Source organism: Tetrao urogallus (assembly GCF_951394365.1).
Source record: "Tetrao urogallus genome assembly, chromosome: Z".
NCBI lineage: Eukaryota > Metazoa > Chordata > Aves > Galliformes > Phasianidae > Tetrao > Tetrao urogallus.
In genome coordinates this window covers 49,129,352-49,241,619 of record NC_136816.1, presented here as the reverse complement: position 1 = coordinate 49,241,619, position 112,268 = coordinate 49,129,352, and the positions used below count along the sequence as shown (strand labels likewise).

Genomic DNA, 112,268 nt, shown 5'->3' with positions numbered 1-112,268 from the left:
CAATGTTATGTACTGCCTAAAGGTCTAAAGCTATCCTTGCAGGGGGTCCCGGTGGCTTTTTTTAAATTGTTCTAAAACGTTTATGTTTACTGTGCCTAAACCTTATCACAGTAACCTTCTCATAAATTTCATTCCAACACCGTTTTGATGTTTTTAATTATTCTGAAATTGAGAAGTTGCAGTTGCTTATATAGTGAGCTCCGTGAAGCTTGAGCTGGTGGGTGACTGGATTAGATGCTGGGGATAGATCCTCTCGTGAGTTCAGAAGTTCACTAAGTAACTTGTTGCTAATTGGGGATAATGTATAACTTTTATATGAAAGATGATAATGTCTATAAAATTAACTCGCACAGTATTTTCAACATTTTATACTCCTTAGTGATTAAAAACTACATGAAGAATTACATGTCACGATACCATATTTTTATTAACTGTGTCAGTGTATAAGGTCCATTCATGTTTATTGGAGAGTAAAATTATAGGTACCAGCTGTGTATTCCCCATGAGTGGAAGTGAGTGTAGTTCTTGGTGCATATTTATGGAATGCTACTACCTTGTCACATTCACTTTAGTCACGTGTATTTAAATGTTTGAAGTGCCTTAGACTCTTGCCATATTTTCAAAATAAAATTTCATTATGCTGTTTTAATCCTCTCCTGTTCTACATATGATTTGTCATCATCCAGAAATGCTGCAGATTATATATGCAGCAGCAAAACAGGATGGATTGGTAAATCAAGGCAGGGAGGACTGGATAGTTTCAACCCTTGGGGGCTGCTGATGCAGACACCATCAGTGCCCATCTTGGCAGTATGAAAAGCTTTGCCTAATACACCTGCCTTCACTAGTCTCGTGCCTGCTGTGAAGGCTGGATGGAGAGACCTGGCCTCTCTGCTGTCCAGATGAGGCGTTGTGGGGAGGCAATAAAGAACAGGTGGTTTAACATAGTTCTTTGTAAAGCATTTACCAACTGAATAAAGCCTTTGGGCTTTATCTTCCAAGAGTTCGTGTCTCCACTTAGTAGCCCCAAAGAAGCTCCCCTATTTCAAGACCAGTCAGTTTGTGCTATTGCACATTCTGTACATTGTACTTCTCATTCCACTTAGCATCCAATTCTGTGTGGATTCTTAGCTATCTTTCCTATCTGCTACTTACAGAGATAAGTCACCAGTTGGCCAAATTGTTGTGAAATCAAGGTCCTCCCTCTTACACCAGACTGGCAGCAAAGAGCAGCAACAGTTAAATAAGTAAATAAATGAAACAGTAAAAAATGCTCCATGCTTTGCCGACTGCACTCAATTGGAGATGGTCGGTGCCTGATGTAACGTGTGCCAGAACTGGGCTGTGCTCCATGTGCACCTGTCTCTGGTGGCACAAAGCAGCACCCATTGTCACCATGGCTGGGGCCTCAGACCAGCTGCCTCACATCCATAATGCAGTAGTGCCTGAGCATGACACCAGCATGGGCTTCCTTACAAATTTCACGCTCATGTTGACACTGGGGGAGCTTCTGGTTCAACAGAATTAATGGAAGCTTGATCCCTTCCATAGCATTCTCTTGTTAGAGCATGATAAAGCGAGTGCTTTATCCCCTTGGACGTGTCCATTTGTCCCCTTGGACACTGCCATTTCCCCTGCCGAATACATCGGGCATCGGGGTGGTGAGGTGAAGGAGAATGAGCAGTGAGAGCAGATGCTGATGTCTCAGAGCAGGTTGGGTCAGCGAGGCCCAAGCTGTTGGTTTTAGAACTGTTGCTGTGCCACTTCTTGCCACTATCTGGGCAACTGGCTGGAGAGCACACCAGAGTCAAGACAGTTTTATCTTGTCCTTAGGATTTTAAGATATATGCTGTGGTGCAGTTAAACAAATCAGCCTGATGAAATGAAAAAGAAGGATGAATGCTTCAGTCTGTCTCCAGAACACGTTCTAATTAATGTATTTCTGATTTCACAGAAAACACAGTCTATTTATTTATACACGCTTGCCTGAATCTAATGGATTAAATTCCATCTGGAATCCAAATGGATTAAATGGAGAGACATTATATCAACAGGACAGAATCTGGACCAGGGACAGGTTCCTACTTTCTGTTTTACCGAGAGTGTAACTTTTATTTAGCACTGACCAGAAGCCATTTAGTTGTGCTTCCTTAAAGAAATCAGTAATCATACCCTTAACTTTGGCTTTTATCTCATGACAGCAGCTTTAAAGCCTGTTGATCACTCCACAATTTGACCTTTGTTTTTTGTTTGTTGAGGCATCTGACATCCTCTCGGGTATTGTCTGTTTTGCTGTTGCAGATACCTTTCACAGCAGCGTGTCCACCAGGTTTTTTGTCACCAAAAGAGTTTTTCAAACATTATTTTTCGTGCTGCACTGCTACCATGGATCGTTTGCATACATGCCTATTCCTATGTAATGTAGCTTGAGGTCGAAGAAAGATTTGAAGCACATGTGAATTTATGTTTCAGAGTAGAGGACTCTGTTAAAATCTGGACCAATGCATGTTCCCATCTCTCCTACCATAAATTAGTGGAAGTCTTGGGCAAGCAGCTATCCAAGAAGGGTTTAAAATAATTGGTTAAGTGATTTTGGTTTCTAATGACAGAGACAGACACACCAAACCTACCTTTATACATCTTTCTTTCTTCCTGAAGGAGTGTGGAAAAAGAACATGTCCCACTTTTTTTTTTTTTCTTTTTTTTTTTTTTTAGGGAAGTGTAGAGAATTGGTATATCAGAAACAAATGTGTTAAGGGATACAGTTGTTCAACATTATTATATTGCTTTCTGATGGCACTGGCTGGCAGAAGTGTCAGGAGCAATCTGACTCTTCCAACTGCATGCAAGAGGAGGGCTACAGAAATCAGCCTTATTGGGTTAATTTAGCTATTCCTTCTTCATAAGCAATAGGGTTGGCCTGTAACTGGCCATCTAGAGTTTAAAAACCTTTAAGGGAAGCTCTGGATTCTGCATTTCTATGCGAAGTCCAGATTCTTCCCAAAGGCTCATTGTCCTGCTCCCAGTTTTATCTTTATGTTGAGGTGGACCATTGTGCCATGTCACCTCAGGAAAATTGTGAAAAGTAACTTTGGATGTTTTTATGGATTCAGGTGAAAAGGACAGAGTAAGGGGAGTGCACAAACCTCAAGGAGAATCAGGTGGGGGTTAGGAAAAGGTTTTTCACCAGAGGATGGTGGGCATGGAACAGGCTGCCCAGGACAGTGTGCACTCAGATGGAGTTCATGGGGTGTTTGGACACCACTGTCAGATACAGGCTCTGAAATTTGGATTGTCCTGTGTGGAGCAGGGACTTGGACTTGGTGATGCTTGTGGGTGCTTTCCCACTCAGGATAGTCGGTGAGTCAGTGAATGTTATTTCTGGTCAGTGCATGTTATCGCAGTCTCTGTTATCTCTCATTTGGGGAGATGCAGTATATTGAGAAGCATAAGCAGCTAAAAAGAAGAAAAGAATACTATTTAAAAAAAAAACAAAACAACACATTATATAATAATTACTTCCTGTACCATTTGTTCTCTTTGATGGCCCTCTTGTCCCCAGGAGGTTGACACCTGAAGTACCTGACACTGTGAATGTCAATGTTTTCCCCAGTAAACAGTGGGGAGGTTCCCAAAAACAGTTGTATCCTCCTGTGCCCTGTGCCAGCCGAGTTGAATTCCACCTTATAGTGCTGGATAGCATTTATCACAGGTGCTGGGATTAGTGGGTTTACCATGCATACCAGCTTTGAATTGAACTCCCCCCACACACCCTCCCAGGCATTTGTTTTCCAGTTGAGATGAGATGATGATTGACTCTCGGTGTATCAAAGCATGATATTGTCTTCACCTTTGAACTCCAAGCCTCAGTGAATACATAAAATCCCTGACACTTTTTCAAGGCTGTAAAGCACTTTACTGTCATTTTCCAGTTACGCTGTTACACATGAAGTGAAGCTCAGTGCTGCATACAATCACCCTAAGAGATAAAAAGTGAGAGTTATTGGTTACCTGTCTTTATTGGTTACCAATCTTTACATGATGGCAGTTGATCTAAAATGCATTTTTGCAAGGCATGCTTTCAGAGTTGTTATTTTTATGGAACTGGGAGAACTGAAGTTATTCTAGAAATAGACTTCTGTCTGCTCCTCCTGGTGTCTCATGCTTTTGGCTGAGAAGCTGCACAGCTCTGAGGCCAGTTCAGCCTGGTGTGAGTAATACAAGCCTTGGCGTCAGTTCCTGAAACAGGCCTGGCTCCGTTTGTTGGGATGGAAGCAGCCCAAAGGCTACAGACATCTTTGTGCCTTTGAAACAGCAGCAGCAGAGCTGGCTGTGAGCAGCTCTCTGCTGGGCTCTGTCTGCATGCAGGCTTTATCCTTTCCTCCGTTCCAGACCTACTGACGGAAAGATTAACCACAAACCCTTCCCAGCAAAAAGAAGTGCCCAAACTGGGTCTGCATCCCTGGGATGCAGGTGAAGTGTGCACTTGGTCTGCCCCTGAGCAGGGAGCAGAGGCAGGAGGTCAGGCAGCAGTGCCAGAGAACATGCAAGGAGAATTTGGGGCTAAGCATTCTGGGAGGTGACGATAATGAGATTAGAGAATAGGGACTCCAAGATTTGGATTTCTTTCATACTCCAGTTGGGAACTGCAGAACTGTTTGACCTCACTCCTGAAGGCCTGGTGTAATGCAGAATGAAGTTAATGAAAAGGTCCCTGCTGACTCCTGCTGAGTTTGGCAGTTGTGATTCTGCACGTCTGTGCTGAACCCAAATGCCTGGTCAGAGTTCAGCTGCCAATTGCTGTCCATTTCTGCCAGTTGCTCCACAGTTCACTTGGATAACATCACCCAGCAGATCAGTACCTATCTGCTTCTCTGTAAGTACTTCTGGGCAGGAACGTGCTCTTACTGCCTGCAGAATGGTGACTGTTTGGAAACCTCTGTAAAAGGTATTTTGCAGGAAACACTACAACTACTTTTTTGCAGAGAAGTCTGTAGCGACTTCTTAGAAGAGTGTGTGGAACAACACATCTGTTTCCTGCCAGGTTTTTAGGCAGTGGAGCAACACACCAGATTCAGTGACGATGAAAGTAGTACTGCCTTGCAAGCAATGGATGCATATATCGGTCAGTGCATCAGATAGTTCTTTGTTAGCAGTGATTAATGAATTCAGTGCCTCAAGAGCTCTGTTGGAAGCGTTCTGTTTCTGCCATGATATGCACCTCCAGCTTTCCACATTAGAAGAAAAAGATAAGCCTGTTTCCGCACACACCCACTCCATGCAGGTCCCTGGCAGACTCTCATGAATGAGATGTTCATCAGGAAGAACGGGAGCTTCCAGACAGCACCTGTGGGCACCTTTGCAGGGTCAGCGTGGCACAGGGAAGCGTGGTGGGCTTTATCATCTGTGCCATTTCATCCACCCACTCCTTCACCTTGTGCCACTGCCCAGGTGAGTGATATACCTTCCCTTGCCAGTTCTCATCGGACACCGTTTCCATGCATGTTCTGTTTGGTTAGCCAACACAGCCAGCAACAGCAAAGACAAACTGCCTTTGAAATAATTCTTGCTGTATAAAACTGCCCTTCAGCGACCTCTGCAGTAGAGATCTGTAAATAAAGGCACTATTATACACTTAAGCACAGTATTATTAAACACCTTCAGACATGAAGAGCAGAAGTCAATCGCCATGTCTTTCAGGCACATCTATAAGCCACCTGCTGCCTGTGGTGAACAAGCTATGATGTGCCTGTGTTGCTGCTGGGCATTTCTAGGCCCAAGGAGCCACATTTTTTTGGTCCCAAGGTGTGTTGGACTTGCAGGGCAGCCACTCACAGGCCTGTGGCACTGCAAAGGTGTCAGCAGGCACTGGATGGACCAGGAAGTGGCTTCCTCACACAGCACAGTCATTCCTGCAAGTTTGCTGTGAGAATTTTCCAGTTTGACTACATGTATCGCTCGTGGTGGCTTAACCTGCAGGAGGTGGTTTAGCAGCAGGAGGAGCAAGAAGCTGGTTCATGTCTTCTGTGGTGGATGCAGATTTGGGAGGGGTGTGAACAGAGCAGCTGCATGAAGAGGTTGAGAGAGATTAGAAACAGAGACTGATAAAAAACATGAGATTTGGAAATAAGAATTAGGAAAATCAGACTGAAACAACTGAGGAAAAATAATGCAAGTTTGTGGGAATGGGAGAAGACTGGAAACCTGTAATGTGGGGAGAAACCTTATCTAAGAGTGAGGTAAGGAAGATCTGGTAGTGATGAGAGTAGAAACGGCCCGTGCGTATTTCTGCACCTGGCCCTCAGCAAGATGTTCAAAAGGAGACTGATGTTTTGCTGAGAGGGGATTCCGACCTACTAGGGATGTAACACACCACCAGAATGTGTCTGCTGAAATAATGTGCAATACAGGTGGCTTCCAAAGGGGCGGTTCTTCCAAAGGAAGTTCTTCAGGTTAGCTCTGTAAAAAGGAGGGCTTATCTATTGAGATGGGTGAATTTTTAAAGGAATATTAGCTTACCACCATCACTAGCTGTCATAAGATGATTGCACGTTCTGGCCTTCACGTGACAACTTGTGTTTTGTCAGAAGTGGGTCAAGAACTGCAGACCAAGCAGACACATGTATATATGAGAGGTATGTCTGCATACCTCTAAACATGTCCAGCCAGGAGGAGCCCTGCTCTGAGGGGAGGCCCTCTGCAGATGGCAGCAGGCCGGGATCCTGGGAGCAGCCACCTCTAGCTGCAGCCACCGGACTGTGGGTGTGTACTTCTTAGTGTTGTGTTATGCTCTCATTTATTTTACTTCTGCCCAGGCATATTCTCCTGAGATCTGGAATTGAAAGCTGTGGCCTGTGTCCCAGCACTGCTTTTGGAAGCAGTGAAGAGAGCTGCAAAACAGCTGCTAGCAGAAATGTAAGTTCCACAGAGAGAAAGGCCTGCATAACACTGTGCTAAGCTGCAAAGCTGCTGCAGCTCTCCCAGTAGCTCAGCATGGACAAGCTCGATGTTACCTGCATGGAAATCTAAGGGTGGTGTTTTATGGCTTTTAATGCACTGGCCCACACAAGATTTGGAAGTTTATGTACAAGACAAGTTCTAGGAACTGAAGCTTCCCTCACGTTACATGATGACTTGCTTGAGGACACCAACAAAATCACTTGCCATGCAAGTTGGTGAAACAGACTGTTTTCTGGTGCCTGATGTGTGACACATGCACAAACTTGTCCCCCCCCCCCATCACAAAGGACCTGTGCAAGGACTCTGACATGGACCTGTACCACATCTTTATCGCTAATCTGAAGAGAGACAGATTGGAAGGATGGACTGCTCAGTGGTTAAAGGATTGGTTGGATGATCACAACTGGAGTGTTGTAGTTAGTGGCTCAATGTCCAGGTGGGGATGGTCACATGTGATGTCTCTCAGGGGTCAGTACTGGTACTGATTCTTTTCAACACCTTTATCAAGGACGTAGACAGTGAGATTGAATGTACCCTGAGCAAGTTTGCTGATGACACCACGATGAGTGATGCAGTTGACATAATAGAAGGCTGGGATGCCATCCAGAGGAACCTGGACTTGCTCAAAAAGTAGGCACATAAGAATCTAGTGAGGTTAAACAAGGCCAAGTGAAAGGTGTTGCACTTGGGTCAGAGCAATCCCAGATATGTGTACAGACTTGGAGATGAACTCATTGAGAGCAGTCCTGCTGAGTAGCAGGGTGGATGAAAATTTCTGGTGGATGAAAAACAAGCCAGCAGCATTTGCCTACAGCTCGAAAGGCCAATGATATCCTGGGCTGCATCAGGAGAGGGATGGCCAGTAGGGAGGGAAGGAAATTGTTCCCCTCTGCTCTGCCCTCGTGAGGCCCCATCTGTGTCCAGATCTGGGGCCCCCAGCACAGGAAGAATGGGGGGCTGTAGGAGAGGGTCCAGAGAAGGCCACAAAGATGATTAGAGGGCTGGAGCTATGAGGAAGAGTTGAGAGACTAGGGCTTGCTTAGCTTGAAGAAAAAAAGGCTCTAGAGACATCTCATTGCGGCCTTCCAGCACTTGAGGGGAGCTTATAAACATCAGGGAGACCAACTTTTTACATGGTTGAATAGCGACAGGACAAGGGTAATAGCTTTAAACTAAATAAGGAGAAATCAGATGTTTGTTAGGTTAGGATTTGACAAATTCTTTACTCAGAGGGCACAGAGGCACTGGCACAGGCTGCCCAGAGAAGCTGTGAGTGCCCCATCCTTGGAGGTGTTCAGAGCCAAGGTGGATGGGCCTCTGAGCAGCCTGTTCTGGTGACATGTTCCTGCCCTTGGCAAGAGAGCTGGAACTGGGTGATTTTTAGGGTCCTTTCCAACCTAAGCCATTTCTGTGATCCCTGACCAGCAGCCAGATCAAAAGAGCCAGTGCCATAATTTATAGCAGCAGATGAATAGGGCTGAAGCCTTCTTCCAACCAAATAAAAGTTTGTCTATAATTGTCTTGAAGAATTCTGAAAGAAAAAGTTATTCAAAGATGGGTACAAAACAGGAAAACAGGCTGCATATCTTGGGACTGCCCAAAGAATTCTGTAATCCACTGCTAGTAAGCACTAGTGAGGGGCACAAGGACCAGCAGCATTGCACATGCTGCTCCAGAACCAAACAAGCTGAGCTCAAGAACTAGATATCCTGAAGAGTTTTACTCAAAATGTAACACAGACTGCAGATTTACAAAGAAAACATGCGACTTGCTCCCATCTCTGGCTCCTGTACTACCTTCCAGCGCTGTCGATTGTGAGCAAACTAATCAATCTCTCACCACGGTGCATCTGTCCTTCCCACTGCTCTCTAGCAACACTGCCAAAAGTGTGAGAGCTGCTCCTCCAGCTCCTGCCAGGAGGAGGCTGTGCCACCTAGCGTTTGGGCTCCTAACTGCAGTGCTGGACCGCACTGTCTGCTCCTATCACCATCCACTTGTGAACTACAACTACCTGCGCAGCCTCCTCTCACTTCTCTGGTACAAGTTATTTCCACTGTCTTTCAGTAGTGTTTATTGAACTGGTAAAGTGGTGCCCCTTAGAACTTCATAGTGACAATGGCAATCATGTTAGGGACCTTCTTTGAATAGGAAGTGAAGGTAAATACAAGGTATTTTTTGATATATCATTGCCAGACTCTACAACATCTATCCTAACAAATGGGAAAGTCAAGATCTGAGCAGGCAATATTTCAACAGAAAAAAGGGAGGGTAATTTTCATTTTGTTTCTAATGGCCTGGTTTGTTTACTTTCAGTAACAGAAGGAGTCTCTCTGGAGCACAGTTCACTGGAATTGGTTACAGTCTGTATTCTTAACCCAGCAGAGCAGAACATCACAAGGCAGTGGGCCATTGACTAAGGAATGTCCAGGCAGCTGGGCAATGCACAAATAGAATGCAGGGAGTCCCAAAGACAGCAGGTTATGTTGTTAATGGATGCTTGGGCAATTTTAGATCTGTGGCCTACCCACTGTCAGGCACCTGGAGCTCAGGAAAGAGACCTTTCAGTACCAGAAAGACAATCTCCCTGTCTTCATTTCTCAAAAATGGGCATCTTAACGCCCTGTGCAACAAAGGTGCTCTTTGTCCTCAACCTTGCTGTGGGCTATGTGAAACAATTTTAAATTCCGATTGTATTTAAATAGGTCTTATTCAGGCAGTGCAAGTACTTGTGTCAACTTGGCCAGCATCACAGAGCTGGGCTTCAAATACTTTTATTCCGGCATCTGCAGGAGGTTTGTTTGCGTAGGGATGACAGAAAATTAGAATGTTTGCCTAATTCATTTCCACATAGTGTCCCCATCACCTGACAAGGCAGCCCCATGTCTAGACAAAGCCAACCTAATTAAAATCAATAGCCTGGCAGTTGAAATTGTTTGTAACAAATGTGTCAACTTCCTTAGCACCTTCTAGCCAATAGAACTGGAGAAACTCAATTACTCCTAATTAGCCAACATGCATATAAGATGTGCAGAGATCACCAACCCTGACGTTCTGACTGATGTACAGTGGTAGGGTAGGAAGGCATTACCTGAGGAAGCCAACTGAGTGCTGTGGTTATCTTCATCCTGATAGCACCCTGCAAGGCTGTCCATGACAGATGGGCCCACATCTCCAGGATCTCTGCTCCAGGGACCAGGGATGAGGACACCAAGGCTCTGTGTCAGCATTCCTCTGAGCCTCCCTGTGAAAATCAATGCACATAAAGCTGCTGTAACCGTTCATTTGCTTCTATCAAGAACAGAAATTATGGAGAATGCAAACAATTGGGCAGCCAGTAAGCTAAGCACAGCAAAATCTGCACTTTCAGTCACCTAGGAAAAACAGCTAAATGCTCCCCTCAGAAACCTGGAACTCCATCAGTTTTGGGTTATTTAAGACGGGGAATGTAAAATCAGACCTTGCACGGTTAAAAAAGAAAGCAGATAATAAAACAAGTGCTTTATAATTTGAAATGATCTATTTGTTCCTTTAAATACCAATGGACTTGCTCAATGAAGTGGGAATTTAACAGTATCCATTAAAAATTGAAGACTATAAATAAAAAAGTAGCAATTAATTGTGTTGGCGATTTTAAGAGGCTGGAGCTTAGTTTGTCACACTCTGGCAGTCTATCAAACTCGGCTCCATTACAGATGTCTTAGAGCTGAATTGATGATGATACTCAAATCTAAGGGCATTCCCTGCACTAGTCCTACCCTGATGAAAGAACTCAAACGCATAGATGGGTTATGTGATTCTATCACTCTGACAGAGCAAATTACAAATGTTAGAAGTGTCAGCTTAATGAGTCATGCAAGAGTCTTCAATGTTCTAAGTCACTGGATCCAATTAATTTTTAAGTGCACTGAAAATGAGCAATGAAGACTGAGAAGGAGCAGTCCCATGGGGTCCCCACATCCACTTTTTTACCGATATTTAAAAAGTTGCACCTAATAATGCTTCCAAATAGCCAATTTAACCATTTAATAATTGGCTTTAGCCATTTAATATTTGGCTATTTAGACTGAACAACTGAAATTCCCAAGCAGCTGACAGTGTATCCTATTCAGTCCTTAAGTCAGTCATGAAAAGATCCTGACTTTCATGAAGAACAGAGAACACAAGTGTTCAGTGAAAGAAACAGTAATATTTTCTTTATCTGTTACTAGAAAAACTAGTCACAGATGAGACATTATGAAGCATACCAAGAGTATGTTGATTTTATTTGCTTCATTGTACTTGAAAACTCCCTTGTTTTTGTACAGTACGTGGCATGATGTAATGGAGTGAATTTTATTTCTGGTGGGTTGTGTTTTCTTTCAGTACTATGGGCCCACACTGCTGGCCAGTCTCACGAGAGCGAAGGGGAAGGGCCTTCTGTTGTTACAAACAGGCTTTTCTGGTCTTTACATAAGTAGCTTTTACTAAAACCTCGAGGTTTTGAACATTAAACTCTAGACTTCATCAAATGCATATCTTGCTAGCCAACATGCTTTTGCTCAGACAAGTGCCTTCTGGTGGCTGTAGCTCACCTGAAGTTGCTGACGTAGAGATCTCCTTCCACACCGCCGGAACATAGGGCAAGCAGAGTGCTGAGGAAACTCCCACTCTGTGGCCATGTTTCCCACACCAGAGGGCCTGTGCTCTTCTGCAAAGGGTCCCTTGGGCACGTGTCACACCTGGTCTTCCTGAGGGAAGATGCTGATGATACGAAGTTGGGAGGATTGGCTGACACGCCTGAAGGCTGTGTTGCCATTCAGCAAGACCTGGACAGGCTGGAGAGCTGGGCAAAAAAAAAAACGGATGAGGTTTAACAAAAGCAAGTGTAGAGTCTTGCATCTAGGGAGGAATAATTGCATGCACCAGTACAGGTTGGGGGATGACCTGCTGGAGGGGAGCTCTGTGGAGAGGGACCTGGATGTCCTGGTGGACGACAGGTTGGCCATGAGCCAGCAGTGTGCCCTTGTGGCCAAGAGGGCCAATGGCTTACTGGGGTGCATTAAAAAGAGCGTGGCCAGCAGGTCGAGGGAGGTGATCCTCCCCCTCTACTCTGCCCTGGTGAGGCCTCATCTGGAGTACTGCGTCCAGTTCTGGGCTCCCCAGTACAAAAAAGACAAGGATGTCTTGGAAAGAGTCCAGCGGAGGGCCACAAAGATGGTGAAGGGCCTGGAGCATCTCTCCTATGAAGAAAGGCTGAGTGAACTGGATCTGTTCAGCCTTGAGAAAAGGAGACTGAGAGGGGACCTGATCCAGGTCTATAAATATCTAAGGTGTGGGGGGCAGAATGGCGAGGCCGGACTCTTTTCAGTGGTGAGTGGAGACAGGACAAGGGGAAACGGCCGGAAACTGCAGCATAGGAAGTTCCGCACAAACGTGCGCAAGAACTTCTTTACAGTGAGGTGACGGAGCACTGGAACAGGCTGCCCAGGGAGGTGGTGGAGTCTCCTTCTCTGGAGATGTTCAAGACCTGCCTGGATGCCGACCTGTGCGACCTGGTGTAGGGAACCTGCTTTGGCAGGGGGGTTGGACTCGATGATCTCTGGAGGTCCCTTCCAACCCCTACAATTCTGTGATTCTGTGAGGGAAGGGAACGTGAGCTGAGTGTTTTGAACTGACCTGAGCTCTGCAAGCAGAGCAGGGAGCAGCAGCCTTCCTGACCGATGGAATGAGATACCCCGAGTCCACATGCCTCTCCTAGGTTGCACAAAGGTTAAAAAGAAAAAAGCTGAGTGGCTGCAGTGCCATTAAGCTGCTTCGGGCGTTCACACAGTGAGCGAAAGCCAGAGACCAGGACCGCAGAGAGGTGGGATTCTGAAGAGAAGGCCAGCAGCACATTGGGGTTACAGGCACGTGAAGGCCCCATACCCTATAAATATAAATGCAACATCTGACTTTCATTAGTCATGGGAAAACCTGACCACTGGGTGCACAAATGGGCAACTGAGAAGTGATGAAGGTACACTGAAGCACTTTTTGGAGCACGGAGGAATGAAGCTCTCAAAAGCTTACGTCTGAGTAAAAGACTCAGTTTACTTGAATAGACTTTTAGCAAAAACGATTAGTGGACTGTCAGATTCCAGTGACACTGAGAGACACTGCTGGTGCTAACCCTCATAGTGTAACTGGGAAGTGTCTGAGCTGACAGTGCTGGAGCTGATTTTAAAACCTTTCAAATACGAGGCATTTCAGTGCAAGGTTTGGGTTCAGATCTGCCTGTTCTGAGAAGAAATCCTCACCTCCAGGTCGCAGTGCAACCTGTACTACAGTCATAACCTGTATCAAAGCACAAATAAAGAAAGACACAAAAAATATATATACTTCCAGAAAGTATCAAGAAAATTCTGTGCTTGCAATACAAAATGTTGCTTGCAGGGTTAAAGAGCCAGCAGACAAAACTTCAGTTTTAATATAAGGAATAAATGAAAGAAGTAAAACTGGAAAAAAAAAAAAAAAAAAAAAAAAAAAAAAAAAAAAAAAAAAAAAAAAACCAAGCATGGCTTCTTTATGCCACCTACTGGATTTTTCCTGAACTATCCTTTGGAAACAGTACAGTACGTACAGAACGCTTCGTTTCAGCTGTCACAGTCCTGCTGGGGTCCATCCCTACAGCAGATGCTTACCTTCGCATGGGGAAAACCCACTGATTTGATCCAGTGCCTGTAAACAAACACATACATATGTCTGATGCTTGCACTGAAAGTAATGCCTCCTATTTATCTGCATGGAAGATACAAAGAGTATAATAACACTATTAGCTATAGCAAATTTTCAGCTACAAAAATGCTATTTTTCAACATAGTCAACTCCATTACCTAATTCACACAGATGAACTGATGGAGACACTCTTCGTTCTGTTGTATGACAGCTGTGTATGGCCAACTGGAACAGTGCTTGTCTTTCATGGCACTGTCAGCAGTGCTGAAATGCAATTATGCACCACCTCACTGTGCTCACATTCGCTGCCTGCTCTCCAGAAATGTTCAGAACGCATCAATGAAATGTCAGTGGGTGCCATTTTTTCCACATGGAGGAATTCAGTTGCACCCCCTTCCTTTGCTTCATTCACATTTCCACATCGGATGCCATTGTGTGTCCAACTGCCCCTCTGCTGCCATTTGTCTCATGGCAACAAAAAGCAACAGGATATTGGTGGGAAGGTTCAGCTTCTACTGCCATAGCACCAACATCTGCCTCTGATGTCATAGTCCAACATCATAACATAGGAGGCATTACTGTTGGAGCAGCAAAAAGTTAAAGAGGATACATGCAAAAGTCATAGAGGATCAGATCCACCAGAGACCCAGGCTGTACATAATGTTGGGATACAGAGGAAAACACGAGGGTTTGAAGTCCCACGAAGAGAGGTCTGTGTGTCTGGAACAGAAGATGATGCTGCACTGCCCCTGCCTGCATCCAGCCCTTCCTCACTGCTGCAGAGAGGTGACCATGGGGGCTGTGGTACCCAAACAAATGTCCACATCACTGTGGCAGAAAGGCTGGGGTCTAACGGAGGAACCAGGAGGAAATGGGAGAACTATACTCCTTTGTGGCCACGGACTGACACATTCTTTTTTTTTCTCCAGCTACTTTAAATAAGAAATGATTAATTTACTTTGCTCGGTACAAAATCACAGAGTATGAATTACAGAAAATCATTTATTTTTCAGAACAGTGTTATAAAGAAGCACTCTTGGTTTAGCCACAGAACATAAAGGAGCAATACAATCTCCTCCCAATTTCCTGCCCATACACAGAAACCTTTTTGGAATCTTTTTATGGGGGGAGACAAGCCCTGAATGCACTCAACCTGCTGACACTGATAAAACCAGTGATCTCTGTTCTGCAAGCAACACTGTCAGAATTAGGACCTTTTTAATTTGTGTCTTCTCTACTGAGCTGCTCAGGCATGCCAAATGAAATGGTGGAGGCATTGCTGTTCCTGGAGTCAATGGCTCTGTTAGCAAATACGACTTTTTCCAGGTGCAAAGAATCATTAAAAGACTTCAAACAGCAGCAGACAGATCACTGCAAACAGATGACATTTTGTACTTGAGAGACTTGTGCAAAAACAACTAGGGATAGTAAAAAGGCTCTTCTTACATTTTTTCATCATAAACAATTCTTAAAGGTCCTTTTTTCCAAAGGTATCAGCAAATAGCAGTGATGCCAAGTCAGTGACATCACTGCTAGCACCAAATTAGAAGCACCCAGCCGCACTGAACAAGTGAATCTGATTTCCTGAAGGCTTGCAGTGAGACTGCTCAGGTCTGCATTAGAGCTGTTGGTAGTGACAACCATCTCTCCTTCCCACATGAATCCATGGACAGCCCAGTGATGCATTAACATCCCCACCAAATGCTTGTGAAAAAAAAATAGAGACAAGCAACATTACAAGCTAAAACCATCCTGTAAGTGTGGCACAAGCAAACTAAAACGAAGGGATGCATAGTTGGAGGCTTGGCTGTGCCCTTGTGCTCAGCAGGCACCTTAGTATCTCGGTGGCATTCACCCAGAAAACTAAATTAATTTAATTAGTACTTAGCTCCTCACCAATAGGTTTCATAACGTCATGGATAATGGGGATCTGTGTCGTTTCCTGAAAAGCAGGACTATGAAATACTTACATGACAGATAGGTGAATTTGTGCTCTTATGGAATCTGTTGCACTACCTGCATCTTATGAGTCATTTTTCAGCTGTCTCGCTTAGTTTGTAAGTGAAAAAAACACCTGTGTGCAGTTATTGACTGCTATTACTGCCTGTCTTTGCCCATTCCACATGCCATGTTTCTGTTCTCCTTTTTCACTCCTTCCAGTTTTTCTCTTCCTCCTCCCGTCAATTCTCCTGACCTTTTTCTTCTACTCCTACCTTTTCACACTTCGAAAAGTTGTTTTGTTCGTTTTGCTTCCTTTTTCCGAAGATTTAGCCTCCTTTCATCTCCTTTTTCATTCAGATTCTCATCTGAGCGGCCGCACAGCAGCTGCCGGGGCTTACCCAGCCACAAAAGAACTTAACCTGGAGATTCCCTTTCAGGGCTGACTGGCAGCCAACAACTTCGGAATGCCCCTACAAGACTGCAAACGGCTTCATTCAAGGACGGATTTCACTTTCAGTCTAGGAAGCTAAGGACGCCCGCCTGCATCTTCACCTGCTTAAACATCAGTGAGATACACCGTTCATTGTGCAGCACAGCAGTCTCACTCCCGTTCCGGACCACCTGCGCTCATTTGCTGCTGCTGCAGGAAAGCGCGCGGTCACCGCCCGCAGGAGCTGCGGTCGCAGCACCGCGCTGCGGGGTGAGGCTGCGCTCAGCCGGGGCACATCAGTGCGAGGAGGGCAATGCCACGCGCATGCCATCAAATAAATGTTTCAACCTGCTTAACGGACGGTACTGCAAAGCACCCGGCCGCAAGGATCTTCCCGGCGGGGCTGGTGCTGGCGGCCGGCGGTCTGCGGGCTCAGCCCGTGCAGGGCTAGCGGGAGAGGGCTGCTGGGAGGGGAGGGGAGGGAGAAGCTCTCCTTGGCTTCTTCCAGCAGAAATAAATTTCTACCTACTGTAACTTATTACCATCCGATATGCTGAGTCATGAAGCTGGGTTATAGAAATCTTTATGCAATCTTTATAAATCAGCCCCGCGTAATCTCAGGCGCTTTCTGCTTCATCTCTGTCGAGTCACTCCTGTGACAGTTGTCATTCATCTTACATGGAGATGTAATTTAATAGTTTCATTTCACCATGAAGATAGCGTCATCTAAAGTTGAGCCCGGAAAGATTTAAAGGTGTAACAGAGGAAATATTAATACTGTAAATAATATCTGTAGAGCCGCCTGGGGCCGTAAATCACGTCGCGACGGGCTGAGCGGGATCCTACGGAAAAGAGAAATGCATCTTCCGCGGCTCCCCGCAGCGCGCGGCTTCGGCCGTCTGATGCCGGCATCAAGAGAGCGGGCCGGCTCTCCGCGCTCCCCCCACGGCCCACGGAACCACCGACCCTCGCGCACCGAACCCCGCGCGGGCAGCGGGGCACAAAGCGGAGCCGCGGAGCGCCGCCGGCGGGGACTCCCGACCGCTCAGCCGTGGCTCCGCGGCAGGGTCGCCCGGGACGCCCCGACGGCGCGGTCGGGTTGGGCGCGCGGGGCTGGACGCGGGAGGCGGGCAGGGCGGCCCGCTCCGGCGCCCGGCCCGCCGGGGGCGAGGGCTGGTGGCTAGCAGCCCGGGGGCGGGGGGCGGCGGGGGGCGGCGGGGGGCGGCGGGGGGCGGCGGGGGGCGGCGGGAGGCGGGAGGGGCGAGGCCGGGCTGCGGCCTCCCGCCAAAACGCGGGGGGTGGCGGGACGGTACGCGACGGGACGGGGCGAGGCCGGGCAGAGCCGCGCCGAAGCCTCGCCGGGCCGTCATGCCCGGTGACTCCCCGGCCGTCAGCAAGCCCCCGGACGGCGCCGGGCCGGGGGACAAGGCGGCCGGCCTCGGCAAGGCGGCGGCCCAAATGGCGGCCGCCCCGGCGGCGGGCAAGAAGCTGCCGCGTCTGCCCAAGTGCGCCCGCTGCCGCAACCACGGCTACTCCTCGCCGCTGAAGGGGCACAAGCGGTTCTGCATGTGGCGGGACTGCCAGTGCAAGAAGTGCAGCCTGATCGCCGAGCGGCAGCGGGTGATGGCCGCGCAGGTGAGACGCGGGGCGGCGGAGCGGTGCCCGCAGCGTCCGCAGCGTCCGCCGCGCGGCGGGGCCGGGGGGAGCGGGGCCGGGGCCGGCCGGTGAGCGCGCTGCCCGCAGAGCCGGGGCCGGCCGGGCGGAGCCAGCCGCTGCCCTTCCCGACGGAAGCAGGCGCTCGGGCGGCGTTCGATGTCTGTTTGCACGCGGTGTCCTCGACGCTGAAGTCGGGCTGCTTCACCTCTGCGCTCCGAGTGGCAGCCGAACGCACCCGGCAGTGCTTGTAAAACATCTGACTGTGCTTCTGCTTTAAAAGCGGCTGAAACTGAAGTGCACTTGTGCCCTTCCAGTAAGTGAATCTCTGTGCTAGAAGTTGTAGTTAACTTCAAATTGGGCTTTCTCTCCTCTTTGACAACTTGCTTTTAGCCAGACAGTAACCTAGTCAACCAGATATTAGTAGCTCTCTTCCACTTGCAGCTTTTGCGTTCGCTACATCTGAGCCTGTGTGTCTTTAGTTGAGCTCATTTCTAAAAAGGCAGATTTTTTAAACGGTGTTTTCAAAACTTCCTGTGTGTTGTGTGAAGAGGCTTGGTGTGTAGCCAGGTACACCTAAACCTAAGTGACAAACCCGTGGTGTTTGGCAGCAAAGCAGGCTGCATCCTGTCCTGCGCAGGCCTGTTCATCAGATGATCACAGGGCTGTCAGACCACGCAGGTGACATCTGGGTTGCTGCTCCCTACCTAGCTGGGAGGTGGCACTGAGGCCCTCCCTCCCACACTGAGCCATGTTGGAGTGGGAGCCACACTGCCTGTACTCCTTCAGATGTAACCCTGCAGCAGTCCTTCTGCACCAGAGGAATGCTGCAGGTCAAGGCTGTTGACTTGTGGGGTCAGAACAAGGAGAGGGGCTGAGTTCCATAGTGTGCGCACACCTACACGCTCTGCTCTGAAAGTGTTTCACCAGCTGTTGCTGATTTCTCTTTGGTGGTATACTACATGTCTGTGTTAGAATGGTGTTGCTGTTGAGAATGGTCAGGGGCCAGAGGGAAATGCTGGGGAATCATCCAGGAGAACTTAGAGAAGTGGTTGCAGCCTGCAGCTTGGGGCAGATCACTTGGGATTCGGATGCAGGTGGAGGCCAGCAGCTGTGTGGCAAGGTAAACGGAGGTGGCTGTAGGCAAGCTGTCTGTCTGTGTGCTGGGGCTCGGCATGGGCAGAGCCATGCTGGACTGCCTTGCTGCCCAGAGGTCTGCTGGGGAGCCCTCATTGTCTATTGAGTACAGCACATACAGAGCAGCAGAGGCAGGAAGGAGGCAGAGAGCTGTCTTGCAGTGTCCCAGTGAGGACCGATGCACAGCACACAGTAGCAGCAGTTCCTGCTTTTTCCCCAGCACTGCTGTTGCTCCAAAGCCTGTTTTGCCCCAAGCAAGGTCTGGGTACATGGTTTCCAACAGGGAGCTGCAAGGCAGCCCAGCAGGCTTTGGAAGAGCACCAGATTGCATGGATAAGCCCTCATGAAGAACTGCCTTAACAGTAAAGCAGACCCATTTCTTGTCCCCGAGAGCTGTTTGTCAGCAGAGTGGGGTGCTTCTAACAGTATGGTCTAACTAAGAGCAGCTATACAGTCAGCTTTACTGTATGAGTAGTCCCAGCATTTCATGGGTTCATTCAGAGGTGTTTGCATGGAAAAGGGGTTTTAAATGGCTTTGTAAGTTCTCTTTTATCTTCCCATACCCACTGGCTGGATCATGATGTCAGCACTGTAAAGTATAGAGAAGAAAACCCTTGGGTTTGAGCCTTGCTTTGCTGCCATTATTGCTTGTGCCCTACATCTGCTTTCTCCTCCTCAGGTTGCACTGAGGAGGCAGCAAGCCCAGGAAGAGGAGCTGGGGATCAGCCACCCCGTGCCCTTGCCCAGTGCCCCAGAGCCAGCTGTCAAGAAGAGCAGCAACAGCAGCTCCTGTCTCCTGCAGGACAGCAGCAGCCCTGTGCACTCCACAAGCACGGCAGCAGCAGCAGCAGCAAGCGCACCACCAGGTCAGTACCGGTGAGGGGCCCACTGCTCCTTACTGCCCAGGCAGCACTGCTGCTCTGTGTGCTGCCTGGTGGAGCTAGCAAGAAGGAGGAAGCCAGTGTTTGTCCATCGTGTTTCATTATTTCCACTTGAAAAATAAATTTAGCTCAGAATAGACCAGCTCAGAATAGCTCAGAATTTCATTGTGTGTGGACCTGCAAGTAGTGATTCACAAGGAGTTTTTCTCTTTTCTCCCCAAACACATTTCCTCCTCTGTTTCTGCCAGTCCTGGCAACCACTCACTCCCTGGCTGCTTGTTTGCAGAGATGCAAAGTTCCTTGTAGTGCAGGAGCTGTGTAAGGGTGCTGCCATCAGGTGTGGGTCCCCCAGTACCATGCAGCCAGGTGCGATGAGCCACGATGGGCTGGTGGCAATCCTTCCACCCTACTGCACAATCTTTGTATTGCATTTGACCTTTGCAAAAACAGGCAAAAAACAAACTGTATTTGTTTACAGGTGTAGTAAAACTATGCCTGAGCACAACAAGGACTAAAAGGCGCTGACTCCAGGCAAGTCTTTTTTTTCTGCAGCTTCTGCCTGATAGGTAGAGCAGTGGAGTATACAAGAGAACGATATTGACATCATTGACTTCTGTTGTATAGACAGTTGGTATTTCTTTTTGAAAAGAGTGGTGAGGCATTAGAATGGGCTGCCCAGGGAGGTGGTGGTGTTACCACCTCTGGAAGTATACAAGAACCATGGAGATGTGGCACTGAGGACACTGAGGGACATGGTTAGTGGGCATGGTGAGGAGAGGCTGGTGTTGGACTGGGTGATCCTAGAGGCCTTTTCCTGCTTAATGATTTTGTGATAGGCAGAAAAAGGAAAAGAAAAAAAAAGACATAAAAAAAGGAAATGCAGTTCATTTTTAATTATCTGTGCGGATGTTAATAACACAGGTGAATATTCTTTCGAGCTAAAGAGATGTTTCTGAAGGGGTCAGTGCCTTGCATTAAGTGATAACAGCACAGCACCTGGATGTGTGTCCTGCTCCACAGGCCATTTCCAGTAGTATTGACTATTGGATTTAGATGATCTGAGAAGTCTTTTCCATGATTCTATTATTCTATTATTCTTCCATTGCTGTTCTGTCATTTTACTGGTACTGTATACGTAGGCAAAGCAAGAGACCCAGTCTTTAGCAGAGAATGGAGGAAGGACAGTGGGAGTTATTTGCATATATTGAATTAAATTGACACAGCACCAAAGAAACGAGAGGTGGCTTGGTAGGCTAAGGTGTGCATTTTGTAAGAACTGACAGTAGTTAATGCAGGCAGACTCCAACTTTTCTTTGCAGTGGGAGCCAGCAGCTCCCTGCCAGCCCTGGAGAGGTCTGGGGCTCCTGGGAGAGCTGCAGTCCCTGTATGACATGTGTTAGAGATCATTTTGACAGAAGTAATTCTCTTCCTTGGGTAAGTTTTCGGCTTCACAAGAGTCGTTTGTCTTTTGAAGTCCACCACGCAGAGCACTGTTTGCCACTGGAGGAGTAATGTATGAAGGAGTCACACAAATCAGACATAGTGCCAGGCAGAGAGTCTTTCCTCACTGTATCCATTTTATCAGCAAATCAGAAATATTGCAGCACCTGCAGAGGCCGGAGACTGTTTTTCAGATGCCTTTGTGACATGCTGTTTTTGAAGGGAGGAAAAATGAATTATTACAGTTGTTAACATAGGGCTTTGCCATTTTCCTTCTGAGGCTCAGCAGCCGGGCTTGCTCTGGAGGGGCAGACTCCTCCTGTTATTCCTCCTGTTTTTTCCGGAGAAATAGCAGCCATCTGGACATCTGTAGGTTGTTGGGAAAGGGTGGCTGAACCTCCTGAAAATATATTTTGCAGTTTCTGTGTGTTTTCTCTAGAAGAGTTACAGGCTGTTTGAAAACAATGGCTATTTAATTATACAGGGCAACAAGTTGTGATTGCAGGGCATCTAAAGCAATTGTCTTTCTTCTTGTGGGGCAACTGTATTTGGTTAGGCTGGCAAATATGTGAAACCTCAGGAAAAGGTGGTAGAAAAGTACTTAAAATGTGCCCTCGAGACATCTCAGCGCAGTGTTTTTAAGCCCGGATCCTTCTTAGTTCCATGTCAGTTTGGTTTTCCATCTCTGCAATTTCAATATTTAGAAGTCACTGGAGGACAACAGCGTGGTCATTCATGGGGGAAATTCAGGCGAGAGCTGTGCACACTAAATGGAGGAGACATGCAGCTCTGTACCTTTCCTCCCTTTTGTTCACATGTGGAGAGTCATGTTTGGCCTCTGTGAGATGGGATAGCTGCAGCAGAGGTAATGGAAAGTTCTGGAAAATAGATCTTTCTTTTTTCTTTCTTTTTTTTTTCCTTTGCTTTCATTCAGCTAATTTAGAAGCACCCAGAATAGATAGAATTACTGTATGCTCGTACATACCTGCTTCTTCTTCTGTGTTCTGCAGGGGTGTGTTTGCTGTTGGCTTCGCTTACATTGTTTACGTGCCTTTGTACTATCATTGGCTGACCAGGTAAAGGTACTGTCAGCAACTACAAGTAATAACCCTGCACTTGTTATTTCCCTTTGTTACATTTACTATGCGTGATGGAAACAAAACAGTGCTGTTCTTACCTTGTTGTATGTAGTTTCTCCCTTCATATTGAAACTCTTTGAGGAATGGATGAGATTTTATCTTGATAATTTTGTCTTCTTTTCTCTTCCTCTGCTTTTCTGTTACCTTTTCAGCATGATTGTACCTAACTGGATATTCTGTTTTTCGTTGACCTCTTGTATGATTCTTGTGATTTCAAACACTGCTGCTACAGGCTTTTAGTCATTGTTGTCCTGTATTGAGTAATGGGATGAAAAAGTGAGCTATTATAGTTAAAAGATATAATGGTCTGATTAAAAAAAAAAAAAAAAAAAAAAAATTTATTTTTGAAAGAAAATCCCTTCAAGTCTTTATAGTATAGCATTACATGCAGTCAGAATTTCGGTTTTGTCAAGTAAGTCTCATTTTGATCAACTGATGAGCAAGATCAGGAAGGTGCCATGAACATTTCACCATGAAGAGTGCTCAATTAAGGGAACAGGTTGCTCAGGAAGGTTGTGGAATCTCCACCCTAGAGTAATGGAAACTGAAGTGGATGATGCCTAAGCAACATAATCCAACTGTGAAGGAAGCTCCAGAGGGTCCTTCCAAGCTAAATTATTCTATGAATTCTTCAAAATGCCTACTTTTTTTCTTATTAAGTCAGAGTATTGAAGTCTGAAAGATGTTAGCTGCTTTGCCTATTGTGGAGGCTGCAGGTCTTGGTGAGCCTGCAGTAGTCACCACCCTGTGCCCTTTGTCATGCTTCCTCACTGCGTTCCAGTTATCATTTTCTTCTCTTGTATAAGCTGCCAGTACTTTACCAGTTTCATTTGCTGTCTGCCCTCTGGTTCTGCTGAGTGTCCTTCAATACTGAGAGTCACGAAGCCCCGTCCATTGTTTCCTGGTGTTTTAACCTAGCTTCTCCCATAGCCAACAAACTTCTCTGTTCAAATGAAAGAGCTGGATTAACAGGTTATTTTCATTTCTGACTGATGTCATTTTGTAATGATCTCAGCAGCGCACTGACCACGGCTGTGATATGTTCTATTTCTACAGAAATCACAGGCATTCTGCTCAGAGTTCTTCAAAAAGGCATTGCTTGTTAAGCAAGGGGTTGTGTCTGCCTCTCTCCGGTGATGGCTTTGCCGTACTTGGGAACACCACAGAAGAGTTTTGAGCATCTCATTATAAAAGGACATAGATAAATCTGAAAGGATAGAGGGAAGGGTGACAGAAATGATGTATGGCTCGTAGAAAAGGAGACTAAGGGTGGATATAACAGTCTATAAATATTTGAGAGGTAATAATATGGAGGAGGGGGAGAGATTATTTACAGTGCTTGAGACAGCATAACAAGGAGCAACGGCTTGAAACTAAAAAAGACAAAATTAAATTAGACAGTAGACACTTTTTCTCCTAACTAGAAGTGCAATTAGCAATGGAGTGACCTGCATAAGGACAAGGAGTTAAGTGAAGCATAATCATGAGAGGTGTTTAAGAGAGTGTTAGCCTGTGTTCTAAAGTGATTAATATGAAGGTAAATTCTGATCAACGTGCAGGTTGAACTAGATGACGGAAATCGCCTGCAGCTTTGTCATTTCCTGCTTGATGCATTGCCTGTGGACATTGTTAGACTGTGTTAAATAAATCATAGTGTTGCAGGGTTCTGCATCCCTGATTAGATGTTTCCAGTTAATTCTCCAGTTAATTCTTGCTAAGCTTGCAGCTTCTCATTTGAAGTGATATTCTTCACTGTCTTTGCAGCTTCCATTGTGTGTAGGTGCCTGTGTTTCTCTAACTTCTGAAGTGTCACACGTGCTTATTAATCGAAGCACAGACTGCTTATATGCTGCATTTCTTCTGTATCAGTGAAAGAGATGAAGCTAGCGGTGATTTTCAGAGATGAGTCGCTAAAAGAGATTGAATTATTTTTCCCTTCAGGCTTTTATTGCATCTGAAGTTTCTGTGGATGTAGCAGCGTGGAAAGATTTTGAGAACTCCAGAAACAGTTGTGTTTGTTTGGTTGTGCAGGAGGTATCAAAGGTCTCATCTAAGGCTTCCTGTACCAGAGTCAGGGTCTGGGAGTCTTCTACAGGAGGGAGCAGAGGAGGCTGAGGCCCAGTCGTTGCCCCGCAGACCTGCTTGCTATGGAGCAGAGCTTCTGGGGCAGGCCTTTGGCTGGTAGAGTAGAAGTAGAATCCCACAGGCAGCTTGGAATCCTTCCACATTTCAGAAGAGCGCTTTTCCCCGGAGAATTGGGAATAGAAAGTTTTGATTTTTGTCTTCTCACGTGAGGCTGAGGTTTCCGGGTATATGTCAACCAGCTACAGGTGGACCCTGTGCTTTTGGCAGTTGTCTGTGCGGAATTGATGTTAGTAGCAGCTATGTGAATTGCCCAAGGAACTAGATTCTCCAGTCTTCTCGTCCTGCAGAAGGCAAGGGAGTTGGTTGGAAGCCCTTGTTCTTTGTACCTTGGACGTTCCTCCATCATAATACTGACATTTGCATACGTGCATTCACAGTTAGAGAATTATCTGTGTTGGCTTGTGGTTTCCTTTAGTCATTACACACACCAGGATGAAGACTGGAGCAGGAGTGGATGTACTGAGAGTTTTCTATCCATGGGCACATAATTATGCTATCTGCAACTAACCTCTTGTTCCTTTCTTTGTCCTTGAAACAGTTATTATGGCTTATCTGAATGTGTGGGGCTTTCTTATTTTGAGAAGAGATAGAAGTGGGGAGTGAAGACATACTGCACGCTTCCTTAACTGAGAATTGGTGTGATTCCTTTCTTTTTTCTCATGCTTTCTAGTACCTTAAAGACTGCTTTCTTCTGCTTTATTTATAAACGTGCTTTTATGTTTACATTAGTGCCTCATGTTCCATTTTCAGTAGATTTATTGTTTTATGACCTGGCGACTGAAAATGCAGTTTTGAAGACTTCCGAAATTTTTAACCTGTTAACTTTGCTGTACTTTTTCCTGCATTTTAGAATCTGCTGGCCTTAGTCGCTATTATGAATAGTTCCATTATATAAGTAAAAACGTTGTTGCACCTCTTTGCTTTGTTTTCTTGAAGAGCTTATGAAGGGTCACTTAAGTACTGAGCTTCTTTTCTTGTGAAATGAGGGTAGAAGCAGAAGGGGTTTTTTTTGTTTGTTTTTTAATCCTGACTCTAGTTTCTGTTCATACCACTTGTGTTGCTTACAGCTTGGCCTACCATTTGCTGTTGGAGCTCCTGTAGTTATGGCTTACGTACCAAGCTGTACCGTACTGCAGTGCTACTGATGTCCCAGAACCCTGGCTGATGTAAGCTTTTGTAGTTAAGTTGCTGTGCTTTTCAGTTTGTCAGCTGTGCAGAAACAAAATTAATTAGTTCTCAATTTGCATCTTCATGAAGGCAGGTTTTTTTGGGTCCAAATGGTGTTATTTCCATGCAGTGATCCTGTGCAAGAGTGATGTGCATGCATAAGGTTTTTGTTCACTAGGCTAGGTTTGATGGGTGTCTCTAGCAATTCTTCTCCTGGAGGTTGGTTTTTCTACCATATCAAAGTTTATAGCCCTCCTGATTTATATTTTTTTTCATTTCTATTTGGTCTTATTTAGTAGAAACCTGGGTTTCTGTCATCATGCTGCTTATAATCAAGTGTGGACTCTAGCTAACTCCAGCCATCATCCTACTCCCTTTAGCTTTTTAATGTGAGCCATAATGATTTTATCCCAGTCGTATTTCTTCCAAGGTCTCCTATCTCAGATATTTGTAAAGCCTTGCCTCCCTTCCAATGTCTCTTTGATCTCCTGTTAATGACTTAGATCCCTTTACATTTAATCCGCACTGAGTTTCTTTCTCCTCCTCTCAGTTTTGCTTCTTTGGACCTGCAGGTGTCTGGGCTATTTGTTTTTCTTTTTTTTCTTCAATGACTGTCTAGAATTCTAATTTTCTTCCCAGATTTCCTTTCTCTTTTAATTCCTTCCTCTCGTTTCTAAAGTTGAATGTAAGTTTTGCTTCTGTTATGCACATAAGTAGCATGTTGCATGCCTGTTAAATAGCAAGTTAAATGTTTGTACATGAAGAGGAATATATATATAGATATATATTTACACACGTATTCTGCCAGTGGTTACACTGAACATTAAGAAGAGAGCTTGATTTTTGTGCTGCTAGTTTTCTGAAGTGCCAACTTTATTTGTGCTGATCCTCTTAGCTGTCATTCATGGTAATAATTTTTAGATTTGTAAATTGATTTGCTGTCTCAGTTTAACAAGCATACCCTGTAGAATTCAAATAGTGTGTTTCATTTTCATGGATTCAGAATAATGTTCAAAGATTTTGAATGCTTTTTCTTTACTTTTTTTTAAAAAAACTTTCTTTTTTTACAAACAAATATTTGAGTATAGTTGCAGTGACTGTCCTAGAAGGACTGAAAGCGCACATAACGAAGGAGCAAGCATTGTCCCACAGCATTCTTAGAAAGATCTGCTGCATGTCTCTGGTTGGCTGCAGAAGATTTTGGAAGTGAAATTTGCTGCCACAGACATCTTATTGAAGGCCTGAAGCCTGCTGTAAGTGTGGAAATAAAAATTACTTTCTGTAGATTTTATTTCTTCAGTAATAATAGGAGGATTTTTAAGTTGCTTGCTAAATGCTTGCAGCAGATCATTTTTATGAAGTGTGCACTAAATGTGAACAAAATGTGCCTTCTCAGTTCTGCAGGAGTTGATGGTGGTATTTTAGTTCCTCTTTAGCTGGAGTTAGATTGGGGTTTTGTGTGTAACTGGGAAATTTATTATGCCAAGCTGAAGTCTCCTAGCTGGGATTCTTCCTCCTCCTATTTTTTTTTCCCTCTCAAATTACATTTTCCTTTGAAAGAATTGTTTTGTGTATAGTAAGAATCTTAAAATTGTGAGGTTTTAAAATTGTGTCAGGAATGCATGCACTCAGAGTTTATGGCGGCTTGGTCCATTATGGGATAATAATTCTATATATGGAAGACACGGTTAATAGAGATGCTGACATTCTGCTTTCATCCTCAGCAGTAACTAAGGTCAGCAGGATTGGATAACTTGCATGCATTTTTTTCTTAAAAAGTAGAGAATTTGGATGAGGATCTCTCTGATCCATTAACAATGATTTCCTGTAGACTTTTAACACTGAGGAAATTCCTAAGGCCAGGAAGAAAGCTGGTGTCATGGAAGTGTTTAAGATAGCAATTGGAGATGGATGCATGTGTGGCTACAAACCTGTAAGTCTGGTGTTAATTTTTGTGAAGGCAGTGGAATTGACCCCAATGGGCTGAGATTTGTGGTAAGGGGAGAAATACAGCCATTAAGAGATGTTTTCAGAATGTGTATGACCAGAAACGTGTATCAAAGATTCTATTAAGTTAGTAACCTTTTATCATTATAAAATTGCTTGACAGAGGGAAATACTTTGATGCAAATTCTGTAAAGCATTTCGTTTTGTATCTCCTGATATCTTAATTAAGAAACTGAATTGACAGAAGATAAAAATTGTGTGAGTAAAATGGTTTTGAGGATTATTCTGCTGGTCTGAAAGTTCTGAATGGGCAGTGGGGAGTCTAACACGGTGATGTTTATAAATAAGTCTCACAGGAATCCAGTCTGGGCTTTGAACTCTGCAACACTTTTACTGACATTCTGTAAACAAACATAGAATCACTGCAGTGGTGTTTCTAGGTGATAGAAAGGCACATGGGCTGGTGGGCATTGCAGAGCACAGAGTTCCAATGCAGAAAAGCTTGTTAAATGTTCAGTCACATGCAAAGAGCCATTTTAACGTTCACCAGAAGTGAAAAATAGAGAATTCTGTCCTTTCTCAGCATTGCTGCTGCAGAAAAGCAGGTTGTATAATGGTGGTTCCTGCTGGAAATGTATGGCCAACGACTGACGTGTGATGGGAAGGAGAATTTCTCTTGTGCCTGAACTTGGTGAGGTGGCTGTAGGACTTTTGATATTCCTTGCTGGCCAGTCCACTCCATTATCAGGAACATCACTGAGCTAAATAAGCTGGAGGCTGAGAGAGGGTGAGGGCGGTGTCCTGTTTGCTTGCCCTCTGGGTTTCTCTTATAGTTATGGGCAAATACATTGCTGTGGTCTAAACCAGCACACTTGTGCTGAAGCTTGGAAGGCTTCGTGGTGGAGACACAGGAAGACGCAACAATTTACTTTGCCCTTCAGTGACCCTCTCCCTTAAGATTTAATGAATTTCCGCTATGACTGGTCTGAACTGGCTGTGCCTTTGAAAGTTCAAGTTAAAGCTTTCTTTTCTTTTCACTGGACGGGTTTTGACTTTATCAACAAAATGGTACCTTGTAAAAAGATGGTGTGTTAGGGCACAAGCAAGACAATGAAGAAAACTTGTAAGTCTGGAAACTCCTGAATTGTCTTGAAATGTGCTGTCTGTACAGCATCAGTTTTATTCTGCAGTGCTTCTTCCTGGCTAATGCTGTTTCGGGGAGATGCACCATCCCCATTAACCCTGTGGAGGTGGAACTGGAAAAGCTGAACCCCAGGCAGTGCTTGCTTGTGTCACAACTCCAGAGTCATCCTTAGGAGCAGAAAACAAGTAATATTTGTTCTTCAGAAGTGAAAATGGGTATTGTTCTGGCAATGGAATAAACCTTGAGAAGCAGGAGAGCCCAGCCATTGACGTTAGTGCGGATAAGGCCAGGGCTGCAGACAGAGCTCCATTATGCCTTGCTGCTGATAAGGCCTGCAGAGCAGTTACACAGAGCTGCTGCAGGCAATGGGCAGGCCATGGCCCACTGCTGAGTCTGGGGTGGTGGGAGGGGGCTGGAAGGGTAGGTGCCCTGATAAGGAGAGAGAGGAGGCACTGGGGTCTGTCCCTGTGTGGGAAAGGGCAAGGATCCTGGGATGGGTGCAGGGTTGTTGCACTGCCAGTCTTTAATTTACTTTTAATATGCATTTGATCTTTAAGGAGAATAATGTATCTGTCCTGGTTGGGCCATGTTCTTGGGTATGGGCTGAGATGTTTTGGCTGTGGTTAGTCTTGCTAGCCAGGAGACACAGCTGCCTTTAGTACATTTGTCTGATACAACTGGTAACAGATTTTTTTTATCTCTCCCTCTGGTAGAAGTTGTTCAGAGTGCAGCTGAGCATCCATGCTTCTTTGGGTGAGTGATACCCAGGAAGAAGGAACAAGAAAGGCTAATTTGACTTCTGAGGTCAAAACAAGGCTGTAGTTGTTGGCAGTTAGGGAAGTGAGGGAAAAAGCACACTTTTTTGAGTGATTTGTGACTGCAAACATGGAAGAACTGCAAGTTTTGTTTTCTCTCAGTGAATGAATGGGGTACAGCCCCGTATGACTCCAGAGCTTGTCTCTGTGGCAGTGGGTCCAGAGCAGTCCTCCAGGCTGCTGTGTGACCTGCTCTATGCATGCAAAACACCATGTCTTCCTTGTGCCACTGCTCCGGTCTGCAGGGTCCCATTGTTGGAGAGCTATGCCTGGAAGCTGCAGGGAAGAGTTATCTCTTCACAGCAGAGGATCAGCAAGCCATCTCTTAGGGTATACATTCAGGAATGTTTTTGGAAACCCCCATGCCTCCTTTTCTGCTGTACTTTTAGGGAGAAGTCTCAATCAGAAAGGTGCACCTTATACTAAAATAATTCATACCATGCAGCTTTAGGCTAAAGTGCGTATGCAGCCCTTGAAGTTTACTGATTGTTACCACAATGGCATAAAAGATTATCCTGTATTTGAGAAGTTTATTCTGTCATACAATTCAAAAACTTTCAAATAATTTTCGCTGGAATTACCTAAGGGATAATTTCTGGAATATCCCTTTCAGATAGGCATGTGTCTTGAGAACATTCAGTCACATAAAAGAGATGATGAGGGATAAAGGCAGTCAGTGTGCCTTTTCTTGTTTCTCTCCAAGGGTCAGATCTCACCTTCCTAACAGAGCAGAGTGACATGGTGTGTTGATTAACTGAGACTTATCAGCAGAAGCAAATGATGCTGCCATGCAAGACAGCATCTGGTCCTTAGCTGGGAACTTTGAGGAAAGGGGAGAAAAATACCTGGATCTTTCTGTACCCACCTCTAGATCTGATATTACTCCAGATCTGTCTGTAACACCCAGGGCTTCATGCTGCACTGACAGAAGCTGTGTGTTGGGAAGAAAACATGTTTAAAGCCTCCCTCTCTGTTTGCTGAACTGTCAGCAATTGGGCTTCTGTTGAAGGAACAGTGGAGGAGAAGCTTTGATGGTAGCATAGGAAAGGATATGAGACCACAACAGGGAAGCCAAGAGTTTCTCTGGAGGCCAGTGTTCAGGGTTAGCCGTTTGTTGCTGTTACTTCCTCAAATTCACACAGAGAGAATCTGGCCTTTTGCTTTTTCTTTCCTTCTCTTCCTAGAGAGGTTTCCTTTTCCCCCTCCTCTTTTCCTTTTAGTTGCAAGGTGGGGAGGGGGAGAGAGTAGAGAAGGTATCTTTGTAATATTTTGTATGGTATCAGTGTGCAGGGTATATACAATAAATCATGCATTACATGCTTAGACAATTTACAGCCAGCTTTCGTAGGTGCTGTGACAAGTGCTCAAAAGGTCAAAAAAGCTTCCTTAACAAATTTGATAAGATAATGCAGTCAGCTGTAACAGCATAAAGTCCTGGGGGCCATAGACCAGAATAGAAGAAATAATTATGCATGGTAATGGGTAATTACAGATAATGGCCTTTTTTGGGGGTGGCAGAAAATACACAGCCCCTCAGCCTTGCCTGGAATGAACATTGTGTAGCACATTAACTTTATAGCAAGCTAAAAGTTCAGCACTGGAACCAGAGATTATCTGCAACTTCTAATGGAAAGAAAAAAGAAATACTCCTCTCAACCATCTTGTGAATTTGTTTCCTGGAGGATGTCTCTGCAGAAACTAGGTAGCGATGCCAACTTTCTTTCACATCTGAAAGAGCTCTGTCATGATTGTCTGGTGGGAGAAACATACTGTTCCAGTGTTTCTGATTATTAAGTTAGGGAGTGATTTCACAGCAGCCTTATTCAAGGCTACTGTCTGAAATCAAAGCCAGCTCTGAATTGAATTAAGGCATTGCAAGACTTAATATTGCTACGCCAGCTAGTAGAGTGTAAGGGTGCTTTGTGTGCTGAGCGAGGGGAAATAGTTGGGTGCAAATCCGAAATTTGTTGAGGTATGAAGGCAAGTGTTTCCTGGCTGAACAATGGATTTTTGGAATTTTAACAGCATAGCTGTCTTTGGTAGCAGAGGCTGACTGTGCAGATAGATGCAGACACTGCTGTGATGAATACAGTCACTCTGAATTGAAAACTACAGCAAATGTAAAGTACCAAAAGCTGGAACCCTCCTCACTGGAAACTCATTGTGCTTTCCTATTCCTCAAATAAATGTGCTTCTTGAATAGTTGCATTTCTTTTTTGCATTTTCAGCAACATACCTTTGTAAGCGTAGTTTCTTTGCAAGTGGATAAATAAGAACTACTATCTCATATATGTATCAAAGAACTCATGTCAATTGATGCAGGCAGTGAAATTCTCTTGTCATACTGTATGCCCTAATGAAATACGTGACCAAAGGTAGACTAATCAGCAATTGCAGCCACATCAGTGAGTTAAACTGTGCTACTGCATGCTCCCAGGCATTGAAACTGTACTGTATGTGCTATCCTGATTTTTAAAACAGTTACCATCTTGCTTCTGTCCGTGCCTTGTACTATGCTATGAATTCCTAAATGTCCAGTAGCCATGCCCTATATGCAATGCAATGCTGCCAGCCTTCTCTAGAGGCTAAGAAAGTTAAATAGTACGGACCTGCTGTGATTTGATCTCAGCATCAATAACTCACCCAAGCATATGTAAATTACCTATATCAGGGTATTGCACAATGTGTAACTGGTCCATATGAGGATGAGCGTGAATTCAGTGTTTGCATTTCTTGGTTTGTAGGTTTAAAAACACGTTTGTGTATTTGAGATAGAGATATTAAAATTTCCTGAAAACTTCCTGTCATCTCTTCTCTGTCATCTCAAAAAGTAAAAAGGGAAAGAATTATCATTTACAGGCTTCTGTGCTGATTTTGTCATGCATATTTGCAGTTTGAGTAAATTGCCATATTTTTTGAAGTAGATGTTCTGAGACTGGCTTGCATTACCAGAGGACTGGACCACTGTTTTTCACCATGCTCTGCTAAGTGAAGGTGGTAGCCTGTCTCAGGTTATTGAACATATAAGATCCTTATCTGTGACTGACCCTGAGAACTCACCTTCCTTAAAAGACAATCCTAGCCATCCTGAAATGAATTACTGGTTAACTACTACTAATATGCCATAGAACTGGAGAGTCGCCTACAACACTGCAAGATCAATAGCAGTATTTACCATGCATCATATTGATCTTCTGTGAAGGAGTGGGTCGTATTTCATACTGCATACATAGTGCAAAAAAAGTAGCATCGGTTCTCTACATGAATTAAGATGTAGAGAAGAGGAAAAGAGCTTGGAAATGTAAAGGCACAACTGCATGAAGGGATGCCATTATCTCATTGCCACAGTACTTCTTATACAAGGAGGGCTTCAGACATCGCTGTGATGTAGGCTTAGTGTCCCAAAGGCAAAGTGAGAATTCTAACAACTTTGGCTTTGTTTTACTTGCCAGTTTCTGCTCCTCCTTACATGAGCTCAGCCCCATAATTTTAGCCATGCCCTAGCTGCAGCTTGCAAAGTGGTAAAATTTGTGTCTGATGGCAGGTTTTTTTCTCCTGATTGCTTCAGAGACGTGGAAGCCCTTCCTAGAGTTTTCTAAAGGAAGATGAAGGCCACCAAGACCAGTGTAAAGGCCTTGTTCTAAAAGAGCAACTAGAGGGGCAGAGTGGGAGTCTCTTGGCACAGCAGCAGTTCCCTTGTTGAGAGCTTAATTCCTGTCAAAAATTGCTCCTTTCAGAGCAATGAACCTCAGGGCTGCCCCTCACGTGCAGGTATTGTAATGCGGCAGGCTCTGAAGCAGGGGAGGACCTTCTCCTTGCAAGCGGAGCTATTCATCTGTGTTGAATTACATTTGAAAAAAAAAAGAGCTGAGAGCTGCCTTCTTGACCTTGGTATCCTCTCCTTGCAGGCAGAAAACACAGGCAAAGCCTAGCAGCCTCTTTTCAGTAGAACAAATTGCTTGAGCCTTGCAGAGGCTCAGAGTCAGAGGTGAGGCCACTGAGAAGGTTCTCCCAGTAGGTGGATGTCATGTCCAGAGCTGCCCACAAGCTAAAGACCAACCAAAGAGCCCCGTGCTGCACACATTTAGTTACAGCCAGTAACTAGAAGATCTGCTCTGATCTACAGATTGCGGCCATGTTGTGGATGTTGTAGCCCAGAGCAGTGCGTTTTCCCCACCTGCTAGTTTGCAGACTGCAGCTGTGAAGAAGCAGCGTGGTGCAGCAAAAACTCTATTGGATGTACAATAAAATTAAATCTTCTGGAGCAGGTCTCTAAATGTCTTTTTTATTGAAAGCATGGTTTGGTGATGCTCTTCAGCTGTTAATTCTGCTCCTGCTGGCTCTTAGCACTTCTTTGATGTACTGGCTGTTCCAGCCTATGCTTCTTTCTGAGCTTGTATGGCTCGGAGAAATTCTTCAAGACTTGCAGAGCTTTATCCATTAGTAACAGAATTCCTTCTGCTTAGCATGTTTACAGTTCTGTATGTTCTATACGCATTGTATATATAAAATATATGCATTAGTAGTAGGAAATAGAGATTATTCAGCCAGCCTGAAGGTGTAAAAGCATGGTGCTTTATTGCAGCATGGCTCTCGACTGTGTGCTGGTAGTCATTGAAGAGCTGCAAATACTGGCAACTATGTTCAAGACTGTGAGTGCTTAGAGTACCCCTGGAGTGCTCTGAACTTGCCTGAGGTGTCTGTGTGGATGGCATAAATATCATGTCTTGTATGAAATGTCTCTCTTCTTCCAGGTGAAACATTGAATCTTTTCCTGATGCTGCCAAACAAAAGCAGAGACTTGTCATATGACATCAAAGAAAAACTCATCTCTTAAGTTCAGAAAGAAAATGTGAATTGTGGCGTGTGGCAGCTTTCTCTTGCTCTTTGGTGGATGTTGCCAGTCCATCTTCAGGATCATGATGTGGCTTGGGATTTAGGAAGAATCAATTCTGGTCATCTTCGCAGCTCCCATAAAGAAGTACTCACAGAAGTACTGAGATGGTGCTGTCTATCTCTTCACTTGAACTTTTTCTTTTTCCATAGCTTTTGCTTTCTCTTCTTGTTTGTTGGGAGCTCATGTCAGTGGTGTGGCTATAGCTCAGACTGGATGTGTGTCAGAAATGTTGTACAAGGACTGTGGATTCCATTGTTTCTGAGCTCTGAACCACTGAGGGCTGCTCCACAGCTAGGTAAAAGAAAAATGAGTGACAGCAACTGAGCACGTACACACATCTGTAATTGTGGCCCCAACTACAGGTAGAAGATAGAAAGAGATAAAAGGCAAAAAGCATATTTTTCTCATACTTATTGCAGCAAAGGACTACCACCCCTGCTTTTTTCTACAGGAAGCAACCATAGCGCTACCATCCAGCTGAAGATCACAGAGACATCAAGGATGCTTTTATGATTTTTAGGATGATTAGAAGCAGATCTCTCGTCTATGAAATATTTTCAAAGGGCTTTCTTAAACATAGCAAACTCTTCTACATTCTCATTTTCTTCTGCATCTCAGGATAGTTCTCCTTGGTTGAGTTTAGGGAGCTCCTGTCTTCCTTTTATCTCTCATATTTGTAGTATTCCTAAGGAAAAGTATTGTTCCTTCCAATGACATATAGCAGGTGGAAAGGCTTGGCAGAGATTTTTAGAAGAGATTGCATATATGTGAAGCATGACATACAGACCTCAGGTGTCTCCATCTCATGTGAAGTTGGTATCCCAGCAGGAAAAATTTTATTTCTGTCTTCTAGTTTACAGCATGAAAAGCAGTAGAGTTGTACTGCAGCATTATTCAGGAGCTAACCCTGGGGAAAGGAGTCAGGCTGGTGCTCTGATTTATCAGGAAGAATTGCTGGCTTGCAGGTAACAGTGGTCTAAGTTCTGATTTTGTCAAAGATGCAGACAAAGTGGCCTTGAAGCAGAATGTCATCCATGTTAAAATTTCATTAAAATATGAAAACACAAAAACAGTAAGAAGTCCTTAGTGGCGCTGCAGGCTCTTCTGTGTGCAAATGTGAGAAATACTCTGAAAGTAGCCAGCTTGCTGGGTTCTTGCTCAGTTAGGGGCAGGTGGTGGAAAAATCAAATGTGGGATACTCTTTGCTAATAAACATGCATAGTTCATTGATTTCAGCAAAAAATCAGCAAGAGCTGAACATGGGATGGTACCACTCATGACTGCAGAGTTTTTGTTACAGCTGAAGAAGTGAAAAAAGTTGGATCATAAAACAACAGTAATTGATAAAACTATTCATTGGATCTAGTGTACAGCTTAATACACAGTACCATGGAAACTGTTATTCCAACTGTGAGAGGCTGGTAAATGCGCAATACTGTTTTTACAGGTAAGTAACTAAGGTACACAGATAAAAAGAGAAAGGAACAATATGAAACAAACAAGACCTGCCTGACATCTGTCTCTCAGGCATTTTATTTGGTTGCTGGCTGTTCTCGATGCTGCTGCATCTTCATACTGACAACCCTTGATATCTCACTGCCTTTCTTTAATCCACATCCTTTTTCTCTTCATCATAGAGTTGGACAAGGAAAAGCACATACATAGGTTGCTCGATAAGTAATGCCTCCTATTTATTTGCATGGAAACTACAAAAGATACAAAGAGCATAATAATACTATTTGACAGAGCAAATTCCCAGCTACAGAGCACTATTTCTTGACATTGCCACCACCATTAGCTATTCATTTTTGCCAGTACAGACAAGAACAAGAGTCTGCATGCTGTGCTCCTCAAAACCTGCACCAGTAGAATTGACCCACTGTCACTTTCACCACTGCTGAAATGCCACCCACCACCTCACTGTGCTCATATCCACTGATTGGTCTCCATAAAAGTTCAGCAAGTGTCAGCGAGTGTCCTTAGGTGCCATTTTTTCCACATGCAGGAATTCAGTGGCATACCTTTGCTTCATACGCACTTCCATGTCAGACACCATTCTGTCAGACAGCCCCTCCGCTGCCATCTGTCACACAGCAACAACATGTAATGGAATATTGGTGGGAAGGTTCACCTTCTACTGCTGTACCACCAACATCTGCTTCTGTTGTAGTGAGCCAGCATCGTAACATAGGAGGCATTGCTTTCAGGGGAGCTCTCATAAATGTGCGTTTGCTATATGGTTAGAGATTCTAAGCTTGTAGCTGCTGTCTGTTCTATCTGGCTTGGATGGGCAGCTGATGGAGTGTGTCAGAACTGGGCTGCAAAGCAATACCATGAGAACTTTTTCATCCTTGAAAGTATCATAGGGCAGCAGTTGATATAGAAATGAAGAAAATGCGACTTGAGGCAGCCCCAAGGAGCTCCCCTTCCTTAGAGGATGCAGTGGAAATAGACCTTTGCTGAACAGGCTGTAGGAGTGTAGCTGGATGGCCTTTAGTCCAGAGGCACTGAAGAATGCAGGTAGCAAGTCGTGAGTAATCCCTCCTTTTGCCAGTGGTGTGGGAGTTTGTTATGCTCTGTGAATTTGTATGTAAACATTAGCTAAATTTGGGTATGGGGGCTGGCAAGGACTGAGGGCCTCGCTGCTCAGGGTTAGCATATGGGCTGCTGGGGCACCTTGGCTGATAGTGCTGTGCATTCCCTGGTGCAGTTTTGCTTAGCTTTATGGCTGTTCGCCAGTTCTAAGGACATGCTGATAAAATGTCTTCTTGCCTGCAGCATGCCAGGCAGAGAGGGATTAGTAAAGAAAGCATTTTGCATTAACAAGGGATTGACTTCCAAGGAATTCAGAGATGTTTCATGCAGTTATAAGTCAAAAAGAATAGCAGGTTGCATCATTAGCTACTGTATATTGTCATCGGTCCAGCTTATGCTGCATAAGGACCCAGCATACTGTCTTAACCCTCAGTTGATTTTGCTTTGCAGCTTGTGCAATGTGTAGAAGTGTTGTTCTCAAGCTCTGAGTGAACATCAGCCCACTTGAGCCTTCACCAAATATGCAGCAGTGTTTCTCTTTCAGCTTCCATCTCTTCCTACGTGTTACCCTCTGTCCAGCCCTCGGGAGGAGCAGTGGTGTACAGTGGTGTATAGTCCACCAGAGGGTGGACTATATTGCTCTTCGTGGAGCCTCCTGTTTCATAATTTTTTTTATTTCTTTTTTCCAGAGGGACGGATGCTCATTCAGGACATCCCTTCCATCCCCAGCAGAGGGCACTTGGAGAGCACGTCTGATTTGGTTGTGGACTCCACCTACTACAGCAGTTTTTACCAGCCATCCCTGTATCCTTACTATAACAACCTGTACAACTACTCCCAGTACCAAATGGCAGTGGCAAGTGAGCCTTCCTCAAGTGAGACAGGGGGTACGTTTGTAGGGTCAGCCATGAAAAACAGCCTTCGAAGCCTCCCAGCAACATACATGTCAAGCCAGTCAGGAAAACAATGGCAGGTACGATGCTATGGAGGTGTTGTGTGGAGGAGTGAAGTGGATGATGATCTGATACTGACTTTGTGTGTTTAGTTTAATGGCAGTGCAAAACAGAAACAAGATTATGGGATAGGATTGGGACCCTCTGTAAGAAAGTTAGCCAAAATAGATGGGTTTGATGAAGTACAATGTAAGGCTTAGACAGAACACTGCAGACACAGGTTAAAGGCACCCTGTTGATTTTGTCTTATATACACCATAGTAGATGATGGGCAGCTTTCAAAAAACAAAAAAAACAATTCCAGAATTACCCATCATTGCATCCCAGGAGCTTCAGCTGTCATTTCTGAGAGGCTTTGCTCTTCAGCAACCTCTCTTTTAATCTTTCAGGTTTCACATCCAGAACACTGAAGTAATTCATCCCATCAAGTTCAAGAGATCATGATATTCTGCAGCACTGGTGGCTGTCATTTGGATCTGGCATGAACTGTTGTTAATGGTGTATGCTGTCAGTGTCCTCTCTAAGGCTTGGGATTTCAGCTTTGATAGATCAAGTCACAGGCTGTATCTGATAGATTAGCACCAGAGCTTTTTATACCAGTTCAGAGTTCTTAGTGTATATAAGTTCAAGTAAGGTCTCTCTCTCTAGAATTTGATAATTATAGCATCCCACTCAGTACTTGTATAAGACTGAGATAAAGATGAAATTACCGAAGCATGGGATTCTTGTTAGAGTAGTTGAAGTCATTCCTGTGACCATGAGTGCTTTGTTTGGTCTTGGGCTGCAATTAGGCATTTTCTGTCTCAAATTCAACTTGGGAAGCTTCATCCTCTGTGTATGTCCATGTCCCTTAACTGAGAGCAGGAAAAGGGAGACATCTCCTGCAGAAAGCAGGCACTGAAGAGGTACAGCTGGCATTCTGCAAGGGCTCTGCTGTAAAACCTCTCTACAAAGTAGAATGAAACATCTTGTTTCTGAAGGGAATAGTTGGTATTCCCCTTTGGTGACCAGAGTTGCTCTAGCAATTCAAAGGACATTTTAGCTTCCAGTATTGAGAAGCTGGAGCTGAGACTAGGGTTTATTTACAATTACCAGGTCACATTACCCTAAGTCAGGCTTTCTCAGCATTGGACACCTTTAATTTCCTGAAAAGGAGGAATCTCCTGGGGCAGCAGCTGATAGGGCCATGAATTTTGAGATCTTGACTTTACAGCAGACTGCATTTAATGTTATTTCATGTTCCTTTCCATTTAGTATTATTTCATGTCCTCTTCTCAACATGAATCCAGTTGTGTGGGGAGAAGACATATCTCCATTCCTTCAGCTGTGTTAGCCCACACTGTAAGAGCTTTCTTTTTTCAGTGCATTGATTGTCTTCACCACAGTGACCTTCACATCTTTTCAGTAAGATTAATCAGTAGCAGCCTCTGTAGTTGCTGAATTTGGTCACCAGACCAAGGGGAAAATGAGTCAAAGCAATAGGATTCTGTGGGTGGTGATGAGGCACGCTGGCAGTCCTTCTTTAGGTTTAATTCTGATTATGGTGTTCTGGCATTGACCCTGCACACTGGAACACAGTAATCCAGATAAGAAAGTTATTTCTCTGGAGCTTTTACATGATGTTATTGTAGGAAGAGCCTGGTGCTGATGCTTGAAGACACTTGCTACACAAATGAGGGGCTGTTTTGGTGTATTTCTGTGTGGTGAAAGTAAAGCTGTTGCAGGCTTAGTGCCTTGCTTCACAAGTCTTCCAAGCAATAGAATAGTGTGTGCTTTTGCTTGATTAGCAAAAACAAAAGTAAATGCTATGTACTGACATGCTAGACAGTGATCAGAACCCATGAGGATGTGTTCTTATGTGTTAAGTGTAGGATTGAAGGTGGTGTCCTGTCAATTCTGTTGACTTAATCTGAAGATAAAGCATTTGTGTAAGTCTTGGCCTAGAGTCCTTCAACTTACTGTGAGTCTGCCTGTTTCTTGACACCCACCTAACGTTTGACACCTACCATTAGCTTTTAATGTGACTGTGAGGCAACTTCTAGGTTGCCTAGAAGGGTGGTTGGTGTCCCGTCCCTGGAGACTTTCAAGGTGAAGCTGGATCAGGCCCTGGGTAACCCCATCTGGCTGTGGTTGTCCCTGTTCATTGCAGGGGAGTTGGACTAGATGACCTAAAGAGGTCCCTTTCAACGCTACAGATTCTATCATTCTGTGATTCTGTGAACCTATGAATCAAAAATAACCTGTTTTCTGATTCTATAATTTTGTGACTGAGTATCATAGACATTTTATGCGAATAGCTGCATTTGTTCTTGAGGATACCCACTAAAGAAAAAAATGCAATTGCCTACTTTCCGTGCATTTTACTCTCATCTTGCAAAATCTGTAGCTAACTTCCACTTGGGTCCCATTCCAGTTAGAGGCATATGAAGGAGATGGTAAGGGAAAAATGTGATTGTTGTCGGAGACAACTGATTTTCTTCCACCAGCAGGCTCAAATCCTCACGTGCTTATTTCCAGCTTTCCAGCTTGCAGGAGAAATCATGTTTTACATGATTTATATAAATTTACTGTAATCTCATCCTTGATTTGAATTTGTTCTAGGGCAGTGTTATGGGATTCCTTACACTGTTGTGATAACAAGTCTGTGCAGAGGGGCTAGAGGTAAGACTTAATGCCTGCAGCAGTAACATCTCCCCAGCTTCTAAATGGCCTGAAACCAGAACCCACGTCTGCTGCTCAGTAGCACTAGGTCTAGTTCAGGGTCAGTGTTCTGCCTCTTACATGATATTTCTCAGAGACTGATCTGCAAGAAAGATTGTCATTGCTGGGAGAGTTACGAATCACAGGATTTGCATAGTGTTATGCTAGCATAGTACTGCACAAATAATTATTAAAAGTTTTGCAGTGAGTGCTAGACTACTAATAGTTGATGACAGCAGGTGTGGCAGTGCTGAAATTGGAAACTCTGTGGGGTCCTAAATACATTTTGTTGTAAGAATGAAATCTCAGCTGCTAAATATGGTTAAACTAGCAAAGGAAGATCAGTGAGGGGTTTCAGGGAGTTTTAAAGCACAATCTGTGAGAAGAAAGGAACTTGTTTACACTTTGAAGGGGCTTGCTGGCAGACTTATGCATGCTGCTTCTCTGTAGAGAAAACACATAGCTGTCTATATGAGCATTTTTCCTGGACTGCCTGTACTGATTGGTTTGTTTTGGGATAGAAAAGTTTTCTTAACCCGTTCCAGTTATGGGTCTGCTCGTGTGGTTGGTGGTGCTGACTGCTCTGGTTAGGGTTCTTGTTTTTTCCTCTTTTAACCAAATAGTAGCTGCGCAATGCCTGCCATGCAGTTTACTGGGCTGTAGTAGATGTGTGTGGGCTGCATGATGGAAGGGCTCAGGCAGTATGGACAAGACTCCCACCACGTGAGCTGGCAGATGCTCACTTGTCCTGGAATAGCTGCAGCTGCAAGGGGAATTGTGTACTTAAAATAATGTAACTTCTGGGTGCAGGCAGGCCTTGAGCAGCCTGGCTGTCTGCTGTCGGAGAATTTAAGGAGCAAGGGACAGAAGTCAGGGAGGAAACATGTGAGCGTGTGTGGGAAGGGATGGGGATTAATGCATCATTGAGCCTTGGGAAATAAACTGAATCACTGAATCTTTAATGTAGATTAATGTCAAATTTCATTAGTCTTTGTTCTTTGCAGAGAGGCTCGTGTACTTCCGTGGATTTGCAGAGATGTACATTTTTGAGATATATCTGTGTGGGTTTTATTCATTTGTATATAATCACGCCGGAAGTTGTATCCATTGTGATTTGTTAAACGTAATGAAGCTGTAACCCTTCAGTCAGGTTCTGCTGCTTCTCCCAGCTCTAGAACAAGTGATCGGGTATGCTTGATGTTGCATCTTAAGCAAACACAGGCTTAAATGTGAAAGGAAGTACAGCAGATGTGGTTACTATGTGTCTCCTTTCCCTCTCCTTCTCTGTGGGCAACTGGACCCTGCCACGTGTCTCTAATTATTGTTCATTACCACAGGAATTTATGCGCATTCTGTCCAATTAAATTAAACAAGTTAAATGAGTTCCCTAACATGAGTATCACAAGTCAGTGTATTGATACGCAGTAGAAGCTGACACTTCTGCACTCATCTGCTGGGACTGTAACTGGAAAAAGCTGAGGTGGCTCCAGCCTGTTTTTTAACCACAGAAACAAAACAAAAACCTGGATGGCAAAATCCTAATCTAACCAGATTTAAGTTCTCTAGGGTGGCAGTGACTCTGGTGGCATGTGATCCACAATGTAAGGATAATTGTGACTCCTTGTGCATTGGTGTCCCCCTAAGAACTGTTGAAACCTTGCTAGTTCTAAATATCTGTAAGGTGCTGAGTGTGCCCCCACACCTGGCACCAACGCAGGACTTTCTTGTGTTACCCTGGTAGTTACTCCTGTTGTTCCTACTTAGGGCAAGGCTTAAGGTTGGCCAAAAGGATTTGGACAAATCTCAGAATTTAATATAGCTTGTTTAATGCTGAAGGTTTTTGTTTGGTTTCTTGATCTTTCTTTTTTTTTTCCTTTTTTTAATGCACTTTGTTTTCACTTCCAGAACCACTGTTCTTTAATTCTTTCTTCAAAACAGTTCAGAGGAAAACTATGAAAAACACATTGAGAGTCACACTGAGAAATTTGAATACATTTTCTAATATTATTATTATTTGGAAGTGAAATAATTCACATGGCTGAATTAAAGAACAGTTTTTAAGGATTTCTTAAGAAGACATGCAAAACTCTCTTTTGCTAAGTCCGAAGAAACATGTCTGTGGCAGGGCAACTAGCAATCTGAACTCCAATGGTAGCTACTTCTCTTGTAAAGAGGATTGCTCTTTTTGTCTTCCACAACCTGTTTCTGGCTCAGTTTTTCCCTCCAGTAAGCCTGGCCTTCTTAAAGAACTCTGCAGAAAAGCTCCAGAAATACATGTGAAATGTGTAAATATGTTTTTTTGTGCATGTGTGCATACATACACATTGCACAAGTCACTAGTCACAATCCTGGTTTTATGCATAAGCAGTGTATTATATACTGTATTCATAACATACCCTTCACAGTATAGATTTATGCTAAAAGTATCCTAATGTTTCTGACAGCTCATGTGTGACATGAATGTAATCCATATTTCTTGGAGGAGCTAATCTAAGCAGTTTGTTTTCCAATACTGCTGATAGGGCTATATCTCTAGATGTCACAGCAGTTGAGATTCTGATGGTAACATATTGTTTATGGGTCACTGCCTTTGTCTCAAAGAATAGGTTGGAACAGAAATAGCAAAGGTTAATTAGGTTTGTCTATCAAGGAGGGACAGATATAGATGTCTCTTGTATTTTCTATGCTAGAATCAAAGGAACTCGGGATAGAGTGTCGTAGTCTGTTTTTCCTCACACTGTAAAATGTGCTTAGTTGGTTTTATGAATGAAACAAAAACACCTTGAGCAGTCTGAGTGCAGCCATGTTTGCAAGGGTCGGCTCATGGGCAGTAGCATTACAGGTGGGAAAGCAGTGGCACTCTGCTTCGCAGCTTGGGAAACAGAGGCACAGAACTGTTGTCCTGCCCAAGGTCACACAGCCAGCAAGTGATGGAACAGAAGTCCTTAGCATCTGGCTTTCTGCTCCGCTCCCCAGCAGCTGTCTTCTCACCTCACAGTAAAAATTACCCTTTGAATCTGTTTACAAATAACTTGAAATAAATGCAACATGCGATTCTGTGCCCCACAAAATTGTCTTTAATTTTAAGACCAAGGAGGAGATTGTGCAAACTCTTAACAGAGTTCCTGTGGTGTTTCATTAATTTTTGTTTTTGTTCTAACTTAGCTGTTGATGAGTCATGGGTGATGCAGATGCCAGAAAAGCATGGGCCAACTTATTTTATAGAGCTCTCCCAAATCATAGTAGTAGACTGTGACCTCTTGTTGTTCTGTATACTTTGCGCTGTTTATCACCCAGGCTTAGCATCTGTGACTTCATACTTTTTCATCTTGAGAATAATGCATGTAGTCAGGATCAGTTGAAGGTATTCATATCATACTAGGTGTATCACTGGCTTGCTTGCAAGGCGGTTGCAGCTGCCACAAATAAAGAATTTATTTCACAAATATATAATTGGCCATAGGTTGATCTGTCTGGAATCAGTCGTCTGGGAAGAGTAGGCCATTTTCTTGCTGCCAAGGCTGGGAGAAGGAGCAAGCCAACAGCTGTGCCTGCCTCACCTCTTCTCTTTCTGTTTACCACCATCTTTGCTTATTTCTTGTGGTTATTCCTCCACAAGGAATATGTTCAGAGGTTGTGCAGATGCTGCCAGGAATCTGGGAGGAGCACCCTGTTCTCTCTCCAGCTATTCAGCAGATTTTTTTTGCAGGGCTCTCTGGAATGTCCTGAACCAATGCAGGGGCATCCTGTTTGTGCTCCTCAGGCTTCTGATACATGCTGTATCACTCTTGGACACTGCTGTAGAGCTGCGCTGGCTGTATAGTTATGCTTCTAGTGGACAAATTGCTGCTTCTTGTTTCCCCATACTGATTCTGCAAGCAGACAGAGAAGGAATTTCCAATGTGCACATTCTTTTTATAAGCCCTCTTTATTTGTTCATAGGTCATAAGTGTATCACTGCTGCTTGCATATGTCCATTAATAAGTTACTGAAAGTACACTGTGTTGTACTATTCAAGGGAACTTGTAAATGCTGATTGATCCAGGTGTGCTTCTCAGAGGATGTGTGCCTCCCCCTGAAGTCAGTGAGGTGAATCAGCTCTTCATCTTGTGGCTGGGGCAAGGCATGAGTGGTGTGGTGCTGGAGGGAAGTGCTATGCAGAGGAGGTAGGCAAGGTTTCCACCCACCAGGCTGCCCAGGGCCCCATCCAACCTGGCCTCAAACTCCTCCAGGGATGAGACAGGGACGGGCAATGTGTTCCAGTGCCCCACCACCCCCAGTGAAAAATTTCTTCCTAATCTCTATTCTAAATCTCCTCTCTTTTAGTTTAGCACCATTCCCTCTGACCCTATCACTGTCAGACTGTGTAAAATGTCAGTGTCTGTTCTTTTTAAGCTCCCTTCAAGTATTGGAGGTCCAACAGCTCTGTGTCATTCTTGTGCCTCCGACCTGGATGCAGTTCTACAGGTTGTGCCTCATGAGGGCAGAGATGAGGGAGAGAGAATAGTAGTGCTGCGAGATCAGGCACCGTGGGCAGCCATGGGTGTAACTGCCAGGCTTGTCAGAGGAGAGGAGGGAGTGGGAGGACATGAAGTTGCTTGATGAAAGGTGTCTGCTTGGAAGGCAGAGTGTGCAGAATTTGTGTTATGCCCTTTCACATCCAAAAGCACCCCTTGTTATTGTTGAGAATAGCTGATGGTAGGATGGATCATAGTGGTTCATGGGACCATCCAAGCCCTTGCCTGTTTTGACCTCATGGGAGGCAGTGATGAAGTCAGCAGGAGATGCCAGAGGGCAAGGCATCTCCTTCTGTCACCCATGCATGACCTGGAACTGAAACCCTGGTGTTTGCCCAGGAAATGACCTGTGGAGCAGCACCCATCACAGCACCCAGCTCCAGCCCTTGGAAGGCTGCACTGGCCTGAATTAAAAACAACCCACATAGCCGCTGGCCTCTTCTGGTTCTTTTTTAACTCTCTTTCTGGCTGTAGCACTCAAAAAAAGTGCAAAGACTCTGCAGAGCTGCGGGAGTTAATACGGATCAAGTGCCTCTTCTCACTGGGTAATCATCTCCTAAACCCCTTTTTAATGCAGCACTAAGGTCAAGAATTTTTATGACTGGTTGTTTTTTTATTGTTACTGTAGAATAGGATTGCTAAGCACTATAAAAAGGAAACCTTATGGTTCAGATTTACTGTGGTGTGTATTCTAAACAGTTTAATAAAACAAAACCAAAAGCTTTTAGATTTTCTTCAGTGGTTAATACACAAGCATATTCTTTGCAGAGCCAAGCTTCTGACTGTCGGTCGGTCTGTGGTTCATAGACTTGGTGTGGGTAATAAGATTATAAAACATGTCTCTTGCTAGCCAGCTACCACACACTAATAATAATAGTAGTAATAATTCATTGAATCCAGAGATTTTAGGTGAGTTGTTTTTTAGGAAATGGAGAAAAAACTCTGAAAAAAAGGCTTGAAAGGAAACAGGTCATTGCATATGCTCTGCAGAAAATGCAAGCAAGAATGTGATGGTTTCTGTGCCAGGGAGCCATTCCTCCATTTTGTTACAGCTAACATACCACCATCTCTATCAGGTTACCTTTTTTTTTAACTGAATGTATGTAAACATGCAGGAGAGGGAGGTGAACATCTTGAGAATGGGATGCTGCCCACAGTCCTGCCCCAGCAAGGGCAGAAAGACTGTGTGTAGAAATGCAGCAGAGAGGACTTTGCCTTGCAGAGGTGACGTCTTACAGCATAGTTGACGTACTTAACTGTTGGCACTGCTACCTTTGTGCCTGATACAAAACTTCCCATCTTCCAGTTGTTCACTGGCCAGAAAACTTAGGGAGATATAATCAACTAGCATTAACTTTCCTCGTGAAAATCATCATCTTGTGAAAAACTTGGTGCTTTTGGTTTCCTGAGCATTATGTGGCCGCAGAATTACAGAATGGCCAGGGTTGGAAGGGACCTCAAGGATCATGAATCTCCAACTCCCTTGCCATGATACATTGTAAAGTTTTGGAACAAATAATAGTAGATGGTAGGTCTTCTGCAAAACAGAAACTAAAAGCACTGCCGCCTCTCCATGAAGATGACTTTGAATCATTTCAGGGTGTTGGAGTAAGGTTTGTTTTCTTTGTGCCGCTAACTTGACTGCCTGATCTGGGAAGGATGAGGGTTTGTCTGGCCATTGTCAGACTCTGAGGTGACACAGCACGGTGGTTTGTGCTGTTACGGCTTTGTCACGGATGTACTCTGTAGGCTGCCCACCACTTGGTTGCACTGTGTAAGCAGAGAAGAGAAGATAGTTCTTCGTTTCACTGAATTTTAAAGAAAACACTGTGGCTGCATGTGCATAGTGCTGTGATTCAGTTGGATGTGTCTTGCACAAGTCAGTCAGCAGAACTGTCTTAGCTGTCCTGTGGGCTCCTGATAGAGAAGTGTCACTGGTCTGGGACGTCTCTGTCTCCTCGGGACTGTAAGGCTAGGTGGACTCCTGCCCTTCTTTGAACACTGGTCAGTGCGTGTAAATGAAGGGTTTGGAAAAATTTCCTGTGGCCCTGTTAGTGGTATAAGTGGAGGGCTTGTGAGGAATCTCACTGTGGTGTTATGTGTCCATGTGCCAGATGCAGCTTTAACTGAGGTAAGGTCTGCATGCTGGCTTTACTGCTGCTAGATTTCTTATAGGACTGGGTCATCTTCCCTGGAACTGGGTGGCATTGACACACGGCAGAACTCTAAGGTCAGTGCATAGGGATTTGGCTTCTGCAGCCCCCGTGATTGCCTCCTTCAGAGATGTATGCCCATGGGGCAGAGGGTGTGGACACAACACTGAGGCTCAACTTTCATGGGCAGCTGTTGCAATTCTGTCTCTACAGATGAAAGGGATGGAGAACCGCCACGCCATGAGCTCCCAGTACCGGATGTGCTCCTACTACCCATCCGCCTCATACCTGGGCCAGGGGGTTGGCAGTCCCACCTGCGTCACACAGATACTGGCCTCGGAGGACACACCCTCCTACTCAGAGTCGAAAGCGAGAGGTAGGTGGATCTGCTGGGGCTTCAGGTACCAGTTTGACCTGGCATAGGTATCCTCAGAATGCGGGTGGGTGGTGGGAAGGAAAGTAAGTGTCAGACAGAAGGTGCCACAGAATCTGTAGGAGCTGATTTATTTGTGAATGATAGTGGTAAAGTGGAACTATTTCTGTATGGTGAGGCAAACTTGTATTTCAGAAGTCTTGTAGTGTAGAGCAGTTAGTTACACAGAATCACAGAATTGTAGGGGTTGGAAGGGACCTCCAGAGATCATCGAGTCCAACCCCCCTGCCAAAGCAGGTTCCCTACACCAGGTCGCACAGGTCGGCATCCAGGCAGGTCTTGAACATCTCCAGAGAAGGAGACTCCACCACCTCCCTGGGCAGCCTGTTCCAGTGCTCCGTCACCTCACTGTAAAGAAGTTCTTGCGCACATTTGTGCAGAACTTCCTATGCTGCAGTTTCCGGCCGTTTCCCCTTGTCCTGTCTCCACTCACCACTGAAAAGAGTCCGGCCTCGCCATTCTGCCCCCCACACCTTAGATACTTATAGACCTGGATCAGGTCCCCTCTCAGTCTCCTTTTCTCAAGGCTGAACAGACCCAGTTCACTCAGCCTTTCTTCATAGGAGAGATGCTCCAGGCCCTTCACCATCTTTGTGACCCTCCGCTGGACACTTTCCAAGAGATCCTTGTCTTTTTTGTACTGGGGAGCCCAGAACTGGACGCAGTACTCCAGATGAGGCCTCACCAGGGCAGAGCAGAGGGGGAGAGTTGATGTACATTTTGTGTACATTCTTGCAGTTTGTATGACAGGCCTCTAGAGGTGGTTCCTGTCTGTGCTCTTCACAAAGCTATTCCAAAAGAAAGATGCTCCAGCTGTCTTTCTCTTCTTTTCATAAACTGTTCATAATTTCTCCCCCTGGATCCACAAGCCCTCCATTGAGCCTCTGTTCTCTTCCTTCTGAACCACTTGTGGAAATTATTCTTGTATCCCAGCAGTACCATTACACCCTTTACAGACTCACCTCTGTGTTTGCTTTCCGACTCATCACATCATAATGCTTTGCTTGGAACTATTACAGATAAATGTTTTTTCACATCAAGTGTTCCTGGCTATCTCAGAGGTCAGATTTTTAGAGACAAGTTGGTGAAGTTACACTTGGTGTTCTGACAACATTTCTCTTGTTTCCTTAGTCTCATGCTCCTGTAGGGTAGAATAGTAACATAACAAATGAAGTTGTCCTTCTGGAGCAGACCAAGCTCCATGTAACTGCTTCCTTCTCTGGAGCAGGCAGTAAAGGATAATTGAGAAGAAGAAAAACAGAAAGAGTTGAGTGACTCTACTTCTTGTGTCCAGAATTCTCTTTGCTACAGCTTTTGAAGGTATCCTGAGTTGATTGCTTTTGAACTATAATTTTCAGTTACCTGCATGGACCTACACTCCATGAATTGAGCTAATTCTTCCAGATGCCTTTTCATGCGTTTTGTCTCTCTGTAACAATGAATTTGGCAGTTTAATTTTATGTGGTCTATGGGAAGTATTTCCTTTGGTTTCCTTCATACCTGATGAATTTTTGTGATGTTTATCCTTTGTATGAAATGACAGCACTGACAACGGCATCCAGACCCATTTGCTTCTTTTATGCACTTATACATTGAAGATAATTTTATCACAGAATCGCAGAATAGTTCAGTTTGGTGGGGACCTTAAAGATAATCTAGTTCCAACCCTCTTCATGCATAGGGCTGTCACTCACCAGATCAGACTGCCCAGGGGCCCATCCAACCTGAATTTGAGCACCTCGAGGTTTGTGGCATCCACAGCTTCTCTGAGCATCATGTGTCAGTGCCTCACAGGCCTCAAAGTATGAATCTTCTCTTCACACATGTGTGTGGATCCTTTCTTAATGTCTGATGAAAGGATGCATGTTACTTAGGTCCCTTACTTAGGTTACCAGTCATGACCTTTTTGTTGCTGATGTTGATGTCTGTTGCATTTGATTTGTGGTGAAAAACTTTGTTGTGGTTGTCTCCTTAATGACTCGAAGTTTTGGAAGATGAAGTGTATTTAAGTCATATTTGTGGCTGGTGTAAATCAGCATTGAGCCCTTGAATTCAATTCAATTCAATAAGCCTGGGATGATTTATGCGAAAGTGGTGGCTGCTGTTTCAGAGTGGCTGTTTTCTGAAAGTCTTCCAACTAAATATGACGTATCAGATAAATGGAGAAACAACACATGGTGTGATAAAACCTGAGGCTTTTTTCTCCTTCTCCAGTAGTTCTAAATGGCTTAGAGAAATCAGTGATCCTTGGTTCATTTTCCTTCTCTTTTCTTCAGTTTTATTTTCTTCCCCTTTCTCTGACCACCATTGAGCAATGACGTCTTTCTTTCTGCTGATTGGTCAAAGAAGCATTTGGCTTTATGCTCAACTGCAGTTGACACTTTTTCTTGCATCCATCACTACTAACTCACTAAGAAGTCTTACCAGTTGAGTGTTCTTACAAATAGACAAAAGACCTTATACCCTTTGTTCCCAAATGCACTTCAGTAATTTTTCATCACTCTAGAAAAAAGTTGTGCGTAATGTACCACTGATTTTTAAACTGCATAAATACTGTATTTTCAATAATCCTTGACTGCTTCTCCAGACAATATTCCCCACACAGATATTGTTCCCTAAGTTACACCATCAATCAGAAACCGACAAGCAGTGAGATGTAATTTACTGAGATCAAACAGCATTTTCCAGACTCTGAAGAAGTGTTTTTCCATAGCAGGGAGGTAGTGGGTGAAAGAGGCACAAATATTTTTGTGAGAAAGTTGAGCGTGTGAGTAGGACCATACCTGTTTTGTGGCCTTCTTAGAGACATCCTCTTTTTCATTATGCCTATTCTTGGAGGAAATGACTGCTTTTACTTTTTCCCTCTACAAATAACATAATATTCTCAGGCTGTTAGTCAGTGATTTACTTTTCACAGCCCCTAGAGAGCGTGACGCTTTTTGCCTCTCGTTACCATTTGTGTGGATGCTGAGTCAGCCAGCAGACTGTCAGTGGCAGATCCCTTAAAGTACTGACTATCCATGCTACATGTCATCCCATTTAGAAGGCACACATGCATTTCTCCATTTATTGCTGGACTGGTCTTTCTGTACAATGCTTGACTACTTTATATGAACCTTCTATGGTGTTGGTGATGGCTACTTTTTAAAGACAACTCTAGAGCATGTTTTAAATGAGCAACTTACATTTTACTCTTTTAATTTTCTGTGATTGAAGTGATGACCATGCTCAGAACCATGTTTTCTTTCTATGAATTTATATGCATAGATTTTAGGTCCAGAGTGTAATATTAGGAGCATCTATTCTTACACATTCTATAATGCAGACTGTACAACTTCACTTAATAGCTCTTGCAGCAAGCTCGAAACTATTTTTTAATAAGATCTGTTCCCATAGAAACTTTACAGGAATGCAGTAGTACGTATGAAAAATCAACAGGTCAAAAGAAAAAAATTAATTTTGCAGCCACATTTTTAAAACTTCTGAAACTAGTCTCTGCAACACAAATGGTTATTAAATTCCCAACCACAGATCAGAGATTGTCTTAGACTACATGCAGTCTATTACCCACACTTCAGTTGTAACTTCAGGTTTATGGAGGTTTTGCCAGTTCATATATTCTCAGTATTTTAGCCAGACCATTTCATTAATTTTGTTCTGCTAAGTTAACTGTCTTTTTAGTCATGTTGAAAGGAAGGGGAAATGAGCTAGCAGACCACTGATTTACACTTTCTTTGTTTTTACAAATGATGCAAAATTCTCAGTGAGCTCTTGACATTTGTATATGAGGTCATGCCATGTTACAGAGTGTTGCATATCATAATGGACTGACATTTGCTGAATGGCAAAAAGCCATCACTCAACTGCCTTGCAATTTGAACATGTTCTAAGTAAAATGGCTTTGCTTCCAACCAGCACAGCTGCTACCCTTCTGCAAACTGGAAAAAAGAGGGAGAAGAAATTACAGAAACCAGTGAGAAATGACAGAAGGATGTTTTCAGAAGGCTGTCTTAGATCATGAGGTTATAACATGTATATAATAATTTCTAGATAAAAGAGGAATTTTTTAGTCTACTTTCCAACATTTTTCTTTCCCTTTTTTTTTCTGCTACCTTGCTAATTTTTTTCAGAATGAGCAATTAGAAAAGAAGGTATATGAGTGGTTTTTACCAGTCTCTGTGTATACAGATTGTGCTTTAAAGCATATCTTTGTTTTGCAAGCCAAGCTGAGAGCTATTTGTGCAAGTAGAGAAATGAGAATGTGTATATGGCAGGCACAACAGAGTGTCCGACTTATAAGAGCCAGCTGCCTTGATCACATTTTTTTCTGTGAAATACTTGGTTTTGGTTTTGGTGGGGCTTTTTCAGGATTGGATCAGTGCCTAGAATTGCCAGGTACCTTCAGCTGACTTTGGATGAGGCCAGTCCTGTCTTAGATTTGTGAAATACCTGCACGAGACCTTAATTCAAGACATCATGAGGCATATGCTTAGATCACAACTGGGTGCCTAGCTCTGGACCCTATTTCCACTGAATTAAGGTGAGCCTTTGCTTATCAGAGTGAAGGTGTTTTCCAGGTTTGGGACAGAGGCAGAAAAAAAAACCATTTAAGTAGAAGGATGCGGAGGAGGCACATCATTTTATTTGCAAACACCTTTTAGTTGGTAACATTGCATTCTCTTAAAGTTAGCACAGAAATCAAACTCATTTTTGTTAATATTTAGCAAATATGCTGAAGAAGGTGGCTTGCATTTAAAATGTTGCTTTAGTTGCTGAATGGAGTTGAATTTTTTTTTTTCTCAGTAGTGTCTCAGGATAGTTGGAAGCGTGTAATGCAGCACTGAAGCAGGACTGTGTTTGCAGCTTGAACATAAAACAGGAACCACATAAAGCAAGAGTCTGAAACTCCATCCAAACACAAATGAAAAAAGCTCACATGAAGCATTCGTTTTGATATAGAAAATGTCAAAATTTTTGCTTAAATCAGCAAACAGTGTTTGTTTTTCAGGGGAAAACATTTCTAGTAACAATTGTTCTTTTTTTTTTTTTTTTTTTCTTTGTCACCAGCACAGTTCAGACACTTTCCAGATACTTTTCAAGGGGTCAGTCCTACCTAGAGTCTAATAACTGTTTAACAAACTCACTAGTTTTACAGTTGCAGAAACTAAGGAGTAGTGATTGAACACCAAAGCAGAGACTTCTCCGGGGTCTTTGTAATACACTCCTGCTTCTATGTGGCTGGGTGCTGTACTGGGAACACCAGTGAGCTGTTGGAAAAGCCCACCCAAACTATGAAGCAGTTCTGTAGAGTCTCTTCCAGTGGTTAAACAATCAAGGGTATGTAGGAAATTGGCTCCCTGCTTAAGCAGAAAAGTTCAGTAAAAGAGATGCTGAAGTGCAGTGAACGTAATATGCCTGATAAATGAGAGATGCCCTGGGTTAGGATATCTCTCTTCAAGTGAGGTTGCAGTGTGCAAAAGTCATGCCCCTTTTTTAGGTTTCTTAAGTACAGTCGTCTTCCATAAATATGTGCCCTTGAAATTCTGTGCAAGATAACAATCACATTCATAGTCACAGACAGCACCTAGTTGTAGGATCAGAGAGTTCAAGAAGTCCTGGTATGCGAAAGGTCTGAGACAGTGCCCTTGCATTTGTACTGTTTCAGTGAATGTTTGAGATATGGAGGCAGCATGCTGCAGCAAAGCAGACTGATCTGCTATGACTGAGAAATAGCTTCAGAGACTGGGGAAATACCCTTGCATTTAATTGCTCTGTTAAATTTGCTGCCAGCTGACAAGATGCACTGGCAGAGCTGTGGCAGTAAATGCTTGGAGAAGTGAGGCAGGGCAGTCAGAAACAGTCCAAGTTTTTCTCTGTCTGGTCTGGAACAATTCTGTGTAAGTGAAGAGTGACTCTTGCTACCCACAGGCTCCAGGCCTTGTAAGTCTGAGGGATACCACTTCTGCTCCTTTTCTGCACATCCTTTAGCAGAATGCCAGTAGAAATGCATCCTGGATGCAGAGGGGCTTCAACAGCAGAGTATGTGAGGAGTATATCATTTTGCTCCTAGAATGGATGCAGTTCAGCAGCATTTAGCTTGTGTGTATTTCTTATGTGTATGTTCGTGGATCTTTTTCTTAAAAGCTGACCTCCAAGATGGTCCAAGAGTGTACCATCCCTTAGGCACAAGGAACAAGCAGTATTCCCTGAAGCTTGAGTCTGTTTGATACTAACTATCCATCTTACATCCAACTTTTACAAATAAACATTGATACCAACCAAGAAAGGAAGAGATAATAATCTAATCCTGCAGATGCTTAACAGTCAGTTGAAAGATCTATTTTTGTCAGCAGGTCACTCCATTTTGTGTAGTTGTTTCATCCTTTTTGTGCTTTCTCATTGCTGCTGTTCACAGTCCCAGATGGCTGTTCTGTGCTCGCCTTCCCTTCGGTGCCCATTACAAGGATGCTAGGAAGGCTTGCAAACTTTGGACTGCTTCTCTGTGCCGTGGTTTACATTTCTGTTTGCGTTCATGCAAACCACAGCCTTGTCTGCTGTTCTTGCTTGCAGCAGTCTCGTTTTTGTGTCTTGTAACATATCACTGTTCTGTGGCTTTTTTAGAGTGGCAAGGTACAGTATGTTGGGGGCCACCTGTGTATGTGTGCCGAAATATACACAAATAGATATGTAATTAAATAGGTGTATATGTATTCCTCTGCTAAATAAATCTGCTGTACTCAGACACTTCTGCCTTCTTTCACAGAACCTGGGCTGCATGGATAACCTGTGGAATTAATTTGTTGTCAGTATGGTGCGAGAGCAGAATTGTGTGAAAGCTGGACAATATGCTGTTATTCTTTGATTAGATCAGAATAGATTTTGGGCAGTTTGTAACATTTTACAGATGTTTTTAGGGTAATGACATTTTAACATCTCATTTTCTTTCTCAGTGAGAAGCTGAATTTTAGACTTAGCTTGAGTTTGGAAATATTTTTTTTAAATCAAGCAAGTTGCTAACCCAGATTTGTGACATTTGTACTCATGCCTCATTGTTTCATTAGCTGTGGCAGCAGCATTTTCAAAATACATTTGAGAATTTGAGGCATATTTAATGTAAACTCGAGTGATCTATTTTTTTAATGTGTGGTTAAGCCTTTTTGTAAATTATTGATCTGTGTTGTGAGGTTGGATTGGTGAAGATTTGGCCAATGTAGTAAGTATGTAATAAGTATCCAAGGTCTGACTGACAGAGAGGGAAAATCCTGGAAAGGAATGAATTTAAGCATCTGCTTACATTGTACTCTGCTTCGGTTTATTTTTGATTCAGAGAGTCATTTTAGTAATTTCTTCTTGAAACACCTTTCTTCTCTGCTCACTCAAAACCGCAGAGAAAGAACACAGTCATGCAGCAAACTTGTCGTTGTGTGGTTGCAGAGTTATAGGTTTGATTCATGAACCCTGCTGCTCACTGTGGGGAAGAAGCTGGTCCTGTGGCAGTGGCTGCAGGGGCTGTGGTTTGTTTTTTTTCATGCTTAAAGGATGCTGGATCCTGTTCTAAAAGCCTGCACCATGGGGTTTGGGCTTGGTGCTCTGGTTTTATTATGGAACTTTTTCCCTAAGAACAGAAATTCATGGAAATTGTTAGTAGTAAAACAAACTTCACCACAGAGTGGCAAAACAAGTTGAGATGTTTTGTCACAGCGGTGACAGCAGCGTGCTTACCAAGGTGTGGTTGGTAGCTGTAACAGTGAAACTTGCTCCTCTCTTTGCTTTGCTGTCATATGCAGCTGCATCCTCCTAGTCCTGGTTAAGAAAAGCGAAAATTTGGGCACATTCTGTGGCGCATTCTGTGCAAAAGCGTTTACAGAGAGTATCTTGCCTTTCATGCCAGCTTATCAGAGCAATGACCTAAGCTTCTGCAGGCTCTTTGACTAGTATAAGGCGCTTCTGTTGGCAGCCCTGCTGCAGATTGTGAGAAACTCGAGCAAAAGATGTGTTTGCTGCTGATTTCCTAATAAGAAAAAAAAAAAAAAAAAAGGCAAATCAGAGTTGCTAAGTTTCTGAAAGCAGCCTGGATGGCAGGAGGCAATGAGCCAGGCTGTGGCTCTTGGCAAGAGCCCACAGCACTGGTCCTGTGCAGAAGTGATTTTAGGAAGGAAGGTGAGGGTTTCCCCTCTGTGCAGGTCTCCTGGCCCTGTGCAGCACTCTCTGGGTGAGGTGAGACTAGGTGAGGGGACCAGAGGGAACAAGGGATGTGGGCACAGGGGTCCCTTCCTCCATCTGCGTGGCCACCAGTGCATGTTTGCATGGCCCATGTAGGGTTTGAGCAGGCCTGCACGAGTGGCGCTGGCTACTTGATAGGCCTTCTTAATTTGGCAGCTATTGGCCCTCCCACCCAATACTTCTAATTCTAAGCCTGGGTGTTACCGATGGGTTTATTTCCAGTGCTCCTCGCAGGCATAGCTTAGGCCAAGTACAAGTTGAATAACCTTCAGGAAAGCTGTGCTGTCCTTCTGTCGGCCGCTGTCTTTGAAAATTGCCTGCAGAGTTAGTGAGCAGGAACAGTTAAGATTTACAAACAATGATGAAGCTTGTCATGCATCTTTCACCATTCATCATCTGGGTGCCGTGGCTGGGCGGTGAAGTGTTCTTCATAAAAACCAGCTCAGTGTGAAATACACCTCGCAGCAATGTTTACTGCTCTGAAACTCGTCAGCAGCCCTTTATAGTAAATCCAGATTGCGATGTGACATTACAGTATATCATTGCAGAGCACGCTGGGGTTTACACTAGGAATGAGTGCAGTTCACACCAGATGAGATGTCGAAATTGAGTTATGTAGGAATTTGGCTGTTATATGGGGATAGCTTTTGTTTTCCGAGGACTGAAAGTTAGCTTTATATATATAATATATATAATCTACACATACCTGCACCTGTGTGTGGATGCATATATGGATACAGACATACATACACATAGATATATGGATACACACATGCTATGCACACATTCTCTGTGCAAACACTGCAGATGTACAAAGAAATTACTCTGACAGGACCCTGCCTTTTTTTTTTTAATACTGTCTCCCTATTTTTTAGAAGTGTTGCAACTTAGCTTTTCAGTGAAGCAGGCTTTTATTTTCAAAAAACACTGTTGAAAATACCATTCTTGGAACAACAAAGTTTGATTATTTCTGGTTGAAAATTCGGAGTGATAAGTTTTCTTACGTTTTTCAATTACTTGTGTTATTTTTTTCTGCTTGTTTTGGGTTAGCTGTTATTTTAAAGGCATGGGGCTCCTATGAGGTAGTGCTCCTGGGGCCAGCCAAGGGAGGTGGCTCCTGAGACAGTGTGGCTGGATGGGGACCATCAGCATGGAACTGCTGGACTGTGCTGGTGGTTTCCTCCCACTACCTTGGGCAGAAGTTCTGGGGGACCAGAAACTTGGAGATATGGAAGAGCAAAAGTGTGTTTGGTTGTATGCTGAAATGGTAGTTCTTCCAACTAACTTTAGTGCCTTCATCTACAGTATTGGCTCCAGGTTGCTAAAAAAGGGAAAAAAGAAAAGGAAGAAGTGAGATAGTAGGCATTTTTGTCCAGCTGCATGAGAAAGATGGCAGTGCAAAAAGTAAATGGGACATTTTGTATATGAGTATATATGAGTAGAAGGCTGTCTACTGTCTTGATTATCCTACAGGCAAGGACAGCAACCTTCTTCAGTGGGAGTTAGGTACTTTGGTGGTAGTTACCTGATTAAAAATAAATGAAATGAAAGGTGGGAGATAAGAAGTTTCTGAGTGCACCCTGTGACATCGTTATTTCACTGCTATACTGCAAAATCTGGAAGTTAAGTTAAATTTCTTTGTCTTTAGTGTGCCGTGACTGTCCTCTGTCTTTGAAGCATAGGTGTCATGTTCTGGACTTGTGACAGAAGTCTTTTGGCTTTACTGTGTTGCAGTTCAGCCAGAGGGAGAGGAGGTGTGTTTGAAATACTGTTACATTTCATTTTAGATTTTTGGGATCTATGTTGAGTGTTAAATATAGTACAGAAGTGGAAAAGGGAGTATGACTGCAGTTGGCACTATCAAAAAGAGAAGATAACTATATTTCATTTGTCCTCCTTAGTTATTTTCAGCTTCTGTCGTCGTTTTTCCATTGAGTGCTCATTCTGCAGTGAAATCGTACTTTCTGGCTGAGAACATTTTCCACAAATGTGTTTATCGTTGCTAATTTTGCTCAGTTGATTTGTTAGGCTTTTTTTTTTTTAAAACTATGAAGTTTATCATTTGGCCTGCTGCAGACAGCATAAGGCTAATGCTTCAGATACACTAATCATGTAGGTCTGTAGGCTTCTAGGCATACAAATAGCACTGGAAGCTTGTTCATATTCAGAATTAATTTCATGATACAGTGTTAATCTCACCTGCTTCTGCATCAGAGGCCTTAAAGGATCCCAGCAAGTTTCTTAGAGATGATGTGGAAATGAAAGTTCAGAGGTGTTGAGTGTTATTTATGAGTATTTTTACTTTCTCCTTTTATTTTGAGCGGGGAAAGTTTGGACATCTTTTATGTTACTCTTGTGGCTTGAATTAGAGGGGTGTAGAGTAAAGCTGTCATTTATAATGTACTGTTTTCAAGCACCAGAAAGTAGCATACAAAATCAAAGAAACATATTTCTTCACAACCCAGACTGCTTTATGTGCCTGCTCAGTTTCTAGTAACTTTGCTAAGCCGCAGTCTTCAGATATTTGTGGTAAATGGTGGCTTGACATAGTGAAGCTGTAATAGCCTCAGGGAAGTGGAGGCCCTCAGTAATACATATTCAGGATACTCTTGTACAGATCATCATTTTATTTGCCACTCTCTGGCTTGCCTCATTTCTCATCTGTAGTAGGTTGTACGTAGATTTAAAGACACTTCCCAGTATTTGGAAAAATACTCTTGAAAGGTGCCACATAAAACAGGCGGGCTCGTGGTATATTATGCAGTGATTGTGTCTGTTGTTGCTGCCCAGACATCCCCAAATTTGAGTTAAATGGAGAAACGCTGGCTTGGACCAAGAAAAAAATGTATGCTGCATGTCGGGTTAAGTCACTTAATTTTATCTTGCTTTCCCATGCACGTACAAAGGTCTCCGGCTGGGGGTGGCATTTCTAACAATGTCCCTGCAGGAAGCAAAGCAAACATGCCTGTAGAGCGCTGTAAAAATACTCCAGAAGGAAATTGCTGGGAGTAGGGGGGCTGGGGGGCGAAACATCACAAATAAGCCAGCAGTACGTTGGCTGATTATAATGACTGCCTTGTAGCATCCAGGAGTTGTCAATCATAGCTTAACGTTTATAGAAGTGAAAAGTCAATGTCTAGTTGTTTAATTTGACATGGCTCTCGGGTTGAGAAAGTGTAATCGCTGGAGGGGACAGTTAAGTAGCTGTGCTCCGTGTCAGCCTGTCTCGCTCCGACTGCTGCACTAAACGCTTTCCTGATGAGCGATAGATTTGGTTAAATACCAAGATAATTGCTAGCTACAGCATCCAGCACTCTTTTAATGCCTTGTACTACATCTGTATTAGCTCAAACCCCGAGGCTGTTTGAGGTTTCTGCAGCAAAGAAGGCATGTACGCTCAATTACATTACTCTCCTTCGGTTTTTGAAGGGCAATTGTTGCAGAGCTAAATAGGTTGTAATAAATTACATTCTTTTCTTCCAAACCTGTTGCAGTAAATCAGACAGGCAAATGTTACAGCTGCTTTTTCCTTTTAAGTGACATTTTGTTAGTCTGCCTTAACACCCCAAGGATTATTTAGACAAAGTGGCTTTTCATATGAAAAATTAAAAACTACCAGACTTTTAAAATTGTCTGGCAAAACCAGCAAACTCGTTTTGCATGCTATAGAAGTATTTGCTTTTCCTGGTTGGTTCACATCTATAAATCAGATCGCGGCACAAATGCACTTTGCTTCTCAGGGTGCACCATCAGAAGGGACTGGAGGGGCACTCCCACTGCAATTAGGTGGGTGTCAGCATTTCCACTGCCCTCATAACACGCTTGGTATGGTAAGGAGACTTGAAATGTCCTCGCTACTTTTGTCAGAGTGGCTCAAGGCAATCTTGTTGCCTGCTTATATCTGCGGGTGGCTGCGTGGCTGCATGGCACTGATGCGGTGCTGTGATGCTGCTGCACAGTGATGCTACATGGATGCTGCACTGCCTTGGTGCAGCTCTTGCCTTCTGAGCATGCTGCTGCTGCACCAAGCACATGCCAGGTGCTCCCTTCTATCTCTTTGCAGTACAGCCTACGCTGCACCAAGAGAGCCTGCACCTCTTGTCACCTGCAGAGGTACAGCTCACTTCACAAATGTATGAAAGGGGCTAGCTGAGGCAGAGGAGAGCATTTGTTTTTGTCCACATGTTTTATCTTAAAATTCTGAGCAGATTTGAAATTATAGAATCACAGTATCGTAGCGGTGGGAAGAGGCTTCTAGAGATCACCTAGTCCAACCTACTGTAAAGCAGGAAGTACCTTTGGTAGTAGCTTGATGATTGAGCACTTCATTTTGCCAAGATTAATTTTGGAATGTAACGCAGAAAAAGCAGAAGCCTATTTACCATTTAGAAGTAAAACTAAAAATTGTGATTTTGCTTAACACCTTCAAATTAATTCCCACTTTTCCATAGTTTTTTACAGTGTTTATATTACTGCACACTTACAATGCCCTATGCTTGATGTTTGTCCCACAGTGCCAGTTAAATCAGTTAAGCTTCATAGGTTTGCATTCCCTTGTTGGGGGTAGCATGCTTATTTACCCCAAGCATACCACTAATCACTTAGTTGGTTGCTGAGATAGAAGAGTGCTTTTAGCCCAGTTTGTCACTAGTTTTGTTTCTTTTCTGGACGTGAAAGAAAAGGAAAAATCAGTGAACTCTTTCTCCTGTTCCTTTATAAATCATTTTCCCTTTCAAGTTCTGTTCTAGAGCACTTGCAGAAACTGCAAAGAATATTTTCTTTTCCCACTCTGAAACAACCATTTACACACAGTTTTTAGCAGATTTTTGTATTGGCTTTTGGCTATGTAAAACACATTTTGATAGGTTGTAGTCTGAGCCAGATTTGAGCTAGTTGTATGCCCTTAAGTATCATTTTAAAGCTCCTGAATACTACAAATCAAGACTTTACTGTCCTCATTTTTTTCTCTCCCTCCCTTAGATAAATACAAACTTGTAGCTCATTAAACTGTGTTTACCAAGTAAGTCATATATATTTTGTCCCAGCTCTTTGCTGCGGTGCAGGTGTGCCTAGTGACTTTAGTTTGATTGGATTTTATCACTAGTACTTCCCAAGACATGCTGCAGGCAGATCTGTGCGAACGAGGGAGGCAGCACCGGCCTGCTGAGAGGGGTCTGCTAGTTCTTTTATGTGGATGCTTCTGCAGGAGGTAGCTGAAATGAAGTTGTAACATAATGAACCCTAATAAAAAGAGGTGAGGAGGGAGGAATGCATGTTGGCCCTTGGTCTGGGAGCAGTTCATCCCTCCTCAGCCATGCTCTGACCTTTGTGCTTCTTGCTCTAAACTGTCCAGCTTGGATCAGGGGGCACCTGGACCTGCTGATGTGCATTCACCTGCATTTTTGGGTACTTGAAAACCCATTCTTCCCTGCAGCCTAGAGCAAGTCCTTCTGTCACCTCATCCTTGCAGCCCAGCTGGCCAAGCTGAAAAACCTCAGGGGGAGCATGCAGAGATGCTCCTCTGCACAGCCTCCCTGCAGGGGGCTTCCTTCCCCCAGAAGGCCCAAGGGACCCCAGTCAGCTCCTGTGAATGTGGACAGGCCTGGAGCCTCGGGCTGCTGCTTCGGGAGAGCTCTGGATGAGGACCAGGCATGCTGGGAAGACACAGCTGTTTTCATCAGATGGGTTTTGCTGCATTCATCTGCCATGTGCGTGCCCACGGTGGCATGGCTGGGAGCAGGCCTTACAGCAGTGCTGGCACAGCCAGCTGGGGCAGGCCCCACCTCAGCAGCACAGGGCTCTGTTGCACGCCGGCATTTCACAGGGTGCATTTAATGCTGCTGTTGTGTTAGTGGAAATAAATATAAATATAACACAGTGGGTCTGTCATAAGCCTAATGTTGTGTGAAACTTCATTTAACTCATTTGACTACCTTAAGAATGCTTTGTGTTCAGTTTTTGTCCCTATTTTCTCAAGTACAGTGACTTATTGTGACAAGGTTCCTAAACTTCAGAGTGTATAAATCTCACTTTAAAATAAGTAGCAACATTTTTACTCTGTTTATGTATATACCTCTCTTTTGCTGCAAATTTAACCAGTACTTGTTGAACCATTTGACAGCAAGTCTGCTTGACTGGCTTCTACATTAAAGTTAACACTGAAAAATAGTAATGCCATGGTAATATTAATTCACTTTAATGCCTCCTCAGCATTTAAAACTGTAGATTCACTTGAATTCTAACCTGTACGTGTAAAGGCTCCTTCATTTTTCCCATTTACTCAGTTTTGAGTGCAGTTGTTTGTGAGTTTAGTCTTGCTCATGCTGAAATCAGTGGCAAGCCTCCTGCAGCTTTTGCTGGCATGGTGTAAGTTACGGGTACTTCTTTGTTCCTTCCCAGCAGAGGAGATTACATTTTGAGAACATTAAAAAAAATCTGTTCTTGACAAGTGAAAAATCCATTGAGTCTACTGTAACAGATCACTTTCATTAGACTTAGCATTTTCTCTGATTATTTAGTAACCTCTTGATTTCCAAAAGCTTGCAAGTCATATTCAGAAAAGATAATTAAGCCATACAGTATCACATTTTATCACTGAGCCCGTATTTTCTACGGTTAAGAAGGTCAATAAGGCTGAAAGAGCTGAAGCCATCATTATTAGCTGCTTGGTTACTTTTTGAGTGTTGTGACTGATGACAGCTGGCATGGATTTTGTCCTTGTTTTATAGGTTGAAAGTGACGTCACGAGCAGTAAAAGTGTAAAGAACTGTGACCAAAATTAAAGTTTAAAGTTAAAATTTATTTGGCTAGTCTTGATGTTGCACAAACTGTGATAGACTTCTTGTTGTTTTTATTTTCTGGGACACCAGTAAAGATTAACAGCTTTTCTGGCACAGGAGCTGGGAAATAGTCAGCCAAAACAGTGTTAGATTTGGATTTCTGCATGGGACACCAAGAAGTTATTAGTGGTTATTAAAGCTATTTTCTTTCTCTAGTATTGCTACACAGGGAGAAAACTTGTGCCTTGTCCTCTGTCTTGCCATGTATTCCACTGCTTGATAACATTAATCTGAGTCTGAAACACACTTTTCCCTTAAAATTACCATTGCTCTTCAGTCAAACATTTTCCTGCCACACTATTATAAATTGCAGTGTGTTTTCTAGGTGAGATAGTTATTAACAATGAACTTGTTTGGACGATCTTTAAAGAGGTACACAGAGCAAAACAAAGGCAAGATATGCTGTCATGATGTGCGGGGACGAGTGAGAAGGGAGAGTCACTCTCTTGTCTCCTCCAGCATGCACTGACCCAGATCTGCAAGGTGGATTGCTTCAATATTCACAGAAAGAGCCACCCATGACTGGCTTCTCAAAAGATGGCGTTGGTTTCATGGACCTGGCTTTGCAGGTGGCTGTGCAAAAGGGTGCCAGGGCACTGTGTTTCCTGCCTTACTGCTGTGCCTGGGAGTAGTAGAGGCCAAGATGTTGCTGACCTCCTAGCTCTGCAAGGCAGATTGGTGCAAAACTAGTCCTGGTGGAATGAAGTACCTACAATGGGTGTTTGGGCACATGTTCCTTCCTCTGGCAAAATACTTGTACGTTTCATGAAAGTGATTGACAGAAGCAAGTTTCAGTTTTATTTTAGAACAGAGTTCTTAATTCTTTCAAGAATGAGAAAAAACAGTCCAGAAAGTGGATTCAGAGCCCTTTTTTTCCCCTATTGTTCTGTCTTGTCCTTTGAATACAACACATCAACGTGTATCTCTTTGTTGTTGTGTGTAGAATTGTATGTGACCTTTAGGAACAAGAAGATCCCAGCTTTGTCACAACCTTGTTTAAGTGATGAAATAAACGGCTTTTCTCTGAGGTTCCATGCTGCTCACCTCATCCCTCATAGCCACATTTTTTTACATCTTTCTGGGCCTCTAATACCTGCTTGTATGTTTGGGTGGTTACTCTCCAATCTTGAATCTTGAACTGATTTGGTATTTTTTTCCAACATAAATTCCTCTCAAAGCATTGTCCATTTAGTGATTTACAGAACAGCCTTGCAAACCATTGGGTTTGCCCAGCAGTGGAGCATGCTCCACTGCATGCTGAGGGACCGTGAATGTCTAAGGGAAGCTGGGATCTCTGAGAGCACATCTGCTAATGGTTGTAGCAAAGACTTGTAGCCTGAAGAAGCATGTTTATCTGTGCAAAACATAGGGAGCTGGGTATTCTGCAGTAGAATAATTTCTCTGGTGTAATTCCCAGTCTGAGCGCACAAATACATGCACAGGACAACACAGGGGCTTAACTAAGTGAGGAATAGAAGGGATGGAGAAAAAAGATAACTTTCTTTTTGCCACAGTGCCTTTTCTTTGGAGGATTAGTACTAGTTTAGAAATACCTCAGCCTGTGCCCTCATCTTTGCTCCTTTGTGATGGGGAAATTGTTGTTCTGTTGTGTAGTCATACAGAATGTTTATACTTATAGATGACCCAATCAACCTTCCATAAAGGTGCACATTTTAGCCATTAACTAGAGTGGAAGAGGTTTATTTTATGTTGAGATAACCAGTTCTTGGAGTGTGATTTCCTTCATGTCTTCCAAAGCACCAATTTTCTATGTTAAACCATTAAAACTGTATGTCTTTAAGGATGGAACTATTAATCAGAATTTTGGAGTTGAATGTAAGATTAGATGCTTTGTGTAGGATTGTACTGATTCATACCCTTCTGGGACGTGGCTCTGGTAGAGTGAGCATTTGTGGTGAACATCTTGCCCAGGAGGTGTGTAACCACTCAATTCTGCCAACCTAGGCTTGGCACTAGCAAGCTTTTTCCTGCTGGGCTTTGCACAGATCAATTCAAAGCAAGTATACTCATCTTCATATACCTGGTTTTCCTGAGTGTTTTGTGATAGTTCCTCTGTTCTCTGCCTTTCGTAGCCTCAGGCACCAGCTTAGTCCCATCAAGTTCACCATGTAATGTAAAACTGGTAGAAGTGAAAGGTGTTGGTCAGTCAGTACTGTTTTGATGCATATTCTGTCTGCAGGTTCTAATGGCAGTTGCTTTGTAATTGGTTGATGTTGTTGTGAGGTAGGATTTGGAGTCTCAAATAAAAACCCAAAACCTGTGCTTCCAGAATGTCTTCCTTGCATCCTTCCTGACCAGCTGGAGGTGGGTGAGGACTGGAAAGTCTCTTTTGATTGTTTCTCTTATTATTGTAAGAGAATTTAAAGGCAGGGGTGAGGGAGTTCAAGAGGATATTTTCTTCAGCTTCTGGTTTCTAATTACATCAAGTTATAGCCCCACCTTTTTAGTTGCTAAAAGTACAAGCAGGAACTGGAAAAGAATGAGATAATCCATAGTAAAGCATGCTGAATAAAGATCTCCATTCAGATCTTTACCTCTTATCCTGAGCTTCTAATGCCAAGAATTAATGCTATTTGAAAACACACAATGAATGTGCCCTACTGTGGGCATAAAAGATAATCCCAATTATTTTAAATGTTAGGAAGAAGGGTAGGCGTTTGAGAAGGGGAAAAGGGCTTTACTGTGAAATAGTATATCTGTGCTAAGAGACACAGGCTGGACTTGGTTTTGATTGCATTTCCTTAGGCATGTTTTGTCTTTTTTTTTTTTTTTTTTTTTAATGAAAAGGCAGCTCTGCTTGTTCTTGACACTTCTTACAGCAGGATAATTTCCATTGGCATGCATTGCTGGAACTGGACTATTTGCCCTTGTATTAAAGTCATGCAAAGCAAAGAGGGAGCACCACTCTCTTTTTATTTTTAATTTATCTGCATTACAGTCAACGCCAAATAGTCCACAATGAATTGATCAAAATGAAAACTGCAAAGATATTTCAGCTGAGATGTGTAACATGGAGTAACTCTCATTTCAAGGCAGATCTATAACTGAGTTTTCATTAGTGCCTCATTACTGTTTTAGCATCAGTCTCCCTGTTAGACCAATAGCTCATCTTACTATGTGCTCTGCATAATGCTTCTCTTAAGAAGCCTACATCCATGCTAGAGTGTGATAATGAGCTGTAGCAAATAGAAACTGCTGGTGTCAGGGTGAGGTTCCAGAGTTTTACCCTTTGGGAAGCACTGCCTACTCCAGGTCTGAGAGGAGGGCCAAAGTATGAGAGGAAGACAGTCACTGCAGCACACCTGTGGTATGTGAGGAGGTATTGGTTAGAATTCTCAGTCAGTAAGAGATATTTAGTCTCAACATTCATGCAGAGACAGAGTAGCACAGAATAGCTAGGAAATACTGGGGATTCATTGAGCATTCACTGTGTTCAGTAACATGAATTTCTGCAGCTTTAAAAACATGATTCCTTTTGTTCAGAAGAAATTTTAAAAACAGCTGACATATGTTTTTCTCAGCTAAAAACTTTCCTCCATTAACACTGGTTTCTTCATTATAGAGTAAAACAGTCCTCTGTCCTTTCAAACAACGCATTCATGGCATACATGGAAAGTTCGATGGGGACAGATCTTTGCTTTGGCCTTCTGTCACCTAACTCTTTTAGAGCTGGAATGCTTGCAGGGTTAGGCATCGCAAAGATGACAGGTAGCAGAGCGCAGTTGGTCTGGGAGAACTGAGCTTGGTATTTGTGTGTGTGCTTGCATTGGGATTTCATTTGGCCCATCTTGAGATGACATACAGCACAGTCAGGACACTGGCACTCCTGCTGCTCCTCTAATGTTTCCTTCACAATAGGAAAGTAGTGAGTTTCTCTATCTTTTCTGCGTGTTTCTTTCTCCATAGCCGAGCCAGTGTTCATTCTGATGATCCTCTGGTTTTGCAGGAGTTACCAATTTTGTGTTTTGTTTTGTTCTTTGAATGAATGCTTTGTTAAGCAGCTGCCACGTGTTCTTGCATTTGATGTACCTTGCAGGCTGTTTACTGGCAGCAAGTGGTAGAGCCAGCCCTGCAGTGTCAGTATGAGCTGTAGAGTGATGATTACCACCAACTTGAGTGCAGATTGAGCAGTATCTTCCAACAGAGTCCCATCCACAGTATTTCCAGGACACTAAGCCAGCATTCCCTCAGAACATTGCCAATCACCCCAGTCGCCACCCATTCCCATCGTAGCTGCATGGAGATGGGTGTGCCTTGAGGTGGTAATCTGAGGGAAATGCCCCAGTTGTTTTTTCTTTCCGTCTACCCTTCTCACAGCTAGCAGGTCTTGCTTCTGATTATCATTGCCACTGATTTCTTAGGCCTGCTGGTTGCTAAAGACACTTCATATAGGATTTTCAGGGCCTAGAGTAGCAATCACTTCTTGTACATTCATTTTCAGTGGTACTTACAAAAGGAAAATTATTTTGCTGTAGAAAGGAAGAGACCATGAAAGACTGAAAAGTTCCATTTCTGCCTCAAATCAAAACCCTGGCCCGCTTCAGTTGTGCTCCACTGCCTCAGGACAGCAGCAACAGCTTCGTTTGCCCTTCTTCCTCTGAGGGTGAGCATGGATGTGCTTGCAGATGCAGGTTTAGGTTTGCACACAAGGAAGAAGTATATAGTCCTTAGGAGCAGGTGGGAAAGGCATACATATTTTTCTTTTCCTTGAAAAAGGTGAAAAAGCTTTAAAAAATGGATTGTAACTCTCAACCTTAAATCTTTTAAAATTGCTTCCTACTGAGAGTTTAATAGTTTTTTAAATGTAAGCTCAGGAAAATACTTACTTTTCAAGCTTGAATATCCTTCCGCTTTCTCAGATCACTGAAAGTGTATTATTCTTTTCAGTCCACTGAATTACAGGGATCACTCATGTTAAAAGTTAATGCAGTTTCCAGTGTCAGAAGATGTAAGGTTTTGTGGTTTTGGTTCGTATCCCTTCTCACTTCTTTTACTGTGTGATTTTAGCTGATATTTTTTTTCAGATTCATATGGCTCAAAAGTATTCAGGTTTCCCAAGTGTAAAAGGTAATTAGATCAAGGAATGATCTTTAAAAACCATCATAGACCCAATTCTGGTGCTGTTATTTACACAGATAAGGGCTGTGTAACTACAGTGGGAGGATCAGCCACAAGCCTCAAACAGATGAAGCTCATACATTTAAATCAAAAAGAACATGGGTTTTGTTTCTTTGAACTTGGAATTTTTACATTTTATTGCCGTGTGATTAAAACACTGGAACAGAATTGCTCATTTCTTTCTTGCTGCCTTTTTATGGCTACAAGTCCCAAATCAAGTATCTTGCTCTCATTATCAGCTACCAACCTACCTGTTGGCTGACTTTGGTGTCTCCCACTGAATGCAATGAAAGTGAGTCCAAGCAAGCAGTGCAGGCTGGGATACAGGGGTAGGTCCCATTTGCAGAGAAGAGACCTCTGTAGTTCAAGGTTATTTTTAAAATCTGGGTGGCTCTGCTTACATCCTCCTGTGCACGTTCAGAGATTAACGTAGGTAGCCCAAGCTTCACAACTCTGAAAACCAGAACCATTTTGACTGTCACTAGAAGAGCTGCCTGTGTTATTTAGATCACTTGCCTCCAAGCTCTGAGATGTTTTGTGAAACCAACCAACCCAGTGGTGACTGGGAATGTTCCTGTGCTAATACTCCTTCCATCTGAGGTTTCATTATGATGTCAGGTACCTCATGAGAAATGCTGGGAGACTGGTGGAGCTCCACTGGTCCAAAAAGCTTAGGAACCACTTCCTGGGGTGCTGAGAAACAGATGTGGGTGCCTGTCTACAAAAAGGCTGACATCTGTATCATTCTCCATGTTTTTAATAAATTAACGTAGAGCTGCTGGGTAAATAGATCATGAAAATGAAATTGCAATTTTACTGTCATAGGGTTTTAACACTGGTGCCATGTAGCATGTTGGGTGGGTTTCTCACTGCACTCCTTCCATGTAGGAAAAAGCTTTCTTTATGTTTGTCAGAAAGATTTATAAATTTTAAAATGTGCCTTTCCGTCACTCCAGGCACATGTGTACTAAAGATATTAACAAATCCTTTCAAAGAAATAAGCCACTTGCCCATCTGGCTACTCAGGAGTTAACAAAAAATTATCTCTAACTTTAATCACTTCTTTTATACTTCCTGGAGCTTGAGAACAGGGGGATTCCTTATTGCTTATCCTAAGTATGTTGGGCTTTGCTAGATCAGGGCAGAACGAGGTTGCAGAGTTGGAGATTTGAGCCACTGAGGCAGTCATTGGTGGTCAAGCCAGACTTCTGCTTGTTTGCTTCATAATGCAAGGTGCCTTGTGGAGAAAGAGACATTTCCTGGTGCCAGATATGGCCAAATTCAGCGGAAGCTTGTATTGCTGACTGGCAACAGCTGTGGCCTTGTGTGACCTGTGAGGAGCTGATCTCTGGAATGTTTACACTAAGAGAGATATGGACTGCTACGTGTTCTGTAGGAGCTTTTGCTCTTTGGCATCCTGGTGCAGACCTATGTAGAGAGCACCTGTGTTCCATCGTTACGCAGTGGTCAAAGCATGAACCACTGCAACAAGCTACTAGCCTGAAGTGTTAAGTGAGATGTGCTTCAGACCAGGGGAGTGTGGGCTGCCCAGTGAGTATGTTTGGGCTCTGGTACCTGTCTGACCAGGTGAGCCTGCTTCCCTTCCACAGGAACAGGAATGCTCCTCCATTCTCTGCACCTTTCCCCTAATCTGCCTGTTTACATCTGGTTCAAGTAATGGGAGCTCCTCGGCAGTAAGTCACAAGCAGAGGATTAGCAGAGGAGGTGAAGTGGAACGCTGACTGCATTCTCATCCAGAGACTGAGAAGCTTATGTCTTCTCTTCCTTGGGCTCTGCCACTAGCCCTGCTGACAGATGAAGAGATGGGTAGGAAACAGAATGTTATCTGCTACCTCAGGGTAGCAGAGGAGGACCCAGCTTCCTGTTTCCACGTTGGTAGTAGCATTCACAGGATGTGTGAAGTGTTGAGCAGTTGCTTTGTCAGTCTCTTACCTAAGCACTGCATTCTTTCTTATCTTTCAGCTAGGAGATGAAGGTAATATAAGATTAATATCCTACTGGGCAAAAAAATGTTTTTTTAATCAAATCTGAGACAGCAGTAGTCTGATGCAGGAGACTGATGTTAAAGAATTGACTTGTCCCTCACCTGTATCAAAGGAGAGGCCACACAAAATCAGTGATTTAGGTTCCACCACTGCAAAAAATGGGCAAAATTCCCTAAAAGTGTCTGAAATTACCATTTAATGTAGTCACAGACAAGCAGGTGAAAATGGTATGTGGGGCCTCAACGGCATACCCTGTAACCAGCACTGTGTTTAAAATGAGGACGAATCGGGGAGTTAAGCTGCACTTGGAAGTTACTACAGAAGCAGACTGCCACTGCCCTGCAGAGGTGAGACGTTTGTGATTTTCAAGATAAGGTTTCTTCCTTTTGTAGTAATGGGGTACATCCATAGGACTGCTGCTTATTTCCCCTGAATCCCCGTGGCTTGGATGTGAGAGTAGAGCCCAGCCCTTTATTTGTAATGGAACTGCTAGCACCTCGTGCTGGAGGGGGAGGGCAAGGTTGAGCCTTCCTATTCTCGTGCAGCTGTACCAGATCCATCATAGCTTCCAAAACACAGGCAGTGGCTGTGAAGTGCGTTCTCTTTTTTGAAGACCACAGCCTGGTAGTACTCTCCTCCCAACAGGAAAATCCAGAGCACGGTAAGTATTAATGCTAAGGTGTCTCGCCAGTGGAGATCCACTGCAACATAGTTCCTTCCGACTGTCCCAGCCACCAGTGCGTTCTGCTAATTACACCATAGATTTCCCTATTGATGAACACAACTGTATTAACGCAGAAGCAGGGATGTTGCCCTCGCTGCCGCTGTTGTACACGGAGCCGGGCAGATGCTGGCCGTTAGTTACACAAACATTAGTATTAACGATTGGCCATTTGGAATCGGTGACAAACTGCCGCCCGCCGGAATCCTGAGCCTGAAACCAATCAGGAAGTTAATGAGGAGAGAAATTACCACTGCAGCTTCCCCTTAATTATATTCACGGCAGGCAGGAAGGGAGTGCTGGAGGTGGATCTCAACTCATCTAAGGTTAGGAAGGTCAGAGACCCTTTTACTCGGTTTTGTATCTACTGCAAATTGCAACGTTGCAGCCGTTCCGAGCGCTGCCTTCTTTCTGAGTACTCCGATGTCGGCCCGGGGCAGCGCTCCGGGCCCCGGGGTGCAGCGGCGCGGGGCTCAGGCGCTGTGTTCTCTCCCCTCACGCAGTGTTTTCGCCGCCCAGCAGCCAGGACTCGGGCCTGGGGTGCCTGTCCAGCAGCGAGAGCACCAAGGGAGACCTGGAGTGCGAGCCCCACCAAGAGCCCGGCGCTTTCGCGGTGAGCCCGGTCCTCGAGGGCGAGTAGGCGCGGCGCCGGGCGGCTGCTGCGCGGCGTTCACTGTTGCCTTGTTATGTTGGGGGTTGCGGGGGGGCGTTGGGTTTCTTCTTTCCGGGGCGGGGGGGCACGGCGGGGCCGCGGCCGGGCCGGCGGGGCGGGGTGGGACGGGGCGGGGCGGAGCCGCACGGGGGCCGCAGCCCGACCCGGGGCGGCCGTCGGGTCTCGGCCCGCTCCCGTCGGGGCGGAGCGCCCGGCGATCGGCCTCCCCGAAACTCGGTGCCGTGAGGTGTTCGTAATGGTTCCTCGTAGGCTGCTGTTCAGCCCCGTACGTTTTCTTCTCGTATCGTCAAATTAACGCGTTTTGCATGTTACAGTTGAGTGCCTCGACTTAGATTGCAATATAAACGGCGAGCAAATAAGTCTCAAAAAAGTTATGTGCGTTTCTGCGAGTGTTATTTTGTTAAGAACGGCTTGCGATGTCCTCTTCCTGTGTTACAGAAGCCAACCTGAAATGAAACTAGTCTGGAAAAATTCATTGTTCTTTGTAGTTGCAGCTGTACCTGAAATAAAAACGTTATTGATGACTGAATTTTCTTGTGTGTATATTTGGTGAGCTGTATTAAAACAGAAAAAAAAAGAAATTACTTGTATTTTCTTCGCTCTGTGCTTTGAAAACATCTATTTGATTTCACCCCCATCTGTTGTAATCAATAACCTGACCATCTTGTTTTTTATTAAATGCACTTACTCTTAATTTCATCCACCAGTGGTTTTAGAGAGAATAATGTGGAGTTACCTATATAGGTTTGACATTATAAATCACTTCTTGAGGCTGAATCGTATAGTGGTATCGATTGATCCTGATATATCACAGAAATTTACTGTCACTTCTGTTTTCAATTAAAGATACAATCAGTCAGATAATGACTTAATTGGATTTTACAGAAGATTGAGTTTTATTGCCCAGTGCTTTACGAGTTTAGTTAAGGAAGATCATTTTATCACACTTGTCAGCCCGCTCCCGCGGCCGTGTGCCCTTCTGCCTCTGCTGTTGCTATTGTGACAGCGGCACCGCGAGTCTGGAGGGCACGCAAGAATAATATCGGGGTGGAAATGCCGCACGGCGACGAGGAGATGGGAGCGGGCGGCCAGGAGGTGGGCCTCGCTCCTTTCCCCCCTTGCGATTCTGAAGGCTCTGTTTCTTCATTTACGGATGGGCTTCTTCGGCCCTCTGCTGCTCCCCAGGTGCGGGGTATCGACAGAGGGATGGACGGGCATCCCTAACCCGGCCCCAGCTTCGCTCCTGGGTCTCGGGGTTCTCCTCGGCTGTGCCCGTCGAGTCTTAACGGGAGCGGCTCAGGGCCGGCTGGGGCGGCTCGGCCCCACTGTGCTGCCCGCAGCCGGAGAGCGAGGCGATAAGAGTCGAGTGCGTGCTGCTACAGCCTTGTCTGCAGCAGTGTGTGGCCGGGGTGGTGGCCGTGGCAGAGGGAATATAATTTGGGAAGGAGCGCGTGCAGCATCCTTCAGAGCACGGGAGAATAAATGCCCACCTGCCCGGATTTGGGGGGGGGGGGGGGGAGGGGGGAAGAAAAAAAAAAGATCCGCCGTGGAGAAAATTGGGGATTTAAAGGCAGGAGAAGAGGGGAGGAGGGTGAGGGGGGAACGCTCATCTCGGGGCACTCGGGGACTCACTAAAGCGTGCGGCCCGACGTCAGGAGCAGCTTTGGGCTTCCCAACGGCCCGCACGCCTCGCCCTGCCGGGTACGGCGAGGTGATGCTTTTATACCCCAGGAAAGCCGGGGCTCCGTCCCCTATGAGCGCCGCGGCTGCCGTGGGTTGGGGCAGCGCGGCTGCGGAGTGGCTCGGTCCCGTCCCGTCCCGTCCCGTCCCGCAGGAGGACGCGTCCCGAGGCTACTGGTGCCGCCCCCGCTGCACGCAGCGGGACTTCAGGCTCTCCCCTCCCTTCACCCCCCTCCCCTCCTCCCCCCCCCGCCGTGTTCTTGTTTTTTCTCTCCCAGCGCATCGACGTGTGCAGGGATCCCAGCCGCGGGGCAGTTTTCTCTACCCATTTTGTTTGTCTTTCTTTTCACTAAACTGCAGGTCGCCCTTTTTACAAGTCTCTGTAGCTGGTTGGCAACCAGTGACCTTTACTAATCCCTTTCCTCTCAAGTGCGCTCTTCGCTTCTTGCTGGGCAGCTTTGATGGATTGTTCGGGTGACATTGTGCGAAATTCACATCTTTCTCTGAAGTCCGCCGTGAAGTTTCGTCTCTCTCTACCGCGACCGTGTGCGCTCCCGTCCCCTCTTCGTTGTGTGACAACGCTCAGGGCCGCCCGGAGTCACCCCGAGCGGCGGGGTGGCGGATAATCTGCTCCTCCATAGGGTGGCATTGCCCGAAGGCTGGGCGGGAGGTATCCCAAGCCAATGCTGCCCCCAGCACCCCCTCCCTAAAAGCCAACAGCAGCGCCAGTACCGCCGCGGGGCGGGATCCCGGCCCTGGGGTCCGCACGGAGAGGCACCGAACGGCGGAGCGAGTGCACGGAGAGGCACCCCCCGCGCCTTCAGTGCTCTTTCCGCTGAGCGTTATTTGCAGCATATGTTTCACACAGCCATTCTCTTTCAGTCCATTCTTCTCTGCTCTGGCTGCTAATACGGTTATATTCACCTTGAAATTTCCTCTGCTATTTTCCAATTAAAAGCTTAATAGCCCTGGAAACGGAGTTCATGTGGTGCAGTTTACCGTAGCCCCTTCTCCTGAAAAGCTTTCTGCTGGGATCCCATTATGTGCTTGAATAAACCTTTTCTGCAAACAGAAATGGGAATCGGGGCTGTCAGGTGTTGGGTTACAATAGACTTCCATGCGGGGGACGTCTCGCTCGCATAAATACAAACCCGGCCCTGTGCGGAGATGTTATCAAATACGGGGATACGGAAAATATTCTCATCAAATACGAGAAAAGGTTTACGGCACTGTACCAAATTTCAACCTCTGCGCCAGGCGCGCAGACAAGCGACAGGGGGTTCCGGCCCCCAGCGGAGCACCTCCAGCGTATCGCACCCCCCAGCTCCCCACCCTCACCCCCCAGGACAGTGGGGTCTCCCCCGCCATCCCCGCAGCTCCGATTTGGGGCGAGCGATTCGAGGGCGCCGCGCGCCGCGTGTTGCCCTATGAAGATGCGTTTGTTCGGTCTGCGGAGAGGGCACCGCCCGTATGTTTTTCTCCCAGCGAAGGGCTGAAGACGCGCGGGTGCTCGCGGGAGGCTGCGGGCCCCCTGGGTGCGGTGCGGACAGCGGTGCGGGGAGAACCGTTCCAGCAGCGGGCGGCTCTCCGCGCCCGTCCCGGCGCTGCCCTCGGGCAGAGCGCACGGTGCGTTCCTGCTCGTCTTCCTCACACCCAAAGCACGGCTCCCGGATCTTGACCCAAAACTACAGCAGTAGTTATAGGACAGAGTGATGAATGGAACACGGCGTGAGTGGCTTTATGGCAGCACGTGTGCCGCTCTCTATTCTCGCTCTTCGTTCTGTTTCGCAAGTTTTTAACCTGATTTTCTAATTAAGCACTCTCGTTAGATGGTGTGATTCGCGCAGGAGTTACAAGGAAGGGGTACCGGGGCTCCCAGAGATTTGAAGGCAGCAAAACAGACTCTCGTCGGGGCCGTAGCCGCTGCTCCGGGCCTAGACAGGCGCTGCCGGCCGGCATCGGAGCTCCCGCAGGAAAAGTCCTGCGGGGAATCGCCGTGCTGGGAATCGTCAGTGTTCCCATATTTCCGTTCACTCGCATATTACACTTGGGATTTTAACTAAACTCCCTCTGACATATCCCTGTTTCAGTGAAAAACCTTTCCACGTTCTCCCTCTCTCTCCCCAACGCGGCAATGAACACAGCAGAAGCTTCGGTCAGTGGCCGCGCCCCGCGATGCCCGCCTCGCACCGCAACCGCAATCTGCAATCCCCGCAGCCGCCCCGTGGAACTGCAGAAATAGACCCGCGCAGCTCTGGGGCGCGGCGAGTCCCGGCCCCCTCTGCCCTGACCTTCCAAACTTTGAGAAAACTTTGGTCACACGTCCCCGCTTCCTCCCCCCTCCCCCCCCCCCTCCGCTCTCTCCTGCTTCTGCGTGTTGGGGGACGTGGGTGGCACAAACCCCCGTCTGCCCCGAGCGGGGACGCGCCCCTTAGGCAAAGGGTGGGCTGAGGGGACCCCTCCATCCTTTCCTTCTTTCCTCCCTCTCTCCTCCCTCCCCTCCCTGCCCCTAGCCGCAGGTGGGTGGTGGAGGGGGGCGGGCGGGGCCGGAGGCGGGCGGAGGGGGCCGAGCGGCGGGCGCTGGGCTCGGCGGGGCGGCGCGGGCAGCGGCAGTGGCGCTCCGGCCGGCGGCAGCTCTCTGCCCGACGGTGTCACCGCGGCGGGCGGCGGCTTCCCCCGCCGGTCCGAGGAGCGCCTAGCAGCCCGCCCCTGCTGCGCCCTTCTCCATCCCGGAACCGCCGGGCTCCTCCCGCGGGCATGAACGGCTACGGCTCCCCGTACCTCTACATGGGCGGCCCCGTGTCGCAGCCGCCGCGGGCGCCGCTGCAGCGGACGCCCAAATGCGCCCGGTGCCGCAACCACGGCGTGCTGTCCTGGCTGAAGGGCCACAAGCGCTACTGCCGCTTCAAAGACTGCACCTGCGAGAAGTGCATCCTCATCATCGAGCGGCAGCGGGTGATGGCCGCGCAGGTGGCCCTGCGCCGGCAACAGGCCAACGAGAGCCTGGAGAGCCTCCTCCCGGACTCGCTGCGCTCCCTCCCGGGGCCGCCGGGCAGCGCCGAGCCCTCTGCCGCCCCTCCGGGGCCGCCGCCTTGCGCCGGGCCGCAGCGGGCTCCCGCTGAGCTGGCAGCCGCCGCCGCGCTGCGCTGGGCCACCGAGCCGCCCCCCGCGCTGCTGGGGCCGCTCCCCAAGGCAGGTGAGGCCGCGGCGGGTTCGCGAGGCTCCGGGAAGAGAGAAAGGGGCGCGCGATCCCCTCGCCCCGACGGCGCGTCCGGGTGGGAGGGGAGGGAAGGCCTGGCCGCCTCCTCTTGCCCGGCAGGAGCGTTTTGTAGTTATTGGACGCCTGAACAGAGCCCGGCTCTGATTAGCCCTAAAGAGAGTGTTGGGCTCGGTGCGAGTCTCGGCTCTGCTCCCGGTCCATCTCTGCGTCTATCTTCCACGGCCGTGTAGCGAGAAAACGGGGGTGGGAACAGTCGCTTTGTGCGGGGTGCGGGCCGAGAAGAGGCAGGGATGCACCGCCCGCAGGGAGGGCGTGCAGAGGCTGCTGTTCGGGGCTCCCCCGTGGTAACAGCCTTCAGCGGCCCCTAAGGAACGCGACCTTCGGTAACACGCTTCTCAACTAGACGCTGAGCTGCGTTCCCTTTCCCCGGCCGATGCCAGAAAATCCGCCAGGATGGCGAGGTGCGGTGAGAGCCTTCTCCGCAGATGATTGCAGCGCGTCACGCCTCTGCTTCCTGCGCCCTGCCCCGGGAGCTGCGCAGGGTATCCTGCCCAGGGCTCGGGGGGGACACGGGTCTGCGCGCACGGCCGGGGCTGCTCTGTGGGCACGGCTCAGTCCGCCTCTTCGTCCCTCTCAGGTCGCAGCCCTCCTGCGGGCAGTGTGCGGGCAGCCGACCCTCGACTGCTTCCCCTGGCCGGGAAATGGGGTTCCCCCACCCCAGATTTTCTCCCTGCCGCAGCTCCCCGGCGGTGTGGAGCCTCCCGGCCCCAGGTGTGTTTTGCAGCACGGGGTCACCGGGAAAAAAATAAAAAATGCGTCTTGGCCCTCTCCAGAAAGTGAAACAAATGCACTTCGCCAGCAGGATATAAATCTGGCGGGCAGGAGCACTATTGACTTGCATGCCCCAACTTTTCTTCCCCCTGATGTATGAACTTCCCAGCTTAAAAGATTACAGTAATCACGGGAGGACAGTGTAAATCGAATCTGATAGCAATAACTTTTGGGGAAGGTCAGGCCCAAGTGAAATGTTACCAAGCAACAGGCGTTTTGTGTGCAAAATACAATCAGAGTGTATTGATGAGGAATTCTTCCCTGCCAGCCAGTCAGCACTTTCTGCCAACAGCTCTGCGAGCGAAGGGACCGAGCGGGTCTCCATCCATCAGCCCCAGGGCGGGGGAAAGGAAACTTGGGGCGAGCTGGAAGATCGTGCTGTGAATAAAGGAAACGGTGCGAGAGAGGAGAACATTATCTCCTCCAGGGCTCTTTTGTCGCCCAGTGCCGTTAAGCAGATGGCTGTGCGCTGTTCCGAGCACTGAGAGGTTTTTCTGCTCACTACTTGCGCTAAAATTGCAGTCACCGATCTCCAGGAAGGTCCGCGGTGCGCGATGGGATCGGACCCGTTTGCTTTAAGCAGAGTTTTCCTGCCGGAACGGGTCGTTGTGCGGTGGGACCACCGCAAAGTTCTGCTCTAAGCCAGTGAATAACCCACAGACGGCTCCCGTCGCATCTGCAGCATCGAGACGCTCCTTCTCTGGACGCTGTGCTCACGTATCTCTGTCTCACAGGGTGTGTTACGGCAGCAGTAGGTCACCAAGGCCAGCAGTTAATAGAACTGTGCTGAGTCTCCTTCTGGTTTCAGAGCAACCTCTTCGGTCAGAGCAGCTCTTTGGGGGCAGCAGCTCCCAGGAAGCACCCGAGGTGGGAGACGGAAGAAGGTCTGTGCTGACAGGCTTTTTTTTTTTTTTTTTTTTTTTGTAGAAACAGAACCAAAAAATGACATCTGCCCAAACGGCTACAGAAATCTGACCCGCAAATGTTTAGCCACTAAAAAAGATCCAACAACAAAACGACCCCGAATGAGAACTCCACATCTTGTATTTTTTAGGACAGCTTTCTTGCTTTCTGATATTTCTGGTATGAGTCCGTGCTGACAACAGAGGCAGGGAAAACAGCAGGTGTGTCAGGGAAAATCCGTGCTGCAGAGAGAGATAGGGCTGTCATCGCGAGCAGAGAGCAGAGCCATTGCACAGCGGCTCAGCAGTGGGAATATCAAGGGAGCAAACGTGGGACCTAAAGCAGGAGAGCAGGCTTTCCTGAGATGCATTAATCTGCATAGAGCAGCTTCCCCCTCTCTCCGCGGTACTTTGTACTTTGCTTTGCGTTGTTTGCTTTACGAAGTTTGCCTCATCATCCTCAATGTATAAATATGCAGGGGAAAATTGGGGTATGCATTGCTGCAGATTCCCAGCAGCTCAGTTGATTAACTCACATCTATTAGCCTACAGTGAACGCAGGCACGGTTCTCCCTTTGCAACGCTCCGTGTGTTCCAGCGGCAGGTCGGGCTGTGTGTCTGCACGACTGACGTTTGCTGAATGTTTTTCCCATCGTTGACATTAATGGGAAGACGATTTCCTCTGAGGCGGCAAAGTGAATGCGTGGAGAGAGGCAATTGGAAATAGAAGCGGCTTTAAAAACAAAACAAACAAACAAAATCACCACCAGCAGCAACAAAACGGAACATAAAAACTGGCGGTGCCCTCTGAAAGCCCCAGCATCGTCTCGCCGCGCGGAGAGATTGAGTTTGGCTCTATTTCTAAACACAAAGTAAATATTTTTAACCTGAGAATATAGATATTCAGGTTTAATACGTGCTAGCGACATTTCCATAGTTCTGTGCCCACGTAAAGGCGTCTCTCATGTATCTCCCCACACCTCTGCTTATTTAACGATCACTGTTTTCTGCCCTTTTTAAAAGAAAAGCCCCATCCCGGCGGCTCCGGCCGTCCCCTCCCCGGGCAGCGGGCAGCCCCCCGATCTCTGATGACTCTGATGGCATTTCGTTTAAATGGCCCAAATCACTTTTCCCGGGCGTGACTCTCAGCGAGCAGCGATGCCCTGCGGTGCTGTACGGCGGGCCGTCCCGCAGCGATGCTGGGGGCGAGGATTTTTGCACGGGCTGTGCGGAGGGCACCGGCTGCGGGAGGAGGGGTGGTTTTTCAGAATGCCAGTCCTCATCAGGATACCTTTAAACACACTGAAAACGAAGGTGAGCCAGAAAGATCTTGAAAATAATCATTAACTCGATGATCAGGCGCGTTTCCCATTAGGGAGAGCAAATCTTACACCATTTTATTGTTATCGTTTTATTCTTATTATTTATATATATTTTTAGCTCCCCTTGACACTTGTTATCAGTCGATCATTTGCAAAGCACGGTAGCTCTGACCTAAGTACGTGCATGTTGTCCGCAGGTACCTCAGCACAATCTATCTATGTGGAAATTAGGACGCTTAAATGCCGCTCCGTCTCTGGCACGACAGGGACAGAGGCAATTAGTTGTCCGCGAATGTGTAAATTGCCCTTTCATTCAGACGTGAATTATTCTTAACATCCCTTCTCTGGTAATAAATGTGTGGCTATGAAGGTGTGGGGGGATTAAGAAGGAAAGGTAGCATGATCCTCCTGTTTCGTTTTGTTTTATTTTCTTTTATTTTTCATGTAAAAGCTACACCAAGTTCTTAGCATTCTCTCGAAAGGATAATGTTACCGGTTTGTTTGCTTTCTGCATTCCCCTCGGATGCTAAGGCAAGACTAAAGCAGAGTGCATAAAGAAGTTCATATGCACGTTGCCTCACACAGTATACCTGCTTCTCTATTAGCACTGGACAGAGAGCATAACCAGCTGAAAAACGGGTACCCAGCACAAGTCGTGCACCTCAGAGAGAAGGGCGGATCCTCAGAAGGGCACCTCAGCTCTGCTCCCACTCTCGTCCTCTGCTGCCCGAGCCAGCAGCACCTGCGGCTCTATAGGATGGCTATCGCTCCTGCCTCGAGCAGAGAACAGCCCTTTGCCTTGCTGACTGTCTGCTCTGCTCTGCCAGGAGGCGATAGTTTACAGCAGAGGAATGTAGCTCCCGTTCTGGAGAGCATGGTGACTTCCTGCTCAGCTTACTCAGACTTTGACTCGTTTCTCAGAGTGAGAAAGTGGGTAAATTGCACCAGAAATGTACTGTCCATTCCCAGAGTGAGACAGTGAGGCAGACCTGCAGGAGGTGAGCAGCAAGGATCTCCCATTTACATGCCTTTAGTTCCCTCTCAGTCTGGTAGGGGTGACTGTGAGCACATTTTGGAAGCCTTTGCTTTTTTTGTGGCGTATCTAGTTGCACTGATCACTGTGAGCTTGGGAAACCAGGCAAGTACTTCCACTGGTTTCTGCAGACTGTCTTTCGCATTTGTGCATTCAAAAGCACTGCTGTGTGAACAAAGCCTCTGTCTGCATCAGCTTGCATAGTGTCCCCCTCCCCAGGTGACAAACAGTTTGTCAGGAAGTCAACACTGCACTGCATGAGGGAGGTCAGCAGAACAGCGTCCTTGGACAAGTGACTGCGAATAATCTCAAGCAAATACATTGCCCCCTTTGCACATGCACTGGGAAAGCAATTAATCTTTTTATCTTCTTTCTGACTAGCAGTTTTATTCCAAAGGTTTCCATTCTCTGGCTAGGCTTTACTCATGTGATCAGAGAACGGGGCATTCCCTTTTTGTGTGTCCCTCCGGCAACAGCAAGGTCCAAGGGTTTGTGCTCAGCCATGTGCTCAGCTCTTGCTCTTCTTAGCTTCACACATGAAAGGCAAGGTAGGTACCTGAAACAACTGCTGAGGGAGGTTGCTGAGCACCCAGTCTTAGAAATATTTAAAGCCCAGCTGAGTGGGGGCTAAAACAATTTGCTCCAAATTTTAGGTTGGTCCTGCTCTGAGCAGGAAGTTGGACCAGATGCCTTCAAGTGGTCCTTTCAGATTTTTTTTTTTTCTTTCTAAATTTTGTGTTCTATCTTCTATCTATCTTCATCTCACAAGTGAGGAATCACAGAGAGAAAGTGCTCAAGTTCCTCTGAGAGAACTTGTACTTGTGCGGCTCATTGCTGTCTTGTAACTAGTGAAGAAGGATAAAAGGATTGGTGTTGCACATTTGATACAGGAGAAAAAATCATACTGCTTCTTTTCTTATACGTGGAAGGGTGAGACAGATAACTGTAAAGAAGCATAAAATGCCTAGATCATGTCACATTACTCTTTTGTAGTTTTGTTCTCATGTGATGTTGCAAAGAGAACTTAATTTTAGCAGAAAAATGCTTTTTTTTTTTTTTCCCTAGGAGCCTGCTCTGTTCCCTGTAAGAAGAGTCTATCCTCAGGTGTCCATAAAGGCATTTGGACTCAGCTTTTGTTGACTTCTCTGCCTTCCTTTGCAGACATCAGCGAGGAGCGGTTGGGTGATGCCAGTGGAACAGACAATGCCGAGACCTACAGTGACAAAGACACAGACCAAAGGAGCTCCCCAGACATGACTAAAGCCAAAACCTGCTTCACTCCTGAAAGCCCAGAAATTGTATCAGTGGATGAGGTTGGTTATGCAGTGCAGAAAAATGGTGGGAGCACAGAGAGCCGTCCAGAGAGCCCCAAGTACCATGCAGAGCAGAACCACCTCCTGATAGAAGGTCCTTCTGGGACAGTTTCTTTACCTTTCAGCTTGAAGGCCAACAGACCTCCACTGGAAGTGCTGAAAAAGATTTTCCCTAACCAGAAGCCGACCGTGCTGGAGTTGATCCTGAAGGGATGTGGTGGTGACCTGGTGAGCGCTGTTGAGGTTCTCCTGTCCAGTCGATCTTCAGTGGCCAGCGGGGAGAGAACTTCTGCGGAGTCAGATGGTCTAGTTCTGCCTTCCAGCGGGCACATTTTTGAACACACGCTGAGTTCCTATCCTATTTCCTCTTCCAAGTGGTCTGTGGGCTCGGCCTTCAGGGTCCCCGACACGCTGAGGTTCTCTGCCGATACCAGCAATGTTGTGCCCAATCCTCTGGCCGTACCTTTGCAGCACCCATTCCCTCAGCCACCTCGCTACCCGCTGATGCTGAGGAACACTTTGGCAAGAAACCAGTCCAGTCCTTTCCTGCCTAATGACGTCACCCTGTGGAACACCATGACGCTGCAGCAGCAGTACCAGTTGCGGTCCCAGTACGTCAGTCCTTTCTCTAGCAACTCGGCCAGCGTCTTCCGAAGCTCTCCTGTCCTTCCTTCTCGCTCATCGGAAGATCCTAGGATCTCAATCCCTGATGATGGATGTCCTATTGTGTCTAAGCAACCTCTTTACACAGAAGATGAGTATGATGAAAGGTCTGATTCTTCAGACTCGAGAATACTCAACACATCTTCATAAAATGACTTTTGGCATACGATAAGTAAGTGATATTTGCAGTGCAGCTGAACTACTGGGCCTGAAGAGGAGAGACATATACTCTACGAAACCCTTGCAATTGTATTAAAAGATGACTTTGCTTGGTATTGTACTATAGCAATAAAGACATAACTTATTGAATTTCTTGCACTTCATTGGATAATGCCAAATAGCAATACTCTGGCTTTAACTCTGAGTGTGTACTACAAAGGAAGACTTTACAGCCATCGGTTACGGGACTCTGGAAGATTCGTAGCGGAAACAGAAGCTCAAGGTCTACTTTGTTCCTTAACTCAGACAACTGGGGATATTAAACTAGAATACTTGAATGCTGTTTTATAAGAGAGAACTCCTCAGGATGTAAGAAATCAAACATAAGTAGTTCAATTGCAGATGGACTAAAACAAGGACCAGTCATCACCTTTGCATTGAAAGAAAAGGCAGAAGAATTATGCACATGGAACTAGCATGAACTGCTTCTGTACTGTTTGAGCTTGGACACTTTTTAGAGAAATAATCTTACGAGTTATTCTTTTCCCATGGCTAGGTCGAAACGTGTAATGTCAGTGTAAAACCAATTACAGCTGTGAATTGCATGAAGTGTGTTGTGAAATGAACACAAGATTAAACATTGTCAGGTTAATGTAGCATGCTAAGGACTCTAGAAAAATAAACTAAGATGATGATCTTGGTTTATGTCATTTATATTGGGCAAATAGCATTTCTGAGGATAGAGAGTTGATTAATTGCCAGCTGGGGTAACAATGTCTAGCTCCAGCAATAGCAGTCAAAGGAAATGTATTTTTCCCAGTCCAGGTTCTGCCCTCATGCCTCGTAGCTTAAAACTGAGACTCAGCAAATGTTATCATGAGGGAAGCTTAGGTCCTTGGATATGTGCTACAAACACTTCCAAGTTCAGGAGAGTAAAGCTACAGTCACAGTAATCAGAAAAACAAACAAACAAACAAACAACAACAAAAAAAAACCCAACAAAAACAAAACAAAACAAAATTGGCTCTCTTGACCCTTCAGAAGCATCTTTTTCCCTATGCTATAGAAACAGAAATAGGAGATAGGATGTAATAGCAGCCCTTTCTTTAAAAAAATGTTGAGTTAAATGGCAACTTTCCTGCATCTGGAAAAGTAATGACTTGAACAATTTATTGCATGTTTGCATGCATGAATTCCCCTTTTATCTTACTTACACTACAGTGTCAGAATAACACCACGAATTGCTTCTGGTAATGAATGCCACAACATTCATCGTCCACCTAGATGTTTGTTAAGGTTTTTGTGCCATTTTTTGAACCATTTACAAGTGACCACATCTGCTTGGCAGCTGGATTTTCAATAGCACATCTCTCAATGTAGATGAAATGGATGGCAGGCTTGCCAGGTGTACAGACCAGCCCTCCTCCTCAAACCCAACGAAGGTTCCCCTAGAGGGGGGAGATCTGAAGCAAGTGGGCTGTAAAACTGTAGAATTTGTCAGGCATGTTGTCTAGTTTCACATTGCTGATGTGAATGCCTGTGTTCTCATTCAGCGTTTCATACTTTGTGTACCCAATGAATCCCACAGTTTATATTGATATTGAACAAGCACAAGCAGAAGGAGAATAAAATAAATAATGGTTTTATTTTCCTTGGGGGACAAATGATCAGAAAGACACTTTTTATTGCATATTTTTGCAATCTCTTCAGTAAAGCAATCTGTAGTTTTATGCTAGAGAGCAAAGAAGGGAAGGTGGAGAGTGGAGGAAAGAAAATTAATGGTGTTCCTTATGCAAATGTAAGAACATCTGGAATTTTCATCAATGTAGAACTGCAGTTTTGTACTGACAGATTTGCCCATACTCAATGGCACTTGTAAACAAATTCATCTTCAAGACACTCCAGACAGAAAAATAATAGATACTTGTAAAACAAGCTTGATCTTGCAAAGAGAAAGAGATGAGGTAGTGAAATTCTGTGCTCTGACATCATAGAGAAGTTAGGTTAGGAAAGGCTAGATGTGAACAAACAGATCCATGAGCTCAGGTCTTGAGCTTGTGCACCAGGCAGATTTCCCTTCAGCAGAGACTTTTCTGTACATGTCCTTGCAGGTTGAATGAATTCTGTTGGTATTTTTTTTGTTTCTTTTTGTTTTGCTTTTTGTTTTGTTTTGCTTTGTTTTGTTTTGTTTTGTTTTGTTTCCTAACAGAGGATGAATAACCTCCAGCAGGAAGACCAAACAGTGGCAGCCGACAGCTCATAGTGATCTTACACACTGTGGTCTCTGGCTTTTCAGTGAGCAGAAATTTGACATCTTGGAATTGGGACATATCTTTCAGAGAAAGATGACCTTTGGCTAAATTGGGGTAAACTGTTCTTACTACAAACACACTAGGTGAAAAATGCAGGGTTAGCAATATAATTGCTTTCTATCTTGATTTCTATTATCTATGATTTCTATCTCTTTTGGTAAATTTTTCTTTGAAAGCACAGAAATTAAAACAGTCGTTCTTTCAGGAATCATAAAATATTTTTTGACTAAATTCAGAATAACTTTTTTTTTTTTTTTTTTAAATAAAGTAAACCTAAACATGTTCAACAAACAAACAAACAAAGAAACAAAAACACATCTTGTTTGTCTGCAGTACAACTTCTGCAGTATTTTGGATATTTAAAAGTTCCATTAAACAAACCAACAGGCAAACCAACCAACCAACCAACCAAACTGACTCAAATAAACCAATTGGATTGATCAGCAGTGGTGCCACTGAAAATGTATTTTGTTCTTGCAGATACGTTTCCAGATTGTCACTAAATGTGGATGTCATTTCTAGCTTCCACTCATCATGCAGCAAGGATCTGGGGCCCTCGGCATTTTGGCAGGACCCCATGGCACTGGAGTTCTGCTCCTTATGTCTTTACTTGTGGGAAATGCCCACTTCCTCCTGCCCTTACAGTGTGGACAAATGGGAGATGAGGGAACCCCTGCTCTCCTATGCTCTATCCCGTTCCATCACATACCATACCATCGCATTCCATCACGTCCCATCATGTCCCATCCCATCCCATCCCATCCCATCCCATCCCATCCCATCCCATCCCATCCCATCCCATCCCATCCCATCCTACTCCTGGCACCTATCCCACATGCACTACCCTCTCACACCTTTTCCTTTGCCTCAGCAGTCCTTCCAAGGACACCTTTTCTGTCTCAGGCCATGCACTTCCCAGCCCTGGTCCCTGCAGTACCACATCCCAGCCCTGTGTTTTCTGGCTTCATCTCGTGGTTAAAAGAGGGAGAAGATGCATGGCTGAAGAAGTAGGGTTGAAACTGGAGGTACCGGTTGCGTGTTCAGAAACCATAGAGAATGAGTTTAAGCATCGAGAAGATTAGCTGGAATCTGGTGAGGTCTCTGCTAAAGTCCTGCAACTAGTGGCCCTATTTCACTTTTATTTGTTATTCTGTAGGGGCGATACCGCTTCCACGAGTCACTTGTAGCAAGAGGACTTACCCTCATTTCAAGGCGCCGTTTCTGCGCCGGGTGCGCGGCGCGGCTGAGCCCAGGTACCTCTCTGTAGCGCTCCTCCCATCAGGACGGCGATTTCACGGCTCACCACCCACCCGCCTGTGCACGCAACACAGACGGGAACGCCGCAGGAAGCCCCTCTGCCTGCTGCTCTGCGCTCAGCCGCGCCGCGGGGCGGCTAGAAGCGGAACACAGCGCTGTGCTCCGCGGGGCCGCGCTGCCACACGTCCCTCCCTGCGGCTCCGCGGTTGGCTGTGCGCTCCCCGAGGCCCCGACGTGCCCTCCTTGGGGCCCCAGGGCCACCTCCGCGACGTCTGTCGGACGCCCGGTGAACAGGTTCGCCTCGCGTTCGTGCTGACACGTTTGAAAAACGATTTTGATTCTCCCAGAATACTGTTTCTGTGATTGATTCTTCATGTGGACGTGAGTGGGGGAATAAGATTGATGCTAAATTTATATGTTAATTTTAATATTGAAGCCATCCTGTATTTGAAGAATAAGATCAATTCTTCAATTTCATTTCTTACTCAATATCACATACTGTCATTACTGGAAAATAAAATTATTTCTGAATGCACACTATCCAAACTTCAATTCTAGTGGACCTATAACTCTGGAGCATCATTCTTCTCCTTTGCTTATAACCAACTAACTTAATGCAGTATCTTAACGTGCCTGCACTCATCTGCCACCGGCAGATAACAAGCCTCCTGCCCCAAACATATTTTGATAATGCAGCGTCTCAGCAGCTTTATGCCTGACTCAGCAGCTCCAGGCAGGCTGCTGTTGTATATTGGAAATCTCATCTGAGAGCTGCGTCCCTTATAGAGACTAATTCCATTGACCTCCACAGTATCATAGTACCAGAGTGCTGTAACCAGAGCTATGTGACAGACGTGGACACACAGTGTGAATCCTGACATCACATGGAAGATCAAACTTTTATGCTGTGCCAGGCAGTAGACCTTGTAGATGGTGAGTTTAAAGCACCATACGCTTAGAAAGATTGGGACCTACAGAGGGACATGTACTTCTAGGAGCTGCACTGCTGGAGTCCAGGCTCTCTTAAAGTTGCTACAGAAGGAAAATACGCACAGAACCTTTGGGAATGTAGCTTGTTATCTCTGTCTTTGTGGGCAATGAAGATGACACATGGGCAGCAGGAACTCTCACAAGGTCACGATCTCACAGCTCAGTATGAGCTTCAGATGCCTCTTTTTCCATGCCCATGAGTTAAAGATAACTGCTACAAGGAATACATGGTTATTAGCTGCAAATTCTTCAGTGCTCTGTAAGAACTTAATACTCTGTAAAACTCACAAACAACACAGTTGTCAGGATATGTATTGTAACATGTATTTATTTATTTATTTTCTCTGCCAAAGAAAATTGTGTGTCATCAGCTTTTCCATAGCGTAAAACTGAATATAAACAAGGAAAAAGCTTAAGCTTCTTTTTCACTTCCCTCCCCATTTCCCCCTCCCCCCCTCCCCTTTTCCCCCTCCCCCTCCCCCTTTCCCCCTCCCCTCCCCTCCCCCTTTCCCCCTCCCCCTTTCCCCCTTCCCTTCCCTTCCCTTCCCTTCCCTTCCCTTCCCTTCCCTTCCCTTCCCTTCCCTTCCCTTCCCTTCCCTTCCCTTCCCTTCCCTTCCCTTCCCTTCCCTTCCCTTCCCTTCCCTTCCCTTCCCTTCCCTTCCCTTCCTTCCCTTCCCTTCCCTTCCCTTCCCTTCCCTTCCCTTCCCTTCCCTTCCCTTCCCTTCCCTTCCCTTCCCTTCCCTTCCCTTCCCTTCCCTTCCCTTCCCTTCCCTTCCCTTCCCTTCCCTTCCCTCCCCTCCCCTCCCCTCCCCTCCCCTCCCCTCCTCTCCCCTCACTTCCCCTCCCCTCCCCTCCTCTCCCCTCACTTCCCTTCCCCTCCCCTCCTCCCCCCCTCTCTCTCCCCCTTCCCCTTCCCCTCCCCCTCCCCCTCCCCATCTCCCTCTCCCTCTCCCCCTCTCCCCCTCTCCCACTCCCCCTCTCCTTCCCCCTCTCCCTCACCCTCTCCCCCTCCCCCTCCCCTTCCCTCTCCCACTCCCCCTCGCCTTCCCCCTCCCCTCCCCCTTCCCCTGCCCTCCCCTCCCCTCTCTTCTCCTCTCCCCTCCTCTCCCCTTCTTTTCTCTTCTTCTTCTCTTCTCATGTCTTCCTTTTCCTTTTCCTTTTCCTTTTCCTTTTCCTTTTCCTTTTCCTTTTCCTTTTCCTTTTCCTTTTCCTTTTCCTTTTCCTTTTCCTTTTCCTTTTCCTTTTCCTTTCTTTTTTTTTCCTGTCAAAAGCACAAATACATCAGAAAATGACATTTCTCTGTATCCAATCATCTCATACCTCCTTGTGCTGTTCTCATCTGTGTGATCATAGAGTAGCTATCAGTAGCTATCATTTTGTGAACAAAAAGGAATGTAGGGATTTAGGGATGATTTTCAGGACTTTGGTACAAATACTGGTAATGAGGGAGAGTGGGGAGACATTCTAACTATCAGTGACCTTTGGGGAGCAGTATTGCCTCGTGTTTTTACAGTGATGTGCATGCTGCTGCTATCTTCAAAAAGGAATGGGGAGCTCTACAGCAGAAGCCAGGAGGTGAGCTGGGCTGGCCTCTCTCTGCCTGCCTGTGCTCCTTTCTTTCCCCTGGAAAGCTCACCATGTGAGGTTTTGGCAGGCTTCCTTGATGTATGGGTATGGAAAGCTACAACTAACTCCCCAGATGATTGGTATGTACTTGAGATCTGAAATCTCAGGCAAATGTTCTGCTTGTTGAGTTATTGTCTGGCATTTGCCTATTTCATGATTTGGCCATCACTGCTGGCTGCTGTTTTAACAGATTTTCACCATTTCTACTGTCACACTGGTCTGGCAACAGGGGAAATAGCTGTGGCTGTGACTGTGGTGAGAGCAGCACAACCACCCCATCCGGCTCTGAGTCCTCACCTCCTCTGCAGCATTGCTTCACAGACCCTTGCACACCCTAAGAGCAGCAGCCAGCAGCCAGACATGGTGACCTGGATTTAATTTGTGTGCAACTGAATACAATTAGTCCCCACAGAAACTTGGGTTGCTTTTTTGTTTCACAAAATATAAATAAATAAATCACTGATGCTGAAGATCTGGCATGTGCTCCAGCCTTCCAGCTCAAGTCCCCCCCTCCTCATGCTGGCAGTGTGTGAGTTCATCCGAAAGTGAACTGTGTGTACAACACATTTGAGTGCTCCTTGGGAAGCACTCCTCGGGAAGCATTATAGGCTTGGGGGAAGTGGCTGGATGATTGTCAGGAGGAAAGGGACCTGGGGATGTTGGTTGATTCTTGGCTGAACATGAGCCGACAGTGTGCCCAGGTGGCCAAGAGGGCCAATGGCATCCTGAACTGCATTAGAAATGGTGTGGCCAGCAGGAGCAGGGAGGTGATCATCCCCCTCTACTCAGCTCTGGTGAGGCCGCACCTCGAGTACTGTGCTCAGTTTTGGGCCCCTCACTACAGGAAAGACATTGAGGCCCTGGAGCGTGTCCAGAGAAGGGCAACAGAGCTGGTGAGGGGTCTGGAGCACAAGTCTTATGAGGAGCAGCTGGAGGAGCTGGGATTGTTCAGTCTGGAGAAGAGGAGGCTCAGGGGAGACCTCATTGCACTGTACAACTTCCTGAAGGGAGGTTGTAGTGAAGAGGGATTTGGCCTCTTCTCCCAGGCAACAAACAGGACCTGAGGAAATGGCCACAAGTCGTACCAGAGGAGGTTTAGGTTAGGCATAAGGAAGAACTTTTTCTCTCAGAGAGTGGTCAGGCACTGGAATGGCTGCCCAGGGAGGTGGTGGAGTCACCGTCCCTGGCAGTGTTCAAGAGGTGTCTGGAGGAGGAGCTATGAGATATGGCTTAGTGCTTGTGGTAGCAGAGGTAATGAGAAGATGGTTGGACTAGATGATCTTGCAGGTCGTTTCCAACCTTGTGATTCTATGATTCTATGATTCTATGATTCTATGAAAGGGGCTTGTGTTTTTCCCCTCCAAATGTCTGTAACTGCAACTGTCTTTGAATGCATCACAGAGCTGAGCTTTAGAGGAGAAAAAGGTCATTAACGTGGTTATTAATGACGACAGTGTGTGTTATCCAAGCATATGCCTAAGGCAAACACAAGTACAACAGTATTGCAAAGGTTAACCTGGACATCAAAGGCATGGCCTCGTCCTCGCCAGAATAAAGCCTCCTGGCACCGTTTCAGCCCAATCTGGACACATAACTAAGGGCAGAGAGGAGTGACGTTGCGCAGGTGGGAGCCGGGCTGAAAACGGCTGCACAGCACGGCATCCCACCGCTTAGTTCGGAACCTCTCCCTCGGACAAACGGCCCCACCTAGCGGCGGTGCCGCGCGCCGTGCCGGACCCTCAGTGACGTCACCAAGGGATGGTGTGACGTCACAGCACGGGACGTCCCTTCCCTAATGCCGGGGAGCCCCAGGAGCTTCCCAGTGTCAGATCACGATAGGTGATAGGAGCAGAGCGGGGATGGGGGACATCGCACCCCCCTCTCCCCAAGTTCCTGCAGCACTCCCTGAGAACCTCTGAAAGCACCTGGTGCTGTGAGCTCCTGGAGGAGCAATTTGTGATGGGGACCTGCCAAATGTTGCTCCTGGTTTTGCTGCCGGCTGGATTTACTGTGCGGTCTGATATCAAATGCATGACAGTAGTTTGAGGCACGGGTGATGACTGCCAGGCCCTCTGTCAAAAGAAAGACAAGTCTTTTGGCAAGCAGTATGCAAAACAAACTGAGCTGTTCTCCAGTAGCAACCCAGAAAGACTCTTGGATTTTGCACTTTGTTCACAATTTGTAAGCGAATACTCAAGCTATCAAAATGGAAAATAATACCAATAATATCTTTACCATCTCTCTCTTTTTCTCTCTCTCTCTTTTTTTTTTTTTAATGTGAGGTGAACAACAATTCTCTTCGTCATCTCCAGATTGCTGTATGGGAGCCAGCCAAGATGTCGCCTTCATGCTTTTGGTCTGGCAACCAGCTACTTTTCTGCATCAAACAGCCTGGTGACCCAGTGGTGGCTGTCATCATATGGTGAAGACATCACAGGCCATTTCCTGTTCCTGCTCCCCCTCAACCCCATCTGCACACTGGTCAGATGCGCAGCAGTGCTCTGAATGTGCAGCTGCTCAAGGGAAGTTCTCTCCTTCCCACGGCCACACACACCGGAGATAACTCACATCTAGGACTGGATGTGAGCCCTTGGCAGGGCCCTACATGGCAGGAATCCAAGCTGTTTTGAGATCTTTCAGCAAATTAACCACTTCACAGCCATCTCTTCTGTGGGTATTATCATAAAGCAGCGGAGATCTTATCTGGGTCTTTCACTGTTAAGTGCTGGTTTGCGAGCAAGGGCTGCTCTGACATCTCCTTATGCCTAACAACTTAATGGTATATTTGAATGAACACATCTCCACTAGCAGACAAGGGCTAGTTTAGAATACAAGCAGAGAATAAGTTTTCCCCACCATTTGTGCTGGGAGTGAATTATTCTGTAAGATTCTCAGGGAACAGCAACCCTTCACCTCTTTGAAAAGTTTCCTGTGATGCCTCAAAGTAGTTCATATCTATACCTAGGTCTAGAAATCTCCACAAGGGGAAGGAGGAACATGCAATCAGGCAGTGCCACCTCCATGCTCGGAAGAGGATGTGTGACCATCTTCCTGTAGGGACGTTAATGTTTCCCCACACAAAATGACTTAGACCTTTGCTTTTCAGTCTTCTGCTAACACTAATCTTGTAGCACTTCATATGTCTTCATTCTTACTTAGCCTTACTGACATGCCTATATAAATCAGTGTAACCTGTGGGGCTGGCATGGTAGATGTGGTTATTCAGGAGGCCATTTTCACAGTTTAAGGCCAAGAAGTTTTCAAGTACTACATGGATTTTGTTGCTTGTAAAGGTCAGCTTTCATGGTTCACACTGCAACACTACCCTAATCCTGGTCAGGATCAACAACATGAATGATGACAATGATTCTGTTTCACCACCAGGGTCCTCTGTTTCACTGGCAAAAAGACTGGAGGCAGGAATAAGGCTGTCGGTTGGCTCTTCAGGTGCTTTTTCCACTGATGAAATGAAGGCAAGCAAATGATAGATCCAACTGTGCAGCCTTGGGTGTATGAATGAGTATTATCTGCTGGCTGGCGCTCCTAGTAGATTTTGCACTGAGAAAGTGGTTTTGGTGTCACATTTGACATAAGACTCAGGCTGTCATGGGGTGTTTTGGACCCATCCTGTACAATATTTCAAGATTTCAGGAACAAACAGCCTATTTCTAATTTTGCAATATCATCTTTATTCATCAACATGCTAATTGCTGGGTACCAGCCTTTCTAGATCTGTGACCTTAGAATCACAAAGTGAATAAATCGCCAAACCCCTAAATACTCTCCTCGGGGTAGTGTGCCATTTCAATACACATCTGAAGGCCAGAAAATCAACTCATAACTAAACACACTCAGATTGTTAACATCACTATCTTGCACACAGACACACAGCCACTACTAACGGCCTTGGAAGACAGCTGCAGCAGGAGCTACCGCAGTCCCCGACTCCATCTAGTGGGAAGAAATCAGAAACAAACAACAACATACAGTGCTGTGTACACATCCACTAGCTTATGCATACAGTTTAGACGAGCTTACACCATGCATACATGCGTGCTCATGACTTGGATTTGAACTTCTCTTTCACAAAAAGGTGTTTTGTTTATCCTATCTGCCTGTGGAAAGGGCCCCTCTCCCACCCCCAAAATAAATGAATACCCGACTAAGTATGCTTAGTCCTTTGACTCATCAGGTGTGTTGAGTGTTAGAATATTTAACGATGCTCTTCTCCACTATCATTCAGCAGACTTATTCTTCTTCTCTGCTTGCACAGTGTATATTGCCAATTTTATTATTATTATTTTTTTCAGTAGAAAGAAAGGCAACAGTTGGAAAAAAGTGGGCTGGTAGCTAATGAATCCAGAGATATCTAGCAATGTCTGTGATATATGTGAGTAATCTGTATGCTGTTTTAAATGAGGTCCTCTGTGCACATAACTGCTGAATCCTACTAGCTGCTTTTTGATGTGAGCAGGAAAGCCTTTTCCTCAGTCAACTCTGATTCAGATATTTCAAGACCTTCTTTTGATACTTAGCATCTTGAGCTCCCTTGGTTATAGTCCATATTGGATTATTTCAGTGTCCTCTGTCTTCCATCATAGGATAAGCTGTAAATCTGTCCAGAAAGTGGAGACAGGGCAAAATACAGCAGTACTTTTGAATTTTTCAAATGATGAGCATTTTTTACTTAAAACAAAATCTGTGGAATAGTGAAATTAAGGTGTTCCAAGGGTTTCTTTTTGTCTTTGTACCAAGTAGTCCATGCTACATCCTCCCTATGGAGTTGCCCTTTCGGTAGCAAATGTATCTAGAAATATATCTTATTTGTCTTAAAAATATCCTAACTACACTGCCCTTTGGTCTTAGTTATTGAAGCATGGTAGTGGCAGTGTAGGTTTGATTTGTTGGTGGGATGTTTCCCAGTTTGTGAAAACAGCCACGGCGTCTGCTTAAATGAGCCTACCTCTCTACCTGCTTTTTGATAAAATCATAGAATCTGACAGTAGGGCTGGATAGGTGAGTACTGAAATAACCAGTCACGACCCATGTCTAAATTTAACTTCAGGTTTATGTATGCATATGCTAATACTAGTTGTGTAAATCCATTTTAGGTACTACTGCTCTCGGATGTGGTCTTCTGATGCTAACAGTGCTTGTGTTTAATATCATATTGAAAGTCTTGATCCCAAGGAGCAAATACTTGTGTTACCCAGCATGTTAGGATACAATGGAAAACACAAGCTTAGGCAAAGTCAGCAAGTGTCACAGGTGCTAGTGAGTCAGGAGGGGACTGAGAAATTCCCAGAAGACTAGTTTGACTAAACTAAGGACTGACTAAAACTGTCAGGACGAGAGCTGATAGGAGATGGCCTGGGCCACTCTTACTAATGATAGCATTTGGTGGGATTGAGAGTAAAGAATATAGCTTTGTGACAAACTTTTAACCACCTCATTCTCTGTAGTAGGTGTGGGGATGAAACTGCTGGGAGACAGGTTGCTGTGAAAACTGGATCACCCACCTCTTCTTTTAGGTCTCTCTTCAGGTGATCCCTACATTCTAAGACCACAGAAAGTTCCCGTCGTCACCACTTCTGCTGATTCCTGTTGCAGCTCCAGGAACTGGAAAGCTTGGTCTCTTTAGCGTCCTTTCTTTCATTATGGGAAGAGTACACAATGACATGCATTTAGCCAAATTGTTACTATTGACAATACAGCATGACTGTCTAATTTATCTGGTCTTACCTACCCATGTGATATATGTCTGGGGCATGGGCAGAAGACACACACAGTGGTCTACTCTGGCCTAGTTGCCTCATTCCATGGCCTTGACAAACAAATTTTTGTATGGTTGTTCAGGACAATGGTGTTTGGGAGATAGTTTCTGCGGAGAACCTAGTTGCCCATCTCCAGTATGCAAGAATGGTGAGCAATGCAAGTGGCCATAGATTGGTTTTCTAACCTCGTAGTTGGCTCTTTTTTGGTAGATCCAACCAGTGCTGTTTCTGCTCTAGCATGTTTTGAGTTTGAATAGGATCTACATTTTACTGAGTGACTCTGCTCTTTGTGTTACTTCATTCTCAGGTCTTTGGCTGACCTGGAGACCCACCAAAGGTGTATTTAATAAAACAGCATTGCATTGCTGAGAAGTGAGTTCACCATGTAACACTTTTTGCTGGTGTGCATAAAATGAAGACTAAACCAAGGACAGTAATACCTTGAATGTGGCCTCAAGTGGATTTCCTTATGGACTCCTCTGCTGAGTGAGGTGTTTTCTGATATTCCCATTAACAATAAAATTTTTTGGAACATATCCTCTTTCCCATTCAGTAGTGATATTGCTCTGAGATACAATGCAGAAATAACCATAGGTTAGCAAAACTCATTCCGTGACGTGAATGTCAGTGTGTTAATATTGTTGCAGGGTTTTTGTGGAGGAACCTAGAGCAGATTATTTTACCACAAGAAGCTTTTCTTAAAATTTTCCTTCATGTAGCATTAAGTACCAATGCTCGTACAAAATAAATCCCCTCACATTTAAGTAAAATACTTTCCTTATGAACGGTGCCCTGTGCCTTGACTTCTGACTCTGCCACTGCCCTCTAACAGAGATGCTGCATTATTAAGCTCAAAGTACCTTACAAGGATAGTTCTATGTTTATGACTGAGCAAAATTTGCACTGGTAAAAGTCCTGGTTCTTTGCCACAGGCAACTGAAAATAAAACACTGAAAAATGCAATAAACAGATGTTCTGCCTGCCATAGGAGTTCCCAGTTTCTCCAGTATTTATATCCCACACTGCCCCTTTCTTCCTATGATCAAGGCCTTTTTTATTAGAGATGTGCCAAGCCATAAAGACCGTGTCAGCCCTTTTAGCTGTGTCTGTTACCTTCACATGTGAGAAGCAGGAAATGACTGCAGAGCACAGCATCCTGCAGAGGATTATGATTGGATCTGCCTGCTTGTATTTTGGCATTGCTTAGAGGCTGCTGTCAAGTTTTAGTGCTGCAGTGTGCAAAGTTCAACATAAAATGCAAGCTTGTAAGCTTGCACTGCTAACGCTACAGAGCCAAAGGATCATTTACCTGGTTGTGCAAAAATGTCCTTGCCTAAGAGCAGGCTGCAAAGAGTCACCACTGTACTCTGATTTTTATCATCCTTGTCTGATGTACCAAGAGCTGATGAAGTGATCTGCAGTGCTGGAGTGCCTTGCCACCTGCTGATCTGCCTTCTTGCCAGCACATCCAGCTTGTCCTGGGTGAGTTACTCACTGTGGTTCAAATGCTGGCATGGTAGACCTTCTATTGTGACATGCTGTGTATCGTGGGACCTACCATAGCTCTGATAAATATCCCTCTCAATGTTGTTAGTTTTTAAAATTATTTGAGATTGTCTTTTAGCTTTGTAGGAAAGCAGCACTGTTAATGGTGATCTCATCACCCCCAAAAAAACGAAAAACAAACTGAAACAAAACCAAAACCAACCAACAAACAACAAAAAACTCACAGCAGTTCTTAAAGTATTCATTCAGATGACAGTGTGAATTTAATATACTGAAAATATTTTTGCTCCAAGCAAGACATGGAGTTACCATCTTTACTTTTCAAGTTAAAACAGAATTTCTTTTTGACTGCCAGTACAGCAAGATCAGCACAGTGAGTAGAAATCCATACAGTTTGCCTGCTTCATGTGGCAATGTAGAATTTTCTTGGCTTGGTTGAGACTCAAAAGTGAACAAAGAGAAGGCTTTCCTACTGCAGGAACATTACTTTCACTAAACTGAACTCAGAACATCTTTGGTTTGTCTGTAGGTCAATAGGATCAATTAGTGACTTGACTAGATGACCTATAAACGTCTCTTCCAACTCAAATGATTCTATGATTCTATAATAATACACACAGACAAATCCACTTCAGAGATATGCATATTTAATCCAAACAGACTCAGTCAAACTACCCAGGCATAATTCAATATAAAACTACAATTTATAGAGTAAAAATAATTCAATTACAATCTGGAACTAGCTTTGATGTTTCTTCACTGATTGTAATCATCTACTTGACTTAATATTCCTGGAATTTGCAACAAATTGGCTTCTACATGGGGCCCACTCAACTCATTGTAATCAGATCAGCTGCTACTGTTTGTGAGCTCAGCTGCACAAATCATTTGTGTTTCCATATACTGTAAGTGATGCCAAAAACTAAACAGAAGAATATCAGGCCAGAATAAGGCCCATGGCTCTGTTAATTATTAATGTTGAAGGATAATTCCATGCGTTCATCCAGGATACAGAATCACTGTACAGTATTTGTTACTACTGATGATGACCACAGCAAGAAACTGATTTGCTGGAAAGTGATGTTGGCATTTGTTTTTGCATTAGTTATGTGGTCATGCTTGTGGATTTCCTTGATGGAATTTTTGAGGGTAATACTGGGAAGACAAGCATTACCATATCAGGGTAGTTTTGAGGCAAAGAAGATTGAGATGGGGATCAAGGATACGTGCAAGAAAGACAGCCATTCCTGGGGCCATTAGGTTGCTGTGTGATTAGAGGAAGATTGCATTAAAACAACAACCAAAACAAAACAGAAATAGAGCTGCTTCTGTCTTCTGGAGGAGTGATTCTTGAAGCTGAGTGGTCCTCTTCCACAGTGTTGAAGGACAAGTAATTTCTGCATCTTGGGGGGGGAGGGGGAAGGGAGGACATCTTAGGGGGACATGTTAGGGGGCAGAACTGGAGTTTTTGTGTTATTTGATGCATGAAAGGATCAAGGTGTTCTCTTTTGCTATGGAAAAGGTGTACTCAGCCTCTCTCGCTGCTGTTTCTCCCCGTTTGTTTTAGAAGGGTCTTCAGAAGCTTAGCCCATTGCTGATTTGCGTCTCTGGATTGCAGAGAGGAGTTTCTCTTGCTGGCTGGTATGGTAGAGCGGAGAGGGGCATGGGGCAGGGGCAGCAAACAGCCTGACTAGTTCTCTGCCTTCCTCTTGTGAGGACTTTCACCAGGAGGTAAAACTCTTCACGTAACTCCCACCAAACTCTGCACTCCACCTTCTCACCAGAAGGCCCTGCTGCCCAGCCTGCTGCTACTACAGCGCTCCTCCCTGGAGAGCACTGGAAGGAGCTTTGATATGGGACACCAGCATGACCCTGGCTGCAGCGCAGAGCGGAGAGCTGTGGGCAGGGTCTGTCTGCCACTCCTATCAGGAATGAATTAGAAAGTTTCATTCTTGTAAGTGATACTTTTTTGAGTAAACATCCCTGGGTTTCTGTGATGTGTAACTAATGGAGTGCTAAACTCTCAGGGCTGGTTTAAGACTCAGAAAGTACACGTGTTGCCAATCCATCATGTTACTAATACTAATTAACATAGCAGGGACACAATAAAGCCCCAGAACCTGCGCACATTACTCAGCTCACATTACCACTATATAACAGTCTCTCTATTGACCCAACAAAAGCACACATTGGAAAAACGAGATGCGGTCTCTTCTGACTCAGTGAGACATATTCAGCCAAAGAAGAGAACCAAGGACTCCCATTTATTATTGTCCATTATTACTCTGGTACATTACGGAGGGGAATTCTCAAATCACGTAGGATGACATTTCTACTCTGCCAGCGCCTGTGTGTGTTCCAGGCTGCAGGGCAGGAAGTCCCCATGCAGGCAGCAATGGCCACTGGCTCAGGAGAAGATGGAACTGTGCTGCAGGGGATGTTCTGCTCCAGCAGATGTAAGTTCTGACCCAATCAAATCTTACTGTTCTACTCTTACAACAGTCCCCGTACAGACACAGGAAATACAACCATCATAATGATTAAATTAAATTCCACCCCTGGCAAGGTGAGCATTTATTTTTAGCTCTTGGAAAAGCCTTCCTGTTATTGAGACATCTACATAACCTTGTCATACTCTCCTATCAGTCTATGGTGGTTCCACCAATGTTGAGACAGACACATGATGTAGATCTGGAGAGAACTGAAAGGAATTTGGACAGCAAAAGATTAGCATGTTCTTGTTGCAGTGATGCTTAACAGGATGCAGTGCAGCTCTGTGGAAGTTGGGGGCAAGCTGATGTCTACTTTCTTCATTTTCATGGCTAGGATTTTATAGTGCCTATGGGTGAAATCAGTAAAGCTCACTCACCAGCTCTTGAGGCTGGGGTCTGTCATCCTTCAGTGACCTGACTATGGAAAGCATGAGTCTAATCATTATAGCATGAATTTCTTCTAAGTTGGTTGAGCTTACCATAGGTTTTCTAAGCTCATTGAGTGCCACAAATGAGCTGGGGTCCTTGGGCACATTCTCACATTTCCTTTCTTCTTGGTCAAAACTTTGAATGATTTTTCCTGAACCAGCTGTTAGGATGTGTTCTGCTAACACCAGTATATTTAGACTCCTTCTAATTGTACTTATTGTCCCTGTTCAGGAAAGGGGACTTGTCATTTATATTTACATATATCACAAGTGCCTGTCAGCCAGGTTTCTAGTAGTACATGGTTATAACAGATGTAGTATCTACTTGTTGGACATTCTGGTGTTTCTATGTTGGAAATCGGTACTGGACAGAAAATATTGCCTAGAAACTTGGAAGGTGGGGCCTAAAGAATATCTCTTTCATGTGCAAGTCACAGAGAAAATTTATGTCTGGAGTATCAGACTGAGCTGGCCAGAAAGCACTGCCCCAGCCCTGTGGCTCCTCTCTGCTGTAAATAGAAGAAGAGCTGACAATTAACATTTTGAGCCAGCAAATTGGTCATGTAGGGAAAGCAGAATCTCTGAGAAGTGTGTTTGTCTTCTCTTTTAAGTCAGAAGAAGTTAAATATGAGCCTCATCCTATTCTTCCTACACTCAACATAGAAGGTTTTCTGTTGAATTCAGCAGAGTTGGTTACAACCCTTTACTCCCAGAAATCAGTTAATTTTATGCACTGAGTGGTTTGACACTTTGTATAGTTGATATCGTGCCGGATGGCCAAAGACCACGAATTATCCAAGTGTCACAGATGCTAAATCAGAAGTAGATGACAGTGCGTTTGCTATGTCATATGATCTTAGAACAGTTTGTGGAATAGTCTTTATTATTATTGCAAGTAATTCATAAGTGCTGAAAAAAATACCATAAGTAAAATAGCATTTTTCTGAGTACAATGTGTCCAATGTTCTTATGTATATACACATCTGCAATATGTTAAACTCAGACCTATGCCCATTTAATCTGAAGAATTTCAATGGAGTGTCTGTATGGAATGAGGGATAGAGTTTGATCCCAGAATGCTAAACAACTGCAACTTCCAGGAATGTGGTTTCTCCTAGATTTTCATCAAAATTCTGTTTATAATAATTGCATTAACTAACTATGCATTTATAACACATTACATGGTTTTAGTGGTTTATATAATGTAAGCTTCCTTTACCAGACAGATCAGACACGTGGCCATGTGCAGAGCCACAGTACTGAATGCTTGTCAGGATAGACTCTGCTGACAGAGATGACCAGGGTACTTATTTCAGTAGAAAATCCAAGGCAGTCAATGAACAGGTGCATGTCTGAGAGAAAAATAGATTTGGAAGCATGCTTTGGAAGCATGTTCTCTTTCAGGGCTGTTAGAACAGTTACACTCTGCCAGGGGACAAAGTCATAAAACTGGGATAGGGCAAGAGAAGCACCCAACTGGATGGAGGTGCTCCTGAATGTCCAGCCAGGCACTGAATTCTCATCTGTGCAGGCAATGTTACTGCTTCATGAGGTGACTCTGGTGCCACTCCTCCATTTGCATTGAATTATACTTCCCAGATCAAATGCTGCCTGCTGCCACCTCCGTGCTTCAAGTAGTTTTTGACTCTCCCAACGACATTTCTGGCAGAGACAAACCTCAACAAAGCAGAACAGAAGACACACAGCAGTACTAGCTGTGAATGAGAATATAGGTAAAAGTAGGCTAAGATTTTGTTTATATAGCTGTAGAACCTTTGTCACTTCAAGCACCATCTAACATCTTGTGGAAGAGGGCTTGTGTGTGTAAATTCTTCTATTTAAATACGGGAGGATTTTGAGGTAGTAAAGGACAACGAAGTAGCGAAGGGTCTGGAGCACAGGTCTTATGAGGAGCCACTGAAGGGATTGTTCAGTACAGAGAAGAGGAGGGTCAGGGGAGACATTATTGTTCTTTACAACAGCCTGAAAGGAGGTTGTGGTGAGGTGGGGGTTGAACTGTTCTCCTGAGTAACAGTGATAGGATGGAAGCCTGGGGTTGCACCAGGGGAGGTTCTGTCTGGATATTAGGAAACATTTCTTCTCAGAAAAAGAGATGGGACACTGGAATGGATTGCCCAGGGAAGTGGTGGAGTCACAGTCCCTGGAGGTGTTCAAGAACGCGGAAATGTGGCACTGAGGGACATGGTTTAGTGGGCACAGTGGTGATGGGTTGATGGCTGCATTTTTGATGGTTGATGGTTGCTTTTCCAACTTTAATGAGTCTATGATTTTACACCTGCTGTGTTGGTTGTTCACCCCTTGCTTTCCTATTTGCTTCTGTTTCCTGGTGTAGCAAGAAGCATGTGAGTGCCAGCTTGCAGTAACTGCACAGGTTCATGTGGACAGATCCTCCTTGGAGGAAGGGCTCATCTGGTTTCCAGGGTAAGTTCTCAGAAGGGTAGATGGCCAAGTCTGACAGAAAGCGTCAGTGGAAAGGTCACAGAAATGGATGCACTACAGTGTGTCTTCTGCACAGTCTTCTGAGAGACAAACCAGCATTCCCTTTGACATACCTTCTATGTCTGGAAGGGACTTGTATCTGCATGAACTCTGCAAATGGTTCTATGAACCTTCCTGCTAGCAGGGGTACAGCTAGCAGCATAGCCTAGGTCCCTGCATATAGTAATATAGTGTGAGTCTGTCTAGCTTATTTTAAGTGATATATTGCCAAATTCTGATCCTGTTTGTCAGGCTGACTAATACCTCAGGTTATCCCATTAATTTCAGGTATTGCTGCCCAGACAGTGCAATGATACCTAGGAAATGAGAACACAATCTAGCCAGTTACGGTTATGTGACTGAGTTTTTACTGCTAAGCACAATGTGCCCTACCCAACTTATTTGATTTAGCAGGTGCTTTACTGGCATTTAAAATATTTTGCATATGATCATAATGCATCCTGAGGGGAAAAAAAGCCAACCTTAACATTTTATTAGTGAGACTTCTGCTGTTCCCCTAAAATAAGGCAATCAAACAGACAATTTATATTGCAGAGCCTTGGACCTTTACTTTCCAGGACTGTAAAACAAAACCCCAGACCCCGCACTTTCTGCATCTGGTTGACATTTGAATAAAACTGCCAGAGTGCAAACAAGATTTGAGACAACATCTCCAGCAAGCTCTGCTGTGAGTCTAAAAATATTCTTGGCTAACTTACTTTTAAGGCCATATGTTGAAAAAAAAAAAACCAACAACCCAAAACTTCAGTAGAATTTATTGCAATAACGGATTTGCCAAACTACTTAAGACATTTTGGGAAGATTATAGTGAAGTACATTAGTTGCTGACTTGACAATTTGCTATGCTCACTGCTTGTATATTGGATTCTGATATTCACGCTGAGAGTTGATCCGACTTTCTAGTACATTTTAGCAAGAAACCTGCCAAGTGTCTACTGGCTTATTAAATGCTGGGAAACCAAAGGTCAGCTGTGTTTATAAGCCACAGCAAAGACACTGTGGATGGTACACAAGATTTCCTCATGGCATTTTCCATATTCAGACTTTCAGAGGAGGACTGGGTGAGGGCTGGTTTCACTGGTTGCCTCAGAGTCCCTCCTGGTTTGCCTCAAAGTCCCCTGGCCACGTGCTTAGAAGCTGCAGAGAAGCAGTTCTATTTCCACTGTGCCATCTATTCCCTACATTGCTGCGTCTAATGATTACTGTGCCTTTGAATCTCGTTCATAGGGCCACAGCCAGAGCATGCTCCTGGTACAGCCCTGCTGCAGCAGGGCCCATCACAGAGGGCAAACCTGCCCTGCCTCCACAGCCCATCCCAGGAGCTGATTTCTCCAAGGCTGCTGCAGAGTGAAAGAAGCTGCTGTTGGGAAGTTGCTGTGTTCTGTGCCTGACCCAAAACCGGCTGTGCCTGGGGGAGACCTCCTGCATACTCCACCAGACTTCTGATTGGTGTTCTCTCACTTGCCCGCTGTGGCAATTCTGCTTTGCAAGCACTCCAGTCACCTTTACCACTTCTGATTTCAATCCGGTTTTACACGGCTGGAGATTGTCCTAGTGTGATGCACTAGTTTCCCCATAAAGGCTAACCCTTGCCCTCCTTGCCAAAGCAAACATTCTTACAAAGGCAGTGGAATCACTCTCACAGTCAATAAAATTTTCTTCCATATCATGCTATACAGAACACATTGCTGTCGACATTTCTTACATCTTTATTATATGGTTTTATTACATTTACTTGTCTGACATGCGAAGGTAACAGAAAATTCCTCCTCTTTCTATAAAGGTGCTTACCAATACATAAAGTGGAGATGTGTAAAAAAACAACCAAACCAAACCAAAAAACAATCACAAAAACATGCTTATTTAAAACACAAGAGGACAAGAAGTTGAAACTTGATCATTTAAATCATTTTAACATAGAAGCCATTCTGAAGGATCTGTGCTGCAGACAACAATCTCACTGAGATTCACCTTGCTTTAAGCACTGCTTACAACAGACTGATGGAGAGTGACATGAGAAACAAACCTACGTTTTAATGGAAGATAGCTGCAAAACAAATTGCTTTTTAACTGTTGGAAAGAACTGGGGAAAAAAAAAAAAAAAAAAAAGAAGTGATTTTCTTATTTTTAGTTTTTATTTTTATTTTTATTTTTATTTTTTCCCTGCCATTATCACCACCGGAGACATTTGCGCACTCTCCCAGCAGCGGGCGGGGAAACCCGGCCATACCCACGCACTGCGGGCCGCCAGGGCAGCGGCAACGGGTAACATCTCTGACCAAACAAGCGGCGGGAGCTCCCGGGTTTGGCGATGTAATCCGCTCCCGACGGCTCGAAGAGAGGGCACGATCAAAGCATTCTTCCGGGGAATTCGCACCCGGGGCTGCCGTTTGGTTAGCCGGCCCGAACCCTGCTAATAAATCCCCTGGGAGAAGGGGCGGGATAGGAGGACAGGGAGGGGGCCTCGTCTCCTGCACCTGCACGCCTGCCATCCCCATCCCCGCCGCTCGAAGCGCGATGCGGAGCCGGACCAGCGGCACCTTCCGAGGGGGAGAGATGTCCTGACGGTCTCGCGAATGCTTCTGAGCTGCTTTTCCTCTGCCGACTTGGCGCGCACACGCACTGGGATCGGGCAGAGTCCCTCGCGGTCACTCCCCGACCCCACCCCGGTCCCGGAGCTCAGCCACAGCCGCTGCAGCGCCCTCCATCGGCACAACGCTGTGCTCCCGTGCAGCGCGGCGGTTCCCGAGGGCAGGATAGGGAAACGTTTCCCCGAGGAAGCTCCAGAAAGGTTCTGCGTAGCTCCCCGGGTGATGATGACGGTGAGGAGGGAACACCGGTTTGAGGAGGGGGCCGTGATAGAGGCCGTCACAGCGGGCGCTGCGCTGAGCATTTCCCAGCTTGGAAACCAACGCCCGCTCCATCCTGTCCCGTCCCTTCCCGTCCTGTCCCATCGCATCTCGCAACGGTCGCTGCTGTCACCGCGGGCTAAAAGGAAGCAGGAGCCGATGTGGGGCCGCAGTAGCGCTCCCCGCGGCTCTCCCGTCCCCCGAGGAAGGGGAAACGGAGCGCCCCGCAGAACAGAGCTCAAACAGGAGGAGAAAGAGAATGTTACACAAACATGCTTTAAAGTCATGGCTGGATTTCACAGTTCCCTGTGGATAAAGTAAACAGGAGGGAAACTGTTTTGTAATTTACGCCAGCGGCCCGCAGAAACCGTACTTTGTAATTTGGTGTCGGTTTACAAGAAAAAGGGACTTCTGTTTCCTAACCTAGCAGGTTCTTTGTCATGCCCGCGCCTTTTAAGAAAGACCCCAAGGGGGAAAGTGTAATTCCTTAGGTATTTGCCTTTTCGTCATGCCTGTAAGCAGCAGCGGGAGACTCTTTGGGAATGAACGCTACCTGCCGTCGAGGACGCGTTTCCCCGAAGCGAGTGCGGCGAGCTGCATTCTGAGTAGGCGAACGCTGCACGGGGACGCGCGGCTTCCGCACACCTCGGCCGAACAACGAGGGCCCAATCCGGCGGCTGTCCTCGGCCCCCCCGCCGCAGATGCTGCAGCCCCCGGGGCGCTCGCCCGACAGGGAGGGGCTGAGGGCGGCGGCACGGCGCGTTCCCGTCCGCTGAGCCACGAGCGTGGGTTGTCTGCGCGTGCTGCACGCGCCGCTCACAGAAATACGTTTGCCCTTACAGGAGAATGTTTTCGGTGTATAGTTGACATATTGTTGGCTTTCGATCAGCACACCGATGAGCGCCTTTTTTTTTTCTCACTTTCCTCCCTTCCTTCCCCTCCTTTCCTTCCTTCCTTTTCTTCTTTCCCAGGGCATACCCCATTTATTCTGACTTTCCTCCGCTAGGCGCCGAGCGGGTCCAAGCTGAGTGTCATCCCCATTCGCCCCCTCCCGCTCCCGTTTGCAGCCGCGCTCCGCAGACCCGACTTCGGGCGACAGTGTTGGTCCACCCGGCTCTGGAAGCACGGCAGCCGTCGGAGAACGGGAGGAGAGAAAGAGCTCTTCCGCGGCTCATTGCAAGTGTCACGGTGCGAACGTTACGGAGTTAACGAATACTTTGCCCCTCGGTGTTACAGGGAGTGCGGGAAAATCACAGAGGTATCGCTGTGTTTCCAGACTCGAAATAAAGTCATTTCCACGCATTTCCCTCCTCGCAGCGGGACAAAGAACGACGACAAACGAAAAGCTCCGTGAGCGTTCCACCTTTCCCCACCACGTTCCCCCGCCGCGCTCCCCGTGGGCTGGCGTGCGTCTGTCACCCCCACACGCGTCACTCCTCTCTCTCCTCTCCTCTCCTCCTCCCGTTCTCCCCACGGTTATGACCCGCACCCGCCGCCGCCGCCGCCCTGCTCCCCTCCGCACCGCCCCCACGCGCGTCCCCGCGCCCCCCACGCCCGTCCGCACACACGCGCGGCGGCTGGCAGGCGAGCGGCGGGGCGGGGCGGTGTCGGCGCGGGCCAATGAGGGCGGCGGCCGCGCGGAGCGGGCCCGATGGGCGGCGCGGGCGGCCGTGGACGGCGCTGATAACGCGGCGGGGCCGCAGCGGCGCGGCGAGGCGGTCGCGGTCCCGGTCTCGTTGGCGGCGACAGCGCTCTCTTTGCCCGCACCCGTCAGAACCCCCCCGGTGTCACCGGACGGCGTGGCGCCCCGTGGGTCGCGGGAGCCCGGCGCTTAGCCTGCCGGCCTGGGGCACCGAACTCGGGTAAGAGCCTCGGCGGCGGCGAGGACGGGAGTTCGGAGCCATAGATTCCCGAGTGCAAAGGCAGTGGAGCTCCAGCACCGCCGTGCGTGGTTGGCGGGAGCCGGCGGGTGCTGTCATCCCACGGCCGCGCCGGGGCTGTTCCTCCCGCTCTCTCCCCGCCCTTCTCCCCGCGGCAGACGCGCTCCGGCCGGCGCGCAGTTCTCGGGGCAGCGGCCGTCGAGGAAGCTGAGGGGAGCCCCGCGGGTTCCGGGGCACGGGACCAAGGGGCGCGGAGGGAGGCATCTGGCGGTTCGCGCCGTGCCTGTCCGACCGCGGGCGGGTAGCTTGACCCTTCTCTTGCAGCTGCGGCGTGGAGCAGCCATGTCCGAAGGACGCGCCGCTGGCGAGTGGGAGATCGACGTGGAGAGCCTGGAGGGGGAAGCGACCGAGGGCCTCGGCGCTCCGAGGGAGGAGGAAGAGGAGGAAGGCGAGGAGGCGACGGCGGCCCCACGGCGGGGCGGCGGCAGTGAGCCGCGGAAACTGAGCCGCACGCCCAAGTGCGCCCGGTGCCGCAACCACGGCGTGGTGTCGTGCCTGAAGGGACACAAGCGGTTCTGCCGCTGGCGCGACTGCCAGTGCGCCAACTGCCTGCTGGTGGTGGAGCGGCAGCGGGTGATGGCCGCGCAGGTGGCACTGCGCCGGCAGCAGGCCACCGAGGTGAGGCGGAGCGGTCGGGTCGGGAGGTCGGGTCGGGACAGGACGGGACGGGTGGCCCCGGCTGACGGCGCCGCCCGCCCGCTCTCCTAGGACAAGAAGGGGCTGGCCGGGAAGCAAGCGAGCCTGGAGCGCAAAGCTGTCTACCAGAGGCACGTCCGGACACCCAGCCTGCTGGCCAAGAGCATCTTGGAAGGTAGGTCCGGCGACGCCGAGCCTCCAGTGCAGCTGAAGTCGGCGGGGCTGCCTCAGCCGAAGTAACGCGGAGCGGCCTCGGCGCCGCCCGGGCGCGGTGCCGTCGGGCTCCTCCGCGGCTCCCGCTCTGCGTGGGTGGAATCGGCGCGGCAGGACCTCAGTTCCCCCCTCAAATAATGCCTGAAATGTTAGCGGCGGTAATCTGAAATTTGAGAGTTAGTGTTACAAGCCGACATTCTTCTGACATGAGTACCCAGCCGTGTTCTGCGGTGCCGGGCAACTCATTTGCGGCCGTATCCATCAGCAAAGGAGTAAATCAAACCGCTTTCTTTCTGAAGAGAAAGCTTAACACAGCAGCTCTGTTTATTGCGTTACCAATGGTGAGATAGGCACGGCAGGCTGCTCGGATTTTTTTTCCTGCTGAAAATGTCAGCTGCAGAAACAAGACGTTGGAAAGATCCATGTCTTAATGAGCATGTATATATTATAGTTCTCTCTGTCTCTTCGGATCAAGCCCCAATTTATGTCTGTGGCTGCTATAATTATTTTCCAAGTTGTAGCCTTGTAGCATTATGATCATCAAGTTCTTTTTATTATTGTTATTATTTTTTAATAGAAAGCTCTTTTCTTTGCCTGTGTGTGTACAGTTCTGTCCTGTTAAACTTTACTCTAATTTTCTCCTTCAATTCATTCTTTAAAAAAAAAAAAATCTCTTTTTTCATGTATTTATCTTAACTTTCTTTTTCTTTTCTCCTAGTTCTCCTTGGAATTTTCTACCATCTGTAACAATATGATCATAGTGATTCATCTTTAGAGAATAGGAATGGCAGCAGCTATAGGTATAGATATCTTCCTTGGCAATGGGGAAACTGTGTGAGAGGAGTGGAACTGAATACGGGCAAAATCCTCTTCTTGCTCTTGTTATCAGTTCCATAATTCAATAGGATTACCTCACTGGGTAGAGCAAACAGGATCGGACCCTGTCAGTTATGTTAAATTAGTACATTAGCTGAATGCACTGGATATTTGTTTTATTAATGTAGTACTTCAGTTCTGAGTAGGTGGAATATTTGAGTACTTGTTTACCATGTTTATTAAAAATACTGCATTATTAAGCCGTGCGGTTCAGTACTGATCATAATGCATGGCAGGGTATTGCCTTTTTTCAGTCTGCTGCTTCCAATGGCCACTGTAAATGGCTGCTCAGCTAGCTCTGGGGAAAAAATGCAGGGCAGAGCCGCAGGGCTGGCTTCTCTGCATGCAGGGAGTGGGGAAGGATGTGCCTGAGGGCGCAGGGATGGCAACTGAGGTGGCACAGTGATGAGGGTAGGAACTGCACAGGGTCTGCAGAACGTGCGCCGTGCCTGGTGGACAGGCTCTGAAGGGAGCCCCTGGTGCAAGCACAGCTATCATATTTCTCCTGCGTGGTTCCATTCCTAATGCTACTTCGTTGTTTTAGGTTACCGTCCTATTCCAGCAGACGCTTATCTGGGAGGAAACTCACCTTTGCCACCCCCTGTAAGTGACAGGATGAGAAAGAGACGGGCTTTTGCCGATAAAGAGTTGGAGAACATTATGCTAGAAAGAGAGTACAAAGAAAGAGAGATGATGGAAGCTACACAAGCAGCTGCCCTCTTCCTCCCGAACCGCATGGTGCACGGAGCTGAATACAATGCGTACAAAACCGCCTTCAGCCCTGCTCAGGTTGATGCTCCCGGCAAGGAGTTCTGCAATTTCTTACCAACGTGCCTTGATCTAACCATGCAGTACTCGGGATCTGGCAACATGGAACTTATTTCTTCCAATGTCAGTGTAGCTACTACCTACAGGCAGTATCCCCTGCCTTCCAGGTTCTTAGTGTGGCCGAAGTGTGGCCCCATTAGCGATGCTCTCCTCTACCAGCAGTGCCTGCTGAACGCTACCACTGTCCAAGCTCTCAAACCGGGGACAGGCTGGAACGCCAAGGTGGCACAAAGCCCGGAGTGTCCGAACACTGAGCAGGACATCATGTCTCCGAAACTGGAGAATCCACTCCTCCTGACCCACACACCTGACATCCAGCAGGCATGCAGTGAGGTGCCGTGCCTTCCCCAGGAGGCTCGGGAGAGGTCAGCCTTCTCTCCTCCAAAAAGGACTTTCTCTCAGATTTCCGATAAGGATTCTCTGGCTCCTCAAGAACAGGCACTGAGCAAGGTCAGCAAAGACACGGCCAAGCCCGCTCCACCTATCAAATACAATCCATTTCAGTCACTGTTCCCGCAGACATTTCCAGACAAATCGGGAGCAGAGCTGAGAGCATCGTTTATGAAAGAGACTTTTGAAGAAGCATCTAAGAAATACAGGGAGTTCAGCATTAAAGAGAACCAGAGATACAAGTTTACTATAGATAAATGTACAAAAGACTTCTTTGGACCCAAACAGGCCACAACAAAACTGTCAGCAGCTGAGCCACTGTCGTTTTCAGTTGAATCCATCCTTAAATGACCTTGTGCAGAGGCTAATGTCACCCAGTGAATAAACTGCAACATCAGTGTAGAGAGCTTGTGTGCTTCGCCTTCTGCAGAATTACTACTGCCCACCTTTTCTCTTAAAAGATTTGTATAGAGGAGTTTCTGCTGTAAATGGTAATTCTTTCTTTTTTTTCTCAAAATGGCATACATAAACGTTGTTTATACAAACATGCATGTTTTCAGAAGAAAAGTGAATTTATTTTTAAAAATTGAAATGGCACATACAGAAGACTGTAGTGTTCTTTTAAGCAGAACTCCAGACCACTCAATAAAATGAGTTTACCTGCAAAAACAGATCTTCTTTGCCCTGCCAGTAATATCCCCTGATCTTAGTTGTGTCTCTAGTCTCTTGCAATCAAGTGTGCTCTGCTGTCAGAACACACCTATTCCTTTGTGGGCTGATACCGATGTACTGAGTTATCTTGGTGGGGTATGTGGTCACCCTGCTTTCACCTTCCAGTACCTAAGGGAAGAGATGCATGTAGACTAGTATGAATTGGAAGGCTTCTGTTATTAACTGAAATTTGCTGTTCTTAATTTGAAGGTGAAGTGCTTGCTAGCATAGAGACTGACTTAGCCCGTACCTCTCTACAAAAGCTTCTGTTCCTAAAGCAAAGACTTACTGGGTAGACTGTGTTTGGGGATAATGAGCTTTTTGGTTTTTTTGAGTCTTTTGGGGATAATGAGTTTTTTGGGGTGAGTTTTTGAATAAAAAATCCTCTTTTTTAAATTCAGTTTTTGAATAAATGCTTTTATTTTGAATAGATGCTTTTGGCTGACTTCGCTGTTCCTCTGGGTTTTCACTCCTTAGAATATTTCCATCCTAAAAGCATTTAATTCTGACCTGCAATAGTCTGAGAGTCTCGAGCTGTGGTAATTGGAATGACTGTAAAAATGGTGCACAGAATCCTTATTGCTAGTGAGAAGTCAAGTCACGATCTCTCTGTTTTGTAATTCTGGGCCCTTTTGCAGGGATAATAGAAAGAAAGCAGTAGAATTTACCCCAGAAAGTGAGGTGCCCTTGGTGCTGTGGTTACAGAGTTACAGCTCTCACTGTGACTGAGCTCAAAGGAAACTTTCTGAACTTGTGGTATTTTGAGTTTTTTTCCTGTATTTCAACATTGGCATTTCCACTTACTGCTTGTGCCTCGGTTACTCCTGTTAACATTTCAACCCAGCAGAAGCTGCTTGGTCAGCTGAAGGGAGCTGTGGTTGTTCTCAATTTTTGTTATTTTCTAAGGGCAAATTCTATGTGTCGTTTCTAGGCAAAATGTCTAGACTCAGAATGGTTTGGGTTGGGAGGGACCTTTAAGATCATGTAGTTCCAACTCCCCTGCTATAGGCAGGGACACCTCCCTGTAGACCAGGTTGCTCAGAGTCCCATCCAGCCTGGCCTTAAGCACCTCCAGGGAGAGGGCACACTATTATTTTCTGATCTTACAACATTCACCATACAGCTTGAACGATCATTTCGCTGTAAATAAATCTGAACACAAGCATTGCTCACTTTGCATCTCTGACCACGTTTGATGTTGGTGCTGAGTGGTGTTGTGGGGGGACAAGCTGCTATTTGTGCATGGGGTGAATTGTTTGCCAGAGTGCTTTTCTGAGACCCATGAGTGGCTTGATGCTATTGCCAATCACCTCGTTCAAGCAGCAAGCTCTGCCTTTTGCTTGGAGAAAAAGCATTTTAACACGTGTAAATTTTGTATGACTTGTTTTTTAAAACAAATAGAAAAGAAACATGTTGTTTCAGGCAATAATAATAAACGATAACACAAACTTAACAGGATTTTGACACCAGCCAGAGTTTTACTTTACAGAATCATTCATACTGACCAGACTTTGCCTGCTTGGAAACACATCTCCAATGCAATGAATCGCTTTTTCACATGCTCAGACTCTGTCTTTTGCTCAGCTGCCATTAGAGGGAGATGGACCTTGCTTGGGAGCCGGGGCTTCTCATCAGTCAGTTCGGCAGTCACACCAAGCTGAGCAGCTTTTACATGGAGCAAAATTCTTCACACTTAATATTAATTTGCTTTCACCAGAGCTTTCCTTCTTTGGCTGAACTGGACATAACATACTAACAATAAGTTTTAATTTTATCAGAGTTGCTTTGTTATTACAAATATGAATCATTTTGTTGTTCAAGCTGCTGGAGTAAAGTAGGATGGCAGATGAAAGACAGTTCAGGAACACATAGTAAAGCAATAAGTACTGTAATTAGTCCTCCATAAACACATTTTACTTTTTGCCTGACAATGAGCACATCTAACACCATTCAATTTTGCATCTGAAATATTTTTTAAGGAAGTCACTTGTCTTTATTTATCATTACAAAAGACCAGAAAACCACAGCCCTCCAAAACACTTGCCATCTCTTGACCTTTTAAAGAGCCAGTTCAACTAAAGGGATGAAAACCCTCAAAGTACTCAAAATACACAAAGTACTAACCTATACCTATCTGTATCATGTGCACACATAGACGTGGACAGAGGCATCTACACACATACATTGACATACACACATATGCTATGCATACACATATGCATACACACACACCTACATGTACACATACACATGAAGAGACCCACAACCTATGTCTGTGTTCCAGATGATTCTGCCTAAAGCCCAGCCATCAGAAGAGGAGTGACATTTCTATTATTACTTTAAAAACGTGATCGTTAAAGTGAAACTGGAACAAATTTTGCCTGCTTCATTTAAGAAATCAGTCTCACTGGAGTCAGCATTTGGCCATACCATCCCGCTTTCACTTGCTCATTTCTTGTTTCATTAACCATTTATGCTTGTACTTTGTTTCCTTTCATAAAACCTGGGCCCTCCTT

General features: G+C 45.6%; 3 protein-coding genes across 3 annotated transcripts; all 3 read left to right on the top strand.

Moving 5' to 3' along the window:
- Positions 1 to 17,392: 17,392 nt before the first annotated feature.
- Positions 17,393 to 71,248, top strand: DMRT1 (doublesex and mab-3 related transcription factor 1; the record flags this gene model as incomplete). The annotated part of the gene is made up of 5 exons (XM_079548393.1): positions 17,393 to 17,659; positions 19,494 to 19,680; positions 37,614 to 37,897; positions 47,461 to 47,623; positions 71,112 to 71,248. 5 exons carry the CDS (start codon positions 17,393 to 17,395, stop codon positions 71,246 to 71,248), a joined length of 1,038 nt encoding a protein of 345 aa, XP_079404519.1.
- Positions 71,249 to 75,718: 4,470 nt separating this feature from the next.
- On the top strand, positions 75,719 to 82,395 carry DMRT3 (doublesex and mab-3 related transcription factor 3; the record flags this gene model as incomplete). Its single annotated transcript, XM_079548101.1, has 2 exons — positions 75,719 to 76,157; positions 81,431 to 82,395. The coding sequence occupies 2 exons, from the start codon at positions 75,719 to 75,721 to the stop codon at positions 82,393 to 82,395; spliced, it is 1,404 nt and encodes a 467-aa protein (XP_079404227.1).
- A 23,985-nt stretch (positions 82,396 to 106,380) lies between these two features.
- Positions 106,381 to 109,392, top strand: DMRT2 (doublesex and mab-3 related transcription factor 2; the record flags this gene model as incomplete). Its single annotated transcript, XM_079549033.1, has 3 exons — positions 106,381 to 106,716; positions 106,807 to 106,909; positions 108,368 to 109,392. 3 exons carry the CDS (start codon positions 106,381 to 106,383, stop codon positions 109,390 to 109,392), a joined length of 1,464 nt encoding a protein of 487 aa, XP_079405159.1.
- Between the last annotated feature and the right edge of the window lie 2,876 nt (positions 109,393 to 112,268).